This window comes from Dendropsophus ebraccatus, chromosome 7 (assembly GCF_027789765.1).
Source record: "Dendropsophus ebraccatus isolate aDenEbr1 chromosome 7, aDenEbr1.pat, whole genome shotgun sequence".
Classification (NCBI taxonomy): Eukaryota; Metazoa; Chordata; class Amphibia; order Anura; family Hylidae; genus Dendropsophus; species Dendropsophus ebraccatus.
Window position 1 is genome coordinate 6,757,076 of NC_091460.1, and position 144,179 is coordinate 6,901,254.

At 47.5% G+C, this 144,179-nt stretch overlaps 2 protein-coding genes and 1 pseudogene across 4 annotated transcripts; all 3 read right to left on the bottom strand.

Annotated features, from left to right (window-relative positions):
* Positions 1-7,984: 7,984 nt before the first annotated feature.
* Positions 7,985-97,170, bottom strand: LOC138796642 (transcription factor COE3-like). 2 transcript variants are annotated; one of them, XM_069976267.1, is made up of 16 exons: positions 97,005-97,170; positions 64,323-64,479; positions 64,047-64,110; positions 60,946-61,001; positions 57,977-58,050; positions 52,985-53,053; positions 36,532-36,613; positions 30,788-30,905; positions 29,073-29,203; positions 28,600-28,726; positions 20,719-20,807; positions 12,672-12,737; positions 12,234-12,411; positions 11,936-12,121; positions 11,459-11,662; positions 7,985-10,141 (listed from the first exon to the last, which is right to left on the bottom strand). In XM_069976267.1, exons 1-16 carry the CDS (start codon positions 97,124-97,126, stop codon positions 10,110-10,112), a joined length of 1,755 nt encoding a protein of 584 aa, XP_069832368.1. In that variant the 5' UTR covers positions 97,127-97,170; the 3' UTR covers positions 7,985-10,109. The 2 variants fall into 2 exon arrangements, with proteins under 2 accessions (XP_069832368.1, XP_069832367.1); XM_069976266.1 differs by having other exon boundaries at positions 29,073-29,206.
* A 21,493-nt stretch (positions 97,171-118,663) lies between these two features.
* On the bottom strand, positions 118,664-130,714 carry LOC138797246 (RING finger protein 145-like). 2 transcript variants are annotated; one of them, XM_069977136.1, is made up of 11 exons: positions 130,515-130,714; positions 128,893-129,001; positions 128,711-128,802; positions 128,614-128,658; positions 126,786-127,021; positions 126,518-126,693; positions 126,212-126,352; positions 121,783-121,965; positions 121,546-121,693; positions 120,496-120,852; positions 118,664-120,423 (listed from the first exon to the last, which is right to left on the bottom strand). In XM_069977136.1, the coding sequence occupies exons 1-11, from the start codon at positions 130,669-130,671 to the stop codon at positions 119,989-119,991; spliced, it is 2,079 nt and encodes a 692-aa protein (XP_069833237.1). In that variant the 5' UTR covers positions 130,672-130,714; the 3' UTR covers positions 118,664-119,988. The 2 variants fall into 2 exon arrangements, with proteins under 2 accessions (XP_069833237.1, XP_069833238.1); XM_069977137.1 differs by lacking the exon at positions 128,614-128,658.
* Positions 130,715-132,496: 1,782 nt separating this feature from the next.
* Positions 132,497-132,674, bottom strand: LOC138797974 (U2 spliceosomal RNA; annotated as a pseudogene).
* Positions 132,675-144,179: the final 11,505 nt, after the last annotated feature.

The following is a 144,179-nucleotide window of genomic DNA, read 5'->3' on the forward strand; positions in this document are numbered from 1 at the left end:
AGCAGCACTTCTACACACTATGCAGTGCTAAACACTAAGTCAGAGATCATCCCAGCCCACACTGTGAACATATCTAAAGGTGCAGGGCGGTATCCTGAAAACAAGAGGAACTGATCTGGATAGAGCAAAGTTGCTAGAAGCCTACGTACTCTATCTTGCAGAGTGGGTGTAACCAGGAAAACCTGACTACTCTGCTCAACCCAGGTAACAAGGTCTGGGGCTTGTGTCACCCTAGGAGGACGAGTCACCCGACACTGTAGGGCAATAGGTAGTATTAAGACAGAAGTCAAAACACGGGCACAAGTATTCTCTCTACTCTCAAGTACAGATGATCGAACATTGGAAAATCTTAGGTTCTGTAGAACTCAAACTTTGTCAAACCTTCTTCATTTGATTCCCTATGCCTTCCCGGTCCGTGGGGAAGGAAGAGACAGCCCGGGTACCGCCTGGAATTCTGGGATACAGCCTATTACCTACTAACCATTGATACCCTCCCTTGCAGAGTGACTTTGGTGCCGTCCCTTTAAGAGCGACTCTAGTACCGTCCCTTCAAGGGCGATTTTGGTGCTGTCCCTTGAAGAGCGACTTTGCTACGGTCTCTTTATGAGGGTTTTTAGTACTATCCCTTTATAAGCAACTTTGGTGCCGACCCTTGTGGCTTTGGTACCATCCCTCTATAAACGACTTTGGTGTTGTCCCTTTAAGAGCGACTTAGGTATCACCCTTTTATGAGCGACTTTGGTACTGCCCCTGTACGAGCGACTTTGGTACCAGCTCTTTAAGAGTGACTTCAATATCGACTCCTTAATAGTCACATCCACCTCAGCCCTATAATAGTAAAGAAAACTGCTCGGTTACCATGACAATAATGTGGAAATTTATGTCAGTGAGGCAAAATTGTCTAGGACCTTCCATCTTCTACGTCTTCTATTGGCTAATAGTGGACATGTGACTGTGTCGATGTTGTCAGGACCTGTGAGTTTCTATTGGCGGCTACATTTCAGCTATTTGCATATGTGCTGTGATTGGCTGGTTAGTTCTGTGCTGTGTGGCTGTTTGTGCTGTGCTGAACATTCTGCCTTTCATTTCTATGGGATATTTTGGGTCTTTAAACGTAAATTTCTTAAAAATGACAAATCCGATCAAAATGAAAAATACTTAGCACACCTGTGAGGATGATTCTGAAAAAGGCCCAGGACTACACAGGAGGACCTGGTCACTGACCTGGAGAAAGCTGGGACCACAGTCTCACAGATTACTGTTACGAACACGCTACACCGCCATGGATTATCATCCTGCAGGACACATGAGGTCCCCCGGCTGACACCAACACATGTCCAGGATTACTGATCATCATATGGGCTTAGTCATGGCTGGTATTATACCCGTGTAATATTGATCCTTGTCTGGCGCAGTTGTTCCACACGCTGGAATCCGATTGGTTGGTTGGGACAACAGACTTATTTTTCTTTTAACCCAGTTGATAGAAATCCTGGCTTTTAGGGATTGCAATTTCAGTTGCACTATAATTATGATGGTAATAAATAAGTCCCAAGGCCGATCATAGCCGGTGACTGGACTCTGTATGTTTCTTCCAGGGATGATTGTATGTTGCTGCTCCAGAGTGGGATCAGGTAAAAATCTTTCTTTCTTAGTGTCTGGCAATAAATCTGTAATGCAATGGGCTCTGCTATAGACTACTATGACCCCCATTTCCTACCAGCCCTATGACCCCATCTCCTACCAGTCCTGTGACTCCATGCCCTACCAGTCCTGGGACTCCATTCCCTACCAGTCCTGGGACTCCATCTCCTGCCAGTCCTGGGACTCCATCCCCTACCAGTCCTGGGACTCCATCCCCTACCAGTCCTGGGACTCCATCCCCTACCAGTCCTGGGACTCCATCCCCTATCAGTCCTATGACTCCATCTCCTAACAGTCCTGGGACTCCATCCCCTACCAATCCAATGACCCCATCTCCCACCGGTCCTATTACTCCACCTCCTACCAGTCCTGGGACTCCATCCCCTACCAGTCCAATGACCCCATCTCCTACCAGTCCAATGACTTCATATCCTACCAGTCCTATTACCCCATCTTCTACCAGTCCTGTGACTCCATCCCCTACCAGTCCAATGACTCCATCTCCTACCAGTCCAATGACCCCATCTCCCACCGGTCCTATGACTCCATCTCCTACCAGACCTATTATCCCATCTCCTACCAGTCCTGTGACTCCATTTACCCATACACTACAAGTATATGTCCTACACCTAGAATCTATATATCATGAACTGTACCCAAACAATCCATATGTCCTGCATCTTTACCCATACAAATATGTTTAGAGAACCTACCTGGTCCCATGTGAGCAGCATAGTTGAGGATCGGAAAAACATCACCAGGTCTGATCATTCTCATTTGTGAGAATCAGATGGTCAGAACTCATCTGGATCTGGGTCCATTGTGCCTTGTGTCTACGGTTCAGGCAGGCAGTGATGGTGGGATGGTTCATAGGATGTTCTCTTCTACATTCATCGGACAACATGGCCACCCCAAGTATTACTTCTGACCATGTTACTTGTGGCTTTCATGAAGTATTCTATGAAGAGCTAATGCACCTTGAACATAACAAACCCGAGTACTCATCAGGGAGTAGATGTCCCATAAGAACTTTTATATGACCTTACAGAGAGAGGTCCCCCCATCCTTGGAAGGTCCACCATCATTAAATACACACTACACTTACAACAAATGTTGCAAGACTCAATAGTACAAGTAAATAACATAAACCTAGTATATCTTTCACCACCTACCAAGTAGGATTCACTGAAACTAGCCATCAAATTCAGTATACATTTGTACAGGAGCTGGGACTCCTCTAAAAAGGCAGGTGTCCCTGCTCCTGCACGCAGAGTGGCCAGGCAGACAACATGTGCAAAGAGTTTGTATGTTCTCTCTGTGTGTGCTCATATTGATAAGTCAGTCTGGAAATGTGGCTTTGTCTAATTGTGGAACCAGGTGGCACTGTTGGGAGGGCCCCATTGTGGCATTATTGGGGGGAATTAACTGTTTGTGGGCCATTGTTGAGGGCATTGTTGGTGGAATTAACTTTGTGGCGCACTATTGGGGGAATTCACCACTGCATGGGGAACTATTGGGGGAGTTTACTACTCTATAGGAAACTATTATTGGTACAGTGTGATATTGGGTTATACAGGTGGATCAGTATGTATTTGTGCAGTGTGGTGTTGGGTTATACAGGTGGATCAGTATCTATTTGTGCAGTGTGGTGTTGGGTTATACAGGTGGATCAGTATGTATTTGTGCAGTGTGGTGTTGGGTTATACAGGTGGATCAGTATGTATTTGTGCAGTGTGATATTGGGTTATACAGGTGGATAAGTATGTATTTGTGCAGTGTGGTGTTGGGTTATACAGGTGGATCAGTATGTATTTGTGCAGTGTGGTGTTGGGTTATACAGGTGGATCAGTATGTATTTGTGCAGTGTGATGTTGGGTTATACAGGTGGATAAGTATGTATTTGTGCAGTGTGGTGTTGGGTTATACAGGTGGATCAGTATGTATTTGTGCAGTGTGGTGTTGGGTTATACAGGTGGATCAGTATGTATTTGTGCAGTGTGATATTGGGTTATACAGGTGGATCAGTATGTATTTGTGCAGTGTGATATTGGGTTATATATGTGGAGCAGTATGTATTTGTGCAGTGTGATATTGGGTTATATATGTGGAGCAGTATGTATTTGTGCAGTGTGATATTGGGTTATACATGTGGATCAGTATGTATTTGTGCAGTGTGGTGTTGGGTTATACAGGTGGATCAGTATGTATTTATGCAGTGTGATATTGGGTTATACATGTGGATCAGTATGTATTTGTGCAGTGTGGTGTTGGGTTATACAGGTGGATCAGTATGTATTTGTGCAGTGTGATGTTGGGTTATACAGGTGGATAAGTATGTATTTGTGCAGTGTGGTGTTGGGTTATACAGGTGGATCAGTATGTATTTGTGCAGTGTGGTGTTGGGTTATACAGGTGGATCAGTATGTATTTGTGCAGTGTGATATTGGGTTATACAGGTGGATCAGTATGTATTTGTGCAGTGTGATATTGGGTTATATATGTGGAGCAGTATGTATTTGTGCAGTGTGATATTGGGTTATATATGTGGAGCAGTATGTATTTGTGCAGTGTGATATTGGGTTATACATGTGGATCAGTATGTATTTGTGCAGTGTGGTGTTGGGTTATACAGGTGGATCAGTATGTATTTATGCAGTGTGATATTGGGTTATACATGTGGATCAGTATGTATTTGTGCAGTGTGGTGTTGGGTTATACAGGTGGATCAGTATGTATTTGTGCAGTGTGATATTGGGTTATACATGTGGATCAGTATGTATTTGTGCAGTGTGATATTGGGTTATACATGTGGATCAGTATGTATTTGTGCAGTGTGATATTGGGTTATACATGTGGATCAGTATGTATTTGTGCAGTGTGGTGTTGGGTTATACATGTGGAACAGTATGGATTGGTGCAGTGTGGTGTTGGGTTATACATGTGGATCAGTATGTATTGGTGCAGTGTGGTGTTGGGTTATACATGTGGATCAGTATGTATTGGTGCAGTGTGGTGTTGGGTTATACAGGTGGATCAGTATGTATTGGTGCAGTGTGGTGTTGGGTTATACATGTGGATTAGTATGTATTGGTGCAGTGTGGTGTTGGGTTATACAGGTGGATCAGTATGTATTGGTGCAGTGTGGTGTTGGGTTATACATGTGGAGCAGTGTGTATAGCTGTACAGTGGTGAAAGCTTACTAAAGGTGGAGCATTATCTGTTGTTGCCCTGTGGTGTTCATTTACTATTGGTGGAGCAGTACTTATTGCTTCAATGTGGTGTTGGGTTACTGGAGCAGTACTTATTTTTGCACTGTGGTTTTGATTTTTCTCTGGTAGAGAAGTATTTATTTCTGCACTGTGTTTTACTACAGGTGGAGCAGTATTTATTGCTGGTACTGACTTGGCCCTATTCTGGGATAAAATGTGCACTGCATGGCGGTATCTGGCACTGCATAGTAGTATGTGTTTGTTGGTGAGGCTTCAGCATCAACATGGATCACCTGGTGGGGCCCGAGAAGAAAATCTTTGAGAAGCCCTGTTCTATTGGATAGTGTGACATCATGTGACACCACTCCAGTTGCAGCGGCCATCCTCATCGGCCTCTTGTCTGGCCACTTCTACACAATGATGTCATCACAAGACCGAGCACATGGAAAGATTTCTACTTCTGGCCAGATAAAATCTCTGCTCCGCGCTGTGTGAACCGTACGTTCCGCCGCGAAATATCATATTCCATGTAACAAGACAAGCTAGTAAACAGAATTTACCCAATTTGTATTAAGACTATGATGAAAATGTTTATTATGTTACCAATATTGTTTAATTTTACAATGTGCATTCCAGGTCTGGATTTCATTTATTGTGTTAAAACAGTAAATGGAAAGGGGAAAAAAACAGCGCAATAATCCAGAGAATTTTTATTGGAAATATGAAACATTTTGCTATTGCGTTGGGTAGAACTAAGCAACTTTACTGTCAAGATTTCTGGACAAACCCTCGGCCTCGGGAGACCCTGACTTCAGGCAAACGTTCTCACTTACAGACTCCATCGAATGTGTCAGCGTTCCTGAGAATTCCCAGCTCCGGCCATGTAAGGTTGGACACAGTTCTTCCTTGTTACACTTAGGTTAGAGGGGTATTCCGCTTAAACATAACTTCTGATACATTGCTGCCCATTGTGAGACTAACAATTCCTTACATACTTGTTATTATCTATCTATCAGTCTCCTTCCCCCAGTTCTCAGCTGCTGCTTTCTGCTAAAGATTTAAAAATCTGTGTGTGAACCTGTCTCCTCCTTCTCGCCCTCCCTTCTGAGACAACAAGTCCCTGGCAGGCTTTATCTGCAACATTGTAGCTTCCTTGTAATGCTGGAAGTGTTAATCACTGTGCGTTCATCAGCAACTTGGCCTCAGATCAATTCCAGCATTACAAAGAAGCTACAATGTTGCAGATACAGCCAGCCAGGGGCATGTTTACATCAGCCGTCTCAGAAGGAAGGGGGGAGAAGGGGGAGACAGAGAGATAGGCTTACTTGCAGATTTTTGTGTTTTCAGTAGGCTTGATCGAACCTCGGAAAATCCTAGGATCGATCAAACTCGAACATTTCTGAACCTTCCGCATTAGATTGCTTATGCCTTCCCGGTCCGTGCGGAAGGAGGAGCGTGCCCGGGGACCGCCTGGATTTCCGGGATTTAGCCTATTACCTAGGCAGAATGCCGGAATTCCAGGCGGTCCCCGGGCACACTCATCCTTCCGCACGGACCGGGAAGGCATAAGCAATCTAATGCGGAAGGTTCGGGTATGTTAGAGTTTGATCGAATCTAGGATTTTCCATGTTTCGATCATCTCTAGTCTTCAGCAGAAAGCAGCAGCTCAGAACTGGGGGAAGGAGACTGCATAGATAATAACAAGTATGGAAGGAGTTGTTAGCCTCACCATGGGCAGCAACATATGAAAAGTTATGTTTGAGTGGAATACCCCTTTAATGTTCACATAATGGATCTTCCATGTGCAAGATTTCAATACAGATTTGAGAAATAGAGGGGGGAAAAAAAACGAGGCTGACCACCTAATTTCTGCATTATATCTCGTCTGTCCAGACACAGGTTATCCATATTTAATGAGGCTAAACTGTGAGTGGCTATCGGTATCTACATCAGAGGTGTCAAACTCAGGCCCTCTGGCTGTTAAACTATAATTCCTATCATGCCTGGACAGCCAAAGCTACAGCTCATGGGTCTCCAAACTGCGGCCCTCCAGCTGTTGCCATACTACATTTCCCATCATGCCTGGATAGCCAAATCCAAAGCTTTAGCTGTCCGGGCATGATGGAAATTGTGGCTTTGCAACAGCTGGAGGGCCGCAGTTTGGAGACCCATGCTTTAGCTGGAGGGCCGCAGTTTGGAGACCCATGCTTTAGCTGGAGGGCCGCAGTTTGGAGACCCATGCTTTAGCTGGAGGGCCGCAGTTTGGAGACCCATGCTTTAGCTGGAGGGCCGCAGTTTGGAGACCCATGCTTTAGCTGGAGGGCCGCAGTTTGGAGACCCATGCTTTAGCTGGAGGGCCGCAGTTTGGAGACCCATGCTTTAGCTGGAGGGCCGCAGTTTGGAGACCCATGCTTTAGCTGGAGGGCCGCAGTTTGGAGACCCATGCTTTAGCTGGAGGGCCGCAGTTTGGAGACCCATGCTTTAGCTGGAGGGCCGCAGTTTGGAGACCCATGCTTTAGCTGGAGGGCCGCAGTTTGGAGACCCATGCTTTAGCTGGAGGGCCGCAGTTTGGAGACCCATGCTTTAGCTGGAGGGCCGCAGTTTGGAGACCCATGCTTTAGCTGGAGGGCCGCAGTTTGGAGACCCATGCTTTAGCTGGAGGGCCGCAGTTTGGAGACCCATGCTTTAGCTGGAGGGCCGCAGTTTGGAGACCCATGCTTTAGCTGGAGGGCCGCAGTTTGGAGACCCATGCTTTAGCTGGAGGGCCGCAGTTTGGAGACCCATGCTTTAGCTGGAGGGCCGCAGTTTGGAGACCCATGCTTTAGCTGGAGGGCCGCAGTTTGGAGACCCATGCTTTAGCTGGAGGGCCTGAGTTTTACACCTGTGCTCTACATCAAGAAATGTTGTTTTACAACTTTTTTTTAGGACATGGTAGAACATTCAACACCACATGGACTACCCAGAGTGGGTGTGAATATAACCTAAAACCAGCCATACATTGCAGATTGTTTTATCTCGTGATCGCTATAAAATTGCACTCAAATTTCAATAAGAAAAAACAAAAAAATTGGCACTAAATCAGTTGATATCAAACAGATTTACAGATCTCTACTCATCTTAATACGGTTCAGCTCACTCAAGGATCAATTACAGATGCCCATAGAAGTCTATGAGATGGTTCAGCTCAATGATGGATCAATTACAGCTGCCCGTAGAGGTCTATGAGATGGTTCAGCTCAATGAAGAATCAATTACAGCTGCCCATAGAAGTCTATGAGATTGTTCAGCTCAATGAAAGATCAATTACAGCTGCCCATAGAAGTTCATTAGAGAGCTTAGCTTACTGAAAGATCAAGTTACAACTTCTCACAGATATCTATGTAACGGTTAAGCTCACTGAGAGATCAGGTTAAAGCTACCAATAGAAGTCTATGAAATGGTTCAGCTCACTGAAGAACCGGGTTGCAGCTGCCCACAGAAGTCTGTGACATGGTTCATCTCACTGAAGGATCAGACCCTTAAAAGTCAAAGAGTGGTTGGGTAGAGATAGAGGCAGAGAGAGAGAGAGAGATGAAGAGGCTGCAGCAGCTTTTGGTGAGTGCTATATCTAATTCACAGCTTACATTGCTTAGTACTGCATTATCATGTCTATCATACTGATGCTTCTTAGGGTGTGCTACAGGAGGAAACCACCCTCACATACCTCTCTTCCTTATCTCACAGAGAACAAAATTATTGGGCAGCTAAAATCCAACATGGCCGACTGTTATCTCTCCCAGATATCTGCCATCAGAGTCAGGATGTCCTAATACACATTACATGGTCCCCTAGTTCTGCCCAGAGTGGAGAGCCACTGCAAAGAGTTGTTCATTCAGATAGGCACCAGGCATACCCTATCCCCCGGTATCAGCTCAGCTACAACAGCCAAATCTGTAGGGACCATCTGATCGTTGGGTTGTGGAGTCTGAAAAAGGATTATCCCAAAGAAAACACGAACACGGGGGGAGGTCAGAAATGTGAATATTTTGGGGGCAAGCAATTATGAAATTAAAATAAAATAATGAAATGTGTTCTACCTGCCACAGCCGGGGGACAAGCTTCGTCTTTTACGGGTATTAAGTGCATTCAAAAAATTTAATTTAGGAAGAAACAAAAAAAAAAAAATCTAATTTTTGCATTATTTGTCTGTTAGAGTGTCGGCTTCTGTGACTACAAGGATAGCTGAGGGTATGAAGTGCCCAGCACCAGGCCAGGTGGCATTGAGTTATCTAGAACACACATACATATGTGAGTTTATAGAACGTCATGGTCCAGGTCTTGAGGTGGGTAGGGGGAATAAATAGTAGGATATAAATATTGTGAAGAGTCTATAAGCTTCTCTTCTAATATCACAACTTTGTGTCTCTAACCTAAATGTTGTATCTCATGCCTAAGGCCACAGGAGTCAGGACCATCACAACTCTCATTCCAGATATGGAAAGGGATGACGGCCGACATTATGGGGTGGAGGACGCTTGACGTGTGAGGAACTTATAGAACAAATAGTCATTAGCCATCTCTAGTGAAAGGGTCAGGAACCTATGTAAGGAGGTGGTGGATGTCCCTCTACCACCTGGGAAGGGGAAAAGTATTCACATCATTTAAGTAAAAACAACTCTGAGAACTTTAAGGAATGTCTATCATGTCCACAATTTATACAAAGTGCAGTATAAAACAATCCGCCTTCACCATGAGGGTCGACAACATATGAATCGCACATTAAAAGACTTGGGGGACGAAGAGGGGAGATTAATCCTATGGTATGAAGTTCTGAAGCTGGGATGTGTGCACCCACAAACCAACACCATCTTCTGACATCACGGATCTACGGTTTGGTCCAGTGTCGCCACATCGAAAAGGATGATCCCGGTAGTGCATTCAGGAAAAAAAAATCCATAAGAGATGAGTTCAGATTAACATTCATAGGAAAATAGTCCATCACCAGGTATGTAGGAAGAGAGTCATTCGTCCTATATGTACAAGAGTCCTCTATCAAAAGAACAGATGGAAAGGCACCTCATGTCCTCTTCCGTGTAATGCTTGCCCTTCTCGTGAAGAAGAGGCTTATGGAGGAGAGCTATATCCCTTGGATCCATCAGGGTAAGACAGGAAACTTCTTGGAAGACCATGAAGATTCTGTTGATCCATTGACCAATTCAGAAGGTCTAAGTCTGTTCTCCAGAATTTAAGAAGAGTCCAGGATATATTGAACTTGTTCTACATAGGTGGCACGATGAGGCCGGTCATGGCTGGAAGGAAAACAGAGACAAAGTGGTGATGGGATCGTGTGGTCTGCCAACTCTGTAAATTTTCCATAAATATGGTTAGGATTACATGCCTCAAATGTGGCATCATCATCTCAGTCATACCTGATCCCTCTAAATATGTGGTAAAAATATATAATACTATAAAAGAACTTAACACAGGAGGTATATGAGAAGACTAACCAGCCTCCTAATGTATGGACTTCCTTTAAGAACAGGATACTGGACCTTCTCAAGGTTTTTCGTTAAACTAGTAACTAATATGGTTTGGTCATACGCCAGAATGTATAGGACTCAAAAGGACTCATGGTTCCAGGGAGTTCAGTTTCTTGTTCTGGATCCTCATGACTAGAATTAGGCGGATCTACAGTACGATTTGCCAACCTCCAACCCATAATGAATCGGCAATCAATTTATTTAGTCTTATAAAAAGTCATTCTGATTCCTTAAAATGCGAAAGTCCAGAGACTCATTGCAGATTTCTTCAGGGAATTGGAAAACTTACAAAACTCAATGACTTCTGCAAGATTAAATGAATTTATGGCAAATTCAATAGATTTAGCGTTGGCAAACCTTACTGTAGATTTAGGGCCCTATTCCACAGTAACGATAATCGGCTGGATCGGCCCCATTTGGCCCGATTCGGACGATTATCGTTCGGTGAGATAGAGAGAATGATCAGCCGATGATCGTGTCATCGTCTGATCGTTCATTTAGGGCCAGACCTAAAATTATCGTTCCCCCACCGCGCATCGCTACGGTTGAATAGCGGTGCGCGGCGGGCGACCGACGATTTGACAAGCAGCAGCAGCATACATTACCTGTCCAGGCTTCTTCTCCCTGCTGTCTTCATCCCCGGGTCCCACGCGCTCTATCTTCAGAATGGCCGGTCAGCTGACGGAGCGCTCAGCCAATCACAGGCCGGGACCGCCGCGACCTGTGATTGGCTGAGTGTCGCCTGTCAGCTGACAGGCCATTCTGAAGCTAGAGCGCGCGGGACCTGGGGACGAAGACAGCGAGGAGAAGAAGCCTGGACAGGTAATGTATGCTGCTGCAAGGACATCGGTAACAATGTCCTTGCAGCCCTCGCTCAACGATCATCGGGCTGTGGAATAGGCCCAGTAAACGAGCGGCGATCTAGCAGATGGCCGCTCGTTTACATTGTTGATCGGGGCCTCCTCGGCCCGTGGAATAGGACCCTTACTCTGCTGTACTCCTGACCTATGAAGTAAACACATATAGATCGATAAATATGGTTCTTTTATGATGGTGTCCATCAGTTCATCAGTGATAGTCTCTTACCTTGAAGACTGTTTGCACTGGAGCTGGTGCAGGTTGGAGGAGGGGAGTTTTGGGGCCGCACGACTGGTGCAAAGGCGCTCTTCTGCTTGACGGCAGAGATCATATTGACTGGAGAGAAGGAGAAGACACCAGCCGGAGTGGCGGAGTTTGCACTGGATGGAAGTGTTATGGATGAGGCTCCCAGTGGAGGACTTGCGGGCATAACTAGGGAAATACGGTGGAAAACTTGATTAAAAAAACAATGAGCCTTAAGTCAGGGTCATATCTATGGGAAATTCCTGGTGACAGATGGTCTTCATCTGGGGCTACAAGGACCAATGAGGTTAACTGTGATGGTAGCAACATATAGATCTGTGCCAACATCTGCATGCGCCATCTGTAATGGATATTAGTGCTTTGGAGCCTTTTGGACCCCCCAGGTGATGTGGAACTTGCTTGACAAGCCATGACTACCTGGGTACAAGGCTCTACACTCACTTGCATATGGAGAATTGGCAGTAGAGCCATTGAGAAAGCTTGGAGAGGCCGGTACTCCCAAGCTGGTCATCCCCGCTCCTGCATAGCCGTTCATGCTGGAAGTGATGGTGTTATAATTGGACTGCTGGGGGGTGGAGCTGGGTACGTAGCCTCGTGGAGAGACGCTACTTGTGTTCCTGGAGTATCCTGGAAGAAGAATGAATATTGACATAACAGGAACATAACTCACAAACTACCCAAGCCGCCCCCACTTAGATAGATAAACGTGGATACTTGGCTTCACTTTTCTTCCCTTTACCTTGATCGGACGTCTGGGACGATTCGGCAATGTTGATGGCCAACTGGCTCCCAAAGGAGTTGACGCCCATCATGCCAGTGTGCGGATGGTTGGTTGTCAGTGAGGAGAGCTGGTTGGAGTTTCGGGGTACGCTGTACAGTGCTTCAGCAATGTCTGCTGCTCTTTTTAAGATAATGTCCTGGGTAAAGACGCAAAGTTCTGATGTTTTACCTGACATCGTTGTGAGGTCACAGATAATATAATGTGTATGAGCAACTGTTCTTGAAATATCCAAAATGGGGTACCAAAGGTATCTGGCAGCATTGTATCTACTTCTCAGGTTGACCCAGCTGCTGCGGGATTGGACTCCAGTCTGGGTTATAAGCTCTGTTCATGCATAAAGAAGCCCCCCCCCCCCCCCCCCCGTGCCTCTAACGTTAATGATCCACCAAATGTTACCTGGTTATTGTGCGGCATTCCATATAACGCTTCCACCAGGTCAGCTGCTCTCTTCAACAAGACCTCCTGTAGGCGAAAGGAAGAGGATGGTCAGTATTAACATGGCTTTATATTAAGAGGAAACCAGAATGTTGTAAATCGGTGGGGGACGAATAGTAGATAACAATACACAGGTAGACCTTAAGGCCCTTTTACATGGGACAATTGAGTGTTCCATTCCTCTTGTCGGCTGATCATATATTTTGTGCAGCAGTAAAGTCCATCATTATTAGCCGCACATCTTTGTGTAAACAGAAGTGCGGACAATAACAATGAATGTTAATGGCTGCACCAATGATACAGCTATCGTTTGTGTGGCCTGGCCACACCATTTATCATGTCTTAGAAAGGCCTGCAGACAAGCACTGATCCTTGCACAGCCCCATATTGGGTTATGTTGAAGCACCCTAAAGACCTTAGATACACCTTAGATTTTAGACATCTCATGATGGTTTCGTCCGTCAGTCTAAGGTGTATGGGGATCTTTAGGGTCCCTTTACATAGCCCTATATGGGGCTGTGCAAGGACGTAAACAAGCACTGATTGGTGCTTGTTTGCAGGCAACTGACAGACAAATAATAGTTCAGCCATCAGTTATGTCTCCTGCCCGCCGCCTATTCTTTCCACACACACAATCATTGGGCATGGCTGAGTTCTCTATGGGAAAGGGAGGGTTAAGCAGCAGGGAATGCTCTTGCTGTGGCTTATCTATCTCCAAAAACAGGTCAGATGTGATTTTCCATCACGGTCAACCCCTATTACCTGGTTCAGAACCACCTCTTACAACTTAGATTGACTACCTAATCCGCCGTAATCGGTATGTTCGGTATAGGTTAAACAGACCAGTAGATTTCAGGTAGACCTCAGATTGGGGACCAGTAGATCTCAATCCATAGGTCCGCTTCAGAGTGGGGACCAGTATATAGCCTTCAGGTAGAACTCAGCATACGGACCGTAAGATCTCAGCCTACATACATATAGACCTCTGTGTGGAAACCAATAGATCTTGACTTGGGACCATTGTCTTCCAACCTACTGCTTGAACTGATTGAGAATTAGAAGCTATTTATAAACAGAATGATTGCTACTGGACATAAATCTCTGGTTAAATCTGCATATCAGAAGCTACTGAGGTACAATATATTGACAACCTATAGGTGGAAATATAATGGTCCCATATATGAAGTCTACAAACAGTAGATCAAGATCTATTGGTTCCCACTCAAAGTCTTGCTAGTAGACTGAGATATCATCTGGTCTAAGGTCTATATGTATATTGGAGTCTGTTGGTCTCCACTCTAAAATCTACAATGATCTACAACATAGGGATTACTGGTTCTATCTATAATACATTATAGGAGAATTCCACCTTTAAGCAACATAAAGACCCATTGGGATGTCAGACATTAGACACACGTTAAAGCTCTCATGCTGGGATTTATGTCAGGATAGCACATCACAATATTTTGGTCATTTAAGTCAGATTTGGAAGATATATTGAGGTGGAATTCCACTTTAATGAGTTACTGTCATCAGGAAGAACCCACAAGCCACAATTTGGTAAATCCACTAGAATTTCACCAACCTGTTTGTGGCTCAAAAAGTTTTACTTTCTTGGTTCTTGGTTGTTATTTGGCTTTCAATCTCCGATCACAACATCAGTGCCAACGGCTGATTGTTTCCACAGATATGTCTACATCCTGCCTTCTTTATTTCATTACCCTCCTTTAAGTACTCCGGTTTTCCTTCCCACCCCCCTTGCTCCAGCTCTCTCCCCACTCAACGTCTCTTCCATCCTCATATAAGACGACGCATTAATCTTCCATTACTACTTCCTTCTCGGTCCTATCAATCGAAGATCACACCAAGGCTGAGCCCGAAGCCTCAATCAGCTGCTAATTGTATTCATGGTCGTCCATAGGGACCGGAGCGAGTTACAGCGCCGCGCCTTCACTTAGGGCCCAATCTACTTAGTAACCACTTCTTTGATGGTCATAATGCAAAAAGTGGATTATGTGTAATGTGAAATTATTGACCGACCTAAGTGGCTCCTTTAAAGGGCAAGAATATCCTGGGCTTGACTGTGGATAGAAGATACACATACTGCGCAGGTCTCATTATACGGAAAAATTTACTATTTTTGGAAATTAAAATTTTGAGATTCGACACAGCTCCTGATCCAAATCTAGTCTGACCTGGGCCAGAAATAAATTTCAAGACAACATCTGCTTAAGGTACCGAATCTCCACTTACTAACCTCTTTAGACCCGTAGGAAACAGGTGGAGGCGAATGGCATATGGACATTATGAAGCATTAAAAAAGAAAAAAAAATGGCCATTCCATACAGGCACTGCTCTCATGTAAAAAAAAAAAAAGTTTTAATAAAACCAGCAGGATACAACAAACACATTTGTTTCAAAGTTGGAACGACTTCTTCCTCAGGTAAGTACTAATCAAGTCCTGTGTATAGTCTTCCTTTAACTAAGGAGGGGATGACCTCAGCACAAAGCTTTGCATAATAAGCCTTATTTAAAGGGAAACTATCGGCAGGTTAGATGAATCTAACCTGCTAATAGCTCAATATTGCACAGGGGACACCAAGGAGGAAGGTATGTCTCTTACCTTCATCTGACAGATAGTATAATATATTCCGTTAGGGTTAAGGGGTAACCCAGGGTTAGAAAAACATGCCAACTTTTTTTTTTTTTTTTTTTCCCCAGAGACAGCACCGCTTTTGTCTCCAGTTTGGGTGCAGGTTCTGTAACTTAGTTCCATTGAAGTGAATGGAGCCTAACTTTACACCGAGGAGCCACCAGAGACATAAGACTGATGGGAATCATACAAATAGTCTGCAGACAGAGAACTTCTCGAATACTATTCACAGAGATATCAAAACAAGAGAGCGCATGGATATTGGGCAGCCCATTAAAGCTCAGGGGGGGTCTCTGCGGATGCCGGATCAGCGAAGCGGTGGGATAATGACTTCCCTCCTTGGACAGCTTTTCACCAGATCACTGGAGCATCATGTACTTATCATAGAGGTAGACAGAACCTAGATCTGCTTGTCCTCCCCGAGACGCCCAACTCAGACGAGGTACCCTGGGACTTAGAGGGATGGCATGTACCAAGAATAGTGTGCAGGAATCCTAGCCGGGACTACAGAGCAAGTGTTCTCCATTGAGAGACATCTCTGAGGAATGACTGACTCTCAGATGTCGTCTGCACCAAACCTTCTACAATGTGTTTGCCCAGGTGCATTAACACTTCATGGGAGTTGTATAGGCTAGGACTGACATTATGGGGCCGATAAAGGTAGTACAGTAGATTCCCCAAACCTGACTAAGGCCATGACTTCTAGCTATCTCGGAGCGTTTTTTGTGTGTTTATTAACCATTGCTGTAATGGTACACATCTCCTCTACTCCTACTATCCCTCCTCTTTCCTGGACTAATATACAGAGTACAAAGAGTACAGACCCCCACGTCCTATCATTGTCTCTTCTGGTCCTACTGTCCGTCCTCTCATTGAAACCACTGTAAAGAGTAGAGACCCCATGTTATATTATTGTCTCCTATTGTCCTACTATCTCTCCTCAAGAATAATATAAAGAGTAGAAATCCCAATGTTCTATCATTGTCTCTTCTGGTCCTACTATCTGTAGCCAGGAGACATTTCAACACTAAAAGTATCAGTCTTTTTGGGTCCCTGGGATTAATATAACAAGTACATACTCCCAATTTCTATTATTTCCCCCTCTTGTCCTTATATTCTTGATGTCCCCCGGACCAATGTGTGGATCCCACCGGAATCAGCTAGGCAAGTGTCTAATGTTTATGGGGCCTCCACCTGGCATCTAATCCTGGCATTGGGCATGTCAGCGACTTCAGTTCCATCTTCAGAGAATAATGTAGAAATGACCATCTTATCCGTGGATAGCTCTTGTGGCTGTCAGCTATGGACCCAAGCCCAGACGCCCCCCCCCCCCCCCCAATAGTGAACGAGTGGGATAGGACTGAACATACAAGCATACAAGGGCTCCAATTAGGTTCCTTTGGTTCTTCTATCACCCCTCCCCCTTCCCTGTATTCATCCCCTCCTTGGTTGAACTTGATGGACATGTGTCTTTTTTCAACCGTATTAACTATGTAACTATGTAATTATACAAGGGTGACAGCAGCAACAAGACATGATGGATGGTGAATGGGATAGTGATATATAGATGATTAAATCCAATGGGACTCGGCCCTGGGCCCCCGACAACCTCACAGGTCATATCTGGGATCAGTCGCTGATCATTATACTGACAGGAGGGCGGCATTAATGTCTGTTCTGTGGGGGAAATGCATATCCCTCATAGTATCATCTATAATACTACTATTATCTTACAGGCTACAGAGGACTCTTGGGCATTGGGGGGGGGGAGCTTCACGCTCCTGGCTGATTAGTCCTTGCTGTCAGTATGAGTTAAATTATTTTTTTTTAATCCACTTGTGCTTTATCCTTTCAGATTGCTGCTTGTAATTTCCCTTCCCCAGGACACACGGGGTTAAACACTGGCAGACAGGGGTCTTGTCACCATCCCGGGCTCGGAGCATTTATCATTGTTAGGGACCTGTCTCTGCTTTATTCCCTATGACTCTCCATTCACTTCTCATCACACTGCGGACATCTCACACCAGCGACGTCTCCCCGTAACCCTCTCTATCCCGGCGGGAGTGCCGCAGCTCCGGGGACGGGCCTAGGGGGCAGCGTAGTACCAAAGAGGCAGCTGCTTTTACTTTTGTCTTTAAATAGGATATTTATGTTTTGTTTTTTTTTTCCACTTTTAAATCAACTGGTGCCAGAAAGTGCCAGAGATTTGTAATGTACTTCTATTAAAAAATCTCCAGTCTTCCAGTACTTATCAGCTGCTGTATGTCCTGCAAGAAGTGGTGTATTCTTTCCAGTCTGACACAGTGCTCTCTGCTGCCACCTCTGTCCATGTCAGGAACTGTCCAAAGCATCTACTGGGACCGATATTTTTTGGAGGGCGTAGAAGATCTACATCAGTGGGTGTAATATAAGCCGTATGATGTGAGGAGGGGTGAAGCCCACCGCTGATGCTGACCAGACAGGGGTGAGGGATCACTCACAGACAGCAGGGCTATGGGAACAGATGGGGAGGATGCAAGGGCAAGGTTCTTCTCTTTAGCTCTTCATACACACAAACATACATACATACTTATACATATATACATTGAGCCCTATTGTGGCATCCTATAGTCACAGGTTTTATCCCCTCATGTCTATGACCTATATCAGAGCCTCCGACCTATCGCCTACCTATGACCAGCTGAGCAAGACACAAAAATAAAGGTTATTCCTGGCTCTGACCTGTCACCATCTGATAAATGGCTTCAATTTGGGACCTGCTTTAAGCTGTCATTACTGATCACACTGCATGGTATCCTCCTGGAGGCTTCACGGGCTGATGACATCACTGATCATTTACAGGTTGGTGAGCAAGGACTATGCAGAGATCTGGGAGCGTACTGAGCAAGAGGGCGATACGAGACCTGGGAGTGTACTGAGCAAGAGGGCGATACGAGGCCTGGGAGTGTACTGAGCAAGAGGGCGATGCGAGGCCTGGGAGTGTACTGAGCAAGAGGGCGATACGAGACCTGGGAGTGTACTGAGCAAGAGGGCGATACGAGACCTGGGAGTGTACTGAGCAAGAGGGCGATACGAGGCCTGGGAGTGTACTGAGCAAGAGGGCGATACGAGGCCTGGGAGTGTACTGAGCAAGAGGGCGATACGAGGCCTGGGAGTGTACTGAGCAAGAGGGCGATACGAGACCTGGGAGTGTACTGAGCAAGAGGGCGATACGAGACCTGGGAGTGTACTGAGCAAGAGGGCGATACGAGGCCTGGGAGTGTACTGAGCAAGAGGGCGATACGAGGCCTGGGAGTGTACTGAGCAACAGGGCGATACGAGGCCTGGGAGTGTACTGAGCAAGAGGGCGATACGAGGCCTGGAAGTGTACTGAGCAAGAGGGCGATACGAGGCCTGGGAGTGTACTGAGAAAGAGGGCGATACGAGACCTGGGAGTGTACTGAGCAAGAGGGCGATACGAGGCCTGGGAGTGTACTGAGCAAGAGGGCGATACGAGGCCTGGGAGTGTACTGAGCAAGAGGGCGATACGAGACCTGGGAGTGTACTTAGCAAGAGGGCGATACGAGACCTGGGAGTGTACTGAGAAAGAGGGCGATACGAGACCTGGGAGTGTACTGAGCAAGAGGGCGATACGAGGCCTGGGAGTGTACTGAGCAAGAGGGCGATGCGAGGCCTGGGAGTGTACTGAGCAAGAGGGCGATACGAGACCTGGGAGTGTACTGAGCAAGAGGGCGATACGAGGCCTGGGAGTGTACTGAGCAAGAGGGCGATACGAGGCCTGGGAGTGTACTGAGCAAGAGGGCGATGCGAGGCCTGGGAGTGTACTGAGCAAGAGGGCGATACGAGACCTGGGAGTGTACTGAGTAAGAAGGAGATACGAGGCCTGGGAGTGTACTGAGCAAGAGGGCGATGCGAGGCCTGGGAGTGTACTGAGAAAGAGAGCGATACGAGACCTGGGAGTGTACTGAGCAAGAGGGCGATACGAGGCCTGGGAGTGTACTGAGCAAGAGGGCGATACGAGACCTGGGAGTGTACTGAGCAAGAGGGCGATACGAGACCTGGGAGTGTACTGAGCAAGAGGGCGATGCGAGGCCTGGGAGTGTACTGAGCAACAGGGCGATACGAGACCTGGGAGTGTACTGAGCAAGAGGGCGATACGAGGCCTGGGAGTGTACTGAAAAAGAGGGTGATACGAGGCCTGGGAGTGTACTGAGCAAGAGGGCGATACGAGGCCTGGGAGTGTACTGAGCAAGAGGGCGATACGAGGCCTGGGAGTGTACTGAGCAACAGGGCGATACGAGACCTGGGAGTGTACTGAGCAAGAGGGCGATACGAGGCCTGGGAGTGTACTGAGAAAGAGGGCGATGCAAGACCTGCGAATGTACTAAGAAAGAAGGGGATACGAGACCTGGGAGTGTACTGAAAAAGAGGGCGATTCGAGGCCTGGGAGTGTACTGAGAAGAAGGAGATGGGAGACCTGGGAGTGTACTGAGGAAGGAGATAAGAGTCCATCCATCCAGTGGCCATAAGGGTCCCAAATGCCCCCTATATGCGCCAGGCCTTGTAATGCCCCTATATGCGCCAGGCCTTGTAATGCCCCCTATAAGCACAAGGCCTGGTAATGCCCCCTATATGCGCCAGGCCTGGTAATGCCCCCTATATGCGCCAGGCCTTGTAATGCACCCTATATGCACCAGGCCTAGTAATGCCCTGTATATGCGCCAGGCCTTGTAATGCCCCCTATATGCGCCAGGCCTTGTAATGCCCCCTATATGCGCCAGGCCTAGTAATGCCCCCTATATGCACTAGGCCTAGTAATGCCCCCTATATGCGCCAGGCCTTGTGATGCCCCCTATATGCGCCAGGCCTTGTGATGCCCCCTATATGCGCCAGGCCTAGTAATGCCCCCTATATGCACTAGGCCTAGTAATGCCCCCTATATGCGCCAGGCCTTGTGATGCCCCCTATATGCGCCAGGCCTTGTAATGCCCTCTATATGCGCCAGGCCTTGTAATGCCCTCTATATGCGCCAGGCCTTGTGATGCCCCCTATATGCACCAGGCCTTGTAATGCCCCTATATGCGCCAGGCCTTGTAATGCCCCTATATGCGCCAGGCCTAGTAATGCCCCTATATGCGCCAGGCCTAGTAATGCCCCCTATATGCGCCAGGTCTAGTAATGCCCCCTTCAGGGGTGGGACGTAATGAGCCACTATCACTGAAGAAGACACCCCCTTAGGGCCAGCTGTGGTAATGCATCAGCTTTATAGCCACAGGGGTCATACAGCAGATATATTGTCTGCATATATATGAGAGCAGCATTGTGCCGCCACATGGTCCACATAAAGCTTCTTACCTTGGGTAATCTCTCAGGGTCCCCCGGATGCCTGGGCACCACCTTCTGTAATCTCTGGAAGCCGTAGTCTATCGTAGGTTCATTTAGAGCTGTAAAGGAAGTAGACATTGGTGAAATCCCTTACAACATCTGGGTGACACAACCAGACAGAGTGTACCGCCCCACTGATGTCTCTACTGCCATGTACAAGCTATATAATGCTGCCATATAGTGTCCATATACTACCACCATGTACAATCTACATAATACTATGACATAATGCACAACTAATATTACCAAGTAAAGCCCACATAATGCTGCCATATGGTGGCAAAATAATACTATCAGGCACATTCCACATAAAACTGCCATACAGGCTAGATAATACTGCCACATAGTGTAATATACTACTGCCATGTACAGCCCACATAATACACCCATATAGTGTCCATATACAACTGCCATTTACAGTCGACATAATACTGCCATATAATGTCCATATATTACTGCCATGTACAGCCCACATAATACTGCCATACAGTGCTAAAACAACATTACCAGGTGCACGCCACATAATATCATAATTTTATACAATACTGTAACACAGCCTAGACAAGACTGCCATTTTGTGTCCATATATTACTGCCATGTATAGTCCACATTACACTGCCATATAGTATCCATAAAATACTGCCATACAGGCTAAATAATACTGCCATATAGTGTCATTACTGCCATGTATAGTCTACATAAAACTTCCATATAATGTCCATAAAATGCTGTCAAACAAACTAGATTATACTGTCAGAGTGTCATATATTACTGTCATGCACAAGCCACGCAGCCAATACAGTGTTCATAAAAAACCGCCAGCATACAGTGCACATGATACTGCCATATTATGTCCATATTATACTGCCATGTACAGCCCACATAATACTGCCATATAGGGTCCATATTATACTACCATGTACAGCCTAGATAAAGATACCACATAGGGTTAAACTAATACTGCTGCACAGCCTAGACAAAATTGCCTTATAGTGCCCATATAATGTGTATATATTACTGCCATACAGCCTAGATAGTACTGCCATATAGTCATATAATACCACCATGTACAGCCCATATAATACTGCCATACAATGTCTACAGTATATTATACTGCCATGTACAACCTACATAATACTGCCATATAGTGTCCATATAATACTGCCATATAGTGTCCATATAATATTGCGAGCCCCCATAATACTGTTATATAGTGTTGTTGCTGGAGGCATCAGGGGCAGTTATGTCAGGTGCTAGAGTAATCAGGTTGCAGTTTCATCAGGTGCTGTGGTTGTCAGGGGGAGTGGCATCTGTTGTTGGGAGTAATCAGGGGCAGTTACATCAGGTGCTAGAATCACCTTGGGCAATTACATCAGGTGCTGGGGTCATCAGGGGCAGTTGCATTTATAGCTGGAGTCATTGGGGCAGTTACATCAGGGGCTGGAGTCATTGGGGCAGTTACATCAGGGGCTGGAGTAACCTGGGGCAGTTACATCAGGTGCTGGAGTCATCGGGGCAGTTACATCAGGTGCTGGAGTAACCTGGGGCAGTTACATCAGGTGCTAGGGTCGTCAGGGGCAGTTACGTCAGGTGCACTCACATCAGGTGCTGGAGTAGTCAGGGGCAGTAACATCAGGTGCTGGAGTAACCTGGGGCAGTTACATCAGGTGCTGGAGTAACCTGGGGCAGTTACATCAGGTGCTAGGGTCGTCAGGGGCAGTTACGTCAGGTGCACTCACATCAGGTGCTGGAGTAGTCAGGGGCAGTAACATCAGGTGCTGGAGTAACCTGGGGCAGTTACATCAGGTGCTAGGGTCGTCAGGGGCAGTTACATTAGGTGCACTCACATCAGGTGCTGGAGTCGTGTCAGGGGCAGTTACATTTGCTGCTGGAGTCATGAGGGGCAGTTAGATCAGGGGCAGTTTCCTCTCGGGGATGATCACCGAGCTCCTCACCTCCTCCCTGATATCATTAGCCTGCGGTGTCTTTTCCCAGAACATAATCCTCCTCGGTAATCTCTGACTAATCCCACCACGGACCCTGGAAGGAGGTGGGATGAGTGGGGGGTGTAAATGGTGGTTTATATGACCTCTGACCTGCACCCCCTCCTCCTCTTCCTGTCATCCGATTCCACCACCGACCCGGCACAATGATGGATTACCTGACTTAGACTAAACATATGTAGCTCCGCGACCCCCAAGCTTCGCTTCACTTTGCAGTAATCTGAATTGATTGAGACTTTGCTCCTCAGACTGTAATACCAGGAGACTTGTCAGTACCGATGATGCCCCTGCCATCTCACCGGCCTTAACCCTTCACGTCCGCACTGGGGAGGGGGACCTGGTGTAAACCGGACCCTACAGACAACATCCACATAACCGTTACCACAGCAGATACCAAATAGTGAAGGAGGCAACCGGCTGATCACTGTAAAAACCGTCCTCGACCACAACTCTGACGTGACCTCCTATAGATAGATAACGGGAGAGAGAACGTATCTGCTCAAACACTCACGGGATCTGGAATAAAGAAACATCCAGATTCCTCTAACAGTACAATCGCAAGGGGTCTACTCTTTTATGGAATTCAAAAAGTTCACAAAGTTGTGAGAAAGTCTGGATCTGTGGTTGGTCAATGGTCCTGATGAGCTTTGGCTTGGACCAGCGGTGGACAAGATAGTACAGCAACAGAGATCGGGTGTTTGGCAGTGGGTTATTTACTCAAGAACTGAAGAATTGTGGAAATGTCCTTCTCTCTGTCAGCAAGTTTTGTTAAAGAGAGGCAGAAGGCCTCCTATCCAAACTGGGCAGGTTTAGGTAAAGTTCTTGACTTTCTGTAGGCTTTACAATCTCAATAAGACAGTGGCCTTCTGTATCCCTAGCAAGAAACCCAACCCTGACCTTTACCATCCAAAAACAGTAGTGCAGGAAACTGGCCAGCTGGTCGGCAAATAATACATTGTGGACCCACAAGAATTGATATCACGTTATCACAAAAAGTTAGGTAACACCTGCAAGTTTGCTGTTCCTGGGTTCCAGAAGTAGTCCAGTCTTGACCAAGATTATGATTGACAACTGAATTAGATGTTGAAACATTCCATTTATCCACGCGATGTCCTGCTATATGGCCAGGGGCGATTTTGTTACCTTTTTGTGGACCATAACATACCTGACATATAAGCAGAGTTATGTCTATAAAACAGCAGGTGGCAAAACTTGTTTTGGACAACTGCTACATCTTCTCATGAGTTCAGTATGCAGGAATTCTGAATCAGTAAACCTCTGGTGGTGGCTTATCTTGGATAGGTGAGATTCAGTCCTTCCTAACTGCTGTAGAGACGCCACATGGGTTTTATCAACACGTATGGTCAGACAGGGACTTCATTGTCCTACGACTGGTCATACACATTGGATAACTGAGAAGTTATTGGCCGAATCTGGAAACCTTTGGTGGTGGCTTATCTTGGGTAAGTGAGAGTCCGTCCCTCCTAACTGCGGTCAAACCACCCTATGGGTTTTATCAACACATATGGTCAGACAGGGACTTCACCGTCCTACAACTAGTCATACACATTGGATAACTGGGAAGTTATTGGTCGAAACAGGAAACCTCTGGTGGTGGCTTATCATGGGTAATTGAGAGTCCGTTCCTCCTAACTGCTGTTGAGACGCCCCATGGGTTTGGTAAACACATATGATAAGACAGGGACATCACTGTCCTACGATACACACTGGATAGCGGAAAAGTTACTGGCCGACAGCTTCCTCTCTTGACCACATCCCCCCTCCATCCCCACCATCACTACACAACATGCATGTTACTATTGGTGGCTCTACTGGAACTGGATTGGTGGATCTTTTTCTCTCCTGACATCTACAATCCAGGCCAGTAGACCCCCATATAATTTGGGACTGGTCAACCATCCAACACATATGACCTGCTCAACCACTAGGTTTCAAAAACTTTCAGGTGAGTTCTCCAGAACATGAGGTCCGGCAAATTTTCAAGCCTCTTTTACAACTCGAATGTTGACACAAAACCTTTGTCTTTGGTGGATCTGTAGCGTGACACCACGGACGGCGGGAACTGGTTTCTGCAGGCTATGCTGGCCGTAGGAGAAGTATTCGCATTACGCCGCTCCTCTCCTGTCGTGTATTAATGACCTCGGTCATTATTCATATTCCATCATCTGCTCTGTAAAACACACTGCAGCAAGGAAAATATCTCCAATAATTGGAACCACATGTTGTAACAATAGAAACTGGATCCCTGAGATGTTGGTGCAATTCAGGACTCGTTGGCCAATCCGCCCGGAGGGGGAGAAAAATGCAAAAATAATAGTACGGGCCAAAAGTGATTGTGTGTAAAGCAGCTGGAGCGGGGCGGAGGATGAGCGCGGCGTACAGTGGGTGGTATCCAGTAAGGAAATGTAACTTGGAGAAGTTTCTACGTCGGAAGTTTTCCAGGCCGGGCAATTAATTTCCTGTAAGCAGCTGTTATTCACACATCTCACCGCACTCCTCCAAGACAGCTCAGGATCCGTCAACTTCCTGCGGTACCACCATGTCATAAGATCCCATCCTTCAAGTTATTATCCTCCCAGGATTCCTGTAGATCCATATTCACACCACACATGACAACACACAGAGGTTGTATACTGGTATATAGGGGCAGTATTATAGTAGTTATATTCCTGTATATAGGGGGCAGTATTATAGTAGCTATATTCCTGTATATAGGAGCAGTATTATAGTAGTTATATTCCTGTATATAGGAGCAGTATTATAGTAGTTATATCCCTGTATATAGGAGCAGTATTATAGTAGTTATATTCCTGTATATAGGAGCAGTATTATAGTAGTTATATTCCTGTATATAGGGGGCAGTATTATAGTAGTTATATTCCTGTATATAGGAGCAGTATTATAGTAGTATATTCCTGTATATAGGAGCAGTATTATAGTAGTTATATTCCTGTATATAGCAGCAGTATTATAGTAGTTATATTCCTGTATATAGGAGCAGTATTATAGTAGTTATATTCCTGTATATAGGAGCAGTATTTTAGGAGTTATATTCCTGTATATAGGGGGCAGTATTATAGTAGTTATATTCCTGTATATAGGAGCAGTATTATAGTAGTATATCCCTGTATATAGGAGCAGTATTATAGTAGTATATTCCTGTATATAGGAGCAGTATTATAGTAGTTATATTCCTGTATATAGCAGCAGTATTATAGTAGTTATATTCCTGTATATAGGAGCAGTATTATAGTAGTTATATTCCAGTATATAGGGAGCAGTATTATAGCAGTTATATTCCTGTATATAGGAGCAGTATTATAGTAGTATATTCCTGTATATAGGAGCAGTATTGTAGTAGTATATCCCTGTATATAGGAGCAGTATTATAGTAGTTATATCCCTGTATATAGGAGCAGTATTATAGTAGTTATATTCCTGTATATATGAGCAGTATTATAGTAGTTATATTCTTGTATATAGGAGCAGTATTATAGTAGTATATTCCTGTATATAGGAGCAGTATTATAGTAGTTATATTCCTGTATATAGGAGCAGTATTATAGTAATTATATCCCTGTATATAGGGAGCAGTATTATAGTAGTTATATTCCTGTATATAGGAGCCGTATTATAGTAGTTATATTCCTGTATATAGGAGCAGTATTATAGTAGTTATATTCCTGTATATAGGGGCAGTATTATAGTAGTATATTCCTGTATATAGGGGCAGTATTATAGTAGTTATATTCCTGTATATAGGAGCAGTATTATAGTAGTATATTCCTGTATATAGGGGCAGTATTATAGTAGTTATATTCCTGTATATAGGAGCAGTATTATAGTAGTTATATTCCTGTATATAGGAGCAGTATTATAGTAGTATATTCCTGTATATAGGGGCAGTATTATAGTAGTTATATTCCTGTATATAGGAGCAGTATTATAGTAGTTACATTCTTCTATAATAGGGAGCAGTATTATAGTAGTATATCCCTGTATATATGAGCAGTATTACAGTAGTTATATGCACAAGCAAATAGATGTGTTGGCACTATCAGTGACCCGTAATTTGTGTGGAGCTGTTTGTGTATTCAGGTTAAGTGACTTTGTGAGATGAGGAGCGTTGTAGTCTTTGTTAACTGAGTAATCTCAGTGACATTCATGCATCATAGTGGTGCTCAGCGTAAATGAGAAAGCAATTCATTTAATCAGCACAAGCCATTGAGGAAGTAAAGACCAGCGGCACTCACCGGGTTGATGCAGTGATGGTGATTTATTGGCAAGATGTCATCTTGCAGATAAGCTCAGGGCAGGGGGAGACAGGTCCAGAGGTGCTATGCACCGTGGCGACGGCCGTTTCGCGGGCTAACTTTCCCGCTTCGTCTAGGCTAGACGAAGCGGGAAAGTTAGCCCGCGAAACGGCCGTCGCCACGGTGCATAGCACCTCTGGACCTGTCTCCCCCTGCCCTGAGCTTATCTGCAAGATGACATCTTGCCAATAAATCACCATCACTGCATCAACCCGGTGAGTGCCGCTGGTCTTTACTTCCTCAATGGCTTGTGCTGATTACAGTAGTTATATTCCTGTATATAGGGGCAGTATTATAGTAGTTATATTCCTGTATATAGGGGCAGTATTATAGTAGTTATATTCCTGTATATAGGGGCAGTATTATAGTAGTTATATTCCTGTATATAGGAGCAGTATTATAGTAGTTATATTCATGTATATAGTAGTTATATCCTTGTATATAGGAGCAGCATTATAGGAGCTATATTCATTGATGCGGGGAGTTAATATTCAGCTGTTATATTCTTGTAACTTTTTCTTGTATGACAGTAGTTATTATAGTAGTAGTTTTAGTTAGTAGTTATTAAAGTAGTTAGTAGTTTTATAGCTGTTATATTCTTGTAACTTATTCTTGTACATGTTACAGGTATATTCTTGCCCATAGGGAGCCGTACTTGAAACAAGCTCATTTTGGAAGCTTATAAAAAAAAATACTCAGCAGAAGTCAACACTGGGCATAAAGAATCTTACTCAAGAATATAAATATTATGAAACTTGTGCTCCTCTCGGGGCTGAGGTCTAACGCCTTGGCTATGCGCGCACACTTTTTTTTTGTTGTTGTTCATTTAGACATAAATCAGGCCAAAAATGTCATTTTATATTTTGAAATAAGTCATATTTTTTACATTGAGATCTCCTGAATTCACTGTCACAGTCACTGCTGATTTAAGAACAAGTGATGGACTATGTGATTCCTGACCAAACTGTACATCAAATTATTTGCCAAAAATGATTTGAGGTAAAAAAAAGAACCTCTAAAATGTTGGGCCCTTTCCTGAAGTCTGCTGTCTGTTGTTAGGCTAAATCCGTCTCTAGTAATAGACACAGCAAGACAGAACAAAGGAATTGGGGGGCAGGGTTTAGCATTTGCTTTGTGTACTTGCAAGCTGTAAGCCTGCCTCCACTTTCCACAGAATAGTCTCCTAAAGGTAAATCAAGGCTTCCCTCTTATCACAGCAGTAGTGCTCAATGTAACCCCTTCCTTGCTGTACTGCTGTATGTATTTAATCACCCTCTATCTATAGTACTGTACTGAGTAAATCATCAGCCTAGCACAGTGCAGCCTCTTTAGTACAGAGTTTGGTATATTAGTATGGACTATGCGCTGTGATTGGCCAGAGAGGTAATGAAGGAAGTGTCAACAAATGTTCTGCTAGGCATATTTTGAGCCATAAATGTGATAGCTTGTGTAAGATGTGGCTAAAATCCAGCGTGCACTTATCACCTTTGATACTCTCCAGAAGTTTTCCTCACCTGTGTAGACGAATCTTCCTGGAGCTCCTTTACAGAAGTGCTTGGATTTGTACGATAATGTGACCTCAACCACACCGGGGATATGTCTTGGGGGTGTCTGTACTCTGATGGCGTGCGGAGTAATCAGCTGTGGAAGAGAAAGAAGAACCATCAGTGGAAACAACCTCCGAGGCTCCACAAATGTCATCTTACAAAGAGGTGAGAGTTGGATACATTACATGGAATCCTATTGTCCACCAGCAGTGGAGACAACCCCCGAGGCTCCACAAATCTCATCTTACAAAGAGGTGAGACTTGGTTAGGATGCCTGGAATTTTATTGTCTACCATCAGTGAAGACAACCTGCTAGGCTCCACAAATGTCATCTTACAGAGAGGTGAGGCTCGGTTACAATACATAGAATCGTTCCCTCTTCCACGACTAACATTGTAACACAGGGAGGATATGTTACAGCCCAAAGAGTCATGACTCACCTCGCTCCACACCAACATGGTGCCGAAAACAACCTGCAGACCATCAAAGAAATGGTCCCCGATAAGGATGACGGTGGCCCCGCCGGTCGTCCAGCCTTCACTGGGGCTTATGGCCTTGATGCAGGGAGTAGCTGCTTTATAAACAGAGGAGGGAGAGGAGCACAGAATATAATGTTACACAACGATATAACTGATGGCCAAAAATATGTATGTGAATTTCTTCCTGCCACAGTGCAATGACAAGGTTAAACCTATTTCCACTGATTGATCAGCGTTCCCCCACAATAACATCTGGTCACCTCCCTACAGTAATGGCCATTGGTCACCTCCCTACAGTAATGGCCATTGGTCACCTCCCTACAGTAACGGCCCATTGGTCACCTCCCTACAGTAATGGCCCATTGGTCACCTCCCTACAGTAATGGCCCATTGGTCACCTCCCTACAGTAATGGCCCATTGGTCACCTCCCTATATAAATGGCCCATTGGTCACCTCCCTATATAAATGGCCCATTGGTCACCTCCCTACAGTAACGGTCCATTGGTCACCTCCCTACAGTAATGGCCCATTGGTCGCCTCCCTACAGTAATGGCCCATTGGTCACCTCCCTACAGTAATGGCCCATTGATCACCTCCCTACAGTAATGGCCCATTGGTCACCTCACTACAGTAATGGCCCATTGGTCACCTCACTACAGTAATGGCCCATTGTTCGCCTCCCTACAGTAATAGCCCATTGGTCACCTCCCTATACTAATGGCCCATTAGTCACCTCCCTACAGTAATGACCCATTGGTCACCTCCCTATAGTAACAGTCCATTGGTCACCTCCCTACAGTAACTACAGTAACAGCCCTTTGGTCACCTCCCTACAGTCATGGCCCTTTGGTCACCTCCCTACAGTAATAGCCCATTGATCACCTCCCTACAGTAATGGCCCATTGGTCGCCTCCCTACAGTAATGGCCCATTGGTCACCTCCCTACAGTAATGGCCCATTGGTCACCTCACTACAGTAATGGCCCATTGGTCACCTCACTACAGTAATGGCCCATTGGTCACCTCACTACAGTAATGGCCCATTGGTCACCTCACTACAGTAATGGCCCATTGATCACCTCCCTACAGTAATGGCCCATTGGTCACCTCCCTACAGTAATAGCCCATTGGTCACCTCCCTATACTAATGGCCAATTGGTCACCTCCCTACAGTAATGACCCATTGGTCACCTCCCTACGGTAATAGCCCATTGGTCACCTCCCTATAGTAACAGTCCATTGGTCACCTCCCTACAGTAACAGCCCTTTGGTCACCTCCCTACAGTCATGGCCCATTGGTCACCTCCCTACAGTCATGGCCCTTTGGTCACCTCCCTACAGTAACGGTCCATTTGTCACCTCCCTACAGTAATGGCCATTGGTCACCTCCCTACAGTAATGACCTTTGGTCACCTCCCTACCAACCATTAACAGCCCCTATGTTTTTTTTTTGTTTTGTTTTTTTCAAATATTATTGGATTTTTAAAATGTTATCAATGACAATACAGTTACATATCTAAGGAAGATATAAGTAGGATACAATATAGTAAGTTTAAATTTTTTTTTAACAGACCCTATGTTAACAGCTGATGGGTCAGTCCCTATAAGGTTTCCAAGATAACTCTAGAATAACACCCCTGTCAGAATCTGTAAAGGGCAGATATATACAGACAAACCTTCTGAAGGGTCCAGTCTTCTCGCCCGGCGGCCATGTTTTGAGTTATTATGTACAAACATGTTATCTGACACAGCGAGGACATGGCCGTCCACATTCACCGTTGTGGAAACCACAACCTGTAATATAAAACATTAAAAGCTTATACAATCATCACAAGCTATATATATATTACCACCATCATATATATATATATGAATAAATGTATTTATTTTTATATCTATATCATAAAAATTAACGTCTGTCTGTCTGTCAGTCTGTCCTCTACAGACTTCCAAATGCCTGAACCGTTTGACTCCAAAAAAGCGAAGATTTTGCCAGATGCACGGGAGGGGGAAGAGGGCACCATAGAAATGAATGGAAGAATCTCCACACTGCACACACAGGTGATATAATAAGCTGCAGCTCTGTCCAGCAGAAATGGCAGTTGGAAGCCTTAGCAACCAATAGGATTACTACTTTCATTTTCAAAGGGAGCTGGTATCTGGTTGGTTGCTAGGGCCAGCTGCCTCACAACAGATCCACAGAAATATATGGTAGACCCCCAACTCCAACTATACACTATAGGTATACAGGACACTACAGGTATACAGGGCTCCAAAACTATACACTACGGGTACACAGAACCTCCACTAACTATATACTACAGGTATACAGGACCCCAAACTCCAACCGTACACTACAGGTATAGAGGACCCCCAAAACTATACACTATAGGTATACAGGACCTCCACCAACTATATACTACAGGTATACAGGACCCCCTACTCCAGCTATACACTACAGGTATACACGACCCACAAAACTATACACTACAGGTATACAGGACCCCCCAAACTATACACTACAGGTACACAGGACCCCAAAAACTATTCACTACAGGTATACAGAACCCCCCAAAGTATACAGTACAGGTATACAGTACCCCAAAAACTATACAGTACAGGTATACAGGACCCCCAAAACTAGACACTACAGGTATACAGGACCCCCCAAACTATATACTACATGTATACAGGACCCCCTACTGCAACCATACACTACAGGTACAGAGGACCTCTAAAACTTTACACTACAGGTATACAGGGCCTCCACCAACTATACACTACAGGTACACAGGACCCCAAAAACTATTCACTACAGGTATACAGGACCCCCCAAAGTATACAGTACAGGTATACAGGAGCCCCAAAACTATACAGTACAGGTATACAGGACCCCCCAAACTATATACCACAGGTATACAGGACCCCCCCCAACTATACACTACAGGTATACAGCACCTTCACCAACTATATACTACAGGTACACAGGATCCCCAAACTATACACTTCAGGTATACAGGACCCCCCAAATGATACACTACAGGTATACCGGAGCCCAGAACTATAAAATACAGGTATCCAGAATGCTCAAACTATAAACTACAGGTACACAGGACCTCCAGGTACAGGTATATAGCACCTTCATCAACTATATACTACAGGTATACAGGAGCCTCCTCAACTGTACACTACAGGTATACAACCCCACCCCAACTTTACACTACAGGTATACAGGACCCCTAAAAACTATACACTTTAGGTATACAGAACCCCTCCAACTATACACTACAGGTACTACAGGTATACACAAATTCCAATGATTAACTCGGATGAAAAAATATCTTTTAGACGATTGTAGTTTCCTATTAAGCACCATTTGCAATGACAATAAACAATGCCCAAGGCCGATCACTGCAGGTGGTGGCATAAATCCGGATTCTGCATGTTTTCCACATGGACAATTGTATGTTGCTGCTCCAGAGTTGTATGAGGTAAAAATCTTTATGTCAATGCACCTGGCAATAACACTGCCAATGTTGTACATAAGCAGGCTGTATATAACATTGCCAATGTTGTATATAACGAGACTCTGTATATAACACTGCCAATGTTGTATATAACCAGGCTGTATATAACACTGCCAATGTTGTATATAACCAGGCTGTATATAACAATGCAAATGTTGTATATAACCAGGCCATATATAACCCTGCCAATGTTGTATATAACCAGGTTGTATACAACACTGCCAATGTTGTATATAACCAGGCTGTATACAACACTGCAAATGTTGTATATAACCAGGCTGTATATAACACTGCCAATGTTGTATATAACCAGGCTCTGTATACAGTCTGATAACATGACATCTCAGTTTGGCTTTTAGGTATTTAGGATGTTTAAAGTTTTTAGTTTATTTCTAATGTGCATAAGATACAATTTACATAAACAGTTCAGAACTGTCAGGTATATAGGGATATATAGGGTTCCTGGCGATTTCCCCATAAACAAAAAAACAAGGGTATAGATTGGCTCACTGAGCACTCTTGGAACAAATCTAATTAACACACTGACACTTTATACCATATATATATATATATATATATATATATATATATATATATATATATATATATATATATATGTACAGCACTGAGTATATACATTATGACGTACAGCACTGAGTATATATATATATATATATATATATATATATATATATATATATATATATATATATATATATAGGTGTACAGCACTGAGTGTATATATATATATATATATATATATATATATATATATATATATATATATATATATATATATATATATACACACACACACACACTCACCGGCCACTTTATTAGGTACACCATGCTAGTAACGGGTTGGACCCCCTTTTGCCTTCAGAACTGCCTCAATTCTTGGTGGCATAGATACAACAAGGTGCTGGAAGCTTCCTCAGAGATTTTGGTCCATATTGACATGATGACATCACACAGTTGCCGCAGATTTGTCGGCTGCACATCCATGATGCCAATCTCCCGTTCCACCACATCCCAAAGATGCTCTATTGGATTGAGATCTGGTGACTGTGGAGGCCATTGGAGTACAGTGACCTCATTGTCATGTTCAAGAAACCAGTCTGAGATGATTCTAGCTTTATGACATGGCGCATTATCCTGCTGAAAGTAGCCATCAGATGTTGGGTCCATTGTGGTCATAAAGGGATGGACATGGTCAGCAACAATACTCAGGTAGGCTGTGGCGTTGCAACCATGCTCAATTGGTACCAAGGGGCCCAAAGAGTGCCAAGAAAATATTCCCCACACCATGACACCACCACCACCAGCCTGAACCGTTGATACAAGGCAGGATGGATCCATGCTTTCATGTTGTTGACGCCAAATTCTGACCCTACCATCCGAATGTCGCAGCAGAAATCGAGACTCATCAGACCAGGCAACGTTTTTCCAATCTTCTACTGTCCAATTTCGATGAGCTTGTGCAAATTGTAGCCTCAGTTTCCTGTTCTTAGCTGAAAGGAGTGGCCCCCGGTGTGGTCTTCTGCTGCTGTAGCCCATCTGCCTCAGAGTTGGAGGTACTGTGCGTTCAGAGATGCTCTTCTGCCTACCTTGGCTGTAACTGTTGGCTATTTGAGTCACTGTTGCCTTTCTATCAGCTGGAACCAGTCTGCCCATTCTCCTCTGACCTCTGGCATCAACAAGGCATTTCCGCCCACAGAACTGCCGCTCACTGGATGGTTTTTCTTTTTCGGACCATTCTCTGTAAACCCTAGAGATGGTTGTGCGTGAAAATCCCAGTAGATCAGCAGTTTCTGAAATACTCAGACCAGCCCTTCTGGCACCAACAACCATGCCACGTTCAAAGGCCTCAAATCACCTTTCTTCCCCATACTGATGCTCGGTTTGAACTGCAGGAGATTGTCTTGACCATGTCTACATGCCTAAATGCACTGAGTTGCCGCCATGTGATTGGCTGATTAGAAAGTAAGTGGTAACGTGCAGTTGGACAGGTGTACCTAATAAAGTGACCGGTGAGTGTATATATATACATATGTATACAGCACTGTATATTATCGGAGTCCAGTGGTGGGCACACCTGGCCACATCCCCCAGGTGACCCTGGCTGTGAGACATGACAGGCGCAGGGATGGGGCGTCTCCTCCAGCAGGAATGTAAATGAAGTGGAGCTAATCAGGTTAGGATGTCATAATTATCAGCTCTTTAAGGAGCCCCCTAATGAGCTGCCGAGCCCCGCTGTGAGGAAAGAGCTGAAGTTTCTTCTTCCATCCAGCGGGAAGCGTCCCGGGGACTTAACTCTTCCAGCGCCGCACACCAGGAGCTGACACCATGAGACGCAGTGATGACATTATGTGTATACAGCGTGTGTAAGCTGTCATAGATACAGGAGAAGGCTAAGCATAGGTGATAAGAAGGGGCAGCTGGCTGCAGGGGGGCGTCACTACAAATGGCTGCAGTCAACACACTGGAAGAAAATACCAGGCTTCTCCAAAAGTAAGGGCCCTATTCCACCGGACAATTATTGTTCAGATTATCGTTAAATCGTTCGAATCTAAACGATAATCGTTCGGTTGAAATGCAGTTAAGGATTAACAACCGAACGAGAAATCGTTGATTGCTTTATAAGACCTGGACCAATTTTTATCGTTGCTCGTTCGAAAAAGGTTCGCAAATCTTTCGCATTGAATAAGACGTCGTTCGGTCGTTCACAATAGATACGAACGCAACAGCGAATTACGATCATATGTAACGATTATCGTTCCATGGAAATGACGTTTTCAGGTCTTTCGCAATAGCGGTCGTTTGAGATCGTTAACGATTATGCAAACGATAATCGTCCGGTGGAATAGGGCCCTAAGACAGGGGCCTGTATTATTCTTTCCTCTAGGGCTTATTTTCGGGGTATTTTAGCAGAAATATGGTAAACCCATACACTGCAGCCCCACTCTATACGGTAGATAGCCGCCATACTGTATGGACCACTGTTGTTGGGCTCCTAAAGTGTACATTCCCCTGTAGTGGTTTCCCCCATACTGTATACCTCCCCCCTCTGAAGGTAGTCCTCATACTGTATACCTCCCCCCCCTGCAGGTAGTCTCCATACTGTATACCTCCCTCCCCCATCCCCCCTCTGTAGTTGTTCCCCCATACTGTATACCCCCTCCCCCCATAGTTCTTTCTTCCACCTATATTTAATACCCCCCCTCCCCCCTTTGTAGTTCCCCCCCATACTTTATACCCCCACCCCCCCTGTAGTTGCCCACGTACCCCCCATCCCCCCATATTCAATGTCCCCTACTTTGCATCTTCTTACCACTCCTGACTCCCCTGCAGCGTGTGTTGAGCAGTTGGGGGCGGAGCATAACAAGTCTGGCCCTGATTGGCTGATGGATGGCCAACCAGTGTCAGGAATCTGGTCACATGACTGCAACAAGGGCTTATATTTGGAGTAGGGCTTATATTTCAAGTCTACTCTAAAAATCCTGAAGTTAGGTCTTATTTTCGGGGAAACACTTTATCGCCTTCCTGGGCTTCAACATAGTCTGCAAATATTCATGAAATCCCGGACGAGCCCCCAATAAAACAGAGAGCTGATAGACAGGAGTGACGCTCGATTCCTCTGAACCAACTACACAATGATGTGTGGCAGATGGCGGACAAACAGGAGCCGACGTGGACAGAATCTGACTGTGTGACACGCCCTATGGAGCGTATATAGGAGGTTAGCATATGTAAGCACCACTGACAAGACGCAACAAGGAGAGGACATTATGCGACCATGCGGGGTGATGCGATGGTGGTCGTGAAGGCCATAATGAGGATGATATAAAATTCCATGATTGACCCTAGTCCTGCACCCTTGCCAGCCACCTCACCTGAAATCGCCTCATGTCCCGCGGATTCCCTGCATTCTTCAGACAGTTCTGGTTGCATTTTAAAAAAAATTTCAAGAAAAACCTATAAAATAAAAAAGACAAAATGAGAGGAGTGAAGGTTTTTAATGTATAACAGGCAAAGAGACTTTAAAGCAGTGAGGGACTGAATAGTCCAAGGCTCAGCAGCTGTCACAGACCGGTTACAGAACCCAGTGATGGCCCCCGGCAGATGGAAAGCGGGAATATTAAAAAATAAAGCCTATCTGCTCAGCTGAGCTACTGGTGCCCATCAAGTGTTGGTCCCTATGAAATGTGGCTTCTTAGATCCATGTTCACACTGGAGCCCAATGTCACCTCCTTCATGAAGAAGTCCATGGAGAAGATTCATTGAAATCTATATTTGGTTGTTTGCACTGACTTCATTGCTGAGGAGAAGGCTACTCTTGGTCCACCCCCATGTACAGTGGTAGTTTTCCTAGGTTTTTAGATCCATATGCCCTCTGGAGCCAAATGATGCTCCCTCCACAATGATATCTATAGAGAAGATTAAAGTGGTTGGGTGCAATGACATCATGAGTCCTACCAGTCCTTTGTCTACCGTACAGGCCACTTATAGTCTATCCCAGATATAGTGTTATGTCTATATCAGGTTTGTAGAGCAACATACACTATGGAGCCCAATGATGTCCCCTTTACGATAGTGTCCTCAGATAAGATTCCATAAAACCACTATTTGGTTGGGTGCAGTGACATCAGAAGCCAAGTCCAAACTCTGAAGTGACGGCTACTCTCATCCCAATCAATATGTAGCATTGTGAGTCTATCAGGTTCTTAGATCCATGTACACATGGGAGCCCAATGATGTCACCTTTACCACAATGTCAATAGATATGATTCATTTAGATCCCATTTTGATTGGGTCAGTGACATCAGTAGCCCCACTAGTCTCATTGCTGAGGTGAAGGATACTTTCATCCCTCCCAAGTAGCGTTGTGAGTTTATGAAGTTCTTAGATCCAGACCGACTGATGCCTCCAACATGAGGAAGATTCTAATTGGGTTGGGTGCAGTAACATCAGTAGCCCCACTAGTCCCATTGCTGAGGAGAAGGCTACTCTTGGTCCACCCCCATGGACAGTGGTTAGTTTATCAGGTTCTTAGATCCAGACCCACTAAGGAAGATTCTCATTGGGCTGGGTGCAGTAACATCGGTAGCCCCACTAGTCCCATTGCTGAGGAGAAGGCTACTCCTCGTCCACCCCCATGGACAGTGGTTAGTTTATCAGGTTCTTAGATCCAGACCCACTGAGGAAGATTCTCACTGGGTTGGGTGCAGGAACATCAGTAGCCCCACTAGTCCCATTGCTGAGGAGAAGGCTACTCTCATCCCACAGAACTGTAGCGTTGTGAGTTTATGAGGTTCTTAGATCCATGTACCCACTGATGCCTCCTCAAGGAGGAAGATACTCATTGGGTTGGGAGCAGGAACATGAGTAACCCCACTAGTCCCTTTGCTGAGGTGAAGGCTACTCTTGATCCACCCCCCTGTACAGTGGTTAGTTTATCAGGTTCTTAGATCCAGACCCACTGAGAAAGATTCTCATTAGGTTGGGTGCAGGAACATCAGTAGCCTCACTAGAGCCATTGCTGAGGTGTACGCTCTTACCCCACCCCTGATATATGATGGTTTTCTTGAGTCCTTTCTTGAGACATCTATAGCAGTTTTAATGGAGTATTCGGCAGGGCAAACGCATGATACAGTCTATGTGACTTGTGTCTGTCTCTTTCATGACAGCCTCATGGTTACAGGAAAGGGCCGGAGCACTTAAGCCTGATCAGAGCCCCACCTCATGCATTATTAATGCCCCCCTCACCCACCCCCACCTCACCTGTCGGTGCTTTCTGCCTCCGCCATTACCCAGATCTATAAAGCCCTCAGTGTGGTCTCATTTATGGCCACAGAGATTGTCGCTCATTTCATTTACGTCGGTAGCATCATCCTAGGGTGGAAGCAGAAACGCTCTGCACTCCTCGCCGCCGCTCAGACATGTCTGCGGTTTCACCTTTTCCCCTTCCAACTCAGTCTGAACTTTATTTCATGTATTTGCAGTGATGCATTGGATCTGTGCAGGAGATGCATGGCCTGCAGCCGGAGATGACACGTCAATCACGGTATAACACTCTCTCGTGATCGCCGCGTCAGTCTCATCATGTGACATGAAATGAGTGTGGCCCTGCAAGTGAACATGGGGCAACCCAACTGTCACATGGTAAGCCATAGCCACCTCCTTACCTCTAGCCTCTAAGCCCTATCACCACCTGCAACCACATTAGGGCCCAGTACATGGAGCCCTTGGCCTTTGACCACCCTGGCTGCATCCAAGGCCAGCTACTGCCACATTGGGCTTATAGACCTCACAGAACAAAGCCAACTTATAAAAAGATAAGGCAAGATGGCAGTGATGGACGACTCCACCCATAGTATCAGCAAATAAATCAGATCTCCGTAGTATGGACTCTCCCTGATGGGCGGCCTCTTTTCACCACAACATGGCGACAGATCAGATACAACACCAACAAAACACAAGATTTCTGTTCCAGACTGTGATTGCTCCTCCCCAAAAGATCAAGGAAATTGTCAGGATTAAAAAACAGTCTATAGACACTCAGGAAGCACTGGACCCCAGACGGTCCATAGACTTGTATTGACATCTTCCACTGGGTAATCCCTAGGGAATTTCATCAATGAGCCAAGTACTTAAGCCTAGCCTTACAGTGACTATTATAATGGAGGAGTCCTGCCCTGTCCCTAGCCTTACAGTGACTATTATAATGGAGGAGTCATGCCCTGTCCCTAGCCTTACAGTGACTATTATAATGGAGGAGTCCTGCCCTGTCCCTAGCCTTACAGTGACTATTATAATGGAGGAGGTCTGCCCTGTCCCTAACCTTACAGTGACTATTATGATGGAGGAGTCCTGCCCTGTCCCTACCCTTACAGTGACTATTATAATGGAGGAGTCCTGCCCTGTCCCTACCCTTACAGTGACTATTATAATGGAGGAGGTCTGCCCTGTCCCTAACCTTACAGTGACTATTATGATGGAGGAGTCCTGCCCTGTCCCTACCCTTACAGTGACTATTATAATGGAGGAGTCCTGCCCTGTCCATACCCTTACAGTGACTATTATAATGGAGGAGGTCTGTCCTGTCCCTAGCCTTACAGTGACTATTATAATAGAGGAGCTCTGCCCTGTCCCTAACCTTACAGTGACTATTATAATGGAGGAGTCCTGCCCTGTCCCTAGCCTTACAGTGACTATTATAATGGAGGAGGTCTGCCCTGTCCCTAACCTTACAGTGACTATTATGATGGAGGAGTCCTGCCCTGTCCCTACCCTTACAGTGACTATTATAATGGAGGAGTCCTGCCCTGTCCCTACCCTTACAGTGACTATTATAATGGAGGAGGTCTGCCCTGTCCCTAACCTTACAGTGACTATTATGATGGAGGAGTCCTGCCCTGTCCCTACCCTTACAGTGACTATTATAATGGAGGAGTCCTGCCCTGTCCCTACCCTTACAGTGACTATTATAATGGAGGAGGTCTGTCCTGTCCCTAGCCTTACAGTGACTATTATAATAGAGGAGCTCTGCCCTGTCCCTAACCTTACAGTGACTATTATAATGGATGAGTCCTGCCCTGTCCCTACCCTTACAGTGACTATTATAATGGAGGAGGTCTGCCCTGTCCCTAACCTTTCAGTGACTATTATGATGGATGCGTCCTGCCCTGTCCCTACCCTTACAGTGACTATTATAATGGAGGAGTCTTGCCCTGTCCCTAACCTTACAGTGACTATTATAATGGAGGAGTTCTGCCCTGTCCCTAGCCTTACAGCAACTATTATAATGGAGGAGTCCTGCCCTGTCCCTACCCTTACAGTGACTATTATAATGGAGGAGTCCTGCCCTGTCCCTACAGTGACTATTATAATGGAGGAGTCCTGCCCTGTCCCTAGCCTTACAGTGACTATTATAATGGAGGAGTCCTGCCCTGTCCCTACCCTTACAGTGACTATTATAATGGAGGAGGTCTGCCCTGTCCCTAACCTTACAGTGACTATTATGATGGATGCGTCCTGCCCTGTCCCTACCCTTACAGTGACTATTATAATGGAGGAGTCTTGCCCTGTCCCTAACCTTACAGTGACTATTATAATGGAGGAGTTCTGCCCTGTCCCTAGCCTTACAGCAACTATTATAATGGAGGAGTCCTGCCCTGTCCCTACCCTTACAGTGACTATTATAATGGAGGAGTCCTGCCCTGTCCCTACAGTGACTATTATAATGGAGGAGTCCTGCCCTGTCCCTAGCCTTACAGTGACTATTATAATGGAGGAGTCCTGCCCTGTCCCTAACCTTACAGTGACTATTATAATGGAGGAGGTCTGTCCTGTCCCTAACCTTACAGTGACTATTATAATAGAGGAGTCCTGCCCTGTCCTAGCCTTACAGTGACTATTATAATGGAGGCGGTCTGCCCTGTCTCTAGCCTTACAGTGACTATTATAATAGAGGAGCTCTGCCCTGTCCCTAACCTTACAGTGACTATTATGATGGAGAAGTCCTGCCCTGTCCCTAGCCTTACAGTGACTATTATAATGGAGGAGTCATGCCCTGTCCCTAGCCTTACAGTGACTATTATAATGGAGGAGGTCTGCCCTGTCCCTAACCTTACAGTGACTATTATAATAGAGGAGTCCTGCCCTGTCCCTAGCCTTACAGTGACTATTATAATAGAGGAGTCCTGCCCTGTCCTAGCCTTACAGTGACTATTATAATGGAGGCGGTCTGCCCTGTCTCTAGCCTTACAGTGACTATTATAATGGAGGAGGTCTGCCTTGTCCCTAACCTTACAGTGACTATTATAATAGAGGAGTCCTGCCCTGTCCCTAGCCTTACAGTGACTATTATAATGGAGGAGTCCCATCTTGAAACTAAATAATACAGATCTGTTGTATAGTTTTACACTTTCTTTAGTCAGTGACATTACTGTGATACCAGGAGGGTGAGGGGCCAGTCCTGTGATACCAGGAGGGTGAGGGGCCATTCCTGTGATACCAGGAGGGTGAGGGGCCATTCCTGTGATACCAGGAGGGTGAGGGGCCATTCCTGTGATACCAGGAGGGTGAGGGGCCATTCCTGTGATACCAGGAGGGTGAGGGGCCATTCCTGTGATACCAGGAGGGTGAGGGGCCATTCCTGTGATACCAGGAGGGTGAGGGGCCAGTCCTGTGATACCAGGAAGGTGAGGGGCCAGTCCTGTGATACCAGGAAGGTGAGGGGCCAGTCCTGTGATACCAGGAGGGTGAGGGGCCAGTCCTGTGATACCAGGAGGGTGAGGGGCCATTCCTGTGATACCAGGAGGGTGAGGGTCCATTCCTGTGATACCAGGAGGGTGAGGGTCCATTCCTGTGATACCAGGAGGGTGAGGGGCCATTCCTGTGATACCAGGAGGTTGAGGGGCCATTCCTGTGATACCAGGAGGGTGAGGGGCCACTCCTGATACCAGGAGGGTGAGGGGCCATTCCTGTGATACCAGGAGGGTGAGGGGTCCATTCCTGTGATACCAGGAGGGTGAGGGGCCATTCCTGTGATACCAGGAGGGTGAGGGGCCATTCCTGTGATACCAGGAGGGTGAGGGGCCATTCCTGTGATACCAGGAGGGTGAGGGGCCATTCCTGTGATACCAGGAGGGTGAGGGGCCACTCCTGATAACAAGAGGGTGAGGGGCCATTCCTGTGATACCAGGAGGGTGAGGGGCCATTCCTGTGATACCAGGAGGGTGAGGGGCCATTCCTGTGATACCAGGAGGGTGAGGGGCCAGTCCTGTGATACCAGGAGGGTGAGAGGCCATTCCTGTGATACCAGGAGGGTGAGGGGCCACTCCTGATAACAGGAGGGTGAGGGGCCATTCCTGTGATACCAGGAGGGTGAGGGGCCATTCCTGTGATACCAGGAGGGTGAGGGGCCATTCCTGTGATACCAGGAGGATGAGGGGCAGTCCTGTGATACCAGGAGGGTGAGGGGCCAGTCCTGTGATACCAGGAGGGTGAGGGGCCATTCCTGTGATACCAGGAGGGTGAGGGGCCACTCCTATGATACCAGGAGGATAGGAGGATGGCGGCACTGGCACAGGATACAGCGCAGAGGAATCAGTGAGCAGACAGAGACGGGAGGCAGACACCGCCATTCCCAGAGGCTTCCAGGAGTCATGAAATATTAATGGTGTGGGAGGCGGCAGTCTGTGCTGGGCATGGCGCTGTGAATTATACATGGGCTGCTGTGTACCCTAGAGGAGAGGCATGTGGGCACACCAGCCAGCTGGCACATACCAGGAGACCAGACACATATTTATACCTTCTAGCTCAGCCCTGCGCCAATATTGATACACAAACAATGCAACCTATATCCCCACCTGTGCGCCATATGTCCCTGCACAGTGCCCGCCAGCTGGAGGCGCCACAATCACTGTGTGGGGGGTATACATATATACCAGGAGATGTCAGCCACAGTGCCCGCCAGCTGGAGGTGCCACAATCACTGTGTAGCGGTATACAGATATATACCAGGAGATGTCAGCCACAGTGCCCACCAGCTGGAGACACCACAATCACTGTGTGGGGGGTATACATATATACCAGGAGATGTCAGCCACAGTGCCCGCCAGCTGGAGGTGCCACAATCACTGTGTGGGGGGTATACATATATACCAGGTGATGTCAGCCACAGTGCCCGCCAGCTGGAGGTGCCACAATCACTGTGTGGGGGGTAAACATATATACCAGGAGATGTCAGCCACAGTGCCCGCCAGCTGGAGGTGCCACAATCACTGTGTGGGGGGTATACATATATACCAGGGAGGTGCCAGCCACAGTGCCCACCAGCTGGAGACACCACAATCACTGTGTGGGGGGTAAACATATATACCAGGAGATGTCAGCCACACTACAGGGACAAAAATCTGTAACAGACTATGGGGGAAAAGTACCAAACGTTGTTATAGTGAGATTCTGTCTGTTGCCCATAGCAACCAACCAAAGCTCTCTATAGGAACCAGTCACATTTTCCATAGCAACCAGTCACAGCTCAGCTTTCACTTTACCAGAGCAATGTGAGGAGTGAAAGCCGAGCTGTGATTGGTTGTTGTTGCTATAGCAACTGTGATTGGTTGCTATGAGAGCTGAGATTGGTTGCTATAGGAGCTGTAATTGGTTTCTATAGGAGCTGTGATTGGTTGCAATACAAGCTGTGATTGGTTGCTATGAGAGCTGTGATTGGTTGCTATAGGAGCTGTGATTGGTTGCTATGAGAGCTGTGGTTGGTTGCAATACAAGCTGTGATTGGTTGCTATAGGAGTTGTGATTCGTTGCTATGAGAGCTGTGATTGATTACTATGAGAGCTGAGATTGGTTACTATAGGAGCTGTTATTAGTTGGTATGAGAGCTGTGATTGGTTGCTATAGGAGCTGTGATTGGCTGCTATGAGAGCTGTGATTGGTTGCTATGAGAGCTGTGATTGGTTGCTATGAGAGCTGTGATTGGTTGCTATGAGAGCTGTGATTGGTTGCTATGAGAGCTGTGATTGGTTGCTATGAGAGCTGTGATTGGTTGCAATACAAGCTGTGATTGGTTGCTATGAGAGCCGTGGTTGGTTGCAATACAAGCTGTGATTGGTTGTGCCCCTTGGTGCTCCAGGTCTACATCTTCAGGATCTCTGCTTGCTGACAGCAGAAGAAAACACGTGAGAGTTTGTTACAATGTATCAGTCGGTAATATACAGTATGCTTATATACAGCTATGTCCTGGTGTATAGTGTTATATACAGCTGTGTCCTGGTATATAGTGTTATATACAGATGTGTCCTGGTGTATAGTGTTATATACAGATGTGTCCTGGTGTATAGTGTTATATACAGATGTGTCCTGGTGTATAGTGTTATATACAGCTGTGTCCTGGTGTATAGTGTTATATACAGCTGTGTCCTGGTGTATAGTGTTATATACAGCTGTGTCCTGGTGTATAGTGTTATATACAGCTGTGTCCTGGTGTATAGTGTTATATACAGCTGTGTCCTGGTGTATAGTGTTATATACAGCTGTGTCCTGGTGTATAGTGTTATATACAGCTGTGTCCTGGTGTATAGTGTTATATACAGCTGTGTCCTGGTGTATAGTGTTATATACAGTGCTGTCCTGGTGTATAGTATTATATACAGCTGTGTCCTGGTGTATAGTGTTATATACAGCTGTGTCCTGGTGTATAGTGTTATATACAGCTGTGTCCTGGTGTATAGTGTTATATACAGCTGTGTCCTGGTGTATAGTGTTATATACAGATGGTCCTGGTGTATAGTGTTATATACAGATGTGTCCTGGTGTATAGTGTTATATATAGTGCTGTCCTGGTGTATAGTGTTATATATAGTGCTGTCCTGGTGTATAGTGATATACACTGATGCGTCCTGGTGTATAGTGTTATATACAGCTGTGTCCTGGTGTATAGTGTTATATATAGTGCTGTCCTGGTGTATAGTGATATACACTGATGCGTCCTGGTGTATAGTGTTATATACAGATGTGTCCTGGTGTATAGTGTTATATACAGTGCTGTCCTGCTGTATAGTGTTATATACAGCTGCGTCCTGGTGTATAGTGTTATATACAGCTGTGTCCTGGTGTATAGTGTTTTATACAGCTGTGTCCTGGTGTATAGTGTTATATACAGATGTGTCCTGGTGTATAGTGTTATATACAGATGTGTCCTGGTGTATAGTGTTATATACAGATGTGTCCTGGTGTATAGTGTTATATACAGTGCTGTCCTGGTGTATAGTGTTATATACAGTGCTGTCCTGGTGTATAGTGTTATATACAGTGCTTTCCTGGTGTATAGTGTTATATACAGCTGTGTCCTGGTGTATAGGGTTATATACAGATGTGTCCTGGTGTATAGTGTTATATACAGATGTGTCCTGGTATATAGTGTTATATATAGTGCTGTCCTGGTGTATAGTGTTATATACAGATGTGTCCTGGTGTATAGTGTTATATACAGCTGTGTCCTGGTGTATAGTGTTATATACAGCTGTGTCCTGGTGTATAGTGTTATATACAGCTGTGTCCTGGTGTATAGTGTTATATACAGATGTGTCCTGGTGTATAGTGTTATATACAGATGTGTCCTGGTGTATAGTGTTATATACAGATGTGTCCTGGTGTATAGTGTTATATACAGCTATGTCCTGGTGTATAGTGTTATATACAGCTGTGTCCTGGTGTATAGTGTTATATACAGATGTGTCCTGGTGTATAGTGTTATATACAGCTGTGTCCTGGTGTATAGTGTTATATACAGCTGTGTCCTGGTGTATAGTGTTATATACAGCTGTGTCCTGGTGTATAGTGTTATATACAGCTGTGTCCTGGTGTATAGTGTTATATACAGCTGTGTCCTGGTGTATAGTGTTATATACAGTGCTGTCCTGGTGTATAGTGTTATATACAGTGCTGTCCTGGTGTATAGTGTTATATACAGATGTGTCCTGGTGTATAGTGTTATATACAGATGTGTCCTGGTGTATAGTGTTATATACAGATGTGTCCTGGCGTATAGTGTTATATACAGATGTGTCCTGGTGTATAGTGTTATATACAGATGTGTCCTGGTGTATAGTGTTATATACAGCTGTGTCCTGGTGTATAGTGTTATATACAGTGCTGTCCTGGTGTATAGTGTTATATACAGATGTGTCCTGGTGTATAGTGTTATATACAGATGTGTCCTGGTGTATAGTGTTATATACGATGCTGTGTGATGCTTGGTCACCAGCGGCCTCCATACTCGCAGCCTCACAGGGTGACTGTCGGAGGCTCGGGGCATCTTCGTCCCATAGACCCAGGTGGGGGGTTGGGGGGTGGAGGAAGCTGAATGAGGGATATTTTTATCCTCCACGCCATTCCCCGACACCTCTTCCTATTACGCCACCACCGCCGCCATGTACTGAGGAGACTGCAGTGAACCCCGCGCTGGGGGCGCCAGGTGATGCCATTCCCCTCACCACCGCCAGCGCCGAGACTCCAGCGAGCGGCCAATCAAACTCCCTGCCACTTTTTCACCTACTTAAGCAGCAGCCGTGCATATGGTCTGCCAGTTAAAAATAAAGACAATACGCATAAATTAGCATACATAATCCCCCACTCTGCCCATTTAATATGCAAATTCCCGGAGACGTGGCAGAACACCTTCTGTTCAGAGCGAATAAATTTGAATTTGCAATTAGAATAATCTTGTATAATTAATGAAAAGCGTCAATTTTGGCTCATAAGTAATTTGATTAACATGTTGATAGGGCACTTATCAGGCTCTCTAAACCACTGGGGCTGGGCTGCACAAGAGGGGCTCTGAGGAGGCAGACAGAGGAGGCCCCGAGACCACCCGAGTCTACAGGAACCACCGCAATCTACTGATACGGCTCTCTACACCAATGGGGCTGGGCTAAAGAAGAGAAGCTAAGAGGAGGTACACAGAGGAGGCCCCGAGACCACCCGAGTCTACAGAAACCAACCGCAATCTACTGATACGGCTCTCTACACCAATGGGGCTGGGCTAAAGAAGAGAAGCTAAGAGGAGGTACACAGAGGAGGCCCCGAGACCACCCGAGTCTACAGGAACCACCGCAATCTACTGATACGGCTCTCTACACCACTGGGGCTGGGCTAAAGAAGAGGGGCTCAGAGGAGGCAGACAGAGGAGGCCCCGAGACCACCCGAGTCTACAGGAACCACCGCAATCTACTGATACAGCTCTCTACACCAATGAGGCTGGGCTAAAGAAGAGAAGCAGAGAGGAGGTACACAGAGGAGGCCCTGAGACTAACCGAGTCTACAGGAACCACCTCAATGTACTGATACGACGCTCTACACCACTGGGGCTGGGCTAAAGAAGAGGGGCTCAAAGGAGGCAGACAGAGGAGGCCCCGAGACCACCCGAATCTACAGGAACCACTGCTATCTACTGATACGGCTCTCTACACCACTGGGGCTGGGCTAAAGAAGAGAAGCTAAGAGGAGGTACACAGAGGAGGCCCTGAGACCACCCGAGTCTACAGGAACCACCGCAATGTACTGATACAGCTCTCTACACCAATGGGGCTGGGCTAAAGAAGAGAAGCAGAGAGGAGGTACACAGAGGAGGCCCTGAGACCAACAGAGTCTACAGGAACCACCGCAATGTACTGATACAGCTCTCTACACCAATGCAGCTGGGCTAAAGAAGAGAAGCAGAGAGGAGGTACACAGAGACTAACCGAGTCTACAGGAACCACCGCAAAGTACTGATATGGCTCGCTAAACCACCGTGGCTGGGCTAAAGAAGAGGGGTTCAGAGGAGGCCCTAAAACCAAGCAAGTCTACAGGAACCACCGCAATCTACGGATACGGCTCTCTACACCAATGGGGCTGGGCTAAAGAAGAGAAGCCAAAAGGAGGTACACAGAGGAGGCCCCAAGACCACCCGAGTCTACAGAAACCACAATGTACTCAATGTACTGATTCGACTCTCTAAACCACTGAAGCTGGGGTAGAGGGCTCAGAGAAGGCCGGCAGAGGAGGCCCCGAAACCACCAGTCTGGAGGGCTGGAGAAGAGAATCCAAGAAGAGGCAAAAAGAAGAAGCCCTGAGACCACAGGGACCACCTCAATGTACTGATAAAGCTCTCTTAACCACCAGGGCTGAGCTGAAGAAGAGGGCCTCACAGGAGGCAGGCAGAGGAGGCCCCGAGACCACCCGAACTTACAGGAGCCACCACAATTACTTATCTGGCTCTCTCAACTACAGGGCGAAGAGGGGTTTTCAGAAGTCAAACAAAGGAGGCTTAGGACTACCAAAGTCTATGTACACTGGGGCTGTAGAAGAAGGACTCACATTAGACATACAGACGCTTACAACCAGCTGAGTCAATGGGAACCATGGCAATTTACAATAATATGCTCTGTATGCCCAATCACCTATGGGGTCATCACTGTCTCCTATGGGATGGGGGTGTCATCCCTGTCTCCTATGGGATGGGGGGGGGGCTCATCACTGTCTCCTATGGGATGGGGGGTCATCACTGTCTCCTATAGGATGGGGGCCATTACTGTCTCCTATGGGATGGGGGGTCATCACTGTCTCCTATAGGATGGGGGTCATTACTGTCTCCTATGGGATGGGGGGGTCATCACTGTCTCCTATGGGATGGGGGGGGGGCTCATCACTGTCTCCTATGGGATGGGGGGTCATCACTGTCTCCTATAGGATGGGGGTCATTACTGTCTCCTATGGGATGGGGGGGTCATCACTGTCTCCTATGGGATGGGGGGGGGCTCATCACTGTCTCCTATGGGATGGGGGGTCATCACTGTCTCCTATAGGATGGGGGGTCATCACTGTCTCCTATAGGATGGGGGTCATTACTGTCTCCTATGGGATGGGGGGTCATCACTGTCTCCTATAGGATGGGGGTCATTACTGTCTCCTATGGGATGGGGGGGTCATCACAGTCTCCTATGGGATGGTGGGGGTCATCACAGTCTCCTATGGGATGGGGGATCATCACAGTCTCCTATGGGATGGGGGGGGTCATCACAGTCTCCTATGGGATGGGGGATCATCACAGTCTCCTATGGGATGGGGGGGGGGGTCATCACAGTCTCCTATGGGATGGGGGGTCATCACAGTCTCCTATGGGATGGGGGATCATCACAGTCTCCTATGGGATGGGGGATCATCACAGTCTCCTATGGGATGGGGGATCATCACAGTCTCCTATGGGATGGGGTTCATCACAGTCTCCTATGGGATGGGGGATCATCACTGTCTCCTATGGGATGGGGGGCTCATCACTGTCTCCTATGGGATGGGGGGCTCATCACTGTCTCTTATGGGATGAGGGGGTCATCACTGTCTCCTATGGGATGGGGGGGGTCATCACTGTCTCCTATGGGATGGGGTTCATCACTGTCTCCTATGGGATGGGGGGCTCATCACTGTCTCTTATGGGATGAGGGGGTCATCACTGTCTCCTATGGGATGGGGGGAGGTCATCACTGTCTCCTATAGGATTGGGGGGGGTCATCACTGTCTCCTATAGGATGGGGGGGTCATCACTGTCTCCTATGGGATGGGGGTGATCACGGTCTCCTATGGGATGGGGGGCTCATCACTGTCTCTTATGGGATGGGGGGGTCATCACTGTCTCTTATGGGATGGGGGGCTCATCACTGTCTCTTATGGGATGGGGGGGTCATCACTGTCTCCCATGGGATGGGGGGGGGGTCATCACTGTCTCCTGTAGGATGGGGGTTATCACTGTCTCCTATGGGATGGGGGTTATCACTGTCTCCTATGGGATGGGGGTCATCACTGTCTCCTATGGGATGGGGGTCATCACTGTCTCCTATGGGATGGGGGTCATCACTGTCTCCTATGGGATGGGGGTCATCACTGTCTCCTATGGGATGGGGGTCATCACTGTCTCCTATGGGATGGGGGTCATCACTGTCTCCTATGGGATGGGGGTCATCACTGTCTCCTATGGGATGGGGGGGTCATCGCTGTCTCCTATGGGATGGGGGATCATCACAGTCTCCTATGGGATGGGGGGGTCATCGCTGTCTCCTATGGGATGGGGGTCACCTCTGCAATATGAGGGCAGTAGAAACTAACATGATGGAGTACACTGACCATTGAGAGCATTATGAGAGGAATACGCGTATATGATTCCACACTATAATGTATGGTGTGTAAGTGTGTAATATGGCACTACGGCATTGAGGCCGTTCATCACAGGAAGGTAGGAACAAAGGAACAAAGATTTCACCCATGGCTGATACATTGGCGCTGGGTCCACTATAACCCTCAGGGGGATCAGGATTTCTTATCCTTTGGCACACTGACCTTTTCCAGGAAGAAGGACGGCGGTATACACCAGGAAATCTTATACATTGACGGGAGCGATAAAAGCCATTACAGGACAATGTGCTATAAGAGCAGGGTGCTGAAGGGAGACGCTTATCTCCGGCCACTGACTGACAGCTCCACAAGGAAGCCGCCTCGTATCAATAGAGAGGTCTGAGACTCTCAACAGAGGAGTGAAGACGACGCGCAAGATAACATTGTGAACGGCCGAGATGGGGGGTGGTGAGAAAAGAAAGAGAGGGGTGAAGACAAGGATCAGGAACCACAATGCAGAACGAGAACACAAAGCCTGGAGGACACTGACGAGGCAACGGCAAGAGACCCACACAGAGCCTACGAGATCAGGGCAAGAGACAGACAGTGTATGAGACCAGGGCAGGAGAACCACACAGTCTATGAGACCAGGACAAGAGACCCACACAGTCTATGAGACCAGGGCAAGAGATACACACAGTCTATGAGACCAGGGCAAGAGATACACACAGTCTATGAGACCAGGACAAGAGACCCACACAGTCTATGAGACCAGGGCAGGAGAACCACACAGTCTATGAGACCAGGGCAGGAGAACCACACAGTCTATGAGACCAGGACAAGAGACCCACACAGTCTATGAGACCAGGGCAGGAGACCCACACAGTCTATGAGACATGGGCAGGAGACCCACACAGTCTATGAGACCAGGGCAGGAGACCCACACAGTCTATGAGACCAGGGCAGGAGAACCACACAGTCTATGAGACCAGGGCAAGAGACCCACACAGTCTATGAGACCAGGGCAGGAGAACCACACAGTCTATGAGACCAGGACAAGAGACCCACACAGTCTATGAGACCAGGGCAGGAGAACCACACAGTCTATGAGACATGGGCAGGAGACCCACACAGTCTATGAGACCAGGGCAGGAGACCCACACAGTCTATGAGACCAGGGCAGGAGACCCACACAGTCTATGAGACCAGGGCAGGAGAACCACACAGTCTATGAGACCAGGGCAGGAGAACCACACAGTCTATGAGACCAGGACAAGAGACCCACACAGTCTATGAGACCAGGGCAGAAGAACCACACAGTCTATGAGACCAGGGAAGGAAAACCACAGTCTATGAGACCAGGGCAGGAGAACCACACAGTCTATGAGACCAGGGCAGGAGAACCACACAGTCTATGAGACCAGGGCAAGAGACCCACACAGTCTATGAGACCAGGGCAAGAGACCCACACAGTCTATGAGACCAGGGCAAGAGACCCACACAGTCTATGAGACCATGCAAGAGACCCACACAGTCTAGACCCACCCAAAGCCTATGAGACCAAGGCAAGAGACAGACAGTGTACAAGATCAGAGCAAGAGATCCACACAAAGCCTACGATATCAAGGCAAGAAACTTAAAGCCTTATTACATGGGCCGATGATGACAAGCAAGTGAGTGCTGACCTCGATCAGCAATCGCTTGCTCCAAAGCCTACGATACCAAGGCAAGAGACCCACATAGTCTACGAGACCAGGGCAGGAGACCCACACAGTCTATGAGACCAGGGCTAAAGACCCACACAAATCCTATGATAACAAGGCAAGAGATTCAAACAGAGCCTAGAAGACCAGGGGCAGAAGGCTCACACAGAACCTACGAGACCAGGGCAGAAGGCTCACACAGAGCCTAAGAGGCTAGGGCAGAAGACTCACACAGAGCCTAAGAGGCTAGGGCAGAAGACTCACACAGCGCTTAAGAGGCTAGGGCAGAAGACTCACACAGAGCCTAAGAGGCTAGGGCAGAAGACTCACACAGAGCCTAGGAGGCTAGGGCAGAAGACTCACACAGCGCCTAAGAGGCTAGGGCAGAAGACTCACATAGAGCCTAAGAGGCTAGGGCAGAAGGCTCACACAGAACCTACGAGACCAGGGCAGAAGACTCACACAGAACCTACGAGACCAGGGCAGAAAACTTATGCAGAGCCTACGAGACCAGGGCAGAAGTAAATGTCACTACCTTCTGATCAGTACATAGCCTATGTACTGATCAGAAGGTAGTGACATCACAGCCTATGTACTGATCAGAAGGTAGTGACATAACAGCCTATGTACTGATCAGAAGGTAGTGACATCACAGCCTATGTACTGATCAGAAGGTAGTGACATCACAGCCTATGTACTGATCAGAAGGTAGTGACATCACAGCCTGTGATGTCACTACCTTCTGATCAGTACATAGGCTGTGATGTCACTACCTTCTGATCAGTACATAGGCTGTGATGTCACTACCTTCTGATCAGTACATAGGCTGTGATGTCACTACCTTCTGATCAGTACATAGGCTGTGATGTCACTACCTTCTGATCAGTACATAGGCTGTGATGTCACTACCTTCTGAGACCTGGACATCAAAGTCTGCTCCATTAGTCTCCCCCTATTTATGGTTGATAGTTCTCACCTGTCTATGATAACCGGGTCAGACGGCGTCTCGTTGCGATTTCCGCAGCTCTTCTTGTCGCAGCATCGACTAAAAGAAATTACATAAAACACAAGAAATATATATAAGAAACAGAATCACAAGAACATAAATGATATCTCTTTGACTTCTCTTGTGCTGCACCAGTTCTCTGGACGCTTTACCCAAAGACATCAGACATCCCAACACTCACCACTTCAGGTGCCCCAAAGACTCATCTCTTCAGGCTTCTACCATCTCCCCTTCTGCCATCCCCTCTCCTTCTACTCTATATTCTGAAGGTTCCTGCACTCTGTACCTGTACTCAGAGATTGGTGGGTGACCGGCTCACCCAACGCAAATAAAGCACTTACTGCTTTTTGTGTGACTCCCTGTCCTCCAAGTGTGTAAGCTCCTGTGTCACCCTCAGTCCTCCTAGTGTGTAAGCTCTTGTGACCCCCAGTCCTCCTGGTGTGTAAGCTCCTCTGTCCCCCCAGTCCTCCTAGTGTGTAAGCTCTTGTGCCCCCCCAGTCCTCCTAGTGTGTAAGCTCCTGTGTCCCCCCCAGTCCTCCTAGTGTGTAAGCTCTTGTGTCACCCCCCAGTCCTCCAAGTGTGTAAGCTCTTGTGTCACCCTCAGTCCTCCTAGTGTGTAAGCTCTTGTGTGTGTCCCCAGTCCTCCTAGTGTGTAAGCTCTTATGTCACCCCCCGAGTCCACAATGTGTAAGCTCTTGTGTCACCCCCCCCCAGTCCTCCTAGTGGGTAAGATCTTGTGTGTGTCCCCAGTCCTCCTAGTGTGTAAGCTCTTATGTCACCCCCCGAGTCCACCTAGTGTGTAAGCTCTTGTGTCACCCCCAGTCCTCCTAGTGGGTAAGATCTTGTGTCACACCCCCAGTCCTCCTAGTGTGTAAGCTCTTATGCCCCCCCCCCCTGAGTCCTCCTAGTGTGAAAGATCTAGTGTCACACCCCCAGTCCTTCTAGTGTGTAAAGGGCCTATTACACGGGTCGTCAGAGGGGCAAACGAGCGCTCTCAGCGCTCGTTTGCTCCTCGTTCCCCGTTCGCTGCCGCCGCTATTCAACGCGGCTGCAGCGAGCGGGTGAGTGCGGGAGGGGGCGGCAGGGAGGCTGCCCGGGTGATCGCTGATCGTCCGGGCAGCCCATAGGATATAGCAGCGTCTGCTGCCAACGCTCCTATTCAACGGAGCGACGGCAGCAGATCGCTGCTATATCAGTTGCTTGTTTTTCAACATGTTGAAAAACAAGCGACTGCAACGATCAGCCGACATGAACGATGTCGGCTGATCGTTGCACTCTATTCCACGGGACGATTATCGTCCGTGGCGGCTGATATCGGCCGAATACGGACGATAATCGTTCCGTGGAATAGGGCCTTAAGATCTTGTGTCACACCGCCAGTCCCCCTAGTGTGTAAGATCTTGTGTCACACCCCCAGTCCTCCTAGTGTGTAAGCTCTTATGTTCCCCCCCCCCCCCCCCCCCCCCATCTCCCTGAGGTCAACCAGCGTCCTTTTGCATGCACCTACTAGTCATTGCTCCCACTAGCCAGAAACCTACTCCACACTGATGAGGGGCAAAAACCCCGAAACAGCTGTCTGTGGATGGATACCTTGCTGAGGTGGTCTCCTTAACTGGAGAACGCCTTTGGCTTGGTTGTTCCTTCCCGGAGGGAAGGTCTGGCTAGTTCACTGACGTCGAGACATGTGATGGTGTCTCTGCAGTGTTCCTTTGCATATTTGATTTCCCAGGGGGCAATGTTCTAGAATACACTGACGTTGAGACACGTGATGGTGTCTCTGCGGTGTTTTGGTTGATCTCCCTGAGGTCAACCAGCGTCCTTTTGCATGCACCTACTAGTCATTGCTCCCACTAGCCAGAAACCTACTCCACACTGATGAGGGGCAAAAACCCCGAAACAGCTGTCTGTGGATGGATACCTTGCTGAGGTGGTCTCCTTAACTGGAGAACGCCTTTGGCTTGGTTGTTCCTTCCCGGAGGGAAGGTCTGGCTAGTTCACTGACGTCGAGACATGTGATGGTGTCTCTGCAGTGTTCCTTTGCATATTTGATTTCCCAGGGGGCAATGTTCTAGAATACACTGACGTTGAGACACGTGATGGTGTCTCTGCGGTGTTTTGGTTGATCTCCCTGAGGTCAACCAGCGTCCTTTTGCATGCACCTACTAGTCATTGCTCCCACTAGCCAGAAACCTACTCCACACTGATGAGGGGCAAAAACCCCGAAACAGCTGTCTGTGGATGGATACCTTGCTGAGGTGGTCTCCTTAACTGGAGAACGCCTTTGGCTTGGTTGTTCCTTCCCGGAGGGAAGGTCTGGCTAGTTCACTGACGTCGAGACATGTGATGGTGTCTCTGCAGTGTTCCTTTGCATATTTGATTTCCCAGGGGGCAATGTTCTAGAATACACTGACGTTGAGACACGTGATGGTGTCTCTGCGGTGTTTTGGTTGATCTCCCTGAGGTCAACCAGCGTCCTTTTGCATGCACCTACTAGTCATTGCTCCCACTAGCCAGAAACCTACTCCACACTGATGAGGGGCAAAAACCCCGAAACAGCTGTCTGTGGATGGATACCTTGCTGAGGTGGTCTCCTTAACTGGAGAACGCCTTTGGCTTGGTTGTTTCTTCCCGGAGGGAAGGTCTGGCTAGTTCACTGACGTCGAGACATGTGATGGTGTCTCTGCAGTGTTCCTTTGCATGTAAGATCTTGTGTCACACCCCCAGTCCCCCTAGTGTGTAAGCTCTTGTGTCACACCCTCAGTCCTAGTGTGTAAGCTTTTGTGTCACCCCCAGTCCCCCTAGTGTGTAAGCTCTTGTGTCACACCCCCAGTCCTCCTAGTGTGTAAGCTCTTATGTTCCCCACCCCCCCCCCGAGTCCCCCTAGTGTGTAAGCTCTTGTGTCACACCCCCAGTCCCCCTAGTGTGTAAGATCTTGTGTCACACCCCCAGTCCCCCTAGTGTGTAAGCTCTTGTGTCACACCCCCAGTCCTCCTAGTGTGTAAGCTCTTATGTTCCCCCCCCCCCCGAGTCCCCCTAGTGTGTAAGCTCTTGTGTCACACCCCCAGTCCCCCTAGTGTGTAAGATCTTGTGTCACACCCCCAGTCCCCCTAGTGTGTAAGCTCTTGTGTCACACCCCCAGTCCCCCTAGTGTGTAAGCTCTTGTGTCACACCCCCAGTCCTCCTAGTGTGTAAGATCTTGTGTCACACCCCCAGTCCCCCTACTGTGTAAGCTCTTGTGTCACACCCCCAGTCCTCCTAGTGTGTAAGATCTTGTGTCACACCCCCAGTCCTCCTAGTGTGTAAGCTCTTGTGTCACACCCCCAGTCCTCCTAGTGTGTAAGATCTTGTGTCACACCCCCAGTCCTCCTAGTGTGTAAGATCTTGTGTCACACCCCCAGTCCTCCTAGTGTGTAAGCTCTTGTGTCACACCCCCAGTCCTCCTAGTGTGTAAGCTCTTGTGATCAGGTCTCTCACTCTTTTTGTATTTCTATCTACTATTGATTCCTGTATTATGTGAATGTAATGTGACTCCTGTATCGTGTATAAAAAAGAAAAGCGCTGCAGCATCTGTTGGCGCCATACAAATAATTATTATTAACGATATATAATCCAATACAACACAATATAATATAAAACAGACTGTATAATAATAAAGAGTTCCGGTAAGTAATGATAGAAGATATTCATCCGCTTGGCGTCTTTACTTTACTTCTCCACAACTTTGACGACAAACTTTTAGTAAATGGAAGGTCCTGGGGGGATGAGCAGTGCGGATGGCGGACGCTCTACAAGGCTACAAGACTCATTACCCCAAATCCTTAGTATAAATCACAGCCTCCTGCCTCCCCCGACGCTTCACCTATGGGACAAACAAGTGGAGATGGTGGCAACTGTAACCAGCCAGGAGGTCTCCTGAAGTCACCGGAGATGTCACTTCAAGGGCCGAGAGGGGAAAAGATGACAATCCATGGCAGATCATTAGGTGTCCTTGTCGGGACTTCACTCCCAGCTGTGTACCAGCCAATCACAGCGATGGGAAGGTGCGGGGGTTACAGAGAGTCATCAAATTCGCGTCTATAGAGGAACAACTATTAATGAACGTCTGCTGAAAAGGCTGAACTCCTCCAAGACGGGCCGCCATCTTCCTAAGAGCCCAATTACATGCGATTCTCGTGAAAATTATCGCTCAAATAGCTCTACAAGAAAGTTTGGTTGCTGGTCGGCATATCGTTCTGTGTATGATCACAAAGGTCCGACTGTCACAGACTCATGAGAGTACACAGCAATTTCACCAACATCATGTTATTCTCAGATAGCGGAGCTGGGAGAGTGCGCCCAATACCATCATGTTGGTCAGAACTGGAACCAGTCAGTAAGTCTGTCAATGAGCATGACCCTAGCGCTTAGCTGGACTCCAGCACAGCAGGGATGGTCAGCCGGATGACTGTAAGGAGCCGGGTATAAAGAGGACACCAGAGATTCCACTGTACAGACACTGAACAAGCAGGGAATTTGGGGGGACTCACTAAATATTCATGATATACTTCCTGAGGTCAAAGTTACCGAGACCCAGCGCACACTCTGTAACCAGACCCCCGCCATCCCAATGTTTCTGAGGAGAAAAAGAACTTCATACTGATCACAATATCTGGACACTGGAGAAGATGAATTCCATGTGCATTGTTCAGCACTGGAGACTGAGACGACTCCACCCAATATTACAGAGGACAGAGTGCCGCAGCAGCTGGGAGCATACCTCCGAGGAGATGTATTATTAACCCCGCAGCCGCCAGATGTATACAAGATCACCATCTATAAGCGTTATCTCTCAGGACGGCCAGCTCCACGCCTCGAGCGTCACCGAATACATGGACTGAGCTGTGGAGATGTCATCTACTCCACTCACAAAGAAAAGCTGCCCCAGAGCCAGCACCAATCATACAGAGACCCCCAAACACCCACCTGCACATGATCTCATGAGTCAGGAGCACGCGGCACATCTCCGGGTTCTTGTCCTGTCCTTCATAGATGATCGCCTGGAAATAAGACACCAATGTCACACAACACTCACACCCAACATCATAGAGACGCTACACCCCACCGAGATAGAGAGGTCACGTTATACAACACTCACACCCAACATCATAGAGACGCTACACCCCACCGAGATAGAGGTCACGTTATACAACACTCACACCCAACATCATAGAGACGCTACACCCCACCGAGATAGAGAGGTCACGTTATACAACACTCACACCCAACATCATAGAGACGCTACACCCCACCGAGATAGAGAGGTCACATGTCATACAATAATCACACCCAACATCATAGAGAGGCTACACCCCACCGAGATAGAGAGGTCACATGTCACACAACACTCACACCCAACATCATAGAGACGCTACACCCCACCGAGATAGAGAGGTCACATGTCACACAACACTCACACCCAACATCATAGAGACGCTACACCCCACCGAGATAGAGAGGTCACATGTTATACAACACTCACACCCAACATCATAGAGACGTTACACCCCACCGAGATAGAGAGGTCACATGTTATACAACACTCACACCCAACATCATAGAGACGCTACACCCCACCGTGATAGAGAGGTCACATGTTATACAACACTCACACCTGAGCTCATCATAGAGACGCTACACCCACCGAGATAGAGGTCACATGTTATACAACACTCACATCCGAGAACATCATAGAGATGCTACACCCCACCGAGATTGAGAGGTCACATGTTATACAACACTCACACCCAACATCATAGAGACGTTACACCCCACCGAGATAGAGAGGTCACATGTTATACAACACTCACACCCAACATCATAGAGACGCTACACCCCACCGTGATAGAGAGGTCACATGTTATACAACACTCACACCTGAGCTCATCATAGAGACGCTACACCCACCGAGATAGAGAGGTCACATGTTATACAACACTCACATCCGAGAACATCATAGAGATGCTACACCCCACCGAGATTGAGAGGTCACATGTTATACAACACTCACACCCAACATCATAGAGACGTTACACCCCACCGAGATAGAGGTTACATGTTATACAACACTCACACCCAACATCATAGAGACGTTACACCCACCGTGATAGAGAGGTCACATGTTATACAACACTCACACCTGAGCTCATCATAGAGACGCTACACCCACCGAGATAGAGAGGTCACATGTTATACAACACTCACATCCGAGAACATCATAGAGATGCTACACCCCACCGAGATTGAGAGGTCACATGTTATACAACACTCACACCCAACATCATAGAGACGCTACACCCCACCGAGATTGAGAGGTCACATGTTATACAACACTCACACCCAACATCATAGAGACGTTACACCCCACCGAGATAGAGGTCACATGTTATACAACACTCACACCCAACATCATAGAGACGTTACACCCACCGTGATAGAGAGTTCACATGTTATACAACACTCACATCCGAGAACATCATAGAGACGCTACACCCCACTGTGATAGAGGTCACATGTTATACAACACTCACACCCAACATCATAGAGACGTTACACCCCACTGTGATAGAGGTCACATGTTATACAACACTCACACCCAACATCATAGAGACGCTACACCCCACCGTGATAGAGAGGTCACATGTTATACAACACTCACACCCAACATCATAGAGACGTTACACCCACCGTGATAGAGAGGTCACATGTTATACAACACTCACACCCAACATCATAGAGACGTTACACCCACCGTGATAGAGAGTTCACATGTTATACAACACTCACATCCGAGAACATCATAGAGACGCTACACCCCACTGTGATAGAGGTCACATGTTATACAACACTCACACCCAACATCATAGAGACGTTACACCGCACTGTGATAGAGGTCACATGTTATACAACACTCACACCCAACATCATAGAGACGTTACACCCACCGTGATAGAGAGGTCACATGTTATACAACACTCACACCCAACATCATAGAGACGTTACACCCACCGTGATAGAGAGGTCACATGTTATACAACACTCACACCCAACATCATAGAGACGTTACACCCACCGAGATAGAGAGGTCACATGTTATACAACACTCACATCCGAGAACATCATAGAGACGCTACACCCCACCGTGATAGAGAGGTCACATGTTATACAACACTCACACCTGAGCTCATCACAGAGACGCTACACCCACCGAGATAGAGAGGTCACATGTTATACAACACTCACATCCGAGAACATCATAGAGACGCTACACCCCACCGAGATTGAGAGGTCACATGTCATACAACACTCACACCCAACATCATAGAGACGTTACACCCACCGTGATAGAGAGGTCACATGTTATACAACACTCACACCCAACATCATAGAGACGTTACACCCACCGTGATAGAGAGGTCACATGTTATACAACACTCACACCCAACATCATAGAGACGCTACACCCACCGTGATAGAGAGGTCACGTTATACAACACTCACACCCAACATCATAGAGACGCTACACCCCACCGAGATGGAGGTCACATGTTATACAACACTCACACCCAACATCATAGAGACGCTACACCCCACCGTGATAGAGAGGTCACATGTTATACAACACTCACACCTGAGCTCATCATAGAGACGCTACACCCACCGTGATAGAGAGGTCACATGTTATACAACACTCACATCCGAGTACATCATAGAGACGCTACACCCCACCGAGATAGAGAGGTCACATGTTATACAACACTCACACCTAACATCATAGAGACGCTACACCCCACCGAGATAGAGGTCACATGTTATACAACACTCACACCCAACATCATAGAGACGTTACACCCACCATGACAGAGGTCACATGTTATACAACACTCAGTACCTACCTGCTTGGACATGGAGTCGATGAGTCGTACATAGAGATCTTGCTCAGTCCTGAGACCTGGAGGATACAAACGATTATGACATCACTCTTTCTGCATTGATTAATTATGCCTGGGAGTCACATGACTGATGCTAAAGTCTCAATGGCTCTGGTACTGGTTCAATCCACTAGTCATGCCTTACACCGAAAGATTATCTGCCAAAGATTTGAAGCCAAAGCCAGAAACAGACTATAAACAGATTGATTAATCATGCCTCAGTGTCAGCAGCCAGAGATCAAGGAGTATTGATTAATCCTGCCTTAGGGTCCATGTACACAGAAAGATTATCGGACAGATTATCTGCCAAAGATTTGAAGCCTAAAAGCCCTGTTACACGGAATAATTATCGTCCGTTGTCGGCCGATAATCATCCCGTGTGATAGAAGGCAATAATCCGCCAACATGAACGATGTCGGGTAATCGATGCTGTCGTTTGTCTTTCAACATGTTGAAAAATAAACGACTCCCAGGAATAAGAACAGTGGGAGCAGACCGCCGCTATCCTCTATGGGCTGCCCGGACGATCTGGCAATCACCCGGGCAGCCTCCCTGCGACTGCCGCTGTGTTCACCTGTTCGCTGCCGCTGCGTGTAATAGTGGTAGCAGCGAGCGGGGAACAAGAAGCAAGCGAGGCTGACAGCGCTTGTTTGCTACTCTATGTCGCCCCGTGTAATAGGAGCTTAAAGTGACTGTACCACCAGGTCAAGGCTGAAGCATTGGAGGCGGCCGACCCACCCTTAGTGGGAGGAAACCCTAGGTCCTCTATGATAGGGTTCCATTGATTCTAATAGAGTCACATCACGGAGGGCCGGGGGTTTCCTCCCACTGGGGGTGGGTCGGCCGCCTCCAGTGCTTCAGCCTGAGCCTTGTGGTACAGTCACTTTAAGCCAGGAGTGAATTTGAAAAGAGGAGAAATCTCATCTTTTCCTTTATGACCTGATCTCTGTTTATAGTCTGTTTCTGGCTTTGTGTAGGTGTATACTGGTTACCATGCCTGGTAGTAAAGTCTTGGTGTATACTGGTTACCATTCCTGGCAGTGCAGTGTTGGTATATACTGGTTACCATGCCTGGCAGTGCAGTGTTCGTATATACTGGTTACCATTCCTGGCAGTGCAGTGTTCGTATATACTGGTTACCATTCCTGGCAGTACAGTGTTCGTATATACTGGTTACCATGCCTGGTAGTACAGTGTTGGTGTATACTGGTTACCATGCCTGGTAGTACAGTGTTGGTGTATATTGGGTACCATGCCTGGTAGTAAAGTCTTGGTGTATACTGGTTACCATTCCTGGCAGTACAGTGTTGGTATATACTGGTTACCATGCCTGGCAGTGCAGTGTTCGTATATACTGGTTACCATGCCTGGCAGTACAGTGTTGATATATACTGGGTACCATGCCTGGCAGTACAGTGTTGGTGTATACTGGTTACCATGCCTGGCAGTACAGTGTTGGTATATACTGGGTACCATGCCTGGCAGTACAGTGTTGGTGTATACTGGTTACCATGCCTGGCAGTACAGTGTTGGTGTATACTGGTTACCATGCCTGGCAGTACAGTGTTGGTATATACTGGGTACCATGCCTGGCAGTACAGTGTTGGTGTATACTGGTTACCATGCCTGGCAGTACAGTGTTGGTATATACTGGGTACCATGCCTGGCAGTACAGTGTTGGTGTATACTGGGTACCATGCCTGGCAGTACAGTGTTGGTATATACTGGTTACCATGCCTGGTAGTAAAGTCTTGGTGTATACTGGTTACCATGCCTGGCAGTACAGTGTTGGTATATACTGGTTACCATGTCTGGCAGTACAGTGTTGGTATATACTGGTTACCATGCCTGGCAGTACAGTGTTGGTGTATACTGGTTACCATGCCTGGCAGTACAGTGTTGGTATATACTGGTTACCATGCCTGGCAGTACAGTGTTGGTATATACTGGGTACCATGCCTGGCAGTGCAGTGTTGGTATATACTGGGTACCATGCCTGGCAGTGCAGTGTCGGTATATACTGGGTACCATGCCTGGCAGTACAGTGTTGGTATATACTGGTTACCATGCCTGGCAGTACAGTGTTGGTATATACTGGGTACCATGCCTGGCAGTGCAGTGTTGGTATATACTGGGTACCATGCCTGGCAGTGCAGTGTCGGTATATACTGGGTACCATGCCTGGCAGTACAGAGTTGATGTATACTGGTTACCATGCCTGGCAGTACAGTGCTGGTATATACTGGGTACCATGCCTGGCAGTGCAGTGTTGGTATATACTGGGTACCATGCCTGGCAGTGCAGTGTCGGTATATACTGGGTACCATGCCTGGCAGTGCAGTGTCGGTATATACTGGGTACCATGCCTGGCAGTACAGTGTTGGTGTATACTGGGTACCATTCCTGGCAGTACAGTGTTGGTGTATACTGGTTACCATGCCTGGCAGTACAGTGTTGGTGTATACTGGTTACCATGCCTGGCAGTACAGTGTTGGAATATACTGGTTACCATTCCTGGCAGTACAGTGTTGGTATATACTGGTTACCATGCCTGGCAGTACAGTGTTGGTATATACTGGGTACCATGCCTGGCAGTACAGTGTTGGTGTATACTGGTTACCATGCCTGGCAGTACAGTGTTGGAATATACTGGTTACCATTCCTGGCAGTACAGTGTTGGTATATACTGGTTACCATGCCTGGCAGTACAGTGTTGGTGTATACTGGTTACCATGCCTGGCAGTACAGTGTTGGTGTATACTGGGTACCATGCCTGGCAGTACAGTGTTGGTGTATACTGGTTACCATGCCTGGCAGTACAGTGTTGGTGTATACTGGTTACCATGCCTGGCAGTACAGTGTTGGTATATACTGGGTACCATGCCTGGCAGTACAGTGTTGGTATATACTGGGTACCATGCCTGGCAGTACAGTGTTGGTATATACTGGGTACCATGCCTGGCAGTACAGTGTTGGTATATACTGGTTACCATGCCTGGCAGCTTGCAGTTTGGCTTTGGCCAGTAAGTATGAACCATGTCTGGTAGCAGGGGATGGACTCTTACCGTTACTGTAGAGAAGCTGCAGCCTGTAATGGATGCCATTATTGGTTTTCTCACCACTTTGTTCCTGTGAAGTAGAAAACATTGACTGGATTTAGTGCGGCCAATTCAAGGTGTGAGTAAAGCTCCGCTCTATATCATAACGCCCTGGTCTCCTTTAAGAGATGATTCCTGGTACCGGCTATGGGTGACTCTAACTCAATGTGGTCGGTCTTCTCCCATATTTACATGGCTACGTCTAGTACGCCCAGCTGCCGGCACCTTCAGAACACGTCCTACCTTGTCTTTCTCTACAAAGTCGATGAACGACGTCCTCTCGATCTCCACCGGCTGCCCCTGACGGTCATACAGCGCCAGGACAAAATGGAAGAAGTTGGACTTTCTAAGGTTTGAGGGTGGCTGCTTCTCGAAGTGAGCTCTGGCCAGACCGATCCCGCTGTGAGGAGACACAAGAGGACACGCGGATGATCTAAATGTGCGGACAAGAAGCATAAAGGGTTACTACGTCATTCACATCACAGGACTGGGCCTGACTACCCCACACCTTGTATTAGGTGGGACCCCCGGGGATCCCAACCTGTAACACTGTGCGGTTATACCGTATAACACTGCGATACGTTCTCCTTCTCTTTATCCGTCTCACATGTTTTCCTTTCCTGACGTTTGTTTTGATGAAATGTTTATTTTTGTGGTTTATCTGTCAGACGACACGTGGGGGGGGGGGGGCGCCGCATCCCCCTCCACTACCGCTCCTGGTATTCACTCATAGTGGTGGGGAGGAGGCGACGCATATTCCATGAGAAAGGAGATGAATCACATGATTACAGCACCGCGGGTCTCTCCTTACAGCGTCAGATACAACGGCACCATAACACAGGGCCAATCACAGTGCTCCCCAAAGGAGTGACAGCTGTGAGGGCCCCCAAAACATGATCCCTCAGAGTACAGCTGACATCTCATATTAAACCTGATCCCTAACACTACAGTCAATGCTCTATATAACACCCAATCCCCCACACTACAGTCAATGCTCTATATAACACCCAATCCCCCACACTACAGCCAATGCCCTGTATAACACCCAATCCCCCACACTACAGCCAATGCTCTATATAACACCCAATCCCCCACACTACAGCCAATGCCCTGTATAACACCCAATCCCCCACACTACAGCCAATTCCCTGTATAACACCCAATCCCCCACACTACAGTCAATGCTCTATATAACACCCAATCCCCCACACTACAGCCAATGCCCTGTATAACACCCAATCCCCCACACTACAGCCAATGCCCTGTATAACACCTGATCCCCCACACTACAGCCAATGCCCTGTATAACACCCGATCCCCCACACTACAGCCAATGCTCTATATAACACCCAATCCCCCACACTACAGCCAATGCCCTGTATAACACCCGATCCCCCACACTACAACCAATGCCCTGTATAACACCGATCCCCACACTACAGCCAATGCTCTGTATAACATCCGATCCCCCACACTACAGCCAATGCCCTGTATAACACCTGATCCCCCACACTACAGCCAATGCCCTGTATAACACCTGACCCCTCACACTACAGCCAATGCCCTGTATAACACCCGATCCCCCACACTACAGCCAATGCCCTGTATAACACCTGATCCCCCACACTACAGCCAATGCCCTGTATAACACCTGACCCCTCACACTACAGCCAATGCCCTGTATAACACCCGATCCCCCACACTACAGCCAATGCCCTGTATAACACCTGACCCCTCACACTACAGCCAATGCTCTGTATAACACCCGATCCATCACACTACAGCCAATGCCCTGTATAACACCCGATCCCCCACACTACAGCCAATGCTCTGTATAACACCCGATCCCTCACACTACAGCCAATGCCCTGTATAACACCCGATCCCCCACACTACAGCCAATGCCCTGTATAACACCCGATCCCCCACACTACAGCCAATGCTCTGTATAACACACGATCCCCCACACTACAGCCAATGCTCTGTATAACACCGATCCCCCACACTACAGCCAATGCCCTGTATAACACCTGACCCCTCACACTACAGCCAATGCCCTGTATAACACCCGATCCCCCACACTACAGCCAATGCCCTGTATAACACCTGATCCCCCACACTACAGCCAATGCCCTGTATAACACCTGACCCCTCACACTACAGCCAATGCCCTGTATAACACCCGATCCCCCACACTACAGCCAATGCTCTGTATAACACCCGATCCCTCACACTACAGCCAATGCTCTGTATAACACCTGACCCCCCAAACTACAGACAATTCCCTGTATAACACCCGATCCCCCACACTACAGACAATTCCCTGTATAACACCCGATCCCCCACACTACAGCCAATGCTCTGTATAACATCCGATCCCCCACACTACAGCCAATGCCCTGTATAACACCCGATCCCCCACACTACAGCTCATGCCCTGTATAACACCCGATCCCCACACTACAGCCAATGCCCTGTATAACACCCGATCCCCCACACTACAGCCAATGCTCTGTATAACACCCGATCCCCACACTACAGCCAATGCCCTGTATAACACCCGATCCCCCACACTACAGCCAATGCCCTGTATAATACCCAATCCCCCACACTACAGCCAATGCCCTGTATAACACCCGATCCCCCACACTACAGCTCATGCCCTGTATAACACCCGATCCCCACACTACAGCCAATGCCCTGTATAACACCCGATCCCCCACACTACAGCCAATGCTCTGTATAACACCCGATCCCCACACTACAGCCAATGCCCTGTATAACACCCGATCCCCCACACTACAGCCAATGCTCTGCATAACACCCGATCCCCCACACTACAGCCAATGCCCTGTATAACACCCGATCTTCCCCACTACAGCCAATGCTCTGCATAACACCCGACCCCCACACTACAGCCAATGCTCTGTATAACACCCGATCCCCCACACTACAGTCAATGTTCTGTATAACACCCGATCCCCCACATTACAGCCAATGCTCTGTATAACACCCGATCCCCCACACTACAGCCAATGCCCTGTATAACACCGATCCCCCACACTACAGCCAATGCTCTGTATAACACCCGAACCCTCACACTACAGTCAATGTTCTGTATAACACCTGACCGCTCACACTACAGCCAATGCTCTGTATAACACCCGATCCCCCACACTACAGCCAATGCCCTGCATAACACCCGACCCCCACACTACAGCCAATGCCCTGTATAACACCTGACCCCCCACACTACAGCCAATGCCCTGTATAACACCCGATCCCCCACACTACAGCCAATGCCCTGTATAACACCGATCCCCACACTACAGCCAATGCCCTGTATAACACCCGATCCCCACACTACAGCCAATGCCCTGTATAATACCCAATCCCCCACACTACAGCCAATGCCCTGTATAACACCCGATCCCCCACACTACAGACAATTCCCTGTATAACACCCGATCCCCCACACTACAGCCAATGTGACATCTTATACAACACCTGATCCCTCACACTACAGCGGACATCTTATACAACACCGGATCCATCACACTACATCTGACATCCCATAAGACACCTGACCCCTCACACCACAGCCAACGTCCCAAATAACACCTGACCCCTTACACCACAGCCAGCTTCCCCTATAACACCTGACCCCTTACACCACAGCCAGCTTCCCCTATAACACCTGACCCCTTACACCACAGCCAGTTTCCCCTATAACACCTGACCCCTTACACCACAGCCAGCTTCCCCTATAACACCTGACCCCTTACACCACAGCCAGCTTCCCCTATAACACCTGACCCCTTACACCACAGCCAGCTTCCCCCATAACACCTGACCCCTTACACCACAGCCAGCTTCCCCTATAACACCCAACATATCAAAATACCGTATAGCCAACGTCCTTCACACTACATGACTTATATGACGTACTGTATAAAAGCCCCCCCCTGTCATTACATCCAACATCCTATATAAGACCTAACGCCTCACCCTACAGCCGATCCCTAACCCTACAGCCAGCTTCCCATATAACACCCGACACATCAAACGATTGCTAACGTGCTATATAAAACAGACCCCTCAGTACCCAGGAATGGGTGACCCTGTATGTCCCCCAGTAATGTGGCTGCCCTGTAGCCCTGATCATGTATACGGCGGCCCTGTATGTATGTGGCTGTCCTGTAGGTCCATCACTTATATGGCGGTCCTGTAGGCCAATAACCTATATGACAGCCCTGTAGTTCCATTACATATATGGCGGCCCTGTAGGTCCATTACATATATGGCGGCCCTGTAGGTCCATTACATATATGGCGGCCCTGTAGGTCCATCATGTATACGGCGGCCCTGTAGGTCCATCATGTATACGGCAGCCCTGTAGGTCCATCATGTATACGGCGGCCCTGTAGGTCCATCTGGTATACGGTGGCCCTGTAGGTCCATCTGGTATATGGCGGCCCTGTAGGTCCATCAGGTATATGGCGGCCCTGTAGGCCCATCATGTATACAGCGGCCCTGTAGGTCCATCAGGTATATGGCGGCCCTGTAGGTCCATCATGTATACAGCGGCCCTGTAGGTCCATCATGTATACAGCGGCCCTGTAGGTCCATCATGTATATAGCGGCCCTGTATGTCCATCATGTATACAGCGGCCCTGTAGGTCCATCAGGTATATGGCGGCCCTGTAGGCCCATCATGTATACGGCCGCCCTGTAGGTCCATCACATATAAACACAGCACTAGATGGCGGTGAGGGTGCGGACGGAGAGATGAGCCTCATCCATCACCCTCCCGGCTTCTCTGAGTGCTGGGACCGGCAGACATTAATTATTCAAGCAAATCGCTGCGTTTTCTTGTAAATGAGGCAGTTACTGTAAGCGGGATCCAGAGCCGGCGGCCCTCCCCGAGACCCAGGCCGCCAGGACCAGACTTAATGCAATTAGGCTTCTCCTAGAGAGCTCAGCGCTAACCGAGCGTCCTCCATACCCCGGCTAAATGGAGGAAAGAGAGGATCACATCAACTTCTGAGAAGTCAGCTCCATCTGAGGAGCAAGCGAGACACCGGAGCAAGCGGGATTAACCCCTCACACACCAGACGCCTCACCGACTCCAGCTAATGGGAGCAAGCGGGATTAACCCCTCACACACCACAGACACCTCACCAGCTCCGGCTAATGTGAGCAAGCGGGATTAACCCCTCACACACCAGACGCCTCACCGGCTCCAGCTAATGGGAGCAAGCGGGATTAACCCCTCACACACCACAGACGCCTCATCAGCTCCGGCTAATGGAAGCAAGCGGGATTAACCCCTCACACACCACAGACGCCTCATCAACTCCGGCTAATGTGAGCAAGCGGGATTAACCCCTCACACACCACAGACACCTCACCAGCTCCAGCTAATGTGAGCAAGCGGGATTAACCCCTCACCTGCCATACATACCTCACCGGCTCCAGATAATGGGAGCAAGCGGGATTAACCCCTCACACACCACAGACACCTCACCAGCTCCAGCTAATGTGAGCAAGCGGGATTAACCCCTCACCTGCCATACACACCTCACCAGCTCCAGCTTTTATGAGCAAGTGAAATTAACTCTTCCCACACCACAGACACATCACAAACTCCAGCTAATGTAACCCCTGACATTCCGTGGAAAATTCACTGTTTTTAGCATAAAGTAAACAGGATTAACCCTGCCGTATACTGTATACCATGTGCTCAACAACAGACATGCCCAGTGCAACAGATATAACTTCAGCTGTCTGGATTAGATACACCTACAGCTGACTGAATTAAATACATCCAGAGAAGCCTTGATCAGATACATCTATTGATAATAAAATTTGATACATCCTTATCTACATGAATCACATACATTCATACTTCTAAGGATTAGATACATCCAGACCTGCCTTCATAAGGTACAAACATAGCTCCAAAAATGAGATAAATCCAGAGATACCTGGAGTGGATACATCTATAGTTATCTGTATCAGCTACTCCCATCGCTGCCTGGATTAGATTCTTTAATAGCCACTTAAATTAGATACAATGGTACGTCATTTAAGAGTAACTTGGATTGAGAGTGTTTTGCAAGAGGAGATCACAGTCTTTCAAAATTGTCACTTGGTGTAAGAGCATTGCTTTGGTGTAAGAGCTCCCTGTGCTGGGTGGGAGGGGGAGGGGGGGAGGGGCATGGTCTGCATAGCGGGGTCTACAACCCTGTACTCTGACCCAGGAAGTCTCCCTCGGCTATACACACTGCTGCTATAATATGCCTGCCCTCACACTCCGCTATACACACTGCTGCTATAATATGCCTGCACTAACACTCAGCTATACACACTGCTGCTATAATGTGCCTGCCCTCACACTCAGCTATACACACTGCTGCTATAATGTGCCTGCACTTACACTCAGCTATACACACTGCTGCTATAATGTGCCTGCACTCACAGTCAGCTATACACACTGCTGCTATAATGTGCCTGCCCTCACACTCAGCTATACACACTGCTGCTATAATATGCCTGCACTAACACTCAGCTATACACACTGCTGCTATAATGTGCCTGCCCTCACACTCAGCTATACACACTGCTGCTATAATGTGCCTGCCCTCACACTCAGCTATACAAACTGCTGCTATAATATGCCTGCACTAACACTCAGCTATACACACCGCTGCTATAATATGCCTGCCCTCACACTCAGCTATACACACTGCTGCTATAATGTGCCTGCCCTCACACTCAGCTATACAAACTGCTGCTATAATATGCCTGCACTAACACTCAGCTATACACTGCTGTATAGAAAGGTTTATGTCACTGTCCTCCTGCACAGCTCTGTGATTCTCACTTCCTGATAGGACCATGACAAAAACACCCCTTCTCCATTGCTGTCACCACACAGACCTCTGACAGCAGCCCTGCTTCTCTGTTATAGCCTGTTGTACTGCGCTACTGCATTTTGGGGATCTTCATCTCCACCCTGTATCTACAAACTGCTGCTGCTTTTTCATTCTTATGCACATAGGGGGGCATTTATTAAGTCCGGCGTTTTTTACGCCGGACTTATAAATACCCCCGCAGCTCCGGCGCTACGGGGATTTATGTAGAGGCGGACTGCCTCTACATAAATCCCGTGCGCGCCGGTGCGCACCGCCGAAAACCTACGCCAGTTGAGGACTGGAGTAGGTTTTTGGCGTACATTTGGGCGGAACGGATGGTAAATCGCGCGGACTCTGACTCCGCGCCCTCCGTTCCACCCACTACACGCCCCCTTTCCGCCCCCCTGGCGTACTCGGCGGAAAGTGCCGATTTGCGAATATTTTATTCGCAGATCGGCAATTTGCGTATAAAAAAATACGCAAATCGGCACTTTCCGCGGAAAATCATCCTTTCGCCGGATGATACATGTGGCCCATAGTATACATTATGCACCACATACATTATGCACCACATGCTGATTGCTATACTGTACAGTAACTTATATATCACATATCCAGCTGCTGCTGTGTTATCAGGGTTATACAGTTACTATACATTATACACCACATGCTGCTATACTGTACACTAACTTATATATCACATATCCAGCTGCTGTGTTATCAGGGTTATACAGTTACTATACATTATACACCACATGCTGCTATACTGTACACTAACTTATATATCACATATCCAGCTGTTGTGTTATCAGGGTTATACAGTTACTATACATTATACACCACATGCTGATTGCTATACTGTACAGTAACTTATATATCACATATCCAGCTGCTGTGTTATCAGGGTTATACAGTTACTATACATTATACACCACATGCTGCTATACTGTACACTAACTTATATATCACATATCCAGCTGCTGTGTTATCAGGGTTATACAGTTACTATACATTATACACCACATGCTGCTATACTGTACACTAACTTATATATCACATATCCAGCTGTTGTGTTATCAGGGTTATACAGTTACTATACATTATACACCACATGCTGATTGCTATACTGTACAGTAACTTATATATCACATATCCAGCTGCTGCTGTGTTATCAGGGTTATACAGTTACTATACATTATACACCACATGCTGATTGCTATACTGTACAGTAACATATATATCACATATCCAGCTGCTGTGTTATCAGGGTTATACAGTTACTATACATTATATACCACATGCTGCTATACTGTACAGTAACTTATATATCACATATCCAGCTGCTGTGTTATCAGGGTTATACAGTTACTATACATTATATACCACATGCTGCTATACTGTACAGTAACTTATATATCACATATCCAGCTGCTGTGTTATCAGGGTTATACAGTTACTATACATTATATACCACATGCTGCTATACTGTACAGTAACTTATATATCACATATCCAGCTGCTGTGTTATCAGGGTTATACAGTTATTATACATTATACACCACATGCTGATTGCTATACTGTACAGTAACTTATATATCACATATCCAGCTGCTGTGTTATCAGGGTTATACAGTTACTATACATTATATACCACATGCTGATTGCTATACTGTACAGTAACTTATATATCACATATCCAGCTGCTGTGTTATCAGGGTTATACAGTTACTATACATTATATACCACATGCTGCTATACTGTACAGTAACTTATATATCACATATCCAGCTGTTTCTCATTGTGTGCTATAGAGATATAGGGGAGCATGATCTCCTCCTCTGAGGGTGTGCTATAGTGATATAGGGGAGCAGGATCTCCTCTATTCTGAGGGTGTGCTATAGAGATATAGGAGAGCAGGATCTCCTCCTCTGAGGGTGTGCTATAGAGATATAGGGGAGCAGGATCTCCTCTCCTCTGAGGATGTGCTATAGATATATAGGGGAGCAGGATCCTCTCTTCTGAGGGTGTGCTATAGAGATATAGGGGAGCAGGATCTCCTCTCTTCTGAGGATGTGCTATAGAGATATAGGAGAGCAGGATCCTCTCTTCTGAGGGTGTGCTATAGATATATAGGGGAGCAGGATCTCCTCTTATCTGAGGGTGTGCTATAGAGATATAGGGGAGCAGGATCTCCTTTTCTCAGGGTTTGCTATAGTGATATAGGGGAGCAGGATCTCCTCTCTTCTGAGGGTGTGCTATAAAGATATAGGGGAGCAGGATCTCCTCCTCTGGGGGTGTGCTATAGAGATATAGGGGAGCAGGATATCCTCCTCTGGGGGTGTGCTATAGAGATATAGGGGAGCAGGATCTCCTCTTCTGAGGGTGTGCTAGAGATATAGGGGAGCAGGATCTCCTCTTCTGAAGGTGTGCTATAGAGATATAGGAGAGCAGGATCTTCTCTTCTGAGGATGTGCTATAGAGATATAGGGCAAAAGGATCCTCTCTTCTGAGGGTGTGCTATAGAGATATAGGGGAGCAGGATCTCCTCTCTTCTAAGGGTGTGCTATAGAGATATAGGGGAGCAGGATCTCCTCTTCTGAGGGTGTGCTACAGAGATATAGGAGAGCAGGATCCTCTCTTCTGAGGGTGTACTATAGAGATATAGGGGGGCATGATCTCCTCTCTTCTAAGGGTGTGCTATAGAGATATAGGGGAGCAAAATCTCCTCTTCTGAGGGTGTACTATAGAGATATAGGGGGGCAGGATCTCCTCTCTTCTGAGGGTGTGCTATAGAGATATAGGGGAGCAGGATCTCCTCTCCTCTGAGGGTGTGCTACAGAGATATAGGAGAGCAGGATCCTCTCTTCTGAGGGTGTGCTATAGAGATATAGGGGAGCAGGATCTCCTCCTCTGAGGGTGTGCTATGGTGATATAGGGGAGCAGGATATCCTCTCTTCTGAGGGTGTGCTATAGAGATATAGGGGAGCAGGGTCTCCTTTTCTGAGGGTGTGCTATAGTGATATAGGGGAGCAGGATCTCCTCTATTCTGAGGGTGTACTATAAAGATATAGGAGAGCAGGATCTCCTCTCCTCTGAGGGTGTGCTATAGAGATATAGGGGAGCAGGATCCTCTCTTCTGAGGGTGTGCTATAGAGATATAGGGGAGCAGGATCTTCTCTTCTGAGGGTGTGCTATAGAGATATAGGGGAGCAGGATCTCCTCCTCTGAGGGTGTGCTATAGAGATATAGGGGAGCAGGATCTCCTTTTCTGAGGGTGTGCTATAGATATATAGGAGAGCAGGATCTCCTCTCCTCTGAGGGTGTGCTATAGAGATATAGGGGAGCAGGATCTCCTTTTCTGAGGGTGTACTATAGAGATATAGGGGAGCAGGATCACTTCTCCTCTGAGGGTGTGCTATAGAGATATAGGGGAGTAGGATCTCCTCTCCTCTGAGGGTGTGCTATAGAGATTTAGGGGAGTAGGATCTCCTCTCTTCTGAGGGTGTGCTATAGAGATATAGGGGAGCAGGATCTCCTCTCCTCTGAGGATGTGCTATAGATATATAGGGGAGCAGGATCCTCTCTTCTGAGGGTGTGCTATAGAGATATAGGGGAGCAGGATCTCCTCTCCTCTGAGGATGTGCTATAGATATATAGGGGAGCAGGATCCTCTCTTCTGAGGGTGTGCTATAGAGATATAGGGGAGCAGGATCTCCTCTCTTCTGAGGATGTGCTATAGAGATATAGGAGAGCAGGATCCTCTCTTCTGAGGGTGTGCTATAGATATATAGGGGAGCAGGATCTCCTCTTATCTGAGGGTGTGCTATAGAGATATAGGGGAGCAGGATCTCCTTTTCTCAGGGTTTGCTATAGTGATATAGGGGAGCAGGATCTCCTCTCTTCTGAGGGTGTGCTATAAAGATATAGGGGAGCAGGATCTCCTCCTCTGGGGGTGTGCTATAGAGATATAGGGGAGCAGGATCTCCTCCTCTGGGGGTGTGCTATAGAGATATAGGGGAGCAGGATCTCCTCTTCTGAGGGTGTGCTAGAGATATAGGGGAGCAGGATCTCCTCTTCTGAAGGTGTGCTATAGAGATATAGGAGAGCAGGATCTTCTCTTCTGAGGGTGTGCTATAGAGATATAGGGGAGCAGGATCTCCTCCTCTGAGGGTGTGCTATAGAGATATAGGGGAGCAGGATCTCCTTTTCTGAGGGTGTGCTATAGATATATAGGAGAGCAGGATCTCCTCTCCTCTGAGGGTGTGCTATAGAGATATAGGGGAGCAGGATCTCCTTTTCTGAGGGTGTACTATAGAGATATAGGGGAGCAGGATCACCTCTCCTCTGAGGGTGTGCTAGAGATATAGGGGAGTAGGATCACCTCTCCTCTGAGGGTGTGCTAGAGATATAGGGGAGTAGGATCTCCTCTCCTCTGAGGGTGTGCTATAGAGATATAGGGGAGCAGGATCTCCTCCTCTGAGGGTGTGCTATAGAGATATAGGGGAGCAGGATCTCCTCTTCTGAGGGTGTGCTATAGAGATATAGGGGAGCAGGATCTCCTCTCCTCTGAGGGTGTGCTATAGAGATATAGGGGAGCAGGATCTCCTCTCCTCTGAGGGTGTGCTATAGAGATATAGGGGAGCAGGATCTCCTCTCCTCTGAGGGTGTGCTATAGAGATATAGGGGAGCAGGATCTCCTCTCCTCTGAGAGTGTGCTATAGAGATATAGGGGAGCAGGATCTCCTCCTCTGAGGGTGTGCTATAGAGATATAGGGGAGCAGGATCTCCTCTCCTCTGAGGGTGTGCTATAGAGATATAGGGGAGCAGGATCTCCTCCTCTGAGGGTGTGCTATAGTGATATAGGGGAGCAGGATCTCCTCTCCTCTGAGGGTGTGCTATAGAGATATAGGGGAGCAGGATCTCCTCTCCTCTGAGGGTGTGCTATAGAGATATAGGGGAGCAGGATCTCCTCTCCTCTGAGGGTGTGCTATAGAGATATAGGGGAGCAGGATCTCCTCTCCTCTGAGGGTGTGCTATAGAGATATAGGGGAGCAGGATCTCCTCTCCTCTGAGGGTGTGCTATAGAGATATAGGGGAGCAGGATCTCCTCTCCTCTGAGGGTGTGCTATAGAGATATAGGGGAGCAGGATCTCCTCTCCTCTGAGAGTCCTGCACTCACAGCATTATGTGGGGACCTGCAGCAGAGACTGAGATTTTTGGAAGAAAGTTGCTGTGATGTAATTTGTCACAATTACGGGCGACATCTGCTCCCCTGATCAGTTACCTCCCTCCCCTCCCCCCCACCTCATTATACACGGATTACACCGCACCATCTGTACTCAGATAACATTACACGACACCCACAACATGGCCGCAGCACAGAGAATTTAAGGACTGCAGTGAGAGGATACTGAGGAAGCCAGGAAGGTGATCGTGTGAGCGGCAGCATTGTAATAACAGGATCACAGCAGCACAGAGGATGTCAGGAGAGAAGTACACTGATCTTATAGGAGAGGACACAGCAGCACAGAGGATGTCAGGAGAGAAGTACACTGATCTTATAGGAGAGGACACAGCAGCACAGAGGATGTCAGGAGAGAAGTACACTTATCATATAGGAGAGGACCCAGCAGCACAGAGGATGTCAGGAGAAGAGGGGGCTGATCTTATAGGAGAGGACACAGCAGCACAGAGAATGTCAGGAATGGAGTGTGCTGATCTTATAGGAGAGGACACAGCAGCACAGAGGATGTCAGGAGAGGAGGGGGCTAATCCTATAGGAGAGGACACAGCAGCACAGAGGATGTCAGGAGAGGAGGGTGCTGATCTTATAGGAGAGGTCCCAGCAGCACAGAGGATGTCAGGAGAGGAGGGGGCTGATCTTACAGGAGAGGTCACAGCAGCACAGAGGATGTCAGGAGAGGAGGGGGCTGATTTTATAGGAGAGGACACAGCAGCACAGAGGATGTCAGGAGAGGAGGGGGCTGATCTTATAGGGGAGGTCACAGCAGCACAGAGGACGTCAGGAGAGGAGGGGGCTGATCTTATAGGAGAGGTCACAGCAGCACAGAGGATGTCAGGAGAGTGCGGTGCTGATCTTATAGGAGAGATCACAGCAGCACAGAGGATGTCAGGAGAGGAGGGTGCTGATCTTATAGGGGAGGACACAGCAGCACAGAGGATGTCAGGAGAGGAGGGTGCTGATCTTATAGGAGAGATCACAGCAGCACAGAAGATGTCAGGAGAGGAGGGGGCTGATACTATAGGAGAGGTCACAGCAGCACAGAGGATGTCAGGAGAGGAGGGGGCTGATCCTATAGGAAAAGACACAGCAGCACAGAGGATGTCAGGCGAGGAGGTTGCTGATTTTATAGGAGAGGACCCAGCAGCACAGAGGATGTCAGGAGAGGAGGGGGCTGATCTTATAGGGGAGGTCCCAGCAGCACAGAGGATGTCAGGAGAGGAGGGTGCTGATCTTATAGGAGAGGACCCAGCAGCACAGAGGATGTCAGGCGAGGAGGTGGCTGATCTTATAGGAGAGGTCACAGCAGCACAGAGGATGTCAGGAGAGGAGGGTGCTGATTTTATAGGGGAGGTCACGGCAGCACAGAGGATGTCAGGAGAATAGGGTGCTGATCTTATAGGAGAGGACCCAGCAGCACAGAGGATGTCAGGAGAGGAGGGGGCTGATCCTATAGGAGAGGACACAGCAGCACAGAGGATGTCAGGAGAGGAGGGGGCTGATCCTATAGGAGAGGACCCGGCAGCACAGAGGATGTCAGGAGAGGAGGGGGCTGATCTTATAGGAGAGGTCACAGCAGCACAGAGGATGTCAGGAGAGGAGGGTGCTAATCTTATAGGGAAGGTAACAGCAGCACAGAGGATGTCAGGAGAGGAGGGGGCTGATCTTATAGGAGAGGACACAGCAGCACAGAGGATGTCAGGAGAGGAGGGGGCTGATCTTATAGGAGAGGACACAGCAGCACAGAGGATGTCAGGAGAGGAGGGGGCTGATCTTATAGGAGAGGTCACAGCAGCACAGAGGATGTCAGGAGAGGAGGGTGCTAATCTTATAGGGAAGGTAACAGCAGCACAGAGGATGTCAGGAGAGGAGGGGGCTGATCTTATAGGAGAGGACACAGCAGCACAGAGGATGTCAGGAGAGGAGGGGGCTGATCTTATAGGAGAGAACACAGCAGCACAGAGGATGTCAGGAGAGGAGGGGGCTGATCTTATAGGAGAGGACACAGCAGCACAGAGGATGTCAGGAGAGGAGGGGGCTGATCTTATAGGAGAGGACCCAGCAGCACACAGGATGTCAGGAGAGGAGGGGGCTGATCTTATAGGAGAGGACCCAGCAGCACAGAGGATGTCAGGAGAGGTGGGGGCTGATCTTGATAGAGACAGGTGAGATTGGGGTTAATGTGAGGGCTGGTGAGGCGGGCACAGGGGGCTCAGATGTCATAGTACACCGCCCCCCCCCCCCACCCCCCCCCACCCCCCCCCCCTGGGGATTTCACCTATTATGTGCTTTATCGTTACGTCTGCGACTAATCGCTGCTCCCCTGTAATTACTGTAACGATGGCAGCGATCCCCCCGGGCACGGCCAGGGCGTCAGCCACCATCTGAGCCAGAGAAGTGCTACTGTGCATCACCAACATATACACCCAGCATACAGGACAGGAGAAGTGGTACTGTGCACTGTATATATATATATATATATATATATATATATATATATATATAAGATCCTGTGCCCGGTCTGTGGCCCCGTGTATACATATATACATCGAGGACATGGCGTCTCACACTCGTACAGACGGACACTTCGCGTTTCTCCATCAGGACTCTGGGAATTTTCTTCTTTACATAATTTTCTGGTCGGAGCCAAAACCGGAGGAAATGAAATAATCGGGCGAGCAGATGAAATGCAGAAAGGTGCGGGCTCCTAATGTGGAGATTTAGGGGCTGACACCTTCAGCACGCTCAGCCGCATCTGGGGGGATGCCAGCAAGACGGCACAGGATTGCCAGGATCCGGGGCTCCCCCTGCAGGACGATGGAGGAAACAGCGCCAGCAGTCACCAGACTGATAAAAACTTTACAGTGGAGAATGTGAAAGCGGGAAGGGATCCCGGAAAGCCCCAGGCCTGGGGAACATTACATAAAGAATACACCCAACAGGAAGGATAAAATGCCGTCTACTAATAACAATCTAACAATGGAATCAGCTAAAAAAATCACAAAAAAAAAAAAATTATTAGATAATAAAATATAATAAAGAAGAAAAATAAAACATGAAACATATATATATATATATATATATATATAAAGTAAGATTTTACATAATAATAAAAACAAAATAATCATCTAAAAATAGTCTAAAGCTAAAGATAAACAAAACGATAGTCCTGAAATATAGAATGAGGGCTATCCGCACCATGGAGGGGACTCTCAGCAGTGACATCACTATCACCACCGTGCCAGCACTCTGAAGGGTTAAAATTAAAGGTACACTTTAAAGGTTTTCAGGTATCTGGGTGTTTTCTGACCTTTGACTTGTGGCGTAAAAAGTTGTTTGAGTGGAGAATCCCTTTAAACTTAACTTTTGATACGTTGCTGCCCATGGTGAGACTAACAATTCCCCCCATACTTGCTATTATCTATTCAGTCTCCTTCCACCAGTTCTCAGCTGCTGCTTTCTGCTGAAGACGCAAAAATCTGTGTGAGAGCTTTTCTCTCTGCCTCCCCCTCCTCCCCCTTACCTTCTGAGACAGTTGATGTAAACAGGTCCCTGGCAGGCTTTATCTGCAACATTGTAGCTTCTTTGTAATGCTGGGAAGGTAAATCTGAGGTCAAGTTGCTGATAAACTCACTGTGATTAACCCTCCCAGCATTACAAAGAAGCTACAATGTTACAGATAAAGCCTGCCAGGGACTTGTTTACATCAGCCGTCTCAGAAGGGAGGGGGTAGAGGAAGAGACAGAGAGAAAGGCTCGCACACAGATTTTTGTGTCTTCAGCAGAAAGCAGAAGCTGAGAACTGGGGGAAGGAGACTGAAAAGATAAACATATAAAATATGGAAGGAATTGTTAGTCTCACCATGGGCAGCAACATATCAGATGTTATGTTTGAGTGGAATACCCCTTTAAACTTTTTATACAATGAATCAAAGTCAGAAAGCACCCAGATCCCTGAAGACCTTTAAAGGGTACCTCTAAGTTTTTAAAACTTGTCTGGAAGATTAACCCCTTATAGTGCTGACACGGTGGTGATAGTGATGCCACTGCTGAGAGTCCCCTCCATGGTGCGGATATTTCTCATTCTGTACATTTCCGGAGTATCAGCAGTACACACACAGGACTTTCCTTCCCTTACTTCCCTGGCTAAGAACAGCACAGCACCTACATGTGTCTGCTATTCCAGGACATAGTGCACAGAACAGGCTGCAGTGTGCTGGGATAGTACACTATAGCATGTGGAAGAGAAGGAGTTACTCATGCACTGAGCAGAAAGGAAAGAATCTGCACCAGCGTAGCAAGGAAGGGGTTACATTAGGCACTGAGCGACTACTACTGCTGCAATGAAAGGGAAGCCTTCATTTACCTTCTAGGAACAGTGTGGATCCTCTTAGACCAGGCTCACCCCTCCCCCTGCACATAGCACAGGTCAAGCTCCGCCCCTACTTCCTGTGCTCAGTCTTGGTCACTGTTACTGGAGAGGGAATTCCCCTCACATCAGGCAGGGGAAAGCAGATTGCAGGGAATGGAGACCCCTAGTCGCACCCCCAGCCTTATCGTAACAAATATCCATTTATTACTTGCCGAAAACAAGACAAAAGTACAACTCTCAATTCTCTTATAGTGAGGCCTAGGACTATGGCGGTGGTACAGTGCGCAGACCAGGCCGGAGACGACAAGATAACAGGTCTGACCACGACCAACGAGAGGGAACGTCCATCAACACATTATCACATCCAGAGACAGAACCCATAGAAAAACATATACTCAATTTAAAAAATCACTACTAATAGATCTACCTGCACCACCTGGGGCCGAATCATATAAAACCACTACTAATAGATCTACCTGCACCACCTGGGGCCAAATCATATAAAACCACTACTAATAGATCTACCTGCACCACCTGGGGCCCAATCATATAAAACCACTACTAATAGATCTACCTGCACCACCTGGGGCCGAATCATATAAAACTACTACTAATAGATCTACCTGCACCACCTGGGGCCAAATCATATAAAACTACTACTAATAGATCTACCTGCACCACCTGGGGCCAAATCATATAAAACTACTACTAATAGATCTACCTGCACCACCTGGGGCCCAATCATATAAAACTACTACTAATAGATCTACCTGCACCACCTGGGGCCGAATCATATAAAACTACTACTAATAGATCTACCTGCACCACCTGGGGCCCAATCATATAAAACTACTACTAATAGATCTACCTGCACCACCTGGGGCCAAATCATATAAAACCACTACTAATAGATCTACCTGCACCACCTGGGGCCCAATCATATAAAACTACTACTAATATATGTACCTGCACCACCTGGGGCCCAATCATATAAAACTACTACTAATATATGTACCTGCACCACCTGGGGCCCAATCATATAAAACTACTACTAATAGATCTACCTGCACCACCTGGGGCCAAATCATATAAAACCACTACTAATAGATCTACCTGCACCACCTGGGGCCCAATCATATAAAACCACTACTAATAGATCTACCTGCACCACCTGGGGCCAAATCATATAAAACTACTACTAATAGATCTACCTGCACCACCTGGGGCCAAATCATATAAAACTACTACTAATAGATCTACCTGCACCACCTGGGGCCGAATCATATAAAACCACTAATGATAGATCTACCTGCACCACCTGGGGCCGAATCATATAAAACCACTACTAATAGATCTACCTGCACCACCTGGGGCCCAATCATATAAAACCACTACTAATAGATCTACCTGCACCACCTGGGGCCGAATCATATAAAACCACTAATGATAGATTTACCTGCACCACCTGGGGCCGAATCATATAAAACCACTACTAATAGATCTACCTGCACCACCTGGGGCCCAATCATATAAAACCACTACTAATAGATCTACCTGCACCACCTGGGGCCGAATCATATAAAACCACTACTAATAGATCTACCTGCACCACCTGGGGCCGAATCATATAAAACTACTACTAATAGATCTACCTGCACCACCTGGGGCCCAATCATATAAAACCACTACTGATAGATCTACCTGCACCACCTGGGGCCGAATCATATAAAACTACTACTAATAGATCTACCTGCACCACCTGGGGCCGAATCATATAAAACTACTACTGATAGATCTACCTGCACCACCTGGGGCCGAATCATATAAAACTACTACTTATAGATCTACCTGCACCACCTGGGGCCCAATCATATAAAACTACTACTAATATATGTACCTGCACCACCTGGGGCCCAATCATATAAAACCACTACTAATAGATCTACCTGCACCACCTGGGGCCGAATCATATAAAACTACTACTAATAGATCTACCTGCACCACCTGGGGCCGAATCATATAAAACTACTACTAATAGATCTACCTGCCCCACCTGGGGCCGAATCATATAAAACCACTACTAATAGATCTACCTGCACCACCTGGGGCCGAATCATATAAAACCACTACTAATAGATCTACCTGCACCACCTGGGGCCCAATCATATAAAAATACTACTAATAGATCTACCTGCACCACCTGGGGCCGAATCATATAAAACCACTACTAATAGATCTACCTGCACCACCTGGGGCCCAATCATATAAAACCACTACTAATAGATCTACCTGCACCACCTGGGGCCGAATCATATAAAACCACTAATGATAGATTTACCTGCACCACCTGGGGCCGAATCATATAAAACTACTACTAATAGATCTACCTGCACCACCTGGGGCCCAATCATATAAAACCACTACTGATAGATCTACCTGCACCACCTGGGGCCGAATCATATAAAACTACTACTAATAGATCTACCTGCACCACCTGGGGCCCAATCATATAAAACCACTACTAATAGATCTACCTGCACCACCTGGGGCCCAATCATATAAAACTACTACTAATAGATCTACCTGCACCACCTGGGGCCGAATCATATAAAACTACTACTAATAGATCTACCTGCACCACCTGGGGCCAAATCATATAAAACCACTACTAATATATGTACCTGCACCACCTGGGGCCCAATCATATAAAACCACTACTAATATATGTACCTGCACCACCTGGGGCCGAATCATATAAAACTACTACTGATAGATCTACCTGCACCACCTGGGGCCGAATCATATAAAACTACTACTTATAGATCTACCTGCACCACCTGGGGCCCAATCATATAAAACTACTACTTATAGATCTACCTGCACCACCTGGGGCCCAATCATATAAAACTACTACTAATATATGTACCTGCACCACCTGGGGCCCAATCATATAAAACCACTACTAATAGATCTACCTGCACCACCTGGGGCCGAATCATATAAAACTACTACTAATAGATCTACCTGCACCACCTGGGGCCGAATCATATAAAACTACTACTAATAGATCTACCTGCCCCACCTGGGGCCGAATCATATAAAACCACTACTAATAGATCTACCTGCACCACCTGGGGCCGAATCATATAAAACCACTACTAATAGATCTACCTGCACCACCTGGGGCCCAATCATATAAAAATACTACTAATAGATCTACCTGCACCACCTGGGGCCCAATCATATAAAACCACTACTAATATATGTACCTGCACCACCTGGGGCCCAATCATATAAAACCACTACTAATAGATCTACCTGCACCACCTGGGGCCGAATCATATAAAACTACTACTAATAGATCTACCTGCACCACCTGGGGCCAAATCATATAAAACTACTACTAATAGATCTACCTGCACCACCTGGGGCCAAATCATATAAAATCACTACTAATAGATCTACCTGCACCACCTGGGGCCAAATCATATAAAACCACTACTAATAGATCTACCTGCACCACCTGGGGCCCAATCATATAAAACTACTACTAATAGATCTACCTGCACCACCTGGGGCCCAATCATATAAAACTACTACTAATAGATCTACCTGCACCACCTGGGGCCGAATCATATAAAACCACTAATGATAGATTTACCTGCACCACCTGGGGCCGAATCATATAAAACCACTACTAATAGATCTACCTGCACCACCTGGGGCCGAATCATATAAAACTACTACTAATAGATCTACCTGCACCACCTGGGGCCGAATCATATAAAACTACTACTAATAGATCTACCTGCCCCACCTGGGGCCGAATCATATAAAACTACTACTAATAGATCTACCTGCACCACCTGGGGCCCAATCATATAAAACTACTACTAATAGATCTACCTGCACCACCTGGGGCCGAATCATATAAAACTACTACTGATAGATCTACCTGCACCACCTGGGGCCGAATCATATAAAACTACTACTAATAGATCTACCTTCACCACCTGGGGCCGAATCATATAAAACCACTACTAATAGATCTACCTGCACCACCTGGGGCCGAATCATATAAAACTACTACTAATAGATCTACCTGCACCACCTGGGGCCGAATCATATAAAACCACTACTAATAGATCTACCTGCACCACCTGGGGCCCAATCATATAAAACTACTACTAATAGATCTACCTGCACCACCTGGGGCCCAATCATATAAAACCACTACTAATAGATCTACCTGCACCACCTGGGGCCGAATCATATAAAACTACTACTAATAGATCTACCTGCACCACCTGGGGCCCAATCATATAAAACTACTACTAATAGATCTACCTGCACCACCTGGGGCCCAATCATATAAAACTACTACTAATAGATCTACCTGCACCACCTGGGGCCGAATCATATAAAACTACTACTAATAGATCTACCTGCACCACCTGGGGCCAAATCATATAAAACTACTACTAATAGATCTACCTGCACCACCTGGGGCCGAATCATATAAAACTACTACTAATAGATCTACCTGCACCACCTGGGGCCCAATCATATAAAACTACTACTAATAGATCTACCTGCACCACCTGGGGCCGAATCATATAAAACTACTACTGATAGATCTACCTGCACCACCTGGGGCCGAATCATATAAAACTACTACTGATAGATCTACCTTCACCACCTGGGGCCGAATCATATAAAACCACTACTAATAGATCTACCTGCACCACCTGGGGCCGAATCATATAAAACCACTAATGATAGATCTACCTGCCCCACCTGGGGCCCAATCATATAAAACCACTACTAATAGATGTACCTGCACCACCTGGGGCCCAATCATATAAAACCACTACTGATAGATCTACCTGCACCACCTGGGGCCAAATCATATAAAACTACTACTAATAGATCTACCTGCACCACCTGGGGCCCAATCATATAAAACTACTACTAATAGATCTACCTGCACCACCTGGGGCCCAATCATATAAAACTACTACTAATAGATCTACCTGCACCACCTGGGGCCCAATCATATAAAACCACTACTAATAGATCTACCTGCACCACCTGGGGCCGAATCATATAAAACTACTACTAATAGATCTACCTGCACCACCTGGGGCCCAATCATATAAAACTACTACTAATAGATCTACCTGCACCACCTGGGGCCCAATCATATAAAACTACTACTAATAGATCTACCTGCACCACCTGGGGCCGAATCATATAAAACTACTACTAATAGATCTACCTGCACCACCTGGGGCCAAATCATATAAAACTACTACTAATAGATCTACCTGCACCACCTGGGGCCGAATCATATAAAACTACTACTAATAGATCTACCTGCACCACCTGGGGCCCAATCATATAAAACTACTACTAATAGATCTACCTGCACCACCTGGGGCCGAATCATATAAAACTACTACTGATAGATCTACCTGCACCACCTGGGGCCGAATCATATAAAACTACTACTAATAGATCTACCTTCACCACCTGGGGCCGAATCATATAAAACCACTACTAATAGATCTACCTGCACCACCTGGGGCCGAATCATATAAAACTACTACTAATAGATCTACCTGCACCACCTGGGGCCCAATCATATAAAACTACTACTAATAGATCTACCTGCACCACCTGGGGCCCAATCATATAAAACCACTACTAATAGATCTACCTGCACCACCTGGGGCCGAATCATATAAAACTACTACTAATAGATCTACCTGCACCACCTGGGGCCCAATCATATAAAACTACTACTAATAGATCTACCTGCACCACCTGGGGCCCAATCATATAAAACTACTACTAATAGATCTACCTGCACCACCTGGGGCCGAATCATATAAAACTACTACTAATAGATCTACCTGCACCACCTGGGGCCAAATCATATAAAACTACTACTAATAGATCTACCTGCACCACCTGGGGCCGAATCATATAAAACTACTACTAATAGATCTACCTGCACCACCTGGGGCCCAATCATATAAAACTACTACTAATAGATCTACCTGCACCACCTGGGGCCGAATCATATAAAACTACTACTGATAGATCTACCTGCACCACCTGGGGCCGAATCATATAAAACTACTACTAATAGATCTACCTTCACCACCTGGGGCCGAATCATATAAAACCACTACTAATAGATCTACCTGCACCACCTGGGGCCAAATCATATAAAACTACTACTAATAGATCTACCTGCACCACCTGGGGCCCAATCATATAAAACTACTACTGATAGATCTACCTGCACCACCTGGGGCCGAATCATATAAAACCACTAATGATAGATCTACCTGCACCACCTGGGGCCGAATCATATAAAACCACTACTAATAGATCTACCTGCACCACCTGGGACCCAATCATATAAAACCACTACTAATAGATCTACCTGCACCACCTGGGGCCCAATCATATAAAACCACTACTAATAGATCTACCTGCACCACCTGGGGCCCAATCATATAAAACCACTACTAATAGATCTACCTGCACCACCTGGGGCCGAATCATATAAAACTACTACTAATAGATCTACCTGCACCACCTGGGGCCGAATCATATAAAACTACTACTGATAGATCTACCTGCACCACCTGGGGCCGAATCATATAAAACTACTACTAATAGATCTACCTGCACCACCTGGGGCCCAATCATATAAAACTACTACTAATAGATCTACCTGCACCACCTGGGGCCCAATCATATAAAACTACTACTAATAGATCTACCTGCACCACCTGGGGCCGAATCATATAAAACTACTACTAATAGATCTACCTGCACCACCTGGGGCCAAATCATATAAAACTACTACTAATAGATCTACCTGCACCACCTGGGGCCGAATCATATAAAACTACTACTAATAGATCTACCTGCACCACCTGGGGCCCAATCATATAAAACTACTACTAATAGATCTACCTGCACCACCTGGGGCCGAATCATATAAAACTACTACTGATAGATCTACCTGCACCACCTGGGGCCGAATCATATAAAACTACTACTAATAGATCTACCTTCACCACCTGGGGCCGAATCATATAAAACCACTACTAATAGATCTACCTGCACCACCTGGGGCCGAATCATATAAAACCACTAATGATAGATCTACCTGCACCACCTGGGGCCCAATCATATAAAACCACTACTAATATATGTACCTGCACCACCTGGGGCCCAATCATATAAAACCACTACTAATAGATCTACCTGCACCACCTGGGGCCGAATCATATAAAACCACTACTAATAGATCTACCTGCACCACCTGGGGCCGAATCATATAAAACTACTACTAATAGATCTACCTGCACCACCTGGGGCCGAATCATATAAAACTACTACTAATAGATCTACCTGCACCACCTGGGGCCGAATCATATAAAACTACTACTGATAGATCTACCTGCACCACCTGGGGCCGAATCATATAAAACTACTACTAATATATGTACCTGCACCACCTGGGGCCGAATCATATAAAACCACTACTAATAGATCTACCTGCACCACCTGGGGCCAAATCATATAAAACCACTACTAATATATGTACCTGCACCACCTCAGGACAAATCATGTAAAAACATATACAAAATCAACTACCACTATCAGATTGCCTCACTCTACCCATGCCAATGGTACCCGACAATTTTTTACAAAAATTAAAAAAAATAAATAAATTGTTACGTTTAATATTAATATAGATTTTTTTTTTTTGTCTTTTACTAGATATATAAAACTAAAAATCATCTGACAAACCATAAAGATTAAAGAGATGAGGAAAAGTTGTGTTACTGGAGGGATGTAACTGCGCACAGTTCCCTAGTTAACCCCGTCATTGACAGTTTCAAACTATTTTTTGCTTTTTACTTTTATCTTTATTTTATTGTTTTAAATTTTTATAAATTCTTTTTTTTTTTTACTCTTGTTGCTTTTGATACTATTTGTATGTTCAGTACAATTGTTGGTTGAGCGTGATATTTTGCATATATTTTTATAATTTTTTATGTTGTGTTTTTTTTTGTTTTCAATATTACATTTATTTTTTACCTTCCTTCTGCTACTCAAAATTTTCTTTTTCCTATTTTTAGAATGACTGTTTTATAGAATACTTTTTTTTGTACTCATAATTTTTTTGCTTGTAGTGTTTTAATCTTTGTGTGTGCGCGCGCGTGTGTGTGTGTGGGGGGGGGGGGGTTACCTTTTTTTTTGTTTCTATTTATTCATTTTCCTCAATCCAATTCTAGTTTGGATTTAAAGTTTTTTCACGTTGCATTTACAACAATGAATACATTTAAACAAGTAAAAACATAAATTAAAAAAATATATAAATATAAAAAAAATATAAAATGACACAGAAATAGATCAGAATCACTGTTTCTATTGTTGCATAAAATTAAGAAATTAACTGCATTTAAGTTTTGTGGCCGGGCGTAATCAGTGTCTTAATGGGAGGGGGGGGGGACTGGACATGTATCACCCCCCCCCCCCTCCGAGTTTATTTATTTTGGGCTAATTATTAAAGTCTGTCTATTGTACAATGTGTCAGATTACAGAAAGGAAAGAACGGTTAATAACGGACGGCTGGAGATTATATGGAGGAGGCAGCAGGCCCCGACTATTATACCACATTAGTGATAACGTGAGAAGAGCCAGATGGGGAAGATGTCATCCGGAGCGGCGGAGTCATAGGATGCCAACACAATCCATCACCAGCGGAGACGCAACAACACCAGGAGAGCTCACCGGGTCACAGCCACAGCAAATAATAATAATATGACCGAATAAATCAGTGAAAACAATGCAGCCATAATACATTATAATAAACAACAAAAATAATAATGATATAATAAACAGGGGATAGGTGAGGGTCTAATACTAATAATAAAGTTATAGTAAAATACACAAATAAAAAATACAAATAAAGTATAAATATAAAATAAAGACTAGGAAAATAGTGATACAAGCTAATGAGAAATACTAATACAATTGGATAAAATACTAATACAGGCAATAAATTCTAATAGTAATAAATGTGTATAACCGTAGCGAAATAATTCTCCTAATAATAAAATATTAGCAACCTAATAGTAATAGTAACAGCGATGTGAGGATGTATAATAGATCTTTTTACTATTATTATCTGGGTTATATTGTTATTATGTCTTTATTATATTATTATTATTATATTATCAGGGTTATATAGTTATTATATTATTATCAGGGTTATATAGTTATTATATTATTATCAGGGTTATATAGTTATTATCAGGGTTATATAGTTATTATATTATTATCGGGGTTATATAGTTATTATATTATTATCAGGGTTATATAGTTATTATCAGGGTTATATAGTTATTATATTGGTATTATTAGGTTATATTGTTATTATCAGGATTATATAGTTATTATTAGGGTTATATAGTTATTATATTGTCATTATCAGGGTTATATAGTTATTAGGGTTATATAGTTATTATATTATTATTATCAGGGTTACATAGTTATTATATTATTATTATCAGGGTTATATAGTTATTATATTGTTATTATCAGGGTTACATAGTTATTATATTATTATTATCAGGGTTATATAGTTATTATATTGTTATTATCAGGGTTACATAGTTATTATATTATTATTATCAGGGTTATATAGTTATTATATTGTTATTATCAGGGTTATATAGTTATTCTATTGTTATTATCAGGGTTATATAGTTATTCTATTATTATTATTATCAGGGTTATATAGTTATTATATTATTATTATCAGGGTTACATAGTTATTATATTGTTATTATCAGGGTTATATAGTTATTATATTGTTATTATCCAGGTTATATAGTTATTATATTGTTATTATCAGGGTTATATAGTTATATTGTCATTATATTGTTGCTGTTATGTTGAATTATTTGTATTTCATTATTTATTCATCATTTATTATTGTTATTATTTGTATTTTTAGGATTTTTTATCTATTATCCAGGGTTTCGGTAAAAGGGGGAAAAATTTCCTTTAAGTTTCTTGATTGATAAAGTTCCCCTAGGAAGTGCAGTGTCCGCCAGTGGAGGAGTCCTCGCATCCGGACGGTAATATTATTCAGCTTCTCCCAAGCACAGTACATGGAGATACTGAGAGGGTACAGCTCTCCACCCTGCCTTATTGCACTCTTCTGTTCACTACACTACACCAACACAGCGAGAGAGTGCTGCCATACACCGACAACTACACAACTACTGCCGTATACCCACAACTACTGCCGTATACCCACAACTACTATAGAGACTTATACTACAGCTGATATGGTACAATTCTAATGTTACATCTGAGTACAAGTGACTCCTCCTGTGATAGTCCAGGGTCAGTGGATCATGTACTGTGATAGTCCAGGGTCAGTGGATCATCCTGGGTAAGAGGGTTATGTACTGTCATAGTCCTAGGTCAGTGGATTATGTACTGTCATAGTCCTAGGTCAGTGGATTATGTACTGTGATAGTCCTGGGTCAGGTGATTATGTACCATGATAGTCCTGGGTCAGTGGATCATCCTGGGTTAGTGGATCATCCTGGGTTAGTGGATTATGTACTGTCATAGTCCTGTGTCTTTGAATCATGTATTGTGAAAATCCTGGGTCAGTGGTTTATGTACTGTGATAGTCCTGGGTCACTGGATCATGTACTGTGATAGTCCTGGGTCAGTGGATGATGTACTGTGATAGTCCAGGGTCAGTGGATTATGTACTGTGATAGTCCAGGGTCAGTGGATCATCCTGGGTCAGTGGGTTGTGTACTGTCATAGTCCTAGGTCAGTAGATTATGTACTGTCATAGTCTTGGGTCAGTGGATGATGTACTGTCATAGTCTTGGGTCAGTGGATCATGTACTGTGATAGTACTGGGTCAGTGGATGATGTACTGTGATAGTACTGGGTCAGTGGATGATGTACTGTGTTAGTACTGGGTCAGTTGATCCTGCACTGTGATAGTCCTGGGTCTCCGGTTTATATCGGGTTATAATCCTTAATCTGTATCAGTAATTCCTCTCCTGTGACAGTCCTAGGTGAGTGTGAGTGGGATATGTCCTATGATAGTCCTGCATTATGCTATGAATAGAACATAGGACATGACCTGTGATAGTCCCAGATTAGTAGGACAAAGTCTGTGATGGTTCCAGATTAGTAGGACAGATTCTGTGATGGTTCCAGATTAGTAGGACAAAGTCTGTGATGGTTCCAGATTAGTAGGACAGATTCTGTGATGGTTCCAGATTAGTAGGACAGATTCAGTGACAGTCCTCGGGAATAGCCTCAGTACGACATAACCTGTGATAGTCCAGACAACTCCAATAGCTCATAGTCCTGGTATACGGGACATGTAATATTCTTGGCATTTGTAAGAAGAGTCCTGTGAAGGTCCTGTAGCTTATCTGTGGTTCACATCATATGATCCAGAAGAACTTGACAGCGATTAGTCCTTGGTCAGTACTGGTAGGATATTCCATAGATCACAGGGCCATAGTGCAGTATGCGACCTTAGAGAGTACATGTCAGTGAGGTAGATGAGGCAATTCCTTTAATAGTCCTATATCAGATGGACATGTCCTCCAATAGTCCGATAAAGCAATGTCCTGGAATCATCCTGCAGGTGTTAGACATTTCCTGAGAGAGTCCTTTTACTTTTGAAGTGACTGTCCAAGGTCCCAGAACTTTCCTGTGTAATGCGGATTTACGGGGACTGTGATAGGCTCTATTTCGGTGTCCTGTCAGGGTCCTGAATCAGTCCTGTGATAGTCCTTGGTCACTGGTTCAGGTTGTTAAAAAGTCCTGGATAAATTACCTGAATGAATGTTAGTAGTCCTCATCCAGTGTCAGGAAAATATTTCCTGTGATAGTCCCTAAATCAGTGTCAGGAAAAGATGTCCTGTGATAGTCTCTAAATCAGTGTCAGGAAAAGATGTCCTGTGATATTTTCCTGACACTGATTTAGGGACTATCACAGGACATATTTTCCTGACACTGATTTGGGGACTATGTCCTGTGATAGTCTCTAAATCAGTGTCAGGAAAAGATGTCTGGTGATAGTCCTTAACCGCTGTCAGGAAAATATGTCCTGTGATAGTCTCTAAATCAGTGTCAGAAAAAGAGGTCCTGTGATAGTCCTCCATCAGTGTCAGGAAAGATGTCCTGTGATAGTCCCTAAATCAGTGTCAGGAAAATATGTCCTGTGATAGTCCCTAAATCAGTGTCAGGAAAATATCACAGGACATCTTTTCCTGACACTGATTTAGGGACTATCACAGGAAATATTTTCCTGACACTGGATGAGGACTACTAACATTCATTCAGGTAATTTATCCAGGACTTTTTAACAACCTGAACCAGTGACCAAGGACTATCACAGGACTGATTCAGAAAAATAGGTCCTGTGATAGTCCTCCATCAGTGTCAGGAAAGATGTCCTGTGATAGTCCCTAAATCAGTGGGATACGTCATGTCAGAGTCCTAAATCAGTGTGAGTAAGATATGTCCTGTGAGAGTCCTGGGTGAGTGTCAGTAGGACATGCACTGTGAGAGACCCAAATCAGTCTTGGAGGGATATGTCCTGCGATAGTCCTTAGTCACTGGTTGATGTTGTGTGAAAGTCCTCGATGAACGTTCTGAATCAGTGTCAGTAGTATATGTGCCGTGTCAGTCTTGGGTCAAGTGTCAGGGTATATGTCCTGGGAAGGTGTCAATAGGACAAGAGAAAAGAAGGATCTGTCCTGTGAGAGTCCTAAATAAGTGTCAGTAGAACATGTCCACCGAGAGTCCTGAGCCAGTGTTAGTAGGATGTGTCCTGTTAGAGTCCTGAATCAGTGTCCATAGGACTTGGCCCATGAGAGTCCTGAATCAGTCTGCATTGGACTTGGCCCATGAGAGTCCTGAATCAGAGTCACTAGGACATGTCCTGAGAGAGTCCGGAATCAGAGTCACTAGGACATGTCCTGAAAGATTCCTGAATCAGTGTCAGTAGGACCTGTCCTGAGAGAGTCCGGAATCAGAGTCACTAGGACATGGCCTGAGAGAGTCCTGAATCAGTTTCAGTAGGACCTGTCCTGAGAGAGTCCGGAATCAGAGTCACTAGGACATGTCCTGAGAGAGTCCGGAATCAGAGTCACTAGGACATGTCCTGAGAGAGTCCGGAATCAGAGTCACTAGGACATGTCCTGTGAGAGTCCTGAATCAGTGTCCATAGGACTTGGCCCATGAGAGTCCTGAATCAGTCTGCATTGGACTTGGCCCATGAGAGTCCTGAATCAGAGTCACTAGGACATGTCCTGAGAGAGTCCGGAATCAGAGTCACTAGGACATGTCCTGAGAGAGTCCGGAATCAGAGTCACTAGGACATGTCCTGAGAGAGTCCGGAATCAGAGTCACTAGGACATGTCCTGAGAGAGTCCGGAATCAGAGTCACTAGGACATGTCCTGAGAGAGTCCGGAATCAGAGTCACTAGGACATGTCCTGAGAGAGTCTTGAATCATTGTCAGCAGAACATGTCCTGTGAGAGTCCTGGAAGAGTGTCAGTAACAATTGTCCCAATACAGCCTTGGGTCAGTGTCCTGTCCTAGTATATAGGTCTGGTCGGTGTGTCCTGTGTGGAGCAGGACACAGTCGGTGATCAGTGCAGTCAGTCTTCCCCTGGTAGGGTTGTGTGGATGGAGTGCTGTGTCAGTGTGAGTGGGGGGGTCACAGGGGAAACAGTCCCTGGAGTTTGGGTGCAGTTATTGTGGAGTGTCAGGGAGTGAGCGGAGTATAATGCAGCTTTGGGTGTGAGTAGAGTACAGGACCATCCCAGGGGTTGCTGTGCATGGTGTATTCAGTGTTGATGGGTGTGACTGATTCATGGTGCAGCTCTGGGTGTAAGTGGAGTGCAGGACAATGCAACTGGGTGTGAACAAGGTACAGTACAATGTGATTGTGTGTAGGTGGAGTGCAGCATTAGGTGTGAGTGGAGTACAGCATTAGGGGTGAGTGGAGTACAGCATTAGGGGTGAGTGGAGTGCAGCATTAGGGGTGAGTGGAGTGCAGCATTAGGGGTGAGTGGAGTGCAGCATTAGGGGTGAGTGGAGTGCAGCATTAGGGGTGAGTGGAGTGCAGCATTAGGGGTGAGTGGAGTGCAGCATTAGGGGTGAGTGGAGTGCAGCATTAGGGGTGAGTGGAGTACAGCATTAGGGGTGAGTGGAGTACAGCATTAGGGGTGAGTGGAGTACAGCATTAGGGGTGAGTGGAGTACAGCATTAGGGGTGAGTGGAGTACAGCATTAGGGGTGAGTGGAGTACAGCATTAGGGGTGAGTGGAGTACAGCATTAGGGGTGAGTGGAGTACAGCATTAGGGGTGAGTGGAGTACAGCATTAGGGGTGAGTGGAGTACAGCATTAGGGGTGAGTGGAGTACAGCATTAGATGTGAGTGGAGTACAGCATTAGGGGTGAGTGGAGTACAGCATTAGGGGTGAGTGGAGTACAGCATTAGATGTGAGTGGAGTACAGCATTAGGGGTGAGTGGAGTACAGCATTAGGGGTGAGTGGAGTACAGCATTAGGGGTGAGTGGAGTACAGCATTAGGGGTGAGTGGAGTACAGCATTAGGGGTGAGTGGAGTACAGCATTAGGGGTGAGTGGAGTACAGCATTAGGGGTGAGTGGAGTACAGCATTAGGGGTGAGTGGAGTACAGCATTAGATGTGAGTGGAGTACAGCATTAGGGGTGAGTGGAGTACAGCATTAGGGGTGAGTGGAGTACAGCATTAGGGGTGAGTGGAGTACAGCATTAGGGGTGAGTGGAGTACAGCATTAGGGGTGAGTGGAGTACAGCATTAGGGGTGAGTGGAGTACAGCATTAGGGGTGAGTGGAGTACAGCATTAGGGGTGAGTGGAGTACAGCATTAGGGGTGAGTGGAGTACAGCATTAGGGGTGAGTGGAGTACAGCATTAGGAGTGAGTGGAGTACAGCATTAGGGGTGAGTGGAGTACAGCATTAGGGGTGAGTGGAGTACAGCATTAGGAGTGAGTGGAGTACAGCATTAGGGGTGAGTGGAGTACAGCATTAGGGGTGAGTGGAGTACAGCATTAGGGGTGAGTGGAGTACAGCATTAGGAGTGAGTGGAGTACAGCATTAGGGGTGAGTGGAGTACAGCATTAGGGGTGAGTGGAGTACAGCATTAGGGGTGAGTGGAGTACAGCATTAGGGGTGAGTGGAGTACAGCATTAGGGGTGAGTGGAGTACAGCATTAGGGGTGAGTGGAGTACAGCATTAGGGGTGAGTGGAATACAGCATTAGGGGTGAGTGGAGTACAGCATTAGGGGTGAGTGGAGTACAGCATTAGGGGTGAGTGGAGTACAGCATTAGGGGTGAGTGGAGTACAGCATTAGGAGTGAGTGGAGTACAGCATTAGGGGTGAGTGGAGTACAGCATTAGGGGTGAGTGGAGTACAGCATTAGGAGTGAGTGGAGTACAGCATTAGGGGTGAGTGGAGTACAGCATTAGGGGTGAGTGGAGTACAGCATTAGGGGTGAGTGGAGTACAGCATTAGGGGTGAGTGGAGTACAGCATTAGGGGTGAGTGGAGTACAGCATTAGGGGTGAGTGGAGTACAGCATTAGGGGTGAGTGGAGTACAGCATTAGGAGTGAGTGGAGTACAGCATTAGGGGTGAGTGGAGTACAGCATTAGGGGTGAGTGGAGTACAGCATTAGGGGTGAGTGGAATACAGCATTAGGGGTGAGTGGAGTACAGCATTAGGGGTGAGTGGAGTACAGCATTAGGGGTGAGTGGAGTACAGCATTAGGGGTGAGTGGAGTACAGTGCGGTCAGTGTGGTTGGATGTTATTGTACTACAGCTCCGGTAGTGAGTACAGTGCCGGTGTCGGGGTGCAGTCAGTCCCGGGTGCAGTGCCGGTGTCGGGGTGCAGTCAGTCCCGGGTGCAGTGCCGGTGTCGGGGTGCCGTCAGTCCCGGGTGCAGAGCCGGTGTCGGGGTGCAGTCAGTCCCGGGTGCAGTGCCGTTAGTCCCGGGTGCAGTCAGTCCCGGGTGCAGTGCCGTTAGTCCCGGGTGCAGTCAGTCCCGGGTGCAGTGCCGTTAGTCCCGGGGTGCAGTTAGTCCCGGGTGCAGTGCCGGTGCAGTCAGTCCCGGGTGCAGTGCCGTTAGTCCCGGGTGCAGTCAGTCCCGGGTGCAGTCAGTCCCGGGTGCAGTGCAGTCAGTCCCGGGTGCAGTCAGTCCCGGGTGCAGTGCCGTTAGTCCCGGGGTGTCCCCCTGCCCTCCTCCCCCGGTCCCGGTACCTCTGCGCGGCGGTGCTGGCGTCCAGGATCCCGGGGCTCTGCATCCAGCTCCGCACGGTGGGCAGCGGTTCCTCCTTCATGCTGAGCGCCGCCCGGGACAGCGAGTCCTGGATGGAGAACATGGGTCCGCGCTCTCCTCCCCGCTCTGATCCGCTCTGCAGCCCGGCGATCACTGTACTGAGGCTGCATGGTGCTGGCGGCTGCCGGGCGGAGGGTGTCCCGGGGGAGGCAGCGGGGAGTGGGGAGAGGAGCAGCCGCCCCCCCTGCTGGAGCACACGGCCTCCTCCCTGCCCGGAGCCGCCTCTCCCCCGGACACCCCCACTGTGCCCCCCGGTGCCCCAACACTGCCTGCTGCACCCCCATCACTGACAGCACCATGCCTGCTGCACCCCCATCACTGACAGCACCATGCCTGCTGCACCCCATCACTGACAGCACCATGCCTGCTGCACCCCATCACTGACAGCACAAGTGCCTGCTGCACCCCCATCACTGACAGCACCATGCCTGCCGACACCTCCATCACTGACAGCACCATGCCTGCCGCTACCCCCTGCACCCCCATCACTGACAGCACCATGCCTGCTGCACCCCCATCACTGACAGCACCATGCCTGCCGACACCCCATCACTGACAGCACCATGCCTGCCGACACCCCATCACTGACAGCACCATGCCTGCTGCACCCCCACCACTGACAGCACCATGCCTGCTGCACCCCCATCACTGACAGCACCATGCCTGATGCACCCCCACCACTGACAGCACCATGCCTGCTGCACCCCCATCACTGACAGCACCATGCCTGCCGACACCCCATCACTGACAGCACCATGCCTGCTGCACCCCCACCACTGACAGCACCATGCCTGCCGACACCCCATCACTGACAGCACCATGCCTGCCGACACCTCCATCACTGACAGCACAAGTGCCTGCTCCCCCCTGAACCCACACCACTGACAGCTCCAGTGCCTGCTGCCCCCTGCACCCCCACCACTGACAGCACCAGTGCCTTCTGCCCCCTGCACCCCCATCACTGACAGCTCCAGTGCCTGCCGACACCCCCTGCACCCCCACCACTGACAGCTCCATGCCTGCTGCTACCCCCTGCACCCCCACCACTGACAGCTCCATGCCTGCTGCTACCCCCTGCACCCCCACCACTGACAGCATCAGTGCCTGCTACCCCCTGCGCCCCCATCACTGACAGCACCAGTGCCTGCCAACACCCCCACTACTGACAGCACTATGCCTGCTGCTACCCCCTACACCCCCATCACTGACAGCATCAGTGCCTGCTACCCTTTGCACCCCCATCACTGACAGCACCAGTGCCTGCTACCCCCTGAACCCCCACCACTGACAGCACCAGTGCCTGCTGCCCCCTGCACCCCCATCACTGACAGCACCATGCCTGCCGACACCCCATCACTGACAGCACAAGTGCCTGCTACCCCCTGAACCCACACCACTGACAGCTCCAGTGCCTTCTGCCCCCTGCACCCCCATCACTGACAGCTCCAGTGCCTGCCGACACCCCCTGCACTCCCATCACTGACAGCTCCAGTGCCTGCCGACACCCCCTGCACCCCCACCACTGACAGCATCAGTGCCTGCCGACACCCCCTGCACCCCCACCACTGACAGCTCCAGTGCCTGCCGACACCCCCTGCACCCCCACCACTGACAGCATCAGTGCCTGCTACCCCCTGCGCCCCCATCACTGACAGCACCAGTGCCTGCCGACACCCCCACTACTGACAGCACTATGCCTGCTGCTACCCCCTACACCCCCATCACTGACAGCACCAGGGCCTGCTACCCTTTGCACCCCCATCACTGACAGCACCAGTGCCTGCTACCCCCTGAACCCCCACCACTGACAGCACCAGTGCCTGCTGCCCCCTGCACCCCCATCACTGACAGCACCATGCCTGCCGACACCCCATCACTGACAGCACAAGTGCCTGCTACCCCCTGAACCCACACCACTGACAGCTCCAGTGCCTTCTGCCCCCTGCACCCCCATCACTGACAGCTCCAGTGCCTGCCGACACCCCCTGCACTCCCATCACTGACAGCTCCAGTGCCTGCCGACACCCCCTGCACCCCCACCACTGACAGCATCAGTGCCTGCCGACACCCCCTGCACCCCCACCACTGACAGCTCCAGTGCCTGCCGACACCCCCTGCACCCCCACCACTGACAGCATCAGTGCCTGCTACCCCCTGCGCCCCCATCACTGACAGCACCAGTGCCTGCCGACACCCCCACTACTGACAGCACTATGCCTGCTGCTACCCCCTACACCCCCATCACTGACAGCACCAGGGCCTGCTACCCTGTGCACCCCCATCACTGACAGCACCAATGCCTGCTACCCTGTGCACCCCCATCACTGACAGCACCAGTGCCTGCTGTAACCCCCTGGACCCTAGGTGCCCCCACCACTGGAAGCACCAATGCCTGCTACCTCCTGCCATACCTCCCCTCCTACCACCTGTCCTCTATATACGGCCATACCTCCCCTCCTACCACCTGTCCTCTATATACGGCCATACCTCCCCTCCTACCACCTGTCCTCTATATACGGCCATACCTCCCCTCTTACCACCTGTCCTCTATATACGGCCATACCTCCCCTCCTACCACCTGTCCTCTATATACGGCCATACCTCCCCTCCTACCACCTGTCCTCTATATACAGCCATACCTCCCCTCCTACCACCTGTCCTCTATAACTATACGGCCATACCTCCCCTCCTACCACCTGTCCTCTATAACTATACAGCCATACCTCCCCTCCTACCACCTGTCCTCTATATACGGCCATACCTCCCCTCCTACCACCTGTCCTCTATAACTATATGGCCATACCTCCCCTCTTACCACCTGTCCTCTATAACTATACGGCCATACCTCCCCTCCTACCACCTGTCCTCTATAACTATACAGCCATACCTCCCCTCCTACCACCTGTCCTCTATATACGGCCATACCTCCCCTCCTACCACCTGTCCTCTATATACGGCCATACCTCCCCTCCTACCACCTGTCCTCTATATACAGCCATACCTCCCCTCCTACCACCTGTCCTCTATAACTATACGGCCATACCTCCCCTCCTACCACCTGTCCTCTATAACTATACAGCCATACCTCCCCTCCTACCACCTGTCCTCTATATACGGCCATACCTCCCCTCCTACCACCTGTCCTCTATAACTATATGGCCATACCTCCCCTCTTACCACCTGTCCTCTATAACTATACGGCCATACCTCCCCTCCTACCACCTGTCCTCTATAACTATACAGCCATACCTCCCCTCCTACCACCTGTCCTCTATATACGGCCATACCTCCCCTCCTACCACCTGTCCTCTATATACGGCCATACCTCCCCTCCTACCACCTGTCCTCTATATACAGCCATACCTCCCCTCCTACCACCTGTCCTCTATATACGGCCATACCTCCCCTCCTACCACCTGTCCTCTATAACTATACGGCCGTACCTCCCCTCCTACCACCTGTCCTCTATATACGGCCATACCTCCCCTCCTACCACCTGTCCTCTATATACAGCCATACCTCCCCTCTTACCACCTGTCCTCTATATACAGCCATACCTCCCCTCTTACCACCTGTCCTCTATATACGGCCATACCTCCCCTCCTACCACCTGTCCTCTATATACGGCCATACCTCCCCTCCTACCACCTGTCCTCTATATACGGCCATACCTCCCCTCTTACCACCTGTCCTCTATATACGGCCATACCTCCCCTCCTACCACCTGTCCTCTATATACGGCCATACCTCCCCTCTTACCACCTGTCCTCTATATACAGCCATACCTCCCCTCCTACCACCTGTCCTCTATATACAGCCATACCTCCCCTCTTACCACCTGTCCTCTATATACGGCCATACCTCCCCTCCTACCACCTGTCCTCTATATACGGCCATACCTCCCCTCCTACCACCTGTCCTCTATAACTATACGGCCATACCTCACCTCCTACCACCTGTCCTCTATATACGGCCATACCTCCCCTCCTACCACCTGTCCTCTATAACTATACGGCCGTACCTCCCCTCCTACCACCTGTCCTCTATATACGGCCATACCTCCCCTCCTACCACCTGTCCTCTATATACGGCCATACCTCCCCTCCTACCACCTGTCCTCTATATACCGCCATACCTCCCCTCCTACCACCTGTCCTCTATATACGGCCATACCTTCCCTCCTACCACCTGTCCTCTATATACGGCCATACCTCCCCTCCTACCACCTGTCCTCTATATACGGCCATACCTCCCCTCCTACCACCTGTCCTCTATAACTATACGGCCATACCTCCCCTCCTACCACCTGTCCTCTATATACCGCCATACCTCCCCTCCTACCACCTGTCCTCTATATACGGCCATACCTCCCCTCCTACCACCTGTCCTCTATAACTATACAGCCATATCTCCCCTCCTACCACCTGTCCTCTATAACTATACGGCCATACCTCCCCTCCTACCACCTGTCCTCTATAACTATACGGCCATACCTCCCCTCCTACCACCTGTCCTCTATATACGGCCATACCTCCCCTCCTACCACCTGTCCTCTATATACAGCCATACCTCCCCTCCTACCACCTGTCCTCTATATACGGCCATACCTCCCCTCTTACCACCTGTCCTCTATATACGGCCATACCTCCCCTCCTACCACCTGTCCTCTATATACGGCCATACCTCCCCTCCTACCACCTGTCCTCTATATACAGCCATACCTCCCCTCCTACCACCTGTCCTCTATATACGGCCATACCTCCCCTCCTACCACCTGTCCTCTATATACCGCCATACCTCCCCTCCTACCACCTGTCCTCTATAACTATACGGCCGTACCTCCCCTCCTACCACCTGTCCTCTATAACTATACAGCCATACCTCCCCTCCTACCACCTGTCCTCTATAACTATACGGCCATACCTCCCCTCTTACCACCTGTCCTCTATATACAGCCATACCTCCCCTCCTACCACCTGTCCTCTATATACGGCCATACCTCCCCTCCTACCACCTGTCCTCTATATACGGCCATACCTCCCCTCCTACCACCTGTCCTCTATATACGGCCATACCTCCCCTCCTACCACCTGTCCTCTATATACCGCCATACCTCCCCTCTTACCACCTGTCCTCTATATACAGCCATACCTCCCCTCCTACCACCTGTCCTCTATATACAGCCATACCTCCCCTCCTACCACCTGTCCTCTATATACAGCCATACCTCCCCTCCTACCACCTGTCCTCTATATACAGCCATACCTCCCCTCCTACCACCTGTCCTCTATATACGGCCATACCTCCCCTCCTACCACCTGTCCTCTATATACAGCCATACCTCCCCTCTTACCACCTGTCCTCTATATACAGCCATACCTCCCCTCCTACCACCTGTCCTCTATATACGGCCATACCTCCCCTCCTACCACCTGTCCTCTATATACAGCCATACCTCCCCTCCTACCACCTGTCCTCTATATACAGCCATACCTCCCCTCTTACCACCTGTCCTCTATATACAGCCATACCTCCCCTCCTACCACCTGTCCTCTATATACGGCCATACCTCCCCTCCTACCACCTGTCCTCTATATACAGCCATACCTCCCCTCTTACCACCTGTCCTCTATATACAGCCATACCTCCCCTCCTACCACCTGTCCTCTATAACTATACGGCCATACCTCCCCTCCTACCACCTGTCCTCTATATACGGCCATCCCTCCCCTCCTACCACCTGTCCTCTATATACGGCCATACCTCCCCTCCTACCACCTGTCCTCTATATACGGCCATACCTCCCCTCCTACCACCTGTCCTCTATATACAGCCATACCTCCCCTCCTACCACCTGTCCTCTATATACAGCCATACCTCCCCTCTTACCACCTGTCCTCTATATACAGCCATACCTCCCCTCCTACCACCTGTCCTCTATAACTATACGGCCATACCTCCCCTCCTACCACCTGTCCTCTATATACGGCCATACCTCCCCTCCTACCACCTGTCCCCTATATACGGCCATACCTCCCCTCCTACCACCTGTCCTCTATAACTATACGGCCATACCTCCCCTCCTACCACCTGTCCTCTATATACGGCCATATCTCCCCTCCTACCACCTGTCCTCTATAACTATACGGCCGTACCTCCCCTCCTACCACCTGTCCTCTATATACGGTCATACCTCCCCTCCTACCACCTGTCCTCTATATACGGCCATACCTCCCCTCCTACCACCTGTCCTCTATATACGGCCATACCTCCCCTCTTACCACCTGTCCTCTATAACTATACGGCCATACCTCCCCTCCTACCACCTGTCCTCTATATACAGCCATACCTCCCCTCCTACCACCTGTCCTCTATAACTATACGGCCATACCTCCCCTCCTACCACCTGTCCTCTATATACGGCCATACCTCCCCTCCTACCACCTGTCCTCTATATACGGCCATACCTCCCCTCCTACCACCTGTCCTCTATATACCGCCATACCTCCCCTCTTACCACCTGTCCTCTATATACAGCCATACCTCCCCTCCTACCACCTGTCCTCTATATACGGCCATATCTCCCCTCTTACCACCTGTCCTCTATATACGGCCATACCTCCCCTCCTACCACCTGTCCTCCATAACTTTACGGCCATACCTCCCCTCCTACCACCTGTCCTCTATATACCGCCATACCTCCCCTCCTACCACCTGTCCTCTATATACAGCCATACCTCCCCTGCCTGCAGAGAGATATGGTGTAGAGAGGAGGGCGGCCGGGCCCCCCTAGTGTGCGGGCCCAGTCGCAACTGTGCCGATGTGACCCTCTATAGCTACGCCACTGATCCTGATAATGAACACAGTGCTGCCTCCTGATGTCCCCAATTTCAGCAGATCAGTGTCACTTCCTCCTTGCTGATTGTCTCCTTCCTGCTTACATGGCACCTTGGAAACATGGTGCATCAGTAACCTCTTCTCCCCCAGTCCAGTCCTTACATCATTCGCCCTGTGGTGACACTGACATGTTATCTTTGTTTCTCTACCAAAATGTGGGGATGTAAACTTTTATTTTGGGATAGGATTTTTATATATAAAAATAACCTTTTTAACCCAAATTTTCTTTTCTGATTACAGTCAGATACAAAAACTTATCCTTTTATTCTAATCTGTTTCTATTTTCTGACTTTAATATTTTTTATTTTACTTTCTATACATTGGTATGGGGGTGGCCATCTTGCCTGGGCTGTTCTTAACAGCATTTAGTGACATGCTTTACAGCTAGACTCATGGACATAGACAACAATAAACAGACTCGGTGCCCTTGAAATGAATGTGGGATATTACTGCGCACGCTCTGTGACCTGTGGAGAGGTCATTCCACATAGAGCTGCTTTTGTCTCCTCTATCTACTGGTGTCACATGACGCTGCAATGCTGTACAGATCACTTTACAGCAGCCTCCTCTTATAACCACAGACACAACAAGAAGTCTCAGTTTAGTTTTAGCCCCAGTGGGGAGAATAGAAACTGCAAGGTATCAAGATTATTTTATAATCTAAAGAGATCAATGGAAAATTAGGAAAAATGACACCAACATTTAAAAAAAAAAAAAAAGTAATAAAAAAATGTAAATGTAAACATAAAAACATTATTTATACAATAAGTCATTTTGTGATTACACATTCCCTTTAAAGTTTAATTAATTTATAGGGGACTTCCATAAGCAATACCATGAATGCTCATAGGAATCAATGCAGTACTTTGTACTGCATTGATCTGTGTTATCTGTGCTCGATTGCTTCAGGTTGCTGCAGAAAGCCTGAAACAATTGAGGAGCCAGGGACAGTGCCAGGAGCCAGAAGAGGACCCCAGCAGAAAGGATAATGAATGTGATTGCTGCAATCGCATCAAAGCAATTCCATACCCCCCCCCCCCCCACTGGACCACCACTAAAACGCTTATGAAAGTCATTTTAGGGCCACAGTTTGACAGCAGCATCTAAATGGTTTAAAGACCACATTGAGCTATCGCTCCGTGCAGCTATCTGAGCCCTCTCTATAACTCTTTAACAATGGTGTTGTTAAAGGTTTAAAGAACAGTGGTACAGTACATTAGAGAGGACAGTGGTACAGTACATTAGAGAGGACAGTGGCACAGTACATTAGAGGGGACAGTGGTACAGTACATTAGAGAGGACAGTGGAACAGTACATTGGAGGGGACAGTGGTACAGTACATTAGAGAGGACAGTGGAACAGTACATTAGAGGGGGACAGTGGTACAGTACATTAGAGGGGACAGTGGTACAGTAGATTAGAGGACAGTGGTACAGTACATTAGAGGACAGTGGTACAGTACATTAGAGGACAATGGTACAGTACATTAGAGGACAGTGGTACAGTACATTATAGGACAGTGGTACAGTACATTAGAGGGGACAGTGGTACAGTACATTAGAGGGGACAGTGGTACAGTACATTAGAGGGGACAGTGGAACAGTACATTAGATGGGACAGTAGTACAGTACATTAGAGGACAGTGGTACAGTACATTAGAGGGGACAGTGGAACAGTACATTAGGAAAGTGGAACAGTACATTAGAGGGGACAGTGGTACAGTACATTAGGACAGTGGTACAGTACATTAGAGGGGACAGTGCTACATTATAAGACAGTGGTACAGTACATTAGAGGGGACAAAGGTACAGTACATTGGAGAGGGGGCAGGGGTACAGTACATTAGAGGGGACATGGTACAGTACATTAGAGAGGACAGTGGTACAGTACATTAGAGAGGACAGTGGTACAGTACATTAGAGGGGACAGTGGCACAGTACATTAGAGAGGACAGTGGTACAGTACATTAGAGGGGACAGTGGCACAGTACATTAGAGGGGACAGTGGCACAGTACATTAGAGGACAGTAGTACAGTACATTAAAGGGGACAGTAGTACAGTACATTAGAGAGGGCCACCCAAAAAGACTTATACTTTAAGCGATATATTGTCTCCTGGCTACAGTTCTGCTATAATTTGCAAAAATCGCTGCTTTTTTATCCCAGTTTTGCACAAATCAGGGCATCATGACATTATCTATCCCGCACTATGAACACCACGCTAGTGCTACTATAGTAACAGTGGGGTTGGGGAGGGGGGGGGGGAGCCAAGCTTGGTCAACAGCCCGGGGCCTATAGTGAAGTTAATCAGCTCCTGTTACAGTACATTAGAGAGGACAGTGGTACAGTACATTAGAGGACAGTGGTACAGTACATTAGAGGGGACAGTGGTACAGTACATTAGAGGGGACAGTGGCACAGTACATTAGAGAGGACAGTGGTACAGTACATTAGAGGACAGTGGTACAGTACATTAGAGGACAGTGGTACAGTACATTAGAGGGGACAGTGGTACAGTACATTAGAGGGGACAGTGGTACAATACATTAGAAAACAGTGGTACAGTACATTAAAGGACAGTGGTACAGTACATTAGAGAGGACAGTGGTACAGTACATTAGAGAGGACAGTGGTACAGTACATTAGAGGGGACAGTGGTACAGTACATTAGAGAGGACAGTGGTACAGTACATTAAAGGACAGTGGTACAGTACATTAGAGGGGACAGTGGTACAGTACATTAGAGAGGACAGTGGTACAGTACATTAGAGGGGACAGTGGCACAGTACATTAGAGGGGACAGTGGCACAGTACATTAGAGGGGACAGTAGTACAGTACATTAAATAGGACAGTGGTACAGTACATTAGAGGGGACAGTGGTACAGTACATTAGAGGGCAGTGGTACAGTACATTAAAGGGGACAGTAGTACAGTACATTAGAGAGGACAGTGGCCCATGGCCACCCAAAAAGACTTATACTTTAAGCGATATATTGTCTCCTGGCTACCGTTCTGCTATCATTTGCAAAAATCGCTGCTTTTTTATCCCAGTTTTGCACAAATCAGGGCATCATGACATTATCTATCCCGTACTATGAACACCACGCTAGTGCTACTATAGTTACAGTGGGGTTGGGGGGGGGGGGGGAGCCAAACTTGGTCAACAGCCCGGGGCCTATAGTGAAGTTAATCCGCCCCTGTTACAGTACATTAGTACATTAGAGAGGACAGTGGTAGAGTACATTAGAGGGGACAGTGGTAGAGTACATTAGAGGGGACAGTGGTACATTACATTCGAGGGGGCAGTGGTACAGTACATTAGAGAGGACAGTGGTACAGTACATTAGATGGGACAGTGGCACAGTACATTAGATGGGACAGTGGCACAGTACATTAGATGGGACAGTGGCACAGTACATTAGATGGGACAGTGGCACAGTACATTAGAGAGGACAGTGGTACAGTATATTAGAGGGGACAGTGGTACAGTACATTAGAGGGCAGTGGTACAGTACATTAGAGGACAGTGGTACAGTACATTAGGGGACAGTGGTACAGTACATTAGGGGACAGTGGTACAGTACATTAGAGGGGGCAGTGGTACAGTACATTAGAGAGGACAGTGGTACAGTACATGAGAGAGGACAGTGGTACAGTACATTAGATGGGACAGTGGTACAGTACATTAGAGGGGACAGTGGCACAGTACATTAGAGAGGACAGTGGTACAGTACATGAGAGAGGACAGTGGTACAGTACATTAGATGGGACAGTGGTACAGTACATTAGAGGGGACAGTGGCACAGTACATTAGAGAGGACAGTGGTACAGTACATGAGAGAGGACAGTGGTACAGTACATTAGATGGGACAGTGGCACAGTACATTAGAGGGGACAGTGGTACAGTACATGAGAGAGGACAGTGGTACAGTACATTAGATGGGACAGTGGTACAGTACATTAGATGGGACAGTGGCACAGTACATTAGAGAGGACAGTGGTACAGTACATTAGAGGGGACAGTGGTACAGTACATTAGAAGGGACAGTGGTACAGTACATTAGAGGACAGTGGTACAGTACATTAGATGGGACAGTGGCACAGTACATTAGAGAGGACAGTGGTACAGTACATTAGAGGGGACAGTGGTACAGTACATTAGAGGGGACAGTGGTACAGTACATTAGAGGACAGTGGTACAGTACATTAAAGGGGACAGTGGTACAGTACATTAGGGGACAGTGGTACAGTACATTAGGGGACAGTGGTACAGTACATTAGGGGACAGTGGTACAGTACATTAGGGGACAGTGGTACAGTACATTAGAGGGGACAGTGGTACAGTACATTAGAGAGGACAGTGGTACAGTACATTAGAGAGGACAGTGGTACAGTACATTAGAGGGGACAGTGGTACAGTACATTAGAGAGGACAGTGGTACAGTACATTAGAGGGGACAGTGGTACAGTACATTAGAGAGGACACTGGCACAGTACATTAGAGAGGTCAGTGGTGCAGTACATTAGATGGGACAGTGGTACAGTACATTAGATGGGACAGTGGTGCAGTACATTAGAGGGGACAGTGGTGCAGTACATTAGGGGACATTGGTACAGTACATTAGAGGACAGTGGTACAGTACATTAGAGAGGACAGTGGCACAGTACTTTAGATGGGACAGTGGTACAGTACATTAGAGAGGACAGTGGTGCTGTACATTAGAGAGGACAGTGGTGCAGTACATTAGGGGACATTGGTACAGTACATTAGAGGACAGTGGTACAGTACAGTACATTAGAGAGGACAGTGGTGCTGTACATTAGGGGACAGTTGTACAGTACATTAAAGTGGACAGTGGCACAGCACATTAGAGGACGGTGGTACAGTACATTAGAAAGGACGGCGGTACAGTACATTAGAGGGGGCAGTGGTACAGTACATTAGAGAGGACAGTGGTACAGTACATTAGAGAGGACAGTAGTACAGTACATTAGAGAGGACAGCGGTACAGTACATTAGAGGACAGTGGTACAGTACATTAGAGAGGACAGTGGCACAGTACATTAGATGGGACAGTGGTACAGTACATTAGAGAGGACAGTGGTACAGTACATTAGAGAGGACAGTGGTGCAGTACATTAGAGGGGACAGTGGTGCAGTACATTAGAGAGGACAGTGGTGCAGTACATTAGAGTGGACAGTGGCACAGCACATTAGAGGACGGTGGTACAGTACATTAGAGAGGGACGTGGTACAGTACATTGATAGGACAGTGGTGCAGTACATTAGAGAGGACAGTGATGCAGTACATTAGATGGGAGAGTGGTACAGTACATTAGAGGACAGTGGTACAGTACATAAGAGGGGACAGTGGTACAGTACATTAGATGGGACAGTGGCACAGTACATTAGAGGGGACAGTGGTACAGTACATGAGAGAGGACAGTGGTACAGTACATTAGATGGGACAGTGGTACAGTACATTAGATGGGACAGTGGCACAGTACATTAGAGAGGACAGTGGTACAGTACATTAGAGGGGACAGTGGTACAGTACATTAGAAGGGACAGTGGTACAGTACATTAGAGGACAGTGGTACAGTACATTAGATGGGACAGTGGCACAGTACATTAGAGAGGACAGTGGTACAGTACATTAGAGGGGACAGTGGTACAGTACATTAGAGGACAGTGGTACAGTACATTAAAGGGGACAGTGGTACAGTACATTAAAGGGGACAGTGGTACAGTACATTAGGGGACAGTGGTACAGTACATTAGGGGACAGTGGTACAGTACATTAGAGGGGACAGTGGTACAGTACATTAGAGAGGACAGTGGTACAGTACATTAGAGAGGACAGTGGTACAGTACATTAGAGGGGACAGTGGTACAGTACATTAGAGAGGACAGTGGTACAGTACATTAGAGGGGACAGTGGTACAGTACATTAGAGAGGACACTGGCACAGTACATTAGAGAGGTCAGTGGTACAGTACATTAGATGGGACAGTGGTACAGTACATTAGATGGGACAGTGGTGCAGTACATTAGAGGGGACAGTGGTGCAGTACATTAGGGGACATTGGTACAGTACATTAGAGGACAGTGGTACAGTACATTAGAGAGGACAGTGGCACAGTACTTTAGATGGGACAGTGGTACAGTACATTAGATGGGACAGTGGTGCTGTACATTAGAGAGGACAGTGGTGCAGTACATTAGGGGACATTGGTACAGTACATTAGAGGACAGTGGTACAGTACAGTACATTAGAGAGGACAGTGGTGCTGTACATTAGGGGACAGTTGTACAGTACATTAAAGTGGACAGTGGCACAGCACATTAGAGGACGGTGGTACAGTACATTAGAAAGGACGGCGGTACAGTACATTAGAGGGGGCAGTGGTACAGTACATTAGAGAGGACAGTGGTACAGTACATTAGAGAGGACAGTAGTACAGTACATTAGAGAGGACAGCGGTACAGTACATTAGAGGACAGTGGTACAGTACATTAGAGAGGACAGTGGCACAGTACATTAGATGGGACAGTGGTACAGTACATTAGAGAGGACAGTGGTACGGTACATTAGAGAGGACAGTGGTGCAGTACATTAGAGGGGACAGTGGTGCAGTACATTAGAGAGGACAGTGGTGCAGTACATTAGAGTGGACAGTGGCACAGCACATTAGAGGACGGTGGTACAGTACATTAGAGAGGGACGTGGTACAGTACATTGATAGGACAGTGGTGCAGTACATTAGAGAGGACAGTGATGCAGTACATTAGATGGGAGAGTGGTACAGTACATTAGAGGACAGTGGTACAGTACATAAGAGGGGACAGTGGTACAGTACATTAGAGGGGACAGTGGTACAGTACATTAGAGGGGACAGTGGTACAGTACATTAGAGAGGACAGTGGTACAGTACATTAGAGGGGACAGTGGTACAGTAAATTAGCACGGGTAACGGTATGGTACAGTAGGGGACCGTGGAACAGTACAGAAGAGGGCAGTGGCACAGTACATTAGAAAGGACAGTGGTACAGTACATTAGAGAGGATACGGGTACAGTACATTACAGTGGACAGTGGTACAGTACATTAGAGTGGACAGTGGTACAGTACATTAAAGGGAACAGTGGTATAGTATATTAGCACGGGTAGTGGTATGGTACAGTAGGGGACCGTGGAACAGTACAGAAGAGGAAAGTGGTACAGTACATTAGTGGACAGAGGTTAGTTAATTTGGGCATGATGGCACAGCATTAGGTAAAAATGGTATAGATCATTAGGGCATGTTGCACAGTACATTAGTGGACAGTGGCACCATTCATTAGAACACAGTGGCTCAGTAGGGGGGCAGTGCCATCACTAAATTACTTAAAGGGGCACTGTAGCACAATTATGTAAAGTGAGGGGGCACTGTGGTAAAATTTCTTTTTTCAGTACGCTATCCTCACTTGTCTTGTCTCTTATTTGTTCACTGTTCAATGCCACCTTTGTTTCCTTCCCTGCAGATATTACTTGCCCAGTCACTAGTTTCAGGGGTCTTGTGGCAGCTGCTGAAGCCAGATAGATTACAGGGTATACGGCACATCATCTCTGCCGGGAAGTAGACAAAGGTGAGGAGGGGGGGGGGGGGGGCAATGCTGGGCACAGCTGTGATAAAACAGGTGAGGGAACCATAAGCTGAATTTTGGCACCAGGGTCCACGAGCCTTAAGCTACATCACCCAATTCGGATCCACATTACACAATAAATCAACCCAGAATAAGGTTGTGTTCACACATTAAAGTTTCATTGCAGCAATCACACTCCTACACTGAAATGATGCAGTAGTATAATAATACAGCAATATGGGAACACAACCCAATGACTCTCCAGTGCTGAGCAAGATGGTGACGAAGTGAACAATTTCAAACAGCCATTTTTAACCTGTAGATGTAAAGTGAAACCAGCACCAGCCACATGACCAATTTGTGCACATTCTGTGGACCTTGCAGGAAAGTTCAGACTTGTAAGCAGGGTAGTCACTGGGAAGACTGATACATGTGGCCCATGGTATAGAAGAGCCTAGCTAAAGGCTTGTGAACTCTGGTGCAAAATTCAATGGATCCCCCATGGGATTGTCTGAAAATAAATGAATAATATAGTAATATTGTAGCTGTCCAGAGCTGGCGCTCCTCCTCCCTGCCACGACCATGTCACATGGTGGGAAATAACAGGTGAGGATAATATACTTTAGAAACGAATTGTGCGAATCTGGCTGCGAGTCTCTCAGGTCCTGGTAGTTCACTGTCACTACATAGTCGCAGCTGTCTGAACGACCGCTGGGTGTATGTAATTCTGCCGGCCCCTTAACCCCTTCTGCTGCTGCCCGGCTCCCGCTCTGTATACATTACCTCTCCTCGCTGCACGGGGTCTCCCGCCCGGCCAATCAGTGTGTTGTCCTGCCGCAGCCGCTGATTGGCCGGGCGGGAGAGCAGTATGCTGGGACCCTGTGCAGCGAGGAGGTATGTATACAGAGCGGGAGCTGGGCGGCAGCAGAAGGGGTTAAGGGGACGGCAGAATGACATAAACGCAGCGGTCAGACAGCTGCGACTATGTAGTGACAGTGAACTGCCAGGACCTGACAGACTTGCAGCCAGATTTACGCTGTGAGTCTATATGTGTAAACTGACCCTTAAAGTAATTTATTGATGCCACTGCCCCCCCTACTGAGCCACCATGTCCTAGTGAACAGTGCCACTGTCCCATAATGTACTGCTGTCCACTCTAATGTACTGTACCACTGCCCCCACTAATGTACTGTGCCACTGCCCCCTCTAATGTACTGTACCACTGTCCCCTCTAATGTACTGTACCACTGTCCCCTATAATGTACTGTACCACTGTCCCCTCTAATGTACTGTGCCACTGTCCCCTCTAATGTACTGTACCACTGTCCCCTCTAATGTACTGTACCACTGTCCTCTAATGCACTGTACCACTGTCCTCTCTAATGTACTGTACCACTGTCCCCTCTAATGTACTGTACCACTGTCCTGTCCTGTACCACTGTCCCCTCTAATGTACTGTCCCACTGTCCACTAATGTACTGTACCACTGTCCTCTCTAATGTACTGTACCACTGTCCTCTAATGCACTGTACCACTGCCCCATCTAATGTACAGTACATTAGAGAGGACAGCGGTACAGTATATTAGAGGGGACAGTGGTACAGTACATTAGAAGAGACAGTGGCACAGTACATTAGAGGAGACAGTGGCACAGTACATTAGAGGAGACAGTGGCACAGTACTTTAGAGGGGACAGTGGTACAGTACATTAGAGAGGACATGTACTATACCACTGTCCCCTCTAATGTACCGTGCCACTGTCCTCTCTAATGTACCGCGCCACTGCCCCCTCTAATGTACCGTACCACTGTCCCCTCTAATGTACTGTACCACTGCCCCCTCTAATGTACGGTACCACTGTCCTCTAATATACTGCACCACTGTCCTCTCTAATGTACTGTACCACTGTCCTCTAAGGTACTGTACCACTGTCCTCTCTAATGTACAGTATATTAGAGAGGACAGTGGTACAGTACATTAGAGAGGACAGTGGTACAGTACATTAGAGAGGACAGTGGTACAGTACATTAGAAAGGACATGTACTGTACCACTGTCCCCTCTAATGTACCGCACCACTGTCCCCTCTAATGTACCGTACCACTGTCCTCTCTAATGTACCGTACCACTGTCCCCTCTAATGCCACTGAGGGTTATTCTCTGCAATCTGGAGACCCCCTCTCCTGCTCCCTCAAACAGTGCTGATCAGAGGATCAGGATCTGCGGCTATCTCCGGTTTTGTCATCTACATTCCCGGAATATTTGCAGTCCTGGTGATGGCTGCAGCAGATGTCTCCGCTCTGTATCCTGCTCTATGAGAGATGCCTCTTAGTATTTCTCAGCCAGGAGAAGATCAGGGTCTGTGTGTGCGCCAGGTATGGAGCGAGGGGCCGCACTGTCCTCGCAGTGGATGGAGGGGGCACTATCTTTGCCACTTGACGTAATCGGTCCAATCTTCCTCCCATGGCCACTGTCATTGGTGAAGCGATGTGGTTCTTTTCTACTATGGGGGGGGGGGGGGCATTAGGGCCTGGCTGGCACAAGTACCATGTTGGCACAGCGCTGGCATACATAACCATTAGAGCACCTGCTGCAGACCCCTGATAAGGCAGCAGCAAGGTGACCCGTGATTGATGTCCTGTCATCTGGAACATCATTCATCCTCACCCAGCTTATACAGTAGGCTCATAGTATCAGTATATATAGTGTTATACTGCCCTCTAGTGGTACAGATGGAGAATAGTTATTCTCATAGTATACAGTGTTACACTGCCCCCTAGTGGCTGCACAGCCCTCCACCTCCCTCATAGACTTACATTGTCAGGATATACGAGTGCGAGGAGTGAAACACACTGCTGCCGCGCTCTCTCTCCCCGGCTATACCTCCCGATCACACTGCTGCCGCGCTCTCTCTCCCCAGCTATACACCCCGATCACACTGCTGCCACTCTCTCTCTCCCCGGCTATACCTCCCGATCACACTGCTGCCGCGCTCTCTCTCCCCGGCTGTACCTCCCGATCACACTGCTGCCACTCTCTCTCTCCCCGGCTGCACCTCCCGATCACACTGCTGCCGCTCTCTCTCTCCCCGGCTATACCTCCCGATCACACTGCTGCCACTCTCCCCGGCTATACCTCCCGATCACACTGCTGCCACTCTCCCCGGCTATACCTCCCGATCACACTGCTGCCACTCTCTCTCCCCCCCGGCTATACCTCCCGATCACACTGCTGCCGCTCTCTCTCTCCCCGGCTATACCTCCCGATCACACTGCTCACGCTCTCTCTTCCCCCCCCCCCGGCTATACCTCCCGATCACACTGCTGCAGCTCTCTCTCCCCGGCTATACCTCCCGATCACACTGCTGCCGCTCTCTCCCCCCCCCCCCGGCTATACCTCCCGATCACACTGCTGCAGCTCTCCCCCCCCCCCCCCCCGACTATACCTCCCGATCACACTGCTGCCTGCCGCTCTCTCTCCCCCCCAGGCTATACCTCCCAATCACACTGCTGCAGCTCTCTCTCCCCGGCTATACCTCCCGATCACACTGCTGCCGCGCTCTCTCCCCCCCCCCCCCGGCTATACCTCCCGATCCCGATCACACTGCTGCCGCTCTCTCTCCCCGGCTATACCTCCCGATCACACTGCTGCGGCTCTCTCTCCCCCCCCCCCCCCCCCGGCTATACCTCCCGAACACACTGCTGCCGCTCTCTCTCCGCCCCCCCCCCACCCCCCCACCCCCGGCTGTACCTCCCGATCACACTGCTGCAGCTCTCTCTCCCCGGCTATACCTCCCGATCACACTGCTGCCTGCCGCTCATTGTCAGGATATACGAGTGCGAGGAGTGAAACACACTGCTGCCGCGCTCTCTCTCCCCGGCTATACCTCCCGATCACACTGCTGCCGCGCTCTCTCTCCCCAGCTATACACCCCGATCACACTACTGCCGCGCTCTCTCTCCCCGGCTATACCTCCCGATCACACTGCTGCCACTCTCTCTCTCCCCGGCTATACCTCCCGATCACACTGCTGCCGCGCTCTCTCTCCCCGGCTGTACCTCCCGATCACACTGCTGCCACTCTCTCTCTCCCCGGCTGCACCTCCCGATCACACTGCTGCCGCTCTCTCTCTCCCCGGCTATACCTCCCGATCACACTGCTGCCACTCTCCCCGGCTATACCTCCCGATCACACTGCTGCCACTCTCCCCGGCTATACCTCCCGATCACACTGCTGCCACTCTCTCTCCCCCCCGGCTATACCTCCCGATCACACTGCTGCCGCTCTCTCTCTCCCCGGCTATACCTCCCGATCACACTGCTGCCACTCTCCCCGGCTATACCTCCCGATCACACTGCTGCCACTCTCTCTCCCCCCCGGCTATACCTCCCGATCACACTGCTGCCGCTCTCTCTCCCCCCCGGCTATACCTCCCGATCACGCTGCTACCGCTCTCTCTCTCCCCCCCGGCTATACCTCCCGATCACACTGCTGCCACTCTCTCTCTCCCCGGCTATACCTCCCGATCACACTGCTGCCACTCTCTCTCCCCCCCGGCTATACCTCCCAATCACACTGCTGCCGTGCTCTCTCTCCCCCCCGGCTATACCTCCCGATCACACTGCTGCCACTCTCTCTCCCCCCCGGCTATACCTCCCGATCACACTGCTGCCACTCTCTCTCCCCCCCCCGGCTATACCTCCCGATCACACTGCTGCCACTCTCTCTCTCCCCCCCCCCCTCCCGGCTATACCTCCCGATCACACTGCTGCCGCTCTCTCTTCCCCCCCCCCCCCCCGGCTATACCTCCCGATCACACTGCTGCAGCTCTCTCTCCCCGGCTATACCTCCCGATCACACTGCTCACGCTCTCTCTTCCCCCCCCCCCCCCCCGGCTATACCTCCCGATCACACTGCTGCCGCTCTCTCCCCCCCCCCCGGCTATACCTCCCGATCACACTGCTGCAGCTCTCTCCCCCCCCCCCCGACTATACCTCCCGATCACACTGCTGCCTGCCGCTCTCTCTCCCCCCCCGGCTATACCTCCCAATCACACTGCTGCAGCTCTCTCTCCCCGGCTATACCTCCCGATCACACTGCTGCAGCTCTCTCACCCCGGCTATACCTCCCGATCACACTGCTCACGCTCTCTCTTCCCCCCCCCCCGGCTATACCTCCCGATCACACTGCTGCAGCTCTCTCTCCCCGGCTATACCTCCCGATCACACTGCTGCCGCTCTCTCCCCCCCCCCCGGCTATACCTCCCGATCACACTGCTGCAGCTCTCTCCCCCCCCCCCGACTATACCTCCCGATCACACTGCTGCCTGCCGCTCTCTCTCCCCCCCAGGCTATACCTCCCAATCACACTGCTGCAGCTCTCTCTCCCCGGCTATACCTCCCGATCACACTGCTGCCGCGCTCTCTCCCCCCCCCCGGCTATACCTCCCGATCCCGATCACACTGCTGCCGCTCTCTCTCCCCGGCTATACCTCCCGATCACACTGCTGCGGCTCTCTCTCTCCCCCCCCCCCCGGCTATACCTCCCGAACACACTGCTGCCGCTCTCTCTCCGCCCCCCCCCACCCCCGGCTGTACCTCCCGATCACACTGCTGCAGCTCTCTCTCCCCGGCTATACCTCCCGATCACACTGCTGCCTGCCGCTCTCTCTCCCCCCCCCCCCCCGGCTATACCTCCCAATCACACTGCTGCAGCTCTCTCCCCGGCTATACCTCCCGATCACACTGCTGCCGCGCTCTCTTCCCCCCCCCCCGGCTATACCTCCCGATCACACTGCTGCCGCTCTCTCTCCCCCCCCCCCCGGCTATACCTCCCGAACACACTGCTGCCGCGCTCTCTTCCCCCCCCCCCCCCGGCTATACCTCCCGATCACACTGCTGCCGCTCTCTCTCCCCCCCCCCCCCCCCGGCTATACCTCCCGAACACACTGCTGCCGCTCTCTCTCCGCCCCCCCCCCCCGGCTATACCTCCCGATCACACTGCTGCAGCTCTCTCTCCCCGGCTATACCTCCTGATCACACTGCTGCAGCTCTCTCTCCCCGGCTATACCTCCCGAACACACTGCTGCCGCTCTCTCTCCGCCCCCCCCCCCCCCCCCGGCTGTACCTCCCGATCACACTGCTGCAGCTCTCTCTCTCCCCGGCTATACCACCCGATCACTACACATCTATATACAATACAATATACAACACTATTATATACTCACTGCACTCCTGTATACGCTCATTACAGTCCTATATACACTACTGTATACACTCACTACAGTCCTATATACACTGTTATATACACTAGTCCAACAATCTTATATAAAACAAAATTGTTGGAACCTGCAACTATGCTTAAAAATCAAGTCCCCCGAGTATCTCTATACAATATATAGTGTTACAGTGACCTCTAGTGGCCGAATATCAGTACACACACAGCTCAGCTACAACATTAACACCACCTGCCAAATACTGTGCAGGGAACCAGAGTACCCCGACCCCATATAGTCCAGCAGCAGATCCTGTGAGGGGTGAGGTGACCCCACAAACATGGACAGAACATTTTCCATCACACGGCCACAACACCTTGGTTTCTTCCCATAGTGCATCCTCCTACCATCTCTTCCGCAGGTGAGGTAATACAGAGAATGGTGTTACAGCGCCCCCTGCTGGTGAGGTACACGGAGCACAGCGCCCCCTGCTGGTGAGGTACACGGAGCACAGCGCCCCCTGCTGGTGAGGTACACGGAGCACAGCGCCCCCTGCAGGTGAGGTACACGGAGCACAGCGCCCCCTGCTGGTGAGGTACACGGAGCACAGCGCCCCCTGCTGGTGAGGTACACGGAGCACAGCGCCCCCTGCTGGTGAGGTACACGGAGCACAGCGCCCCCTGCTGGTGAGGTACACGGAGCACAGCGCCCCCTGCTGGTGAGGTACACGGAGCACAGCGCCCCCTGCTGGTGAGGTACACGGAGCACAGCGCCCCCTGCTGGTGAGGTACACGGAGCACAGCGCCCCCTGCTGGTGATGGGAAAGGAAATCACTGCTACAGCCAAAAAATAAAAGGTTTTATTCCCTGAATTGTATTGTATAAATCCACATACATTATTATAAAGGTCAGCACAGATCTCAGGCACCGGGCGGTCACATCCTGCAGGAGCCCCATAGCGGGCAGTCTACCCCAGTCATTATATATCAGCCTCTCCTCTTATATCACTGCTGTACTGTAATAAGAAGATATCAGCCTCTCCTCTTATATCACTGCTGTACTGTAATAAGGTATCAGCCTCTCCTCTTATATCACTGCTGTACTGTAATAAGATATCAGCCTCTCCTCTTATATCACTGCTGTACTGTAATAAGGTATCAGCCTCTCCTCTTATATCACTGCTGTACTGTAATAAGGTATCAGCCTCTCCTCTTATATCACTGCTGTACTGTAATAAGATATCAGCCTCTCCTCTTATATCACTGCTGTACTGTAATAAAGTATCAGCCTCCCCTCTTATATCACTGCTGTACTGTAATAAGGTATCAGCCTCTCCTCTTATATCACTGCTGTACTGTAATAAGGTATCTGCCTCTCCTCTTATATCACTGCTGTACTGTAATAAGATATCAGCTGCTCCTCTTATATCACTGCTGTACTGTAATAAGATATCAGCCTCCAGCGTCCATGAGAGAGGATGTATAAGAGATGGATCAGTGACTGGCGGCAGCACCCAGGGATTAGTGTCTCTCTCTCTCACCGGATACAGTAATACTTGTACAGGGGAAACAGGTTTCATGTAACATAATTATCTCTATAGACGTAATTGTCTTTGTGACACCACCTCTTTAATTTAACGGCAGAAGACTGAGCGCAGCTCCGGAGGTGACGGTAGAATAAGACATGAGGTAACAGCAGAAGAATGAGTGCAGCTCCGGAGGTGCCGGTAGAATAAGACATAAGGTAATGGCAGAAGACTGAGCGCAGCTCCGGAGGTGACGGTAGAATAAGACATGAGGTAACAGCAGAAGAATGAGTGCAGCTCCGGAGGTGCCGGTAGAATAAGACATAAGGTAATGGCAGAAGAGTGAGTGCAGCTCAGGAGGTGACTGTAGAATAAGACATGAGGTAACAGCAGAAGAATGAGTGCAGCTCCGGAGGTGACTGTAAAATAAAACTAGATGCAGCTCCCACAGGGATGGAAGTAGTTCTGCCCATTGCTCTTGAGATGACCCACGTCTTTCCTACACGCCAGCAGCGGCTGACAGTACCAGATACTCCCCCAGTGACGGGGTGCTTATTCTGTGAGGTTACAGTCAGGTCCCGGCGGCGGCTGAGAGTCAGGTGAGCACTGTCTGCTCCACATTTAGTCAGGCACTTCAGTGAACCAATCATTGCTCCTCCACAATCTCCTCCTCCAGACTCCCAGCATCCTCTGTAGCTCCGCCCAGCTGACCCTCCAATATCTCCTCCTCCAGACTCCCAGCGTCCTCTGTAGCTCCGCCCAGCTGACCTTCTACAATCTCCTCCTCCAGACTCCCAGCATCCTCTGTAGCTCCGCCTGGCTGCCCCTCCACAATCTCCTCCTCCGGACTCCCAGCATCCTCTGTGGCTCCTTCCTGCTGCCCCTCCTCTTGACTCATCTCCTCCTCTGACCCCACCCCTTCCTCAGCTCCAGTCCTGGTCCAATCCCATTCCTCAGGGGCGGAGCTTGAGGTGACAGGCTTGTGGCAGAGGGGGCAGGTGTCCTGGATGTACAGCCACTTCCTCAGACAGTCTGGGTGGAAGTAATGGCAGCAGGAGGTGATAACGGCACCAGACATCTCCTGTAAGTGATACACAGGGTGAGTACTGAGCATGCTCTGCTGCACGGCATTGTGGGAGCTGTATGCTCTTACCTGGAAGCAGATGGAGCAGAGGTCGTTATGCGCCCTCAGCTGCTCGGCTGTGGCCCGCGGTAAGCTGCTGATCTTGTTGGCGGCCGCCCTCCTCAGCAGAAAACTGCTCCAGCCGGACTGCGCCCTCAGCCAGACGTTGATGTAGGAGTGGACGATGATGACGGACACACCGATCCAGCTCCACTCACCGAACATGGACTCCCAAATGCCGTAGCCCACCACACACACCGCCACCAGGAACTCCAGCACCCGACTGACAGCGCTCACTCCGTATATGATCTCATCCATCCGCTCCACCCCCCGATTCTGGAGAAGCTCCACCATGAAGAGCGCGTAGATGAAGAGTGTGCCCAGGACCTGCCAGAGAGGGACAGTGAGTCAGCACTCACCTGCAGGGGCAGAGGAGTACTACAAGTAAGCACTCACCTGCAGGGCTGTGAGGAGGTAGTATGAGCGAGCACTCACCTGCAGGGATATGAGGAGGCCGTATGGGTGAGCACTCACCTGCAGGGATGTGAGGGAGTAGTATGGGTGAGCACTCACCTGCAGGGATGTGAGGGGGTAGTATGGGTGAGCACTCACCTGCAGGGATGTGAGGGGTTGTATGGGTGAGCACTCACCTGCAGGGATGTGAGGGGGTAGTATGGGTGAGCACTCACCTGCAGTGATGTGAGGGGGTAGTATGGGTGAGCACTCACCTGCAGTGATGTGAGGGGGTAGTATGGGTGAGCACATCACCGGCAGGGATGTGAGGGGGTAGTATGAGTGAGCACTCACCTGCAGGGATGTTAGGGGGTAGTATGGGTGAGCACTCACCTGCAGTGATGTGAGGGGGTAGTATGTGTGAGCACTCACCTGCAGTGATGTGAGGGGGTAGTATGGGTGAGCACTCACCGGCAGGGATGTGAGGGGGTAGTATGAGTGAGCACTCACCTGCAGGGATGTGAGGGGGTAGTATGGGTGAGCACTCACCTGCAGTGATGTGAGGGGGTAGTATGGGTGAGCACTCACCTGCAGGGATGTGAGGGGGTAGTATGAGTGAGCACTCACCTGCAGGGATGTGAGGAGGCAGCTGGACACCATGATCAGCAGCCAGAAATCCAGATCAAAGAAGTGTGAGAGTTTGTAGGCCATGAAGGACGGGAAGATGAAGAGGAAGAGGCACATGCTGAGGCCGCGGAGATGCTTCCAGAGACTCCTGAGGGCGGAGAGGACGTCACTACAGAGCTGGAGGACTACAAGTCTCAGCCAGATCAGCAGCTCCAGTAATGCTCCCCCCACCCTTACCTGTTACCAGTGGCCGCCAGCGCCAGGACTATGGGGTCCGAGATCTCCACCATAGACTGCAGGGTGGAGGTGACCACGATGAAGAGGATGATGCTGAGGAGGAAGGTCCGCTGCAGGACGTGGAGGTCCAGGAGGCCGGTCTGCAGGGCCAGAAGCATCAGGGTGACCCCCTCTGTTACCCCCCTGTACAGGGCAATAACACTGGTTACTGTCACATATAATACTCCCTGTTACATACATTATATCTATCCCATATATTACCCTGTGTTTCTTTGTTTTTTCTCTCTCTCTCTATCTATCCATATACACACACACAAAATATATATATATATATATATATATATATATATATATATATACATACACACACACACACACACACACACAGTATATTATACTCCCTATTCTCTATGTACACAGTATATTATACTCCCTATTCTCTATATACACAGTATATTATATCCCTATTCTCTATACACACAGTATATTATACTCCCTATTCTCTATATACACACAGTATATTATACTCCCTATTCTCTATGTACACAGTATATTATACTCCCTATTCTCTATATACACAGTATATTATACTCCCTACTCTCTATATACACACAGTATATTATATCCCTATTCTCTATATACACAGTATATTATACTCCCTATTCTCTATGTACACACAGTATATTATATCCCTATTCTCTATATACACACAGTATATTATACTCCCTATTCTCTATGTACACAGTATATTATACTCCCTATTCTCTATGTACACAGTATATTATACTCCCTATTCTCTATGTACACAGTATATTATACTCCCTATTCTCTATATACACACAGTATATTATACTCCCTATTCTCTATGTACACAGTATATTATACTCCCTACTCTCTATATACACACAGTATATTATACTCCCTATTCTCTATATACACACAGTATATTATACTCCCTATTCTCTATATACACACAGTATATTATACTCCCTATTCTCTATATACACACAGTATATTATACTCCCTATTCTCTATATATACACACAGTATATTATACTCCCTATTCTCTATGTACACAGTATATTATACTCCCTACTCTCTATATACACACAGTATATTATACTCCCTATTCTCTATATACACACAGTATATTATACTCCCTATTCTCTATATATACACACAGTATATTATACTCCCTATTCTCTATGTACACAGTATATTATACTCCCTATTCTCTATGTACACAGTATATTATACTCCCTATTCTCTACGTACACAGTATATTATACTCCCTATTCTCTATGTACACAGTATATTATACTCCCTATTCTCTATGTACACACAGTATATTATACTCCCTACTCTCTATATACACACAGTATATTATACTCCCTATTCTCTATGTACACAGTATATTATACTCCCTATTCTCTATATACACACAGTATATTATACTCCCTATTCTCTATGTACACAGTATATTATACTCCCTATTCTCTATGTACACAGTATATTATACTCCCTACTCTCTATATACACACAGTATATTATACTCCCTATTCTCTATATACACACAGTATATTATACTCCCTATTCTCTATATATACACACAGTATATTATACTCCCTATTCTCTATGTACACAGTATATTATACTCCCTATTCTCTATGTACACAGTATATTATACTCCCTATTCTCTACGTACACAGTATATTATACTCCCTATTCTCTATGTACACAGTATATTATACTCCCTATTCTCTATGTACACAGTATATTATGCTCCCTATTCTCTATGTACACAGTATATTATACTCCCTATTCTCTATATACACACAGTATATTATACTCCCTATTCTCTATGTACACAGTATATTATACTCCCTATTCTCTATGTACACAGTATATTATACTCCCTACTCTCTATATACACACAGTATATTATACTCCCTATTCTCTATATACACACAGTATATTATACTCCCTATTCTCTATATATACACACAGTATATTATACTCCCTATTCTCTATGTACACAGTATATTATACTCCCTATTCTCTATGTACACAGTATATTATACTCCCTATTCTCTACGTACACAGTATATTATACTCCCTATTCTCTATGTACACAGTATATTATACTCCCTATTCTCTATGTACACAGTATATTATACTCCCTATTCTCTATACACACAGTATATTATACTCCCTATTCTCTATATACACACAGTATATTATACTCCCTATTCTCTATGTACACACAGTATATTATACTCCCTATTCTCTATATACACACAGTATATTATACTCCCTATTCTCTATGTACACAGTATATTATACTCCCTATTCTCTATATACACACAGTATATTATACTCCCTATTCTCTATGTACACAGTATATTATACTCCCTATTCTCTATATACACAGTATATTATACTCCCTATTCTCTATGTACACAGTATATTATACTCCCTATTCTCTATATACACACAGTATATTATACTCCCTACTCTCTATATACACACAGTATATTATACTCCCTATTCTCTATGTACACAGTATATTATACTCCCTATTCTCTATGTATACACACAGTATATTATACTCCCTATTCTCTATGTATACACACAGTATATTATACTCCCTATTCTCTATGTACACACAGTATATTATACTCCCTATTCTCTATGTACACACAGTATATTATATCCCTATTCTCTATATACACACAGTATATTATACTCCCTATTCTCTATGTACACAGTATATTATACTCCCTATTCTCTATGTACACAGTATATTATACTCCCTATTCTCTATGTACACAGTATATTATACTCCCTATTCTCTATATACACACAGTATATTATACTCCCTATTCTCTATGTACACAGTATATTATACTCCCTATTCTCTATGTACACAGTATATTATACTCCCTATTCTCTATGTACACAGTATATTATACTCCCTATTCTCTATGTACACAGTATATTATACTCCCTATTCTCTATGTACACAGTATATTATACTCCCTATTCTCTATATACACACAGTATATTATATCCCTATTCTCTATATACACAGTATATTATATCCCTATTCTCTATATACACAGTATATTATATCCCTATTCTCTATGTACACAGTATATTATACTCCCTATTCTCTATATACACACAGTATATTATATCCCTATTCTCTATATACACACACAGTATATTATACTCCCTATTCTCTATGTACACACAGTATATTATATCCCTATTCTCTATGTACACACAGTATATTATACTCCCTATTCTCTATGTACACACAGTATATTATACCCCCTATTCTCTATATACACACACAGTATATTATACTCCCTATTCTCTATGTACACACAGTATATTATATCCCTATTCTCTATGTACACAGTATATTATACTCCCTATTCTCTATGTACACAGTATATTATACTCCCTATTCTCTATGTACACACAGTATATTATACTCCCTATTCTCTATGTACACAGTATATTATACTCCCTATTCTCTATGTACACAGTATATTATATCCCTATTCTCTATGTACACACGGTATATTATACTCCCTATTCTCTATATACACACAGTATATTATACTCCCTACTCTCTATATACACACAGTATATTATACTCCCTATTCTCTATGTACACACAGTATATTATACTCCCTACTCTCTATATACACACAGTATATTATACTCCCTATTCTCTATGTACACAGTATATTATACTCCCTATTCTCTATATACACAGTATATTATACTTCCTATTCTCTATATATACACAGTATATTATACTCCCTATTCTCTATATACACACAGTATATTATACTCCCTATTCTCTATGTACACAGTATATTATACTCCCTATTCTCTATATACACAGTATATTATATCCCTATTCTCTATATACACACAGTATATTATACTCCCTATTCTCTATGTACACACAGTATATTATACTCCCTATTCTCTATGTACACAGTATATTATACTCCCTATTCTCTATATACACACAGTATATTATACTCCCTATTCTCTATATACACACAGTATATTATACTCCCTATTCTCTATGTACACAGTATATTATACTCCCTATTCTCTATGTACACAGTATATTATACTCCCTATTCTCTATATACACAGTATATTATACTCCCTATTCTCTATATACACACAGTATATTATACTCCCTATTCTCTATATACACACAGTATATTATACTCCCTATTCTCTATGTACACACAGTATATTATACTCCCTATTCTCTATATACACACAGTATATTATACTCCCTATTCTCTATATACCCACACAGTATACTTATACCTCAGTTACTCCTCTCTATGTATACACAGAATATACTCTCTATCCAGCAGATACGTGTAGTCACCTGTGCATGACATTGCCGTTCTGGAGGGCGGAGTACCCCAGCAGGTAGAACTTGCAGAGATTCAGCGTTCCCAGCGCCAGGTAAGAGACGGTGAAGGTGAGTCCCAGCAGACAGTACGGGGTCCCGCAGCATTCAGCCACACTGCAGGGGTGACAGATGGGTCACAGGATGGAGGGGCGCCTGCAGGGTACACGCACAGGGGGCGGGGCTCACACAGTACACACACAGGGGGGGCGGGGCTCATACAGTACACACAGAGGGGGCGGGGCTCACACACACAGCGTGGAGGGGGGGGGTTGAAATTACCTGTTGAGGAAGATGAAGAGGGGTCCTTGCTGCTCCAGAGACCCCGGCTTAGAGGACAAGGTGCTGACTATGTGAAGAATAAACACAACCAACCAGAAGACCAGGAAGAGGAGCGGGACGGCGAGCTGGGACCACAGGGTCACCCCGACCGCCAGCAGTCTAGAGACCCCCGTCACCTGCAACACCGGGAGACAGGCCATCACCCACCTGTAGGGGGTACAGTATAGACAGTACTATGTACAGAGCGGACCCCCCAGCCCGGCCATACCTGACACATCTCCTCATAGGCGGCTCTAAAGAGACTTCGAAGTCCTCCAAGACTGGTGAGCGCTGTGTAGGTCATCACCAGCAAGGACGGAGCTATGGAGAGTGTGCTGAGAAGCGGGAGAGCCTGCAGGGGGAGCCCCCCCAACCGAGCCAACAGGGGCAGCACCGGGGCAGAGAAGAACCACACCTGCCGCGTCCTCATCAGCATGGAGCAGAGCGTCGCCACCATCACCAGGCCTGAGGAGACACAATGAACTGTGACCCCGGGACATGGCAGGACCAGCAACCCCAAACAGGATGTATAGTGACCCGGGACAAGGCAGGACCACCAACCCCAAACAGGATGTATACACTCACCGGCCACTTTATTAGGTACACCATGCTAGTAACGGGTTGGACCCCCTTTTGCCTTCAGAACTGCCTCAATTCTTGGTGGCATAGATACAACAAGGTGCTGGAAGCTTCCTCAGAGATTTTGGTCCATAGTGACATGATGACATCACACAGTTGCCGCAGATTTGTCGGCTGCACATCCATGATGCCAATCTCCCGTTCCACCACATCCCAAAGATGCTCTATTGGATTGAGATCTGGTGACTGTGGAGGCCATTGGAGTACAGTGACCTCATTGTCATGTTCAAGAAACCAGTCTGAGATGATTCTAGCTTTATGACATGGCGCATTATCCTGCTGAAAGTAGCCGTCAGATGTTGGGTCCATTGTGGTCATAAAGGGATGGACATGGTCAGCAACAATACTCAGGTAGGCTGTGGCGTTGTAACGATGCTCAATTGGTACCAAGGGGCCCAAAGAGTGCCAAGAAAATATTCCCCACACCATGACACCACCACCACCAGCCTGAACCGTTGATACAAGGCAGGATGGATCCATGCTTTCATGTTGTTGACGCCAAATTCTGACCCTACCATCCGAATGTCGCAGCAGAAATCGAGACTCATCAGACCAGGCAACGTTTTTCCAATCTTCTACTGTCCAATTTCGATAAGCTTGTGCAAATTGTAGCCTCAGTTTCCTGTTCTTAGCTGAAAGGAGTGGCACCCGGTGTGGTCTTCTGCTGCTGTAGCCCATCTGCCTCAGAGTTGGCCGTACTGTGCGTTCAGAGATGCTCTTCTGCCTACCTTGGCTGTAACGGTTGGCTATTTGAGTCACTGTTGCCTTTCTATCAGCTGGAACCAGTCTGCCCATTCTCCACTGACCTCTGGCATCAACAAGGCATTTCCGCCCACAGAACTGCCGCTCACTGGATGTTTTTTCTTTTTCGGACCATTCTCTGTAAACCCTAGAGATGGTTGTGCGTGAAAATCCCAGTAGATCAGCAGTTTCTGAAATACTCAGACCAGCCCTTCTGGCACCAACAACCATGCCACGTTCAAAGGCCCTCAAATCACCTTTCTTCCCCATACTGATGCTCGGTTTGATCTGCAGGAGATTGTCTTGACCATGTCTACATGCCTAAATGCACTGAGTTTCCGCCATGTGATTGGCTGATTAGAAATTAAGTGGTAACGTGCAGTTGGACAGGTGTACCTAATAAAGTGGCCGGTGAGTGTAGTGACCTCCGGGAACATGGCGGGACCAGCAACCCAAACAGGATGTGTAGTGACCCCCGGGAAGAAGGCATAGCCTCTAATGGGGGGGTCCTCACCTGTCAGTGTGCTGACGCTCAGGTCAGTGCTGACACTGCGGGTCTGTGATGGGGGGGTCCTCACCTGTCAGCGTGCTGATGCTGCGGGTCTGTGACTGGGGGGGGTCCCTCACCTGTTAGTGTTCTGATGCTGCGGGTCTGTGATGGGGGGGGGGGTCCTCACCTGTCAGTGTGCTGATGCTGCGGGTCTGTGATGGGGGGTCCTCACCTGTCAGTGTGCTGACGCTGCGGGTCTGTGATGGGGGGGGGGGGGTCCTTACCTGTCAGTGTGCTGACGCTGCGGGTCAGTGACGGGGCGTCCTCATACACCGATCCCGACACTCCGGCCTCCATCTCCTTTCGGATGTAATCCCTGTAGATGCAAAGAGAAAAAGCACATTGGCCCCAATAAAGAGGTGAGACCCTTGACAAGACCCCCAGCACCCCCTCCCCCGTCACTCACCTGGCGGTCTGATGGCCCATGTAGAGCAGCAGGGCGGTCAGCAGGTACAGGTAGAGGTGGAGCAGATGGCGCAGGGGAAGGAGCAGCAGCACTGCGCAGGTCACCTGGGCTACGGGAGACACAACCGTCAGTCACCGAGGGGGAGAAGCGGGAGACACAGCCGTCAGTCACCGGGGTGGCCGGAGACACAACCGTCAGCCACGGGGGAGCGGCAGACGCAACCGCCAGTCACCGGGGGAGCGGCAGACACAACCGTCAGTCACCGGGGGGAGCAAGGGACACAACCGTCAGTCACCGGGGTGGAGGGGGGGGGGGGGGGTGAGTGGGACACACCACACAACAGTCAGTCACCAGGTGGAGGGGTGAGTGGGACACACCACACAACAGTCAGTCACCAGGTGGAGGGGTGAGTGGGACACACCACACAACAGTCAGTCACCAGGTGGGGGGGTCGAGGGGGGGGGGGAGCGGAAGACACAACCGCCAGTCACCGGGGGGCGGGCGGGAGACACAACCGCCAGTCACCGGGGGGCGGGCGGGAGACACAACCGTCAGTCACCGGGGGGCGGGCGGGAGACACAACCGTCAGTCACCGGGGGGCGGGCGGGAGACACAACCGTCAGTCACCGGGGGGCGGGCGGGAGACACAACCGTCAGTCACCGGGGGGCGGGCGGGAGACACAACCGTCAGTCACCGGGGGGCGGGCGGGAGACACAACCGTCAGTCACCGGGGGGAGCGGGAGACACAACAGTCAGTCACCAAGGGGAGCTGGAGAAACAACAGTCAGTCACCGGGGGAGCGGAAGACACAACCGTCAGTCACCAGGGGTGGGCGGGGGGGAAGGCGGGAGACACAACCGTCAGTCACCAAGGGGAGCTGGAGAAACAACAGTCAGTCACCGGGGGAGCGGAAGACACAACCGTCAGTCACCAGGGGTGGGCGGGGGGGAAGGCGGGAGTCACAACCATCAGTCACCGTTGGGAGCGGGAGACACAACTATCAGTCACCGGGGGCGGGGGGCGGGAGACACAACCGTCAGTCACCGGGGTGGAGAGCGGAAGACACAACCGTCAGTCACCGGGGGAGCGGAAGACACAACCGTCAGTCACCGGGGGAGCGGAAGACACAACCGTCAGTCACCGGGGGAGCGGAAGACACAACCGTCAGTCACCGGGGGAGCGGAAGACACAACCGTCAGTCACCGGGGGAGCGGAAGACACAACCGTCAGTCACCGGGGGAGCGGAAGACACAACCGTCAGTCACCGGGGGAGCGGAAGACACAACCGTCAGTCACCGGGGGAGCGGAAGACACAACCGTCAGTCACCGGGGGAGCGGAAGACACAACCGTCAGTCACCGGGGGAGCGGAAGACACAACCGTCAGTCACCGGGGGAGCGGAAGACACAACCGTCAGTCACCGGGGGAGCGGAAGACACAACCGTCAGTCACCAGGGGAGCGGAAGACACAACCGTCAGTCACCGGGTGGGGGGGGGATCGGGAGACACAACCGTCAGTCACGGGGGCGGGGGGGGAAGGCGGGAGACACAACTGTCAGTCACCGGGGGAAGGGAAGCAGGGAGCAGGAGATAAGATGGCAATTTGGTGGAGGGGTCCTCACCCAGGTAGTAGATGTCCTGTAAGGAGCGTGCTTTGAGGATGGAGGGGTCAGGGGTCAGGAGGGTGACATCCTGGACATCCCAGCGGTACAGCAGGTCCAGGGCCACAACGCAGGGGACACGGAGGAGGACATTGGCTGCTCCCTCCAACCGGGACATGGCGGGGTCCTGTCACTGCGCACGCCACACTCTGCTGCACCACTGCCACACTACCACTACTGCACACACCACACCCTGCTGCACTACTGCACACACCACACCCTGCTGCACTACTGCACACACCACACCCTGCTGCACACACCACACTCTGCTACACTACCACTACTGCACACATCACACTCTGCTGCACCACTGCTACACACACACCACACTCTGCTGCACTACTGCACACACCACACTCTGCTGCACCACTGCACACACCACACTCTGCTGCATGACACACTTGTCTCATCACTAGCACAGGCCAGGAGCCCCACCATACAGCGGATCCCGGGACCTACAGAAAGAAGAGCACAAGTTACAGTCCCACAATACACAGATCTGATAGTCCGGAAGCCAGTGGTCCGGAATACCCCCCCTCTCCTCACACCTGCCCCGCTGCCCCCTCACAGTTACCTCCTCTTAGGATCCTGGGGTTTCCCTGTATCTCACTTCGGGTCCCGGGACAGGTGACGCTGCCGTTCTGAAACAGGATCCGCCATGATGCGTGAGGGCAGGGGCCGAGCAGACGCGTAAAGATACGTAGTAATTATAGACGCCATGTTTTATGAGGGCACGTAACACCAGGTACGTGCGCATGCGTGGACACAGAGCCGCAGCGCCCCTGGCGGTGGTGTACGAGAACTTCCATGCAGTGAGGCTGCAGGTGAGGGCGGGAAGGTGCAGCAGCTGCCGCCGCGTTGCTGCTCAGTGAGGAGCCGGGACACATTGTGGGGGCAGAGCGGAGGGCCGGTGTGGGAGTGTAGACCCCAGCACCCCATATACAGTATCACCTCTGCTGTATACACACACTCAGCAATGTATAGAGCACTGTTCAGACACAACATAACGCAACTACCGTATTATACAGGAGCTGTGACCTCTGCACCATGCCGAAGCTGGATTCTTGTTAATTTTTCAGCCATTATTCTTCCAGGAAATTTATAATAATCACAAATTACTAATAAGTGACGTTTCCTGATGGGAACGGAACAAAAAGTGGTCAAAAGTACCTGGTGGTTGGCATACATGGGCCAAAAGTACCTGGTGATTGGCATACATGGGCCAAAAGTACCTGGTGGTTGTCATACAAGGGCCAAAAGTACCTGGTGGTTGGCATACATGGGCCAAAAGTATCTGATGGTTGGCATACATGGGCCAAAAGTACCTGGTGGTTGGCATACATGGGCCAAAAGTACCTGGTGGTTGGCATACATGGGCCAAAAGTACCTGATGGTTGGCATACAAGGGCCAAAAGTACCTGGTGGTTGGCATACAAGGGCCAAAAGTACCTGGTGGTTGGCATACATGGGCCAAAAGTACCTGGTGGTTGGCATACATGGGCCAAAAGTACCTGGTGGTTGGCATACATGGGCCAAAAGTACCTGGTGGTTGGCATACATGGGCCAAAAGTACCTGATGGTTGGCATACATGGGCCAAAAGTACCTGGTGGTTGGCATACATGGGTCAAAAGTACCTGGTGGTTGTCATACATGGGCCAAAAGTACCTGGTGGTTGGCATACATGGGCCAAAAGTACCTGGTGGTTGTCATACAAGTGCCAAAAGTACCCGCTGGTTGGCATACAATAGCCAAAAATACCCGGTGGTTGGCATACAAGGGCCAAAAGTACCTGGTGGTTGGCATACAATAGCCAAAAGATCTTCTAGTTGGCATTCAAAGGGCATTAAAGTAAAAACACTAAATTTGGGATTTAACACCTTAAGGACCCGGCGCCAATTTTCGCTTTTGTGTTTTGTTTTTTCTTCCTCGCCTTCTTTTTTTTTTTTCGTGCACTGGACCTGGAGGCACCGAAATACTAGGTCAATGCCTGGAGAGGACAGAGCGAGCTCCCCTTCCATCTCCCTGTTGTATAAATCCATGTAATATATGGTCCCCAGATAGGCGACGTATCGGATATTAAACTGATAAGAACAGATACTACACTAGATCTTAGAAGCGATTCTTCCTCGCCTTCTGAGAGTCATGCCTCTTATTTCCATCTACACGGCCATGGGAGGGATTGTGTCCCAGGAACGGGGACTTTCAATCTACCATAAAATGAATGACGAAACTCCCAAACTATTATTCCACACATTTATGGTAAAACGTTATTCTATAGGTCAGTCTGAGTACAGCGATATATTACAGCTTCTCTAATGTTTCACTGTTTGTTTTGCACATAGGTGCGATTACAATCGCCCTATTGTGACTGCTATAGCGCTTACATTTTTTCACCTACGGGGCTGTATGGGGCGTCATTTTTTGCGCCATGATCTCTTTTATTTATTAGTACCATATTTGTGCAGATTGGACAGATTGATCACTTTTTATTTTTTTTTTTTATATATAAAATGTAATAAAAAAAATCAGCAATCCTGGCGTTTTTTTTACCGCTTTTTGTTTACGCCATTTACTGTGCGTAAGGTGGTGGCTCATACTCCTCAACTAGCTCTGCTCTCGCTTCTGCCGGGGACTTTGGAAACCCAAAAGAAAGGCATAGTGAGACACATGCTAGCGGCTGCTATGACGGTGCTTCCGCGCCACTGGAAGTCTGCGGTCATACCTTCTTTGGCTGAATGGCATAGAGAACTGTGTGCACTGCAGAAGGCGGAGGAGCTGGTGGCCGAGGCACATGACTGCTCTGAGACGTGCACAAAGGTATGGACTCCATGGATTCTTTTTACAAGCTCCCCTTCTTTCTTGCAACTCCTGACGTGAGTTATGGCCACGGTGATATCGTAGACTTATATCCTGGATGGGTCGACTTTTTTTGTTTGTTTTTAATCGTAGTTTTATTTCTTGTCTGTTTTGCGTCTGTCTCCGTGAATGAAGCAAAAGGGCACATTTGGCTCATGGCTCCCCCCTTCCCCATCATATGGGTGACCAGGGGATCTGACACACAGTGTTCATTTATAGTGGACGTGTTCCACCCATGCTCATGCCCTTATCGTATATATTCGTTGATGGTGAGGCCCTTCTACTGATGTTTTTTGTAGTTTGTGGTTTTTTGTAGTTTGTGTTTTTTTTAGCTATTATACATGTGTTTCAGCTGACATACTACCCATGCTTGGGTCATTGTTTGTACCATAATGTGCCTCGTCATATTGCAATGTTCTTCAATCTTAGTCTTTGTAAAATGAAAAATTTAATAAAATAAGAGTTAACATAAAAAATGGGAAGGGGAGAATATACACTTATTGGGGGAGAAGCTGTGGTGTGCTTCTTAAAACTTAAATTTTTTTTTTAATTTTACACTTTTTAACTCCCCCTAGGGGACTTTAACATTTTTATATTACTAACACTGATCAATGATAACTTATAGCCTACTTCTCCTATTTTTGACTATTACTCATTGTATTACTATAATAATCCCAGCAGGTGGCAGCAGCTGCTCTCCGCAATGATGGAGCCGCTGTAATACAATACGCTGCAGAGTCCCGGGGTCTTGTGATCAGAATGTAGATACCAATCATTCACCACATATTATAACTACTATAATACTGCTCCCTATATACAGGAATATAACTACTATAATACTGCTCCTATATACAGGAATATAACTACTATAATACTGCTCCTATATACAGGGATATAACTACTATAATACTGCTCCTATATGCAGGAATATAACTACTATAATACTGCTCCTATATACAGTAATATAACTACTATAATACTGCTCCTATATACAGGGATATAACTACTATAATACTGCCCCCTATGTACAGGAATATAACTACTATAATACTGCTCCTATATACAGGAATATAACTACTATAATACTGCTCCTATATACAGGAGTATAACTACTATAATACTGCTCCTATATACAGGGATATACTACTATAATACTGCTCCTATATACAGGGATATAACTACTATAATACTGCCCCCTATATACAAGAATATAACTACTATAATACTGCTCCTATATACAGGAATATAACTACTATAATACTGCTCCTATATACAGGAATATAACTACAATAATACTGCTCCTATATACAGGAATATAACTACTATAATACTGCCCCCTATATACAGGAATATACTACTATAATACTGCTCCTATATACAGGAATATAACTACAATAATACTGCTCCTATATACAGGAATATACTACTATAATACTGCTCCTATATACAGGGATATACTACTATAATACTGCTCCTATATACAGGAATATAACTACTATAATACTACTCCTATATACAGGAATATAACTACTATAATACTGCTCCTATATACAGGAATATAACTACTATAATTCCGCCCCCTATATACAGTAATATAACTACTATAATACTGCTCCTATATACAGGAATATAACTACTATAATACTGCTCCTATATACAGGGATATAACTACTATAATACTGCTCCTATATACAGGAATATAACTACTATAATACTGCCCCTATATACAGGGATATAACTACTATAATACTACCCATATACAGGAATATAACTACTATAATACTGCTCCTATATACAGGGATATAACTACTATAATACTGCTCCTATATACAGGAATATAACTACTATAATATTACTCCTATATACAGGAATATAACTACTATAATACTGCTCCCTATATACAGGAATATAACTACTATAATACTACTCCTATATACAGGAATATAACTACTATAATACTGCTCCTATATACAGGAATATAACTACTATAATTCCGCCCCCTATATACAGTAATATAACTACTATAATACTGCTCCTATATACAGGAATATAACTACTATAATACTGCTCCTATATACAGGGATATAACTACTATAATACTGCTCCTATATACAGGAATATAACTACTATAATACTGCCCCTATATACAGGGATATAACTACTATAATACTACCCATATACAGGAATATAACTACTATAATACTGCTCCTATATACAGGGATATAACTACTATAATACTGCTCCTATATACAGGAATATAACTACTATAATATTACTCCTATATACAGGAATATAACTACTATAATACTGCTCCCTATATACAGGAATATAACTACTATAATATTACTCCTATATACAAGAATATAACTACTATAATACTGCTCCTATATACAAGAATATAACTACTATAATACTGCTCCTATATACAGGAATATAACTACTATAATACTGCTCCCTATATACAGGGATATAACTACTATAATACTGCTCCTATATACAAGAATATAACTACTATAATACTGCTCCTATATACAGGGATATAACTACTATAATACTGCTCCTATATACAGGAATATAACTACTATAATACTGCTCCTATATACAGGAGTATAACTACTATAATACTGCCCCCTATATACAGGAATATACTACTATAATACTGCTCCTATATACAGGAATATAACTACTATAATACTGCCCCCTATATACAGGAATATACTACTATAATACTGTTCCTATATACAGGGATATACTACTATAATACTGCCCCTATATACAGGGATATAACTACTATAATACTGCTCCTACATACAGGAATATAACTACTATAATACTGCTCCCTATATACAGGAATATAACTACTATAATACTGCTCCTATATACAGGAATATAACTACTATAATTCCGCCCCCTATATACAGTAATATAACTACTATAATACTGCTCCTATATACAGGGATATAACTACTATAATACTGCTCCTATATACAGGAATATAACTACTATAATACTGCTCCTATATACAGGGATATAACTACTATAATACTGCTCCTATATACAGGAATATAACTACTATAATACTGCCCCTATATACAGGGATATAACTACTATAATACTGCTCCTATATACAGGAATATAACTACTATAATACTGCTCCCTATATACAGGAATATAACTACTATAATACTACTCCTATATACAGGAATATAACTACTATAATACTGCTCCTATATACAGGAATATAACTACTATAATTCCGCCCCCTATATACAGTAATATAACTACTATAATACTGCTCCTATATACAGGGATATAACTACTATAATACTGCTCCTATATACAGGAATATAACTACTATAATACTGCCCCTATATACAGGGATATAACTACTATAATACTGCCCCTATATACAGGAATATACCTACTATAATACTGCTCCTATATACAGGAATATAACTACTATAATACTGCTCCCTATATACAAGAATATAACTACTATAATACTGCCCCTATATACAAGACTATAACTACTATAATACTGCTCCTATATACAGGGATATAACTACTCTAATACTGCTCCTATATACAAGAATATTACTACTATAATACTGCCACTAAGGCTGCATTCACACGTTCAGTGATTTTCCCGGTCCGTGATTGTGGTCCGGTAGCTACCTCCGTGATCCGTGCGAAATAGTCAGTTTTGCATCCGTGTCCGTTTTTTTCACAGATCTGTTTTACAGCAGTTTAAATTACATTGATTACATCACATCTGTGTACATCCATGAAAAACACTGATCTCATTGATTTCTATGAGGAACCCGTTCCGTGCTTCCGTTCCGAGTTATGACATGGACTATTTTTAAACGGAACGTCTGAACAGCCCAATAGAAAGCAATAGGCTGTAAAATTGTCCGTGTGCACGGATCCGTGAGCACGGACATTTTCCCGGAACGTGTGAATGCAGCCTTAGTGAAGTATATAAACGCGGGGCCTGAATTGGTTTTGAGTAGTTAATAAGAATCTTATTTTCCTCTTCCAGTAATTCTCAGATTAGGCCGTTCTTCTCCTCTCTATATAATCGGCTCCTCCATTACCACGGCAGAATGCAGTGACTTTGGCAGAGCCGATGCTACAGGCGGTATGTATGTGACCTCCCCGTCATGCTTGTTACAACAACAAATATCTGTATGATAATGTAGAGGAGCTGGGTGGAGGAGCGAGACAAGGCAGGAAACCGACAGGAGACGTCTGATAGCAGAAGATAAAGTCATGTGGAGATGTGGCGGCAGGAGGAGAAGAAACCGGGATTGTCTGGGAGGATTTTGCTAGTATTACAAGGGTCTCACTTTCCTGCCTTTTATGCTGCCCACTGCTGGTTGTAAGGGTAAATCTATCTCTAGTAACAAAGAGACCAGAGAAAGAAGCCTGAGCTGTGATTGGCCAGAGCCAGTCTGCCTGCTGAATATGATCCACACTGTATCTGAAAGGTAAATCAAGGCTTCCCTCTCATCACCCTCCACCCATAATGCTCAGGACAGCTGCTCCTTGTGTGTGTACCAGTGTACGTACTGCCGCATGTTCACAGTGGTGCAGCGTGATGTCATATGTCATGGTATAGTGGTATATATGCTGTGACTGGTCAGAGAAGTATGGTGAAGGAGGTCCTGTGTGTGCACTACTGACAAGCAGCACAGCTATGGTGATGTCCCCTGAGGAGTAGCTGTGCACCTGTCATCACTACAACACCCTGCAAACACATCAACCAGATGGCGCTGATGGCATGTGGAAAAGTCAGTAGAAATATGTCGGGAGCATGGGCGCAGTCTCTATAACATCTTCATATGTCCGCCATGTCTGTGGTGTAATATGTGTCCTGTCCATCCTGTCTGTGGTGTAATATGTGTCATGTCCATCCTGTCTGTGGCTGCAGTGTAATATGTGTCCTGTCCATCCTGTCTGTGGCTGCAGTGTAATATGTGTCCTGTCCATCCTGTCTGTGGTGTAATATGTGTCCTGTCCATCCTGTCTGTATCAGTGTAATATGTGTCCTGTCCATCCTGTCTGTGGTGTAATATGTGTCCTGTCCATCCTGTCTGCAGTGTAATATGTGTCGTGCCCATCCTGTCTGTGGTGTAATATGTGTCGTGTCCATCCTGTCTGTGGCTGCAGTGTAATATGTGTCCTGTCCATCCTGTCTGTGGTGTAATATGTGTCCTGTCCATCCTGTCTGTATCAGTGTAATATGTGTCATGTCCATCATGTGTGATGTCAGAACCTTCAGCTGGGAATGATGTCATCACCTGTGGCTAAGTGCAAAATCATTGCCTGTGTCTGGGTGTGATGCCATTGCCTGTGTCTGGGTGTGATGCCATTGCCTGTGTCTGGGAGTGATGTCATTGCCTGTGTCTGGGAGTGATGTCATTGCCTGTGTCTGGGATGGTGATGATGTCATTGCCTGTGTCTGGGAGTGATGTCATTGCCTGTGTCTGGGTGTGATGTCATTGCCTGTGTCTGGGTGTGATGTCATTGCCTGTGTCTGGGTGTGATGTCATTGCCTGTGTCTGGGTGTGATGTCATTGCCTGTGTCTGGGTGTGATGTCATTGCCTGTGTCTGGGTGTGATGTCATTGCCTGGATGCTGCTGACAGTCTCATCTGTCAGTGTCGGGGTGTGAAGTCTTTTGTTGCCATTTTCAGCTGTTTTCCCTAGATCTGACAGTATGGCCCCCTGTGGTGCAGTCGCCTCCAGCTCCCGGGTTGTCAGGTTCCTCTTTCATGTGCAGGGATGAAAGGTAGCGGCGTTGACAGGAGCGCGTCCTATTATCTGCGGAGAAGAGGCTTCTCTTCTATTGTGTATATATATATATAGATAGATAGTATTATATTGTGTATATAGTTTAGCTTAAGCGCTGTCAGTGGTCACAGGAAAAGGGAACACATTATCTACAGAGAAAAGTCTTATAGTGTGTGTGTGTGTGTGTGTGTGTATATATATATAGAGAGAGAGAGAGAAAGTATAGTGTGTGTGTGTGTGTGTGTGTATATATATATATAGAGAGAGAGAGAGAGAAAGTACAGTGTGTGTGTGTGTATATATATAGAGAGAAAGTGAGTGTAGTGTGTGTGTGCGTGAGTATAGAGAGAGTATAGTGTGTGTGTGTATAGAGAGAGAGTATAGTGTGTGTGTATAGAGAGAGAGTATAGTGTGTGTGTATAGAGAGAGAGTATAGTGTGTGTGTATATAGAGAGAGTATAGTGTGTGTGTGTATAGAGAGAGAGTATAGTGTGTGTGTGTATAGAGAGAGTATAGTGTGTGTGTATAGAGAGAGAGTATAGTGTGTGTGTATAGAGATAGAGTATAGTGTGTGTGTATAGGGAGAGAGTATAGTGTGTGTGTATAGAGAGAGAGTATAGTGTGTGTGTATAGAGAGTATAGTGTGTGTGTGTGTATAGAGAGAGAGTATAGTGTGTGTGTGTATAGAGAGAGAGAATAGTGTGTGTGTATAGAGAGAAAATAGTGTGTGTGTATAGGGAGAGAGTATAGTGTGTGTGTGTGTGTATAGAGTGAGAGTATAGTGTGTGTGTGTATAGAGAGAGAGTATAGTGTGTGTGTGTATAGAGAGAGAGAATAGTGTGTGTGTATAGAGAGAGAGTATAGTGTGTGTGTATAGGGAGAGAGTATAGTGTGTGTGTATAGGGAGAGAGAATAGTGTGTGTGTATAGAGAGAGAGTATAGTGTGTGTGTATAGAGAGAGAGTATAGTGTGTGTGTATAGAGAGAGAGTATAGTGTGTGTGTATAGAGAGAGTATAGTGTGTGTGTGTATAGAGAGAGAGTATAGTGTGTGTGTGTATAGAGAGAGAGAATAGTGTGTGTGTATAGAGAGAGAGTATAGTGTGTGTGTGTGTATAGAGAGAGAGTATAGTGTGTGTGTGTATAGAGAGAGAGAGAAAAGTGTGTGTGTATAGAGAGAGTATAGTGTGTGTGCATAGAGAGAGAGTATAGTGTGTGTGTATAGAGAGTACAGTGTGTGTGTATAGAGAGAGAGTACAGTGTGTGTGTATAGAGAGAGAGTATAGTGTGTGTGTGTATAGAGAGAGAGTATAGTGTGTGTGTATAGAGAGAGAGTATAGTGTGTGTGTATAGAGAGAGTATAGTGTGTGTGTATAGAGAGTATAGTGTTTGTGTATAGAGAGAGAGTATAGTGTGTGTGTATAGGGAGAGAGTATAGTGTGTGTGTATAGAGAGAGAGTATAGTGTGTGTGTGTGTATAGAGAGAGTATAGTGTGTGTGTATAGAGAGAGTATAGTGTGTGTGTATAGAGAGAGTATAGTGTGTGTGTATAGAGAGAGAGAGAGAGGGTATAGTGTGTGTGTATAGAGAGTATAGTGTTTGTGTATAGAGAGAGAGTATAGTGTGTGTGTATAGGGAGAGAGTATAGTGTGTGTGTATAGAGAGAGAGTATAGTGTGTGTGTATAGAGAGAGAGAGAGAGAGAGAGGGTATAGTGTGTGTGTATATACACTGCTCAAAAATATAAAGGGAACACTTAAACAACACAATATAACTCCAAGTCAATCGCTCCTTATGAAATCCCATGTCTAGTTATGAAGCCCTGACGGGGAACCAATGTCTCCTGCTTTTCTGCAAGTGGAACAAAGTAGAAATGATGGGCAAATAGCAGGACACCCCTATACAGGAGCGATTCTGCAGGTGGTGATCATACACCACTTCTCTGGTCTCATCCCTTTTGGCTGATGATTTGGTCTTTTTTGCATTTTGTCATTGCTCTCACCCATAGAGGTAACATGAGGCAGGGTCTACAACCTACACAAGTGGCTCAGGTAGTGCAGCTCATCCAGGATGGCACATCAGTGCGAGCTGTGGCAAGACGGTTAGCTGCGTCTGTCAGCATAGTGTCCAGAGCATGGAGCAGATACCAGGAGACAGGCCAGTACACCGGAGACGTGGAGGAGGCCGTAGTATCCAGAGCATGGAGCAGATACCAAGAGACAGGCCAGTACACCGGAGACGTGGAGGAGGCCGTGGTGTCCAGAGCATGGAGCAGATACCAGGAGACAGGCCAGTACACCGGAGACGTGGAGGAGGCCGTAGTGTCCAGAGCATGGAGCAGATACCAGGAGACAGGCCAGTACACCGGAGACGTGGAGGAGGCCGTAGTGTCCAGAGCATGGAGCAGATACCAGGAGACAGGCCAGTACACCGGAGACGTGGAGGAGGCCGTAGTGTCCAGAGCATGGAGCAGATACCAAGAGACAGGCCAGTACACCGGAGACGTGGAGGAGGCCGTAGTGTCCAGAGCATGGAGCAGATACCAGGAGACAGGCCAGTACACCGGAGACGTGGAGGAGGCCGTAGTGTCCAGAGCATGGAGCAGATACCAGGAGACAGGCCAGTACACTGGAGACGTGGAGGAGGCCGTAGTGTCCAGAGCATGGAGCAGATACCAGGAGACAGGCCAGTACACTGGAGACGTGGAGGAGGCCGTAGTGTCCAGAGCATGGAGCAGATACCAAGAGACAGGCCAGTACACCGGAGACGTGGAGGAGGCCGTGGTGTCCAGAGCATGGAGCAGATACCAAGAGACAGGCCAGTACACCGGAGACGTGGAGGAGGCCGTGGTGTCCAGAGCATGGAGCAGATACCAGGAGACAGGCCAGTACACCGGAGACGTGGAGGAGGCCGTAGTGTCCAGAGCATGGAGCAGATACCAGGAGACAGGCCAGTACACAAGAGACGTGGAGGAGGCCGTAGTGTCCAGAGCATGGAGCAGATACCAGGAGACAGGCCAGTACACCGGAGACGTGGAGGAGGCCGTAGTGTCCAGAGCATGGAGCAGATACCAGGAGACAGGCCAGTACACCGGAGACGTGGAGGAGGCCGTAGTGTTCAGAGCATGGAGCAGATACCAGGAGACAGGCCAGTACACCGGAGACGTGGAGGAGGCCGTAGTGTCCAGAGCATGGAGCAGATACCAGGAGACAGGCCAGTACACCGGAGACGTGGAGGAGGCCGTAGTGTCCAGAGCATGGAGCAGATACCAGGAGACAGGCCAGTACACTGGAGACGTGGAGGAGGCCGTAGTGTTCAGAGCATGGAGCAGATACCAGGAGACAGGCCTGTACACCGGAGACGTGGAGGAGGCCGTAGGAGGGCAACAACCCAGCAGCAGGACCAATACCCCCATCTTTGTGCAAGAAGAAGTGGCAGAGCCCTGCAACATGACCTCCAGCAGCCACACGTGCATATGTCAGAAACCGACTCCATGAGGATGGTGTGAGGGCCCAACCTCCACAGATGGGGGAAGTGCTCACAGCCCAACACCATGCAGGACGCTTGGCATTTGCAAGAGAACACCAGGATTGGCAAATTCACCACTGGCGCCCCCTGTGCTCCTCACAGATGAGAGCAGGTTCACACTGAGCACATGTGACAGACGTGACGGAGTCTGGAGACGCCATGGAGAGCGATCTGCTGCCTGCAATTTCCTTCAGCATGAGCGGTTTGGCATTGGGTCAGTAATGGTGGTGGTGGTGGGGGGGGGGGAGTTGGGCATTTCTTTGGAGGGCCGTACAGCCCTGCCTGTGCTGCCAGAGGTAGTCTGACTACCATTAGGTACTGAGATGAGATACTCAGACCCCTTGTGAGGCTACACACAATACTCAGCTTCATTGTGACTTGTTTTAAGGACATTACATGAAAGTTGGATCAGCCTGGAGTGTGTTTCCACTGTAATTTTGTGTATGACTCCAAATCCAGGCCTCCATTGCTTAAGTGTATATAGCTGAGTGTAAGTGCAGGCACATTATAGCAGCAGTGTATATAGCTGAATGTGAGTGCAGGAACATTATAGCAGCAGTGTTTATAGCTGAATGTGAGTGCAGGCACATTATAGCAGCAGTGTGTATAGCTGAGTGTGAGTGCAGGCACATTATAGCAGGAATGGAGAGGATGGGAAACACAAGAGCTGACAGAGGCTGCAGGGAGGAATGAGCAGGACAGATGTGGGCACATACATGCAGCACTCTCTGTCCGGGGAGAGAGGGGTTACAGCTATGGAGAGATTACCCCCACAGTCCTGTCCCCTGATGTAAGCCCCAGCCTGAAGAGGATCTGCTATGATTTGAAAGGTGAGGGAGACTTCCTGGGTCAGAGTACAGGGCTGTAGACCCCGCTATGCAGACCATGACGTCGGGCCCTCATACCGTCCTCATGGAGTCGGTTTCTGACACACACACATATGTGGCTGCTGGAGGTCATTTTGCAGGGCTCTGGCGTTGCTCCTCATGTTCCTCCTTGCACAAAGGTCAAGGTAGCGGTCCTGCTGCTGGGTAGTTGCCCTCCTACGGCCTCCTCGACATCTCCTGGTGTACTGGCCTGTCTCCTGGTAGCGCCCCCATGCTCTGAACACTACGCTGACAGACACAACTAACCGTCTTGCCACAGCTCGCATGTGCTGGAGCAAGGAGCCTAAAATGTTTCTCTGGCAGATTCTGGAGAGAGGATTCACGGCCAGGAGAATACTTCAAGATAGCCCACGCTGGATGGAGAGAAAACAGAAAAGTGAAAAACTCTAATCAGAGAAGATACCCCCTGTGAGTCACTGGATGTAACTGCACTCTTATATAGAGTCTGTAGTGATAGTAGTCATGGTGTGGCGGTGTTATTTAGTGGTACTTAAGGGTCTTATACTGTATGTGGAACACTAAGGGAGGCATTATATTGTGGGTGGGGAGACTTAAAGTGTGT

Bases quoted from the DNA above. Each gene is read 5' to 3' on its own strand.
- LOC138796642 (XM_069976266.1), bottom strand. From the start codon at position 97,126: ATGTTCTCCATCCAGGACTCGCTGTCCCGGGCGGCGCTCAGCATGAAG. The intron at 12,122-12,233 runs GTAAAGGGAAGA...TTCTTCTTCCAG, and splicing joins GTCCCAGACGTCCGATCAAG to GATACTCCAGGAACACAAGT. The intron at 11,663-11,935 runs GTGAGTGTAGAG...GTATTTCCCTAG, and splicing joins TGCCAATTCTCCATATGCAA to TTATGCCCGCAAGTCCTCCA.
- LOC138797246 (XM_069977136.1), bottom strand. From the start codon at position 130,671: ATGTCCCGGTTGGAGGGAGCAGCCAATGTCCTCCTCCGTGTCCCCTGC. The intron at 126,694-126,785 runs GTATGGCCGGGC...CCGGTGTTGCAG, and splicing joins CCTATGAGGAGATGTGTCAG to GTGACGGGGGTCTCTAGACT. The intron at 121,694-121,782 runs GTAAGGGTGGGG...CTCCGCCCTCAG, and splicing joins CTGGCGGCCACTGGTAACAG to GAGTCTCTGGAAGCATCTCC.